This window comes from Myiozetetes cayanensis, unplaced genomic scaffold, assembly GCF_022539395.1.
Source record: "Myiozetetes cayanensis isolate MyiCay16 unplaced genomic scaffold, myiCay2020 scf118, whole genome shotgun sequence".
NCBI lineage: Eukaryota > Metazoa > Chordata > Aves > Passeriformes > Tyrannidae > Myiozetetes > Myiozetetes cayanensis.
In genome coordinates this window covers 1-114231 of record NW_026086804.1, presented here as the reverse complement: position 1 = coordinate 114231, position 114231 = coordinate 1, and the positions used below count along the sequence as shown (strand labels likewise).

The 114231-nt window shown below is 44.6% G+C and overlaps 1 protein-coding gene across 2 annotated transcripts; it reads right to left on the bottom strand.

Annotated features, from left to right (window-relative positions):
- Window positions 1–19397: 19397 nt before the first annotated feature.
- On the bottom strand, window positions 19398–75710 carry LOC126635262 (ubiquitin-conjugating enzyme E2 R2-like). 2 transcript variants are annotated; one of them, XR_007627586.1, is made up of 3 exons: window positions 75506–75710; window positions 33122–34807; window positions 19398–19889 (listed from the first exon to the last, which is right to left on the bottom strand). XR_007627586.1 is itself a non-coding variant. In XM_050306277.1 (2 exons), the coding sequence occupies exons 1-2, from the start codon at window positions 75680–75682 to the stop codon at window positions 74857–74859; spliced, it is 228 nt and encodes a 75-aa protein (XP_050162234.1). In that variant the 5' UTR covers window positions 75683–75710; the 3' UTR covers window positions 73128–74856. The 2 variants fall into 2 exon arrangements, 1 of the variants encoding a protein (XP_050162234.1); XM_050306277.1 differs by lacking the exons at window positions 19398–19889; window positions 33122–34807 and adding an exon at window positions 73128–74907.
- Between the last annotated feature and the right edge of the window lie 38521 nt (window positions 75711–114231).

Genomic DNA, 114231 nt, shown 5'->3' with positions numbered 1-114231 from the left:
AACCATAGCTCTTTGACACCACTGAACATAATAGCCAGGGAGGTAGAGATGACAGTCATCAACCCATTCCCCCCTTCCCCAGTTTATAACTAGTCATCTTTATAGTCCCTAGAAAAAGAATAAATTCTCCTGATATTATACTCAATAGACCATCCAGGCAGAAGATTCAGCCCTTTATAGGCATTTACAGCTATTGCACAAGAACTTCAACTTTTAAGTTACACCATGACGCATATTTCAAGAATATTGCTACTAGCACAGTCACTGTGTTTCCTATTTTACTGCCTTACTCCCTGGCACCCTCATTAGTGCCCGCACTTCAGGTTTGTTATTTTTCTTCTATTTGGATAGGGAAAAGCCATAGTGAAATCTATATATGTCAGAAAAATAAAAGTCTTACTAGATACCATGCTATTTGACTGAAAATACAAACCTAAATGTTTCTACCAACCACCTAATTAAGTCCTGATTCAGTCACTATGAATAACTACTACAGTGACTTGACACTTACATATTAATATCATCTCCCTCTCAGCAGGGAGCAATAATGCAGGCAGGACTCCCTCCTAGCTTCAGTTGTTTAGAAATTCAGCACTTATTCCAGCCTAGCTGTATATAACACTTCTATAGTTCAACACTGATTTCTTCTACTCTTCTCAAGCTAACAAAACCTACATCCACAAGCAGCAAGAGTAGGAATAGTAAATCCATCCTATCTGCCCACTGCAGAGAGGCCACAGGGAGAAGAGCACACATATCCTGGAAAGCCACCAACATCACAACTGACCTGATTTGGGGAAATCAGGAACACCAGCAGCTTTTGCAGCTGCCAACAAAAACTGCAGCTGCTCAGCATTTTTGGAAGCACCAGTTAAATATAATTATCATTTTAAAACATCACAAGCTTAATGCAAGCCCTATGAAAACATAGCATCAGTGAAACTGAGCATCCTTTGAACAGGTAAGAAGGAAGCATTTGAGGTTTTAAAGTATTTTGTGCTTTTTTTTATAATGACCTGCTACAGCTAGTCCACAGACAAGATCCTACTGACTCTATGTGCAGGTACCACCAAGGTCTCCTACAGATCACCCACTCTACTCCAGTAAGAGTTACAGCGCTTGCAGACAGCACAAGGCCTCCTCATCTTTCTTTGTAACAGGCATAACCAGGCTTTTTGCTATGCACATCATCACTTCCTGTAGCTGCACGCCTAATGATGGCTTCTGACAATATGCTGCTAAACTACACCACACATTTAATATGCAAGAAAGCCAACAAGAACAGGAACTACAGGCCACTACTAGGTTAAGTGTTAATATCTAATCCCATAAAATTCCCTTTACTGCTTCGAGTGCATCAAGCATTTATGCAATTCATCTAATGGATTCTCCTCTTCCACATTAAGCCTGGATTAGTGCATTCAGTATTAAATACTATGTGCCAGAAAACACATTCAGTAAGTACTAGCCTGTTTCTCACATCAATGAGGTAGGTTCAAAGTGCCCTGATATCGTGCAGCTTCAGAACCTGCAAAGCAGCATTATAGCTAGCCACACTGTGTTGTTGACTATTTGACAAAGTAAAAATGAATGGAGGACCAACATTGCTATTTCAGCTCCAGTAATTATGACTTAGGTCCAAAGTAATTTCTTGTGTCAGAGCTGAGCACTAACCTGGTGATTAGTCAAGAAGCAAAGTTAACTTACACAATCAGAGACTGGTTTGACAGGCAGGAGCCCATTCTTGTTTCACACTAAATCATATCTTGTACACACTTTCTAATTTAGTTATCTGGGGCAGTACTAAAAGCTGTCACTTCCAATGGAAGACTCCTCTGGTATAAATTGGGTTTTTATTTTAACCAAAACTTCTTTGAGCAGCAAGTTGTTATTAAATATTTCTCTGTTATGTTGGTTTTAGCAGGGATAGAGTTAATTTTCTTCACAGTGGATAGTATGGGCTAGTATGTTTTGGATTTGTGCTGAACACAGCATTGATAGTATAGAGATGTCTTTGTTATTGCTGAGCAGGGCTTGCACAGTGTCAAGGCCTTTTCTGCTTCTCACAATACCTTGCCAGTGAGTAGTCTGAACAAGAAGTTGGGAGGGGACACAGCTGGGTCAGCTGACCCCAAGTGACCAAAGGGATATTCCAGACCATATGACATCATGCTCAGTATATAAGCTGGGGGAAGAAGGAGGAAGGGGAGGACATTTGGAATGATACCATTTGTCTTCAAAAGTTACCATTACACGTGATTGGGCCCTGCTCTCCTGGAGATGGCTGAGCACCTGCCTGCCCATGGGAAGTAGTGAATTAAATCCTTGTTTTGCTTTCCTTATTAAACTGCCTTTATCTCAACCCATGAGTTTTCTTGCTTTTACCCTTCTGATTGAAGCCACTCACTTAAAACTTTGAAACATAAAAGGTTAACACAAAATTGTAAGAGAAATTTCAAAACCTTAACATTAGGAAACTAGGCAGTCCTTGGCATAGCAACTCAGCGAATCCTAGAGCAGTCCTAGAGAGATAGCTGCATTCCTCACAGAGATAGCAACTCAGCAAATCGTAGGATGAGCCAAAAGTCAGCCTGACCTTATTATATTTGCCAAAACTGCCTTAAAAGGAGAAGATCGAAAGAAAGTTCAGAAGTTTACAGTGAGGAAGACTCACACACGACCCCCGCCCAGAGGAAGGCAACAGGAACTCCCACCGTGAAATCTCCCCAAATTGAAGACTCCGCCCAGACTCCGCCTTCATATGAATATTACAATTAGATGTTGCAATTTAATGAATATGCATGATTGTGTTGTAATCCTATACTCAAAAACTGTATAAAAGAGCTATGCTGATTATACACGTCGAAGCTCTTTGCCCAGGGCGACCTGGAGAGCTTCCCAACGCGTTGCAATAAAATACCTCCTGCTTTAAAGAAACAAACTTTGTCTCTAAAGCAGTTCCTCCGTGCCTTTTGGGGCAAAATTTCGGCATCATTTTTGGCGAAGCCAGGCAGGAGGTTTTAGTCCTCCTGAGCCGGGGCCTGGGGGTCTAGGGACTCTCTGGGCCCTGCCGGCGGATTTTTGTCGGTAGAGACTCCCCAGACCCCTCGGACCTGCGTGCGACGGCGGACAAGAACTCCTGCTTTAAATTAAGAGGTATTTTGCTTTATATGTTATTGTGTTTTGCTTTATATGTTATTGTGTTTTGCTTTATATGTTATTGTGTTTTGCTTTATATGTTTTCGGAATAGAAAGCGCTTTATTGAGGTGGGGGTAAGACGTTACCCCCAGGGGAACGCTGAGGGGACGCCCCAGCATATAATCCCCTACGGGTTAGAGTCCCGGCCTGGATTTGGCCACCCCCAGGTATTTTGGGTTAGAGTCCCAAAAAAAATCGGGTTAGAGTCCCGGCCTCGGGGTGGGCTTCCAGGTAATCGTGGGTTAGAGTCCCACCGGAGCGGATAGGTTTGCCGGCAAAACTTGTCTGTTGTATCGCTTGTCTGTCGTATCGCTTGTCTGTTGTAGTGTTTTAACTAATCTGGGATTATTTCCAAACGTCTGGGAAGGTTTTGATAAATTCTGGGAGTGGTGCCAATCTCTGGGAGCGGTTCCAATAGCTGCTCTCGAGAAAGGGCTTTGGAATGTGAAAAAAGAAAAAAAAAAAAGAAAAAAAAAAGAAAAGAAAAGCAAAAAAAAAAAAAGAAAAAAAGCAGAAAAGAGAAAAAGCTAAAAGGTGTAAGAACGCTTCATCTAAAAGTGTACAGGTGTGAATGCGTGTGAGTGAGGCGTGCAAACAAGCACGCGGCGAGTGCGGAGTCTAATCTCGCGGTTCCTGTTCTTCGCGAAAGCCAGGCCAGAGACGGACGTAAGCGGTTGGAAACTGTGTGTATGAAGTATTGACAAAAAAAAATAAGAATGAAAAAGAAAAAAAAAAAAAATCTGGTTAAAGCAAAGAGATAGATTTAGAAAAACAGCAATGGGAGGCCAGCAGAGTAAAGATATAAACATGAAGACCCCCTTAGGGTGTGTCTTGAAGCATTGGAAAGATTTAGGGGGGATTCCAGGGGGAAACATAAGTAAAAAGACACTTTTAAAATACTGTACATAGGGGTGGCCTCTATATAAGTTGGATGATGATGAAAAATGGCCTCCGGAGGGAACAATTAATTACAACACAATTTTACAACTCATGTTGTTCCTCCGTCGGCTAGGCAAATGGGACGAAGTAATGTACTGCGATATGTTCTTCACCTTGAGAAATAAACCAGAGTGGCAGAAGGAGTGTGGGGTGAATGTAGCACCCCAAGATCCCCTGGTACTGGCCTTAGAGAAAGATAAGAAAAACTTAAAACCTAAGGAGCGTTGCTGTGATGCCTGTAGTATCGGACAGCAATGCCTTAAATTAACAAGGGAGGATAGCGAAAAAGAGAGCGAGATAAGCTTGTGGGAGTATCAGCCGTTCGCACCAGGATATGGGGTTCCTCCGCCCAAGCGAAGGGGAGGCGAAAGAGACACTAGTCTGTTGGGAAGATATGTCACTAGAACAAGACAGGTCCAAGAACGGTTACAGCCCCCAAAGATTAGAAAACAGCTGGGAAGATAGTAGCCCAGCAAGATCGGAGAGTTACGGGAGAGAAAGCGGATCACAGAAGCTGAATAGTCCACAAGGCTCAAAAACTTACCGGGAAGAGAGTAGTCCTCTCAGTTTGGAGACTAGGTGGGCTTGGGGCTAGAAAATCGGGAAAGAAAGAATAGCCCACCTAAACTGAGAGGAGATTGCAGTACGCCAAGAGATGAAAACACCTCACGAAGATCAGGCAGCCCGCCAAGTCCAGGCAGCCCGCCAAGTCCAGGCGGCCCGCCAGGACCAGGCAGCCTGCCAGGATCAGGGAGCACCAGAAAGGGGGGTGGCTTCCCTGAACTAAGATGCAGTGATGATGATGATATAGTTAGCCAGAACAAAAAGGCAGACAACTCACAGAAATTGAGTATAGTCATTCAGATAGAGGATAAAAGAGAGACCTGCAAACGCTATCATTGTACATCAGAACAGTGAATGAGGGGGACCGGTGAGTCGTTCCCTAGCAGACCCACTGGTTAAAATGAAGCTAGGGGAAGGTGAAAAGGAATTAAACTTTTTAATAGATACAGGAGCAACATTTTCGGTTTTGAATCAAGAATTGGTACCCAGAAGTGATGAATTTGTACAGGTCGTGGGAGCGACAGGCCAACCAGAAAAAGCCTACTTTCTAAAACCTATTAAATACAAAATTGGGAAACAGATGGGAATTCATCAATTTTTGTATTTACCAAATTCTCCAAAGCCTCTACTAGGTAGAGACCTATTGGAGAATTTAGGGGCTGTAATAAAATTCAATAAAGATAAACTTGAATTTCAAGTGAATGATGAACAACTAATAACAGCTTTAAGTTTGACAATCAGCTATATAGAACCAAAACCTGAAAGTCATAGCATTGAACGCATTATGAGTGAAGAAAACAATACCCGCTGAGGTTGGAAGATAGAAGGGGAATTGAACCAATAATAGAGAAATTTCTAGAACTAGGATTATTGGTAGAGTGTGAATCAGATTTTAATACACCAATCCTACCTGTTAAGAAACCGAATGGGACATATAGATTAGTCCAAGATTTAAGGGCAGTGAATGAAATTACAAAAACTTTACACCCGGTCGTAGCAAATCCCTATACTCTTCTAACCAAATTGAGGGAAAATTTAAAATGGTTCACAGTATTAGATTTAAAAGATGCTTTCTTTTGCCTAGCCTTAGCTCTGACAAGCCAGAAAATTTTTGCTTTTGAGTGGGAATCTGCTAAAACAGGGAGAAAGACTCAATTAACTTGGACTGTGTTACCCCAAGGATACAAAAATAGTCCCACAATTTTTGGAAACCAATTGGCCAAAGAATTAGAACAATGGGAAAGGCCACAGGGAAATGGTACCCTTCTACAATATGTAGATGATTTATTAGTAGCAACTGAAACAGAAGAGGAGTGCATTGAATGGACTATTTCCCTGCTAAACTTTTTGGGTTTAAGTGGATATCGAGTTTCTCTACAGAAGGCACAACTGGTGCAGGAAAAGGTGATATACCTGGGATATGAAATTTCCAGAGGACAACGATCTCTAGGAACGGCAAGAAAAGAAGCCATCTGTCAAATGCCCAGACCAGAGACGGTGAGAGACCTACGAGCCTTTCTGGGGATGACAGGTTGGTGCCGATTATGGATTTATCAATATGGGGTACTAGCCAAACCACTGTATGACTTACTAAAGGAGGCTACAAGTACCCTGGCCTGGACTCCTGAAGCAGAAGGAGCTTTTAAAAGACTGAAACAAGAACTCTTGAAAGCCCCAGCTTTGGGTCTCCCAGATGTAACTAAACCGTTTTGGCTATTCTCCCACGAGCGACAAGGGATGGCTCTAGGAGTTCTAGCACAGCAGTTGGGACCACACAAGAGAGCTGTAGCTTATTTCTCCAAACAATTGGACGAAGTAAGCAAAGGCTGGCCTGGCTGTCTAAAAGCAGTGGCCGCAGTGATCATAAATATAGAAGAGGCCAGAAAGCTTACATTAGGCCAGAAAATGACTGTGTTGGTCTCTCATACTGTCTCAGCAGTGCTGGAACAAAAGGGTAACCATTGGTTATCGCCTTCAAGATTCCTAAAATATCAAGCCATCCTAGCTGAATCAGATGATGTAACCATTCAAGTGACTAACATTGTCAACCCAGCCTCGTTTCTAGAAGGAAGAATTCCGGCAGAACCTATCGAACATGATTGCCTGGAAACGATCGAAGCAGTCTATTCCAGTCGCCCAGATCTCAAGGAGGAACCATTTGAAGATGCGGACAACTGGTTCTCGGACGGCAGCAGCTTCGTGAAGCAAGGAGTAAGAATGGCAGGCTATGCAGTGACCACAACAGAAGAGGTAATTGAATCAAATCCCCTACCTGCAGGGACTTCGGCCCAGAAGGCAGAACTAATTGCTCTTACCCGAGCCCTGGAATTAGCAGAAGGTATGCGAATTAACATTTGGACTGATTCTAAATATGCTTTCTCTGTCGTACATGCTCACGGAGCGATTTGGAAAGAAAGGGGACTATTAACTGCCCAGGGGAAAACAATCAAACATGCAGAAGAAATTCTAAGGTTGTTAGAAGCGGTCCAACTCCCAGAGCAGGTGGCCATAATGCATTGTAAGGGACACCTGAAAGGTAACACAGTTCCAGAAATAGGGAATAGGAAGGCAGATGCAGAAGCCAAATTAGCTGCTGCAAAAACTGAAGAAATAACCATAACAGCTTTAATACCGGGAGAATTAGATACAGATTTTCAACCAAATTATCAAGAATCAGATCAAAGATGGATTAAAAAGAACAAGGGTAAATTGTTAGACAACGGGTGGGGACAGTTAGAAACAGGTCAACTAATAATACCTGAAAAATTAATGTGGCAGTTTGTAAAGACAGAACATGAAAAAGCCCATTGGGCCTTGGACCCACTCTATCAATATTTACAAACCCGAATAGCAGGACCAAAACTCTTTACTACAGTAAAATACGTCACATCTCAATGTGAGCGATGCCTAAAGAATAATCCAAATACTGGGACGAAGGTACATCAGGGAGCCATAAATCGAGGTAAATTCCCAGGTGAAGTGTGGCAAATTGATTTTTCAGAACTCCCAAGAAAAGGGGGGTTTCGATATTTATTAGTATTAACTGACACATTTTCTGGGTGGCCTGAAGCATTCCCTTGTAGGACAAATAAAGAAAGAGAAGTAACCAAGGTTTTATTAAACGAAATAATACCCCGATTTGGGGTACCGAGAAGTATATCTTCAGACAGAGGTACGCATTTTTGTGCAAAAGTAGTAAGAGCAATAAGCAAGGCATTACAAATTAAGTGGCAGTTACATACGCCCTACCGGCCTCAGGCTAGTGGGCAAGTCGAAAAGATGAATCACCTGATTAAACAACAAATTGCTAAGATATGCCAGGAAACCAATTTACAGTGGTATCAAGCTTTGCCTATTGCTCTACTTAGACTGAGAGTCAAACCAAGATCAAAAGAAAAATTGAGTCCATTTGAAATTCTGTATGGAAGACCTTACGCTATGCAGATTGTAAATGGAGATGCTGTAGACCAAATAGGTAATCAGTACATTTATGATTATGTAATCACTATAGGGAAACATTTTGATAAAAGTACAGCTGTGGTGATAGAACATCAACCCAAACAGCCTGATTGTAAATTACATCCTGTTCAACCCCGGTGACTGGGTATATGTTAAGAATCTCTTAGGAAAACCCCTACAAGAAAAGTGGGAAGGACCTTTCCAAATTCTGCTGACCACCTTCACCGCGGTCCGGATCAAAGAGCGACCTACATGGATTCATTACTCACGAGTCAAGAAAGCTCCGGAGAATAAGCAAGAGGAAGAAACAAGCGAAACACCAGCATCTGCAGATAATTGTTTGGGTACCAAGCCCCTGAGTAAAAGTCCTGTGTGAATATGGACACGGCACTACCATTAGTGGGATATTTTTACAGGGCATTCCCCAACAGCAACTCAAGTATTCCACTACCTTGTGCACCCAATACTAATCATAACCATAGCTATGCTTTACTAACACTCACAAACATATACCTATGGAGCAGACTGAAATCCTTAATGACAAAAACCCAAACACTTTAGGCAATGATCCAATCTTACCAACGTCCCTTAGAGATTAAAACTTGACGAAAGAATTCGTAAGTTATAAGAAAAGGGGGGAATGAAGCCACTCACTTAAAACTTTGAAACATAAAAGGTTAACACAAAATTGTAAGAGAAATTTCAAAACCTTAACATTAGGAAACTAGGCAGTCCTTGGCATAGCAACTCAGCGAATCCTAGAGCAGTCCTAGAGAGATAGCTGCATTCCTCACAGAGATAGCAACTCAGCAAATCGTAGGATGAGCCAAAAGTCAGCCTGACCTTATTATATTTGCCAAAACTGCCTTAAAAGGAGAAGATCGAAAGAAAGTTCAGAAGTTTACAGTGAGGAAGACTCACACACGACCCCCGCCCAGAGGAAGGCAACAGGAACTCCCACCGTGAAATCTCCCCAAATTGAAGACTCCGCCCAGACTCCGCCTTCATATGAATATTACAATTAGATGTTGCAATTTAATGAATATGCATGATTGTGTTGTAATCCTATACTCAAAAACTGTATAAAAGAGCTATGCTGATTATACACGTCGAAGCTCTTTGCCCAGGGCGACCTGGAGAGCTTCCCAACGCGTTGCAATAAAATACCTCCTGCTTTAAAGAAACAAACTTTGTCTCTAAAGCAGTTTCTCCGTGCCTTTTGGGGCAAAATTTCGGCATCAGATTCTCTCCCCCATGCCACTGGTATGTGAGTGAGTGAGTGGCTGCGTGGGGCTTGGCTGCTGGCCAAGACTGTCTATGTAGCTATGTTCATAAAGTTGAGACTGTTGTTAAGTCACCCAACCCCAACCAAAGCAATAAGCCTGCAATATGAAAGTCAAAGTTACAATTACACCTTTAAAGATAGGGTGTTCACCCACATATTACTATTTCTGTTCCTTAGATCTGAAATCAGGACTAACAATAGACATGAAGCCAGAGTTGAGCTGAATGATAAGGGAGGGATTCACTACAACCCTGTTAAGCTGGTTTGCATTCAAGCTCCTATGATCTCATAAATTCACATTCCTCTTGACTGGGCCATCTCTCAAGGGAACCAGATGCCACTCGCTTGCTCACACCACCACTTCCTACTCCAGGGATGGACTTGAGAATTGGAGGCATAAAAGGTGAAAATCACGGAATCAATTAGGTTGGAAAAGACCTCTGAGATCATCGAGTCCAACCTATGACCCAAAACCACCTTGTCAACTAGACCATGGCACAAAACAAGACAAAACCCTAAATTGCACAAAATTATTGAACTGTTAAGAGTCTCAATTAGAACTCTGGTCAGTACAAATGTGACTGAGGCCCACGGAGCATTAGAATCATAGAATCATAGAATCAAACGGGTTGGAAAAGACCTCCGAGGTCATCAAGTCCAACCCTTGATCCAACCCCGCTGTTCCCAGACCAGGGCACTGATGCCACATCCGGTCTCACCTTAAACACCTCCAGGGACAGAGAATCCACCCCCTCCCTGGGCAGCCCATTCCAATGTCTGATTACCCTCTCTGTAAAGAATTTCTTCCTAATATCCAACCAAAACTTCCCCTGACAGAGCTTAAGCCTGTGCTGTCTTGTCCTACTTCTGGTTCCTGGGAGAAGAGACCAATCCCCACCTGGCTACAACCTCCTGTCAGGGAGTTGTAGAGAGTGATGAGGTCTCCCCTGAGCCTCCTCTTCTCCAGACTAAACAATCCCAGCTCCCTCAGCTTCTCCTCACAGTACTTGTGCTCAAGTCCCTTTACCAGCCTCGTTGCTCTTCTCTGCACCTGCTCCAGCCCCTCCATGTCCTTCCTGAACTGAGGGGCCCAGAGCTGGACACAGTACTTGGGGGGTGGCCTCACCAGTGCTGAGTACAGGGGCAGAATCACTTCCCTGGTCCCGCTGGCCACATTGTTCCTGATACAGGCCCAGATGCCATTGGCCTTCTTGGCCATCTGGACACACTCTGGTTCATGTTCAGCTTCCTGTCAGTCCAGACTCCCAGGTCCCTTTCTGCCTGGCTGTTCTCCAGCCACTCTGTCCCCAGCCTGTGGGGCTGCAGGGGGTTGTTGTGGCCAAAGTACAGTAGCCAGCACTTGGCCTTGTTGAACCTCATCCCGCTGGAATCAGCCCAACTCTCCAGTCTGTCCAGGTCCCTCTGCAGAGCCCTTCTGCCTTCCAGCAGATGGACACTCCCCCCCAACTTAGTGTCATCTGCAAATTTGCTAATGGTACACTCTATCCCCTCATCCAGATAATCCATAAAGATATTAAACAGAACTGGGCCCAACACTGATCCCTGGGAGACACCACTAGTGACCGGCCGCCAACTGGATGCAGTGCCGTTCACCAGCACTCTCTGGGTCCGGCTCTCCAACCAGTTCCTAAGCCAGCACAGAGTGCCCCTGTCCAAGCCATGGGCTGCAGCTTTTTCAGGAGTATGCTGTGGGAGACGGTGTCGAAGGTTTTGCTGAAGTCCAGATAGACCACATCCACAGCCTTCCCCTCATCCACCAGGTGAGTCACCTAATCATAAAAGGAGATCTGGTTGGTCAGACAGGACCTGCCCTTCCTAAACCCGTGCTGGCTGGGTCTGCTCCCTTGTCCATCCTGTAGGTGTTGTGTGATTGCACTTAGGATGATCTGCTCCATAACCTTGTCAGGCACTGAGGTCAGGCTGACAGGCCTGGAGTTTCCTGGGTGCTCCTTGCATTAAGCTGCTACTTCTCGTGCTGCAAAGTACTTGTCTTGGTTGGGGGACAAAAGCAGCAGCTACCAGCCCAAATCTGCTATGGTACTAGCTCCTGCAAATATATATTTAACAGCTGCATTACACCAGGCAGATAACTATCTCTTACACTAAACATCTGCTTAATCCAACATTATTTTTCAATGTGTTACAAAGTTCAAGTTGTTCTAAATATGGGTTCTACCCCACGTGCAAGAAGACAATCCACACAAAGTTACTTATTTAATGTCTGCACAGATATGGGTGCTGGGTGGTGAATCCACAAAGCCAGCACACACTCTGTATGCCAGCTACCCACTTTTATACACTTGAAACAATGAAAGATCAATACTTCCCCTATACATATTTCAAATCAGTAAATATATTAATCCTCTGGTCTTTTCCAATCTCAAGGGCTCTAGTGAGTGCAATAATTTTGGCATTTTGAGCAAAGGTATTCAGAGGCAATAGTTTCACTTCTATTTCCTTCCCTAATGTCACTAATGCATATCTTGCCCTTCTTACTCCATTTTGCACAAAGCTACTGCCATCAATGTACAATTCTTTATCCAGATTCTGTAAAGGTTCATCCCTTAAATCTGGTCAACTTGCATATACCTGCTCTATGGAATGTAGACAGCTGTATTGTAGCCATGTGTGTGACATCAACTTTAAATCCAGTCACTTTGCTACCTACTGAAGAGCAAGAGCCTTTACATCTCCCAGTTCCATCAGCATAGCATGGTATTTTGCCAGTTGGCTTGGAGAGATCCAGTGATGGTTCCAAATCTTTTTGTGGTTCTATTCTTATAGGATATCAGTTCACACTTACTGGTTTAGCTCCTGGTTTCAATTTTATCTTAATTGGAGTCACTATTGTTTTTTTTCTGAAGCCTATACCAGTAGAATCACCACATTTGAAACATCATCTGGAATGTTTTCTGATTTCTTCTAATGGCTTGCTTGCTAGCAGGCAAATTTGCGCTTTCCATACTGTCTCAGGTGGAATGTGGAACTGCAGGGAATTCTTAGAAAAGGTTACTTGTGCATTTAACTTACATAACATATCTTGTCTCAGCAAGGGAAGGGGGCATTCTGGCATATATAGAAATGCATTCCTTTTGTGTCACCAATTTGTACATTCCATAGGTTGTAGGAGCAGTTGCAAAGTTATCTTTCCTGTGGCTCCAACAATAGGTACTTTGCTTAAGGGTCCTTTAGGACTTGCTATCACCAAATGCATGGTTCTGTTGTCCATTAAATAGTTTATTATTTCATTCTCCAGCTTTACTGAAACCAGGGGATCAGCAGGGGATGCCCTGGTCCCCTTCACTCATTGTCAAAATCCTCCAGCATCATAAAATTTACGTCTGCTAGTTGACCCTTCCTGCCCACAAATAAAACATTGACTCAGGCCAAAGGAAGGGCCCGTTCAGACCCCAGCACCCCCTCCCCCCACTCCTCCTCTTTCACCTTCTCCAATACCACTCTCTTTTCTTCTACCGTAAAAAGGTGTTCAATATAACCTGCATATCCCCTCCAGTTAGGGTTATGAGTCAGCATGACAGTTTCCAAAAGCTGATACATTCCTTCAGGATTCTCTCAGTACAAACCAACAGATGTTTTCCAATTCAACAAACCCAAAGTAGTAAAAGGGAGACCTACAAAAACTGGCAGACCCTCTGCCCCCACTGCTTCTCTTAAAGGTGCCTGTATCACTGGCCAGGTATGTCTCTGAGTCCTGCCCGCAACAGGACTAAAATCCTCACTTCCCCTATACTCTTAATACGTTTATCTGTATCCTCTTTATCCATCCCCACCTCAATGTTATATGGGAGTAAAAAAGTGGGAACTAACACTTGCACATCTTGCAGTTCATCCTCTCTGCAACATACAATCCCTTGCTTTTTCTCCTTTTCCTCAATACATGGCATCAGCATATCCCTTGCCAATTTACACTTTTTCTGAGTATATATATCTCTATGGAGCCCCTGGTGGTCTAGTGGTAAGGGCGCAGCGCTGTCACCGCCGAGACCCGGGTTCGATTCCGGGTCAGGGCCACTCCCGGGCAGATGGGGCTCGTTAACCCTTAAAAGGCAACCCATATACGTCCTAAGGACCTCGCTGCCACCGTCCAAGCTCGCTTGGCCCCGGCAGATGAACCTTAGGATTAAAGGGTGGGCTCAGTTCCGCGCACACTGTGTCTCACCTAAAAAATCCAATGCGCAGGTTGGAAGGTGTAAAGACCTTCCCGGATCTTCGCTCGCGAAGACTGGCCATTATTTATATATATCTCTATATACTGCCATTAAAGCATCAACATGAAAAAACCCCAACTCATCTCATTTACCAAGTCAGCAACAAAATAGTGATACTTAAACTGTTATAATGTAAAAAAAAAAAAAAAGGTTGTGGGGAGTGAAGGATGATGGATAGGGTTAAAATTTAGAGGAGGCTAAGAATTCTAGGGTAAAAGGCAGTAGCTACTCCCTGGACAGAATGCGGTCAACACATTCCCCATACAATGATAATTGTCTACTCAGAGGAACAGAATGGAGAGTGGAACAAAGTGGAGACTATGTGGCCCCCCTCCATTCAAATCCCAGCAGAAAGGGGGAACATTGTGGTACTTTGAAGATCATGAGACCATACAGTATCTGTCAGCCAAGGAAGATGGATCAAGGTGTTCTGCTGCTGAGACAACAACCATGTCAAACCCACTCCTCAGGTGCCAAGCCACAAACACCCCCCTCCCATGAGGTATGGTGAGAGAACTTTACACCAATCAAAAATAAAAGGTATATATGACTGAAGCCACTCAAGCTCCACCTAAACATAAAGAAGTAGTATAAAAGTAAGTTAGGGATAGGGAAAAAAAAAAGAATCAGGGAAGACTCCACTGAAACTGCTGAGCTTATCTCTCCCCCCCCCTTCCCCCAGAGATGCCTTGGGTAAGAATTATACTCTACAGGCGTTAAATGCTGCTTTTGGGACTAGAGCTTGTGTTTGTGCTTGCTCTATAGTATATTAGTAGATTGCTTCATATTAGAGCTTGTGCTAGCTTAATATATCAATAGATTGCTTTAAAACACATTTTTGCAGTTAGAAACTATTACCGACAACCTTTGAACCTTATTAATGTCAAAATTTGTATTAATAAAAAGTGTTATTCTGTGAACTGTTAAAGTGAGTCCTTTCAGTTGCTGGCAGTGGATAACACCTTAGCTGGGCCCACTGAGGGGTCTTCACTCTGTTGAGTCCTCCCTGACAATGGCAGTCGAATCACCCTTCAATCTTAGGAATCTGTTGGTGAAGGACCTCATTACAAGATGCTGACAGACTGTCAGACACAAGGGTCTTGACTTTCCCGGGGGCACTGACATGCAAAAAATCTTAAGTCTCCCCTTTCACGTGACAAGGGAAATTAAATTTACAAGGTTAACTGAGAAATTCAGTCAATTATCTTCCTGCTAACATGAAACATCAGGAGTACTACATTACACTATGCCATTCTCAATTAAAACACTCTGCAGATACCCCAGTTGAGCCTCCAGCATCCATCTATGGGGGACAGGCTGCCATAGGAACAGCACATGTAGATAAGATACTGAAAAGTCATTGTACACACAAATGCATAAAATAATTTACAAGGGGTAACTAAACCATATTTAAAGCCTTTATTTTGTTCCTCTGTTCCTCCCCCCAAAAATAAGGCAGCTGAACTGGCACTGTGTAAGTTTTTTATTAAAATATAGCAGGCAGTATCAGAAACAAAAACAGCGGACTGGAGCAGATATAAACAATTGTGATTTAGTGCATAAATCAGTATTGGGAAGGACAACAAATTAGAAAATGAGTTTGATTCAAATATCAACTGTTTGGAAGTAACCATTAGTATCAAAACCAGACTTAGAGATTCTTTCAAGCTGATTTTTCATGCAGTCAGCTTCATTGTGCTGTAGCATGAAGAGCCTATCAACATCAAGAAGGCATTTTAAAGTAACAGAAATGGTGAATATATTAAAGCATTAAGGAAGCTCAAGGGGTACTGGATGGTGAGCACAGACTGAAACTAGTTTCTAATGGAGATAAAACTGTGACTTGGACTTCTCAAATGAAGAGAGTTTTCAATTCCAAGAAGGTATTGTAAAGAGGAAGCAGCCTTCTTGTAAACTCTTTGGTCAGTTCTTGTAAATATGAACTGGTGGTCCCTTCAAGAGGATCAGAAGTAAAATCAGCCCTCCTATTCTGTCTGAGGACTTGCTCACTGGAAGCTTGGAGCAGCATTTATCCTTGAAGAATTTCCTGTGGTGGTTGTTCTTCCTCTCAGCTCATGTACCTGTGCTGCTAGGGCAGACGTAAGTTTTCCATCCCATTTCCTCACGTCCCCTCCATGGTCACTCAGGTAAAACCACAGGTTGTCTTGTGGTATGTCCCCTCTCTCTCAAGCAGGGGGGCACTTGCTCCAAATAGCAGAGACCGTGGTCTGTACTGGAAGGGCATGGGACATTTCCTCTTTAAACTGGTAGAGGCACTTGGACAGTCTTTCCATGGATGAGACACAGGCCCATATTGGGGAGGAGATACTTTCTTCATATAGCTGGAGTTTGGTAACCCAGTTATCACCCTTTTGTTCTTCTTTCCATGAAATCACTGTCAATGAGTTAGCATATAGTGATGGTGCACTCCATAGGAACTTCCACCACATGGTTTGTGTACACTGGACTTCATCTGGATTTATAGGGGATTGCTCATTATTTGGAACCCTATAGATTACCTCCAGCACAGCTAATTTTCTCAGGTACTAGATACTCTGCTCCATGGTTTTCCACTTGTCTCAGTGCACTAAAAGACTGTCCTTGAAAAGATACCTTTCCCTCACACTTGACAGGAGGAGTCTCCAGAGGCTGAGTTTCTGTCCTCTTCCCAATCCCCTTGTCAATGCCCACATCCCGGGACAGGGATGCCAGCTGCTTGGCTTCACTCCCATCTAGTTTCATATCGTGGCCTGTGATATCCTGGCATCAGAGCAGCAAAGGTCACCAGGGGCTCAACTGACTAGCAGCTGAAATCTTACCTCACAGCTTACCCAGGGATAAGGAGCGGGTGATTATCTCTGGCCTTGCCTCTTCCTCCTGATGTGAGGGCCCTGCTTCTTCTTCATCCCTCACTAAGCAAACTGATTTGGTGTTGCATTTCTTCATCTGTATAGGTATGACTGCTACTGTCATGGGCTGATCCTCTGGTTCAGCTGCAGTTTGAGTGGCCACGGTGCCTGCTAGCCTGCTTTCCTCCTCCTGCCCCTGAGGGTGCTGTCTAGTGATGAGCAGCATCCGATAAATAGTAGCCAGAGCCCAGCATGTTGCATAACTTTTCACCTCTCTGGAACTGCTACAGCAGTTTTCCTTCACATATTTTATCACTTTAACAGGGTCCTATAGTTGTTCAGGGGTGAACTTCCAAACCACTGGAGCAGAGAATTTCCCCAAAAACTGGCCCACATCCTCCCATATTCTATGCCACTCAAGACTATGCACCCTGAGAGCAGATCTCTGAATAACCTCCCATGAAATCTTTCTTGACTCTAAACATAATGTGGATCACGTTTAGGAGACCTGGTGGATTTAGCAACAAGAACATGCTTTCCTTAACATCCAAGAGGAATTCAGAATTCTCAAAAGCTGTTGTAACTGGCCTGAAGGAGGAAAAGGGGGTGAAAGGCTAGAGAAAATCATTCTCCCCTTCCCCTCACAGGCTGGGTATGATTATTAATGGACTCCCAAAGGTAGTGCCTGAGTTAAGGGCAGGAGAGCAACACTGAATACACATCCCAAATGACCCTCATGGCCCTTGATCTTATCATGTCATAAACTGAACAACAAAACAATCCTGATCCCTATCCCTGCTCTGAACAAGATTCCCATGAGGAGCACATATGGGAATATATACAGTGTTAGGTACCACACCCACATGAACAGACCAAGCAACCTTGTGACCAGTGGCTCCATACCTAATACAACAAATTTGTTTCCAACCTGCTCTGGGCAGATGTGCTGGTTTAAAAGTAAACCAACGGGAGAAATGAAACCAATTTGAGGGAGATTATAAGTCAGAGCTACAATTTACTAATAATAAATTACAATAGATGCAACAATACAGAGAAAAACTGGGTTTAACCCACAAAAACAGATGTATAACCCAGCTCCCTGGGATAACAACTGATACCTCGGAGTTTTGATTTTTTAATTTGTGTAGATTTTAGAGTAGCAGCATATTATCCCTTTACCCTTTAACACACCAGCTACACATAGCAACCCCCTGTTACCCATTCCCATATCATTCCCCTAAATTCCACTAGCCTGTTTAGTCTCTTTTTCAAGGTAGAATTGTAAAGAACATCCTACCCCTGTGCAAGAAGATATAGCCATAGACGCAACAACCTTCAGGCCTAGGACTCTGGAAGGCCTCCAAGGACATTACATACTCTGAGGAAGATGAAGATGAAGAAGAGGGGGTCCCAAAGCGCCCCCAGACCCAATTTCCAAGAGGCGTGGCAGGGGCAGAACCTGGGTGGTGGCTGGATGGGGTTTGGGTGAAAATCATTATAAAAACTGTGAACACCTGTATTCAAGAGCACACTTTGGGGGTATTCCAGAAAGCCTGGGGGCTCATTAAAGCCTTTGTATCCTTATCTTATCTCCTACCTAATTTGGCTTGGAGTCTTTTTTTTCCCCAGAGCCATTTAGGCAACACAACAGAACAGTTCATTGGCCCCAGTGTTGAGCACCACGTGGGCCCCTGGGGGCAAAGTAAAAGGAAAGGAAAACCTGTTGGTCCGGATGATGGTCACAGTTCTGTTAAAGTAATGATTGCAGTCTTTTCGAGAGTGGCAATGGCAGTCCTGTTGAAGTTCTAGTCCTCCTCTGGATCCGACAAGTGGTACCAGAAGTCCCAAACCCCAAGATTATATATTCTCAGGTTCAGGTGGGAATGCCCAGTACCTCTCCCAGGGCAGGGAGCTTCACAATGGGTGATTTGAGTCATGGGATATTTTTGGAATCTTTGATGGTCTAGGTCTTTGCAGCTGCCTGTTGTGCCAGTCCAGTATGGCCCATTAGCAGAGATGCCTCCTCAGGCTGGATGTGAAGGTGCTAATGCCTTCCCAGAGGGGAGTTATCACAGCTGAGTCATTAGGTGTGCCTCAGGCAGCTGCTGTAAATGATCCATTATTAACAGTCCATCAGAAATGACATAGAGGGTGTAGAATACACAGTTTTGTTTATACCCACATAGTGATAAACTGGTCCTGGCCCCTGTAACAGCAGATCTGTTGTTATCTCAACCCTTCTTGCCTCACATTGGGCACCAATTAAGTAATAGTATTCTCCAATTTAGTAGTCCCAATGAAACCAACCTGCTGCTGCCTGCTCCCCCTCTACTCCCCCCCCCCCTTGAAAGCACAAAAGCTAAAGATCGGGGGTTGAGATAAGAACAATTTACTGGAAAAACAATAAGAAAATGAACAGTAACAGCAACAATATTAATAACAAAAGGTATAAGACAAGGAAACAATTTACAGGTAAAATAAAACAATACCAGACCATTTCGCCTGCCACGCTTTCTTCCACCAGAAGGGATGCCCTTCCCTTCTCAGAAGCAAGGAAGGTAGTCCTTTTCCCCCACCCCTGGCAATGATGTGAGGTGGTATCAAAAAACATTAGGGTCTTGGTTACACCCCCTCCCACTGATCAGGGCCAAAAACAGGACAGTAACCTACTTGCTTTTTTAGTGATAAAGATAGCCAAGCCAACAATTTTTGACCAGACTTTTGACCTGACTTACAATGTAGATTTTAAAATTACAGCTTCAGCAGCACATGTATGTCTACAGAGCATGTCATTAACATCCCACGTTTAACTTTATGAGAGTGGAAGAAGCAAGCACTTACCAGAAGCCAGTTCCTATACAGTATAGTTACAGAAAAAAAAAAAAAAAATCACCCATCACCACCCTTCAGAGTATGCTGGGCTTTCAAGAGAGCTCAAATTTACTTATATTTGCATGCTGCAAGCTGTACAGTAACCATCATTTTTGCATCTCAGTAGTAGCCACAAAACCCTTATTGCATTTGTGGGCTAGGTTAATTTTGCATGTTTGAGAGCACCTAGCAAATCATAGCTTCATTGTACTGGATATTACACAAGGAGTAACACACATCTTGCCCTTAAAATATGCCAGTAGCACTGCCTGCTGCCTGCAAAAGGAGACAAGTTTCAAAATATGCTCCTTTACTCTTGTTGTGCAGAGATTAGCCTCATTTGAGTAGATTGTTTACTGCTCTGTTTTCAGTTGGCCTCTTTCCAACAGAACATTCAAAGTATCAATGTGTGATCACAGAAAAAGGAAGAATCAGATGCTCCAATTAACATAAGTTAGAGTCAGTTCCAGGTGCTGTAAAAAAAATTAAATAAAAAAAAGTTTAAACAACAAACCACTCCCCACCAAAAACAGCCAACCTCTGAGTCAATTTGGGTTTTGCAGGAAGTAGTACTTTCTTCCTCCTGGCAAGATGGCTCTTGTGTTAAAAGCAAATATACTGTCAGCTTTGCTGCAGATCCAGTACATTTTATGGCTTTAAAGTGTTTATCTCAAATATCTGGAGGACATTACATAATTATCTAATGTTTAGTGTTGCTCAGCAAAGTCACATAATCTTTTCAAGATAGAAAGCCTGCAGAGATACAAAGTTTTAACACAGTATCTGTTTACAGCCCATATTAACAGCAAGTGGGACAGCATTTCAGGCTCAACAGTCCTGATCTTAGAGAGAAAAATCGACGAGTCAGATGCTGGGGAAGTGACCTTAGGAGTATCCAAGCAATGATATACACAATACAAGCTCCTTTGTGTTTGCTGCAATGCTGTCCAATCCTTGAGGATAGTATGCCTGTGGACACCAGATTTCATATTTCACATAGGGCTATCTTACAGGCTGCAGCCATCAGGATTAAAATGCTGTCATTCTCACATCAGTAGGGGGAAAAAAATTTCCTCAGCAAATACAAAGCAGGGTAACCCATACTGTGCACTAAGCTGTATGTGCTGCAGAGCTCACATTAATTGTACAATCACTTCTGCACTAGGCATTGTAGCCTGTATTGTATAGGGTTTTTTTAATGCTTCTGCTCTAATCTCCAAAATAAACATACAAGGCAGCATATCTATTTATATATAAGTGTGGAGAGCTTTGCAAAGCAGTGGCTGCTTGACCGTGGACATGACTGCTCGGATGCCTTGCAGCTGCTACAGGTTGATAACGAAGGAATGCAAGAAAACAAAGCCCAGCTGTCCTGGTAAATTAAAGGAAGAACTGTCTCCAGCAGGAAGATGTTATGATTTGGACACTGATACTTTTAATTAGAATGAAACATAACAAATCTTGTTTTGAGTTCTGTTCTCTGGGAAAGTGTTCTGTTCTCTGGGAAAGTGTAGCCTTCTGATTTTTGTTTTCTAAAGATGTGTAGAAAAATAGGTTTCTGTATCTATAGCAAATCCTTGTAGAGAAAACAACCTACCACCCTCATTCTGACCAATGCGAGCATTGCATGCTGTTCGCAAAAATACCATATAAACCTTTGTAAAATCTTTAATAAACGAGACTTAAAGCAATTTTCTGCTCGTGTCTCCCAGCGTTTTGTGACATTTTGGCGCCCGACCACGGACCAAACAAGGACCGATCCAGTCCCGAACTTGTACAGAACAAGACGCTGAGGTGGACAGACCTCTCGCAGCGGAGGTGATCGCAAGGACAGTGCCGATCGCATGTCCCGGATCCCTGGCGTGTATAGACAAGCCTGGCTGTTACGTGCTGCCGAGTCCTTGAAAAGCTGCAAAGGCGCGCCTCGACAAGGTATGGAAAAGGAAGCAGCATATCAATTATTTGAAGATTTTCTAAAAAAGAAGGGGTTAGTAGATATTGATTATAAAAAGGAACTACCCTGTCTGTTAGACTATGCTCACTCGTTAGGATTTTTTCTTAACCCTCATGCTGTTCACTCTTTAGCAGAGTGGAGAAAATTTGGGGATGATTTGTGGATGAGGGTTATTGATGAGGATAAAACAGCTAAAAAATTTGCAAAGCTGTGGCGTAGTGTCTATAATACTTTACTGCAGCATGAAGCAGAAAAGCGGGCTGTTGAAAAGTCTGTAAAAATTAAAGAGGAAAATAAGTCTTTTGGGGAAACATGGTTCTCTGAATCTACGACTCCTTTACCCCCTTCGGTTTCTGTAATACACGTACCGAATAACCCCATGCATCGCGGTGAGTCCTCGGGAGTAAAAGTTTCTATGGAGAGCAATGCCGCTGTACCAGTGGCGCAGCCGCCGTCTCCACCAGCGCGGCTGAGCCAAACCCGCGGCAGCGGCTGCGCGCCGCCGCTACCACCATCGGCACCGCCGCCGCTCCCCCCCCCTTCTCCAAACGCTGTACCTACGTCCAGCTATACGCCTGTCCCTGGGGCCGATAGTGGCCTTGCGGAGGCTATGGTGCGAGAACGTAGGGAAGCGTGGGCTGCATTTGCTCGGCACTGCATGCAGGATGGGGATATGGATGGTTTGGCTGCTGTAAATCTGGCTTTCCCTGTAACCTATAACCCGGGACCCCCTGATGCACGGGGCAATCCTCAAACTGCCATCACAATGACACCCTTGGATTGGAAATTGCTTGCTCAGCTTCGTAGCACTGTTAGTCAATATGGTGCAACCGGGGAGCCCACACGCCAAATCCTTGATTACTTATGGAGCACTCAGCTCCTTCTGCCTGCTGATTGTTGCACTATCGCCAAATTGCTGTTTTCTCCTCATCAATTGCTTTTGTTTAATGCACATTGGCAAGCTATAGTTGAGCAGTCTGTAGCTACACAGAGAGGACCAGGCGATCCTTTACATGGAGTGACGATAGAAGAATTATTAGGCATAGGAGCTTGGATAAGAGTTGAAGCACAAATGCTCCTTGGAGCTGATAAAGTTAGAGAAGCAATGCGCTGTGCTCGTGATGCGATTAATCACATTAAAGATCCCGGGGGAACTCCTCTATACATGAGCATAAAACAAGGGAAAGACGAGCACTTTGGAACCTTCATTGATAAAGTAGCCGAGGCAATTATAAAAGCCGGCGTTCCTGATTACCTTAAAGGAGCCATTCTAAAACAATGCGCATTGCAAAATGCTAATCCGGCCACTAAAACAGTCATTAGCACCCTAGGCTCTAATTGGACTATTGAAGAGGCATTAGAGAGATTAGCTCAAACCCCCACAGGCACTCAAGCCTTCCTAGTTAACGCTCTAAATAACTTAGGAGAGGGGTTGAAAAAACAAGCAGAAAGCAGTCAGACGCAAATTTTAGCTGCCCTTGCACCTCTTCAGGCAATAGCAACAAAGCCAGAGAGAACATTTAACTCTCGATTAAAATGTTACCGCTGTGGAGGATCGGGACATATGAGAAAACATTGCTCCGCTACAGGAGTGTGGTACCAATACTGCAAGTCTCCTTCTCATAATACCAATGCCTGCCGTACGGGAAACGGGAAACAAAGCGCGAACAACAAGAGCTGCGCTACGAAACAAATAGCTCCTTCCCCGGCAGCGGCGTTCTGCGCTCAGCCTCCACCCTCCAGCCTGCAACAAGCGGCAGCCTTGGACTTGACTTGGCAGCAGCAGTAGATACGATACTTTTTACTACAGAGCCACAGACGATCTCCACGGGTGTTCAAGGACCACTGATAATTAATAATAAGACTATGGGAGCTTTATTAGTAGGTCGTTCTTCTCTCTCATTAGCTGGCTTATTTGTGTTACCGGGAGTAATTGATGCTGACTATGCAGGGGAAATTAAAATCATGGCTTATACACCTTTCCCTCCTATCAAGATAGACCAAGGACAACGTATAGCACAATTAATTCCTTTACCTCAATTTACTTCCAAATTGTGCCCTCTCACACAAAAGGACCGTGGAGAAAGAGGTTTTGGCTTTACTGGCCATAATATATTACTAACTTTAGACCTTTCTAATCGACCTAAACAACCAATTGTTTTGCAGTGGGAAAATGAGCAATATCGCCTTGATGCATTATTAGATACTGGAGCTGACTCGAGCATTATCTCCCCTGATTCCTGGCCAAAGCATTGGCCGCTTTTTCCGACAAATGCTACTGTTACGGGTGTAGGTGGTGTTTCGGTGGGGAAGCAAACACCACGAATAAGAGTGACTCTAAAAGATCAATCCACTGTTGCTGTGTTTTCTGTTGTACCACTCCCACCTACTGTTCAGTGTTTAATTGGCAGAGACATTCTTTCACAATTGAAATGGGTTCTTACAAATGATCCCCCTTTGTCTTAAGGGCCGCTTCTTGGGCTTTTCCGATCCCGATAACTTGGTTAACAGATGAACCAGTTTGGGTTAAGCAGTGGCCTCTGAAAAGGGAAAGCCTTGAACAAGCTCATAAGCTTGTTCAGGAACAACTTCAGCAAGGACACTTACAACTCTCACACAGTCCTTGGAATACCCCCAATTTTTGTTATACCTAAAAAGACAGGAAAATTCCGACTTCTCCATGATCTACGGGCAGTTAACAATCAAATGCAAGCCATGGGTGCATTACAACCTGGCATACCAAATCCAGCCTTAATCCCACAAGATTGGCACATTTTAGTTATTGATCTAAAGGACTGTTTTTTCACTATTCCATTACACCCTCAGGATACTCAACGTTTTGCTTTTACCTTGCCTGCCCTGAATAGGGAATCTCCGGACTCTAGATATGAATGGGTCGTTCTCCCACAAGGAATGAAAAATAGCCCTACGTTATGTCAGCTTTATGTTGCAGCTGCTTTGCAGCCTATTCGTGAAATGTTTCCTACCTGGGTTATTTACCACTACATGGACGATTTGTTATTTGCCACCAAAGACCCTTTCTTACCGCAAGATGTTGAAACAATTCTAAAAGTGTTGCAACAGCGCCACCTTGTGGTCTCCATTGAAAAAACACAACACACTAGTCCATGGAAATACTTGGGATGGATGTTAACTGAGAAAATCATTCGACCACAAAAATTGACATTGCAATCAGAACTTAAAACTTTAAACGACATGCAAAAATTTATGGGGGATCTGCAATGGCTACGACCCATCGTGGGCATTCCTACTGAACTGTTGTATAAACTACGTCATCTTTTACAGGGCACAGATCCCGCAACTCCTGTTCATTTAGATTCTACTGACTACTCTGTTATTAATACTATTTGTGATCTTGTTTTGCAGGGTTTGATCTCTCGAAGGATCCCTGATGTACCCCTATGTTTGTGTTGTTGGATGGGTGATCTTTTTGCTATGGGAGCCATTGTCCAGCAAGTGCCACCAGATACCTCTCTTAAAAAAGAAGGGGGAGTACTACGTGAAGTAATAGTCTTAGAATGGGTCACAGTAGGTACTCACCTAGCCAAAACAATTGTTCAAAAAATTGAAATGCTTGCAACAATCATCATGAAAGGGAGAGAGCGAATATGAACTGTGGACGGCACTGAACCAAATATCATCTGGCTGCCAATGAAAAAAGATACCTTGGAATGGTACCTTCTTAATAATGTTGCTCTGCAAAATGCTCTTTTAAATTGTCCTAGTGATGTTAGTACCACAACTTTTAAACAAATTCCTTTTACTTGGCAACAGAAATTACATTGGCTTGAAGTTCCCAAATTTAGTTCTATTCCGCTGTCTTCCGCTCTCACCGTTTATACAGATGCAGGAAAAAGGTCACACACTGCTGTTGTTACCTGGCTCACTAATGGGCAATGGCACCATAACCTTATTAAAGGTGAAAAGTCAGATAATCTACAAACTCTAGAATTAGCAGCTGTAGTCTGGGCTATAACCTTTTTTGACGAACCTCTTAATGTTGTCTCTGATTCCCTATACGTAGTAGGGATAGTGCAAAGAATAGAGGCCTCTATAATACGAGATACAAAAAACCAAAGGTTAGGCACGCTGCTAATCCAACTGCAAAAAGCTATTCAAATGAGAAAACATTCTTACTCCATAATTTACATCAGAAGCCATAAATGGGAGATTGGTTTAGGAGAGGGCAATGCGAGAGCTGACAAGCTTGTTATGACAGCAACTTCTACACAATTTACTCTAGCTCGAGTGAGTCATGACATCTTCCATCAAAATGCAGAAGGCCTCAGTAGAGAATTTTCTATTCCATTAGCACAAGCAAAAAATATTGTGCGAGCCTGTCCTATTTGCAGTCATCACAATGGGGGTTTAGGAATAGGATTAGGAGTAAATCCCAGAGGACTATCTATGAATGCCCTCTGGCAAATGGATGTCACTCACATTAATGAATTTGGGAATCTTAAATATGTCCATGTTACCATTGATACCTATAGTCATTTCATCTGGGCATCTGCACAAACAGGAGAAAAGGCTCTACAAGTAGAACGTCATTTACTAGAAGCCTTTGCTGTCATGGGTATACCTTGCGAAATTAAAACTGATAATGCCCCCTCATACACATCACTACGCTTAAAAACATTTTTTCAAATTTGGAATGTTAAGCATACTACAGGTATACCACATTCTCCTACGGGACAGGCAATAGTAGAAAGATCACATGCTGTGCTAAAACAATACTTAAAGAAACATTCGAATATAAAAGATGTTAAAAGTCGCTTAGCTAAAGTCCTTTATGTGTTAAATCACTTGTGTGTTTTTGGAGACAAACAACATCCACCAGCCTTCTATCACACTTTGTCAACTGGAAGACTAATCCTTCTCCTGATGTCTGGGTACGATATCGTGATCCCAAAACAGGAATCTGGCAAAACCCTAGTAAAGTACTTTATTGGGGTCGTGGGTATGTTTGTGTTATGTCTCTTACAGGTCCTGCTTGGATCCCTGCCCGGTGGGTCAAACCAGCTGTTAATGTGGACACTGCGCATAACTCCGGAACAGGAGAAAGCTCTGGAGGAGAAGATCCAACGGACGATACAGCGCAAATTACCTTCACTTGAAGCTTTGTGGCCTGGTATAGGACAATACATTCACAAGGATCCGCAAGAATCACTTCAAGATTGGGAACGTAAAGTTGATTATATTTTGCTTGATGAAGATTTTACCCTTCGTGTTGGTAGACATTGTCATATGAATTGTAGAGGTTTATCTATAGTTTATTGTTGTATTTGTAACGTTTATAGTGTTTGATCACATTCTAGAAACGAATCTATTCATTGTCTTCCCTGCTGGTTATCATTTGTAGCAACTTCCTTTCCTACACAAATAGCTATCACCTTTCACTTACAATCTCTAGAAGATCAAGAACGTTTTTACACTCTTCATGAGTGTCCTGACCAACAGGCTTTAGGAGCAGTACGTTTCACATTAGATCGTCTTAAAAAAGAACTGCAATTACGTTTGGCACAAAAACTTATTGATTCACGATGTGGCCTCTTCCAACCACCTGTACACTCTTCTGGGCAATACTTTTTGTAATTTCTAATAACTCTGCTGATGCTACTTGGTCTATTGACTCCAGAGAGAATATCTGGGTAACCTGGGCACAACAAACCAATCAGACCGATCTTTGCCTCTCACTTAATCAGGCTAACAACCCATTTCGTACCTGCCTAATCGGTTATCCCTATTTTCAATGGCAGGATTGGAAAAACTTTACAACAGTCAATAGAACTACTGTATAAATCACCTTAAAGAATTGGAAAACAAACAACCATGTAAAATGCATTACAAATCTCACTAGTACCCAAAATGCTTTTGAACTATTCTTAGTACTTAGCAATCTTACTCAGAATGCTACCCTCCCGCTCCAAGAACTAGATCTTATGGGATCCTTCTCTCCCTATGGTCCTCTTGTAAACTTTATGGAAAAATATAACTGTTCTCCGTCATACAGTCTCGATGCAGACAATGGTACAGGAGCTGTCTTGTTTAATGTTAGATATGCATTTGATAATCCTGCATTCTACAAACTTAAACAAGCTGTTAGTGCTTCCAGATCAGGGCAGTGGCCAAATGCATCTCTCACTTATGGCACTGAAGAAGTCACCACCTTAGGTAACTTTCGATTTCCTCTGGGATACTTCCTCATTTGTGGTGATAGAGCCTGGCCAGGTATCCCAGAAAATCCATGGGGAGGACCATGCTATGTTGGTAAGCTAACAATGTTTACTCCTACATACCGAAATTTAGTTACTAATGCTTACAATCTTACTCGATCAAAACGCGCAAAACGCACAATTCATGGTATTGGTCCCGATTGCAATCCGCGTGTTCAAATCTCGTCAATAGGTGCTGCAGTCGCTATGTCCTTTTTTGTTCCAGGTGTCATGGCTGCCCATAATTGGCGTAACATTAAAAATCTTGCCTGTTTTGCCGTCCAAGAGTTCAATGTTACATCTAATATCTTGGATGAATTGTTACATGATGTGGACAGCATTAGACATGCAGTCTTACAAAATCGTGCTGCTGTTGATTTCCTTCTGTTGGCACAAGGTCATGGTTGTAAAGAGTTTGAAGGAATGTGTTGTCTGAATCTCTCTGATCATAGCGATAGTATTCATGCTCAAATACAAAAATTACGTAATCACTTTAAAGATATTACTGTTAGCAATAGTTGGTTAGACAAATGGCTTACTGGCTGGGGCATCTCTGGCTGGCTTTTAGACTTAGTTAAGCATGGTATTGTGATTTTCCTTGTTATAGTATTACTTTTACTGTTTCTTCCTTGTTTTTTACAATTTCTACAATCCAGGATCTCCAAGGCCTTAAATGCAACTAACTCCTCTCTTGTTGTGGTTAAAAAAGAAGGGGGAAGTGTGGAGAGCTTTGCAAAGCAGTGGCTGCTTGACCGTGGACATGACTGCTCGGATGCCTTGCAGCTGCTACAGGTTGATAACGAAGGAATGCAAGAAAACAAAGCCCAGCTGTCCTGGTAAATTAAAGGAAGAACTGTCTCCAGCAGGAAGATGTTATGATTTGGACACTGATACCTTTAATTAGAATGAAACATAACAAATCTTGTTTTGAGTTCTGTTCTCTGGGAAAGTGTTCTGTTCTCTGGGAAAGTGTAGCCTTCTGATTTTTGTTTTCTAAAGATGTGTAGAAAAATAGGTTTCTGTATCTATAGCAAATCCTTGTAGAGAAAACAACCTACCACCCTCATTCTGACCAATGCGAGCATTGCATGCTGTTCGCAAAAATACCATATAAACCTTTGTAAAATCTTTAATAAACGAGACTTAAAGCAATTTTCTGCTCGTGTCTCCCAGCGTTTTGCGACATATAAGGTAAAACATTGTCCATTTTCTTTTTACTGTGAAGGGTTAGCTATAAACACAGCTAGTGTAATATCAGATTAATGATCACGGAAGTCTGCCTCATTAGTTCATTACCCTTACAGTTCAGTAGTTTAATACAAAAAGACACAACAGTAAGATTTTCAATTTGCAAATTAAACACTGACTGATCTGACATATCATAGGACAATTAAGTTGCTTCCAATGGGAAATGGTGTCTTTAAAAAACAGCTTCATCCAAGAGACAATTGACTACAGCAAACTGATGTAAAAATTTCACCATAAAAATGTAAAAATATGCAAAAAAACCCCAAAATCAAGAACCCAAAAAACACTTCAGCCAATGACAAAGTGTTTATAAGGATAGATTTTAAAGTCATCATCCTTTTACACAAAAAGATTTTCTCATGTATTTCCCCCATAAATACATAGCACAGAGGCTACCTCCTTATCCTATATGTAATACAAGTGTCCTCCAAAAAGATAAGCACAGAAGTTTACCCAAGTAAAAAAGATACTGTGGTCTCCAGAAGAAACTTAATTAATAGCTCATGCTTTGATTCTCTGGACACTGGTAGAACAGGAATGACATGATAAGCATTGCATGGGTGAGCATTACAAGTCTGGTCCTTGGGAAGTGCATCTCAGGAGTCAGGTCTGACGTAGGGACCCACCTTGGGAAACTCCAGGTCTAAACCCAGAATTCTCCATATATCCCTTCTCAATAATGCCTTGTGAGCTGCCTAAGAGAAGTGACAAGGAAGGAAATGCTGACATGTCCTGAACACTGAACTCTTAATTTAATGCTGAACTCAAGGTTACAAGCAGGTATCTGTATGAGGCTGACTCAGAACCTGAAATCCCGTACAAAACCACCTTTGCCATGCATTAATTCAGATAATTGTCTTATTTTCCTCAAAAAAGGCTAAATTGGGACACCTTCTTCAGTCTTGCCATGGTTTTGACTCTGTCTGGATTTCAAACACACACTGAAAGCTGCTTTTCCCCCCTCCTCCCCCCTCTGCTCTTCTCCAGCAGGACTCTGTTTCATCTTAGGCCTCCCATGGGGTCTCAGCCTCCTCATGCATCCACCTGCTCCAGTGTAGGCTCCTCCATGAGCTGCCAGGGTGGAGGTCTCCTCACCTCAGTAATCTTCCACAGGTGGCAGGGGGTCTCAGCTTTAAGTCTTTCCCATGCTGGAGGGGGAGAGGGGGGGTCCTTGGGCCTCTCCTCCCCCCTCCTGCTACACTGACCTTGGAGTCTACATTGCTATCTCATGTTCTCCTCTGCTCTCCTCTGAGCTGGAATTTCTTCTGTGACACAGACTTCTCTTCCTCTGTTCTTAAATATGTTATCACAGAAGCGAATACCATTGGCTAGTGGTAGGAAGTCCATCCCGGAGCTGGTTATCATTGGCTTTTTCATAGAACAGCAAAAACTTCAGAAGCCAAATCAACTGTTAACTGTAACACTAGCTTACATTAATAGTAGAAAAAGTTAGAAGAGATTTAGCCACAGTTTTTAACACAGGTACAGTAGAAATAGCTGATATGCAATTGGCTCAAACTCTGCTTGTTTTATTCACTCAGGCTTTCTGTGGGGTTTGTTTTTGTGCAAAGGTAAAAGAATTAAATGCTCCATAAGGAAAGAAAAAGATTCAAACCTACCAGCTTTACCTACAGAACCACAAAACAGCATGTGCAATCATGATTACCAAAACACACATGGTCTCTCCAGTTTAGGTCTGACATGGAATACAATTCTCACACATTTGCTTGCATGCAAGATTTATTTTGAACTGGGTTTTGCTGCAACATTTATATGACTACATTGAACAGTAGGGCTGCAAAATTAATCACTCCAGTAGTACTAGTACATCCCACTACTACACGCCACTTTTTTAGGAATGAATATACTCTGGGAGGTAAGCATTTCTCCCCAAAAGATCTTACTTCATGCAACAAGAGGGCAGTCAGACATACTATCATTACAAGAGAAGAACTACTGCTGGCAGCAGCAACGACAGCAACGTGGAAGCGGTGGCTCTGGGCAGAGGCACTGGCAGCAGTGGCAGTGACACAGAAGCGGTGGCTCTAGGCAGAGACAGTGGAACAACTCCAAGGTGGCACGGGCAGCAGCATGACTCCGAGGCAGTAAGGGCAGAAGCAGGGAGCATGGGAAGTGGCGGGGGGGGCGGCAGCCATGGAAGCTGCTGCCATGGGCAGCGAGGAGGGGGGCGGGAGGTGAACAGTCAGAACAAAAAAAAGAAAAAAACATGGCAGGAGAGAGAGAAAGAAACCCGATGGCACTCCTGCCTTTGTACCTCTACTGGAACCAGAGAGAGTGAATTCTGGTGGTGCCAGAAGTTTTATCCTTCCTAAGTTCTCGTGGGACTTCTCACAGGGATCTCCACCCCTACCCTGCCCTGCATGTGGGGGGAGGAGGTTGTACCCCTCACGCCTTCCAACACCACATGATGATACGAAAAAACTCAGCAAATAAAATCTTGGTTTTGCTAAACCATAACATGATACACTCCAAATTTATCCATACCATCATGCTATATCAGATTTGAACTTTCCAACTATATAAATATATACATTAGTCCAAGAAAATACACATTTACAAATATATACATACAACCACAGTGTTGTGGACAGTTTACTCAAAAATTAGTTCCCACTGAGGAGGTAAACATCGAATTTCCCTGTCCTTCTTCATTACCCACTGTCATGGTTTTACCGGTTCTTAAAAACTAAGCAGGAATTTTTCCCTTCCCCCTGCCCACTATGTGAAGGGGATGTTGAATGGGCAGTTAAGTAACACAAAAGAAGTGGCTGGTAAGACCACATTCCTAGTTGATGGCCCTCATAATCTTGTGTTGGGGAAGGGTGAGGAGTTCCTTTTTACTTTTTTTTTTACTTTTTTTTTCCTCTCGTCTCCTGGGAAACTGGTTCAGGTTGCTGTTGGAGCTGAACCAGGTCGGAGTAGGAGCTCGGAGTGGGTTTGTTCTCAACCTGGCTGTCAGCTGTGGATTCTGCTTGGATTTTCATCGGAGAGGAACTGTTTCAAGAGGTTTTTTCCCCTCCTCCGTTCCCATTTTTTTCTTTCTTGGCAACAGTTCTTGTGCACATCAAAGGGAGAGGGAAAAACTATACCACACGATTCAGCCAGCAGGACAGAGTGAGTTCTCGTTGGGAAGGACCCTTTTTTTTCTCTCTCTCCTCTCTCTCCCCTTTCCCAGTGGGGAAGGGGGGGGGGGGGGGGAAAGAAATGCATTTTTGGTTTCTCCAATACACCCAGGAGGGTGTCGCCCTCACGCAGTAATGACCAGTGATTCAACAGCGACCCCTGATGACCAGCACAAAGTACTGCAGGATCTGCATCTCCAGTGATCCAACAACACCTCCTGTTGACTGGCACAGGACACTACAAACTCTGCATCTCTGGTGATCCAACAGTGCCCCCTGTTGACTGTGGTTAAAATTGCACCAAAGGGCACAAACTGGACTGTTTACCTTTTTCTTTGTTTATTGGTTTGTTTTGAAGGGGATTATTTGTGGGTATAGGAGTATTGTTTACTTGTTTTCTTTCATTGTTTCTGCCAATACACATATATCTTTTAATAAAGGGCTGTTATTTTTTTCTCCTTTTTCCACACCTTTTTTCCCCTCAATTTGAGCCTCTTAATTTTGGATTTACAATTACTTAGAGGGAGGAGTTTGGGTCTTCGTCATAACTCATCCTCAGAAAAACACCTGTGTCTCATTTAAACTGAGACACCCACCAAGTGCAACCCAGTCCTTGGGCAAAAACAATCCCCCAAATGGGTTTGCCTTTGCTTGAGACAGTACTCCAAACCATTTCCTACTGTACCTCTCAGGTGCAATATGGGGACTTTATCTACGGTGTGAAGGGGCTCTGATTGGGCAGGGTTGGCCCAGTTGACAGACCCTCTAGTGTTGACTAACCACGTAGCCTTTGTTAAATGCTGATGCCAGTGCTTGAAAGGCCCCCCACCAAATGCCTTCAAAGTAGTTTTCAACAGTAAATTACACCGTTCAACCTTCCCATCGGCTGGTGCATGACAGAAATACAATATATCCACTCAATACCCTGCTCTTTAGCCCAGGTGGTAATTAGGCTATTCTTGAAATGAGTCCATTGTCTGACTCAATTCATTCTGGGGTGCCATGTCACCACAGAACTTGCTTTTCAAAGCCCAGGATGGTATTCCAGGCAGTGGCATGAGGCACAGAGTACATTTCCAACCATCCAGTTTTTGCTTCCACCATGGAGAGCACATAGAGCTTACCTTGGCGAGTTTGCAAAGGTGTGATGTAATCAATCTACCAGGCCTCCCCATATCTATACTTGTTCCATCACCCACCGTACCACGGGGCTTTACTTTCTTAGCCCGCTTGATTGCAGTACATGTTTCACAGTCATGGATAACCTGGGAAATGGCATCCATGGTTAAATACACCCCTTGGTCTCTTCTCTGATGACCTGAGGCATCATGGGCCCATGGAGCTAGGAACAACTTTCCCTTGTCCTGCCAATCAAGGTCTAACTGCGACATGTTGACTTGGGCAGCTCGGTCTGCCTGTTCATTGTTGCAATGTTCTTCATTTACTTGGCTTTTGGGCACGTGCTTCTACAGGGCAGACTCTCATGATTCAGTGTCTCACCACATTTTGGAAGCCCAGATTGGTTTACGTTGCCAATTGGCCTTCTTCCATCTGTCCAACCACCCCCACAGAGTGTTGGCCACCATCCATGAGTCAGTGTAGAGGTAAAGTCTTGGCCACTTCTCTTGTTCAGCAATATCCAAAGCCAGATGGATGGCTCTGAGCTCTGCAACTTGACCTGATCCACTTTGTCCTTCTGTGGCTTCTGCAACTTGTGTGGGGCTCCATACGGCTGCTTTCCATTTCCGGTTCATCCCTACAATGCGACAGGAACCCTCAGTGAAAAGAGTGTAGAGCTTTTTGTCCTCTGGTGGTTGGTTGTATGGTGGAGCTTCCTCAGCATGTGCCACCTGTTCTTCGTCTTCATCTGCCACACCAAAATTCTCACCCTCAGACCAATTTGTAATTATCTCCAAGATCCCAGGGCAATTAGGGTTCCTGATTCTGATGTGCTGCCTGATCAAGGCAACCCACTTACTCCATGTAGTGTCAGTGGCATGATGCATGGAAGGAACCTTTCCTTTTGTCAGACTGAAACAGTTAATGACTAACATCTTGGGGTTGGATCTATTAAAGGGATGCACCTGGACAGATGACAGAAGGCAAGAATGGGTGTTTGGTGTCCCATCTCCCTCTGTCTGTCTGTTACAAACTGCTCCAAGTCTGTCTCCACAAAACAACAAATGTAAACCCCCACCCACTCCCTTTAGGAACCCGTGAAGGAATTGCTCCAGAAATTGCAGAGTTGCAGGAGCAAGGGGTGGTTGTCCCTATACACTCACCATATAGTTCTCCTGTATGAACTGTCCATAAACCTGATGGGCAGTGGCAACTGACAGTTAGTTACCTCAATGCTGACACTGACTCAAAAATGGCTGCTGTACATAACAAAACTGAATTGATTGCCCATATTGCTGAGGTCACCACAGTGGACCAGACTCAGACAAACACTATCACCCACTTGGAAAGTCTGAGACTTCAAATTCTCACAAAAAAAGTACAATTTTTCTCCTCTGATATTAAGTTCCTAGGTATATCATGGAAAGGAGGAGCAGTGTGTATTTCCTCTGAAACCTTGACCACCCTAGAGCAAGTAAAGTTGCTGAGGAGTAAAAAGGAGCTCCATCATGCTTTGGGTTTATTGTTATTTTGGAAAAAACATGTTCCAGACTTCTCCATTATTACTACTCGTGGCATCATGCCAGATAAGGAGTTGGATGAATAAATAGTTCCTTTTTACAAAAACTGGTCCAAGGAGGACTGAGTTTTCTTTTCTCTTCTCTTCTCTTCTCTTCTCTTACAGGTATTCCCTGAGAAAATGAAGAGGCAAAAGGACTGAAGAATTACACTGTTCTTTGCTGCATTGATTACTTGCATATGTTTTGCCTTGGTAGTTTTGTAATATGTAAAAAGTTTACCACAAGCATTGTTTTAAGGTGTTTGTGTCTCCTCTCTGATTGCCACAGAGGGTAGAAAAGATAACTGCTTCCATAATTCCTTATATTATCAGTTTATTAATAATTGTTGACTTGTTTGTGTTTTTATCATGAACAACTCATTGGTAAGATTGTATAAGACAAGTCATTTTATGTATTGCTAGTTTAATTTTTACCAAGTTTATTTTGTCTTTTTATCAAAAATAATGGCTTGGGGAAAGTTTTTACTTTTTATCTTATGTATGTATAATTCTACCTCAATCAATTGAGAATCAAGGAACTCAACCAAATTTAGCCTTTCAGTTAGTACAAGAATTTATGCATATTTGGAATCATACAAATATGTATTATATGCATTAACCTCATAAGGCATCAAATTTATGATAATTTGGCTAAATATCTCAAAAATATCAACAGGTGAAACTAAATCTGGACAAAAGAAAAGAAAATGTCACATGAAGGTGATGCCTTTGAATTTTTAGGATTTTTAGCTTTTTGTAGATTTTAATGTAGCTGTATAGTCTGTCACACTTTAGAATATTAGTTAACACTTACCAAACCCTATTCCCCCATTTCATATCAAATTTTCTAAATTCTTTAGGCTTGTTTAGGCTCCTTTCAAGGCAGGACTACAGTGAACACATTCTGTGTAAGAACATATGCACCCCAGGCCTGAACAACAAAATACCATCATAGTCAAAGCAATCTTCAATCCTGGAACCTTGGAGAAGCTCCAAAGACAGTATATGCAGTGAAGAAGAGGAAGATGAGGAAGAAAGGGATCTTAGGACTTCTGACTCAATTTCCAGTGATACCAGGGAGGTGTGCCAGGAGGCAGATTTGGGGAGGATCTGGGGGGCAGGTATTTCTCAGATCAGACCATAAACTGTGGAACCCCTGGACACATGGAGTGCATGCCTTTTCGTACTCCTTGGACCAGAAGGCATTCATTAAAGAGCTGTTCTCTATCTTATCTACTAAATTTGCCTGGAGTTTTTTCTGCTCTCGATTTTAAGGCAACAAAGAGAATACAAGAAAGCCTTTCACCAGCTCCCAGGTAACTCAATGCATTTGCATAAGAACTGATGTGTAATTTTATGTCTAATTTCAAGGCATATTGAGCCCACATTCAACAGACACATTATTGTAGAATCCCTCACACCCACTACCCATTAAAGAACACTCCAATTACTCACAGGGTGGGGGCAGTGACTAATGAGAATTAGGTTTGTGTCAGTATTAAATCCTGATGTTTGTAACTTTGTTTATATTAGGAAATGTGATTTTAGTTATTCAGATCCTGTTATGACCCATCAATCAATTATTCATCTGATGTTTACTGTTTTACTGTAGGGTTTTTGAAAACTGCATTGCATTGGAAAAAGATTCATGCTATTTCTTCCTTTTCTTCTGCCTTTTGGCCTTCTGTCCACTATATGAAAAGCAATGCCCACAAAGATTTAAAGTGAACAACAAAAGAAATTATTGAATGTGTAAATCATGTCAGAGATTGGAACAGTTAATGAGTTACACATTCTAAAATCACCAAAAAAATTTTGCAAACTGAAAAGAAGCAACTGCCCACCCAGAAAAGCCCACCCTTCCCTGAATACTGCCAAAGGACCTTCAAATCAGATAAGGGGGTGCAATTGTCCAACTATCCTGGGTGCAGATGCATACCGGAAGCTACAAACTGGATTTCCAGATAAGGAAAGAGGTTAAGAAGAGGCAAATGCTGCAAGGTGGGATAATCCCTCTTATCATGCCAATGTCCTCCCTTTACATGATAACTCTGATGCAAAATTCCTTCCGAGGAAGATACTTCACATCTAGCCTGGGCTATGCATCTCAAATGTTGGACCATGACTGATGCTGACACATAAGGCATCTGCAACTGTCTTAGGAGATATTAGAGAATCAGTGACATGTCCTGTGAAACTATCCATTGTAAAATACCCACCTGAGCTAGAAGTGTATACTAACTCATAACATAGAGTTTTGGGGGGGGGGGGGGATCAAGACCACCACTTGAACCAACAGATATGGAAGCTGTGACTACCTAATTTCATCGCTGGATCCAGTGGGCAGTGACTATATACATCTTTCCACTGTGATGGTTTTAGTCTAGACCTTCCTGGTGACCAGTTTGTAACCAAGGAAGTGGCCATGTACCCAGTATTCCATACGATTTTTACATAAACCAGAGTATAAATAAGTTGGAGATTAGAGACCTCTCTCTCTTCTCTTCCGGCAAGGTTCGGGAACAGTGAGTCCTTGCGATGGTCTCGCTTATCTAAGGCTGAGGCCTGCAGCGTCCACTGTCCTGCCATGTGGAGGTTTCGGGAAGTGCTGACCGTGTCTACCAATACTACTTTTCTAAGAAACGTAGTGAAATCTGTTTTACTAGTTATTATTATAATTCTTGAGTTTGATAGCGTATACCTGTTTGGTGTCACTTTTTGTCCCCTTTTGTCCCTTTTTTCCCCTTTCCCTATCCCTTTGGGGGGTGAATCCCCTTTTACTGTGTATATAGCATCTTAACTGTATATAACTGTAATTTACGTAAATATATATATTTTTATATAAGCAACTTGACTTTGGGTTCTTTAATTTTTATAGGTTTTTTTTTCCTTTGCCCGAAGGGAAGAAGGGAGGGGGAAGGGGGCTGCTGTCGTGACTTTCAGGCATTTGGCAAAAAACCAAGTCCAAACTGTCACAGATTTTTTGGTGACCGGTACGGGGAGATTGTTTTAGTTATCCCGGTTTGTTTTGGAACAGTTACTGGGAAAACTACCAAGAGAGACTTGTTTATATAAACAAACCTATTGTTTAAGAACAGAGAGAAAGAATAATATAACAATGGCTATTCTAACTACTTGTTTCATTGTATTAGCTATATTTGTGCCTGTTTTGGGCTATCCTGTAGGGAAACGCCCAACTGGAGATGAATGGGAGGAGTATGTCCCTTTCTTTGATTGGGATGAATGAAAGGAGTATTTCACTTTCCTTGACTGGAATGAATGGGAGGAGTATTTCACTTTCCTTGATTTTGACATCAAAGGCCTGCTAAAGGAGATCCCCATCATTACAATTGGCTACAATTTTTACTTAAATTGTTTAGTAACAATCCTAGTCCTGGTGAAGGCGATGAAAGAGTTATTTAAAACTGGAAGAATGGTGTTGTGTTGTTTTCCGTGTTGTAGAAAAGGCCAGACCTCTAGAGGATTCGCTGGAACTTTGGGAAGGGTCTTGGAAAGGCCAGTTTCTGGATTGCAAGGAGCATGGGTAAATTTTGGTAAACTGGTAGGGTGTGTGACAACTCCCATTATTTGGGACTTCATGCCAGAACAAGTGTCTAATCCTGACGAGATGGCACATTGTTTAGCCGAAGGGTGTCTTTCATACGATGACCCAAACACGCAGTTCCTTGCTTTATACTGGGGTCTAGCGACAGCTTATAGAGCTGCCATAGATCACTATCAAAAGCCCAGGGCAGAGGTAGAAAGTCAAACTATGTCACCTGAAACAAATGATGCCCCTATTGAGTCCACAGATATCAGGATCCAGACTCAACCTGAAGTCAGCACCATCTCTATTAAGTCAACAGAGGTTCTGAGGCCAATTACACCCCTATGGAAAAAGAAATCTTAGTGGCATATGAAGGTATACGAGCAGCCTCAGAAGTGATTGGTACTGAAACACAACTCTTCCTAACACCCTGATTACCAGTGTTGAGTTGGATGTTCAAGGGTAAGGTGCCCTCTACGCATCATGCCACCGATGCCACGTGGAACAAGGGGATGGCTTTGATTACGCAATGTTTCCGAATGGGAAACTCGAATCGCCCTGGAATTTTGGAAATTATAATCAATTGGCCTGAAGGTGGGAACTTCAGTCTGGCAAATGAAGAAGAAGAAGAGCCAGTGAGCCGAACTGAAGAAACTCCACCGTATAATCAACTGCCAAATGAAAAGACACACTATGCCCTTTTCGCTGACGGTTCTTGCCGCATTGTAGGAAGGAACCAGAAGTAGGAAGCAACTGTGTGGAGTCCCACCCGACGTGTGGCGGAAAACACTGAAAGTGAAGGCAAATCAAGTCAGTTTGTGGAACTCAAAGCTGTCCAATTGGCCTTAGACATCGTAGAAAGAGAAGGATGACCAAGGCTTTACCTCTACACTTATTTGTAGATAATAACCAATGCCCTGTGGGGATAGCTAGACAGGTGGAAGAAAATGAATTGGAGACGTAGAGGAAAACCCATCTGGGCTGCTGATTTGTGGCAAGACATCGTTGCCAGAGTGAAAAAACTGAATGTGAGAGTCTACCATGTAGATGCCCATGTGCCCAAGGGTCGAGCTAATGAGGAATACACTCATAACAGACAAGTAGACCACGTTGCACAAGTCGAGGTGTCACAAGTAGACCTAAACTGGCAGCAAAAGGGAGAATTATTCCTAGTTCGATGGGCTCATGATGCTTCAGGACATCAGGGCCGAGATGCCACCTATAAATGGGCACGAGACTGAGAGGTGAATTTAAACATGGACACTATTTCCCAGGTTATCCATGACTGTGAAACCTGTGCTGCAATTAAACAGGCCAAAAGGTTGAAGCCCCTATGGTATGGTGGACACTGGGACAAGTATAGATACGGAGAAACAAGGCAAGTTGATTACATTACATTGCCACAGACACCCCAAGGTAAACACTATGTACTTACCATGGTGGAAGCGACTACTGGATAGTACCACATGCAACAGCCCAGAATACCATTCTAAATCTCAAGAAACAAGTCCTGTGGAGACATGGCACTCCAGAACGAATTGAGTCAGACAACGGGACTCATTTCAAGAATAATCTGGTGGTCATTTGGACATGGAAGCATAGTATTGAATGGATTTATCACATTCCATATCATGCACCTGCTACTGGGAATGTACCCTTATCCTTTCTTTTCCTTTCTCTCCTTTATGCATTTCTTTAAGTGTTATCTTTATGCTTTAATATAACTATGCTTTATTAGTGCTGTATTGCTGTTTTAATAATGCTTTATTGCTACTGATGCCTTGGAGTTTTGATTTTTTTTAATTTTGTAGATTTTAAAAGTAGTTATATAGTGAATGTAGATTTTAAAGTAGTAGCACATTATCCCTTACCCTTTAACATAGCAATGACACATAGTAAACCCTGTTACCCATTCTCATATCAATTCCTCTAAATTCCACTGACTTGTTTAGTCTCATTTTCAAGGTAGAATTGTAGAGAACACCCTAACCCTGTGCAAGAAGATATAGCCATGGACGCAACAACCTTCTGGTCTAGAGCCCTGGAAGGCCTCCAAGAACAGCATGTGCTCCGAGGAAGATGAAGATGAAGAATAAGGAGTCCCAAAACTCCCCCAGACTCAAGCAATGGGGTAACTTAATTCAAGCCATGATAGTCCACTGTCAGTCTCCATTCTCCATTGGGCTTATGCATGGACCAAAGGAGGCTGTTGAAGAGTGAGTCCTACTGACCACTCCTTGGCTCTTCAGCTCACGGATCATCTTACAGATGGGGATCATGGCGACTTGGTTTGCACGATATTACCGACAATGCACTGTTGCAGTGGCGATTGGCACCTGCTGTTATTCAACCTTTAGCAGTTCCACAACAGAAGGATTCTCTGAGAGGCCAGGCAATGCATTCAACTTTTTAATCCCTTCTGTCTCTACAACAACTATCCCAAAAACCCACCAATTTCCTTTTGGATCTTTGCAATACCCATTCTTTAGGCAATCGATATCCAGGATCCATGGGGTATCTGGACCAGTCACAATGGGCTGTCTCTGCTACTCCTTCCCCATCAACTTCACTTCAGCTTCCACCACTGTCAGCTCTTGAGAACTCCCTGTCACTCCAGCAATTGAAATAGACTCCACCCCCACATGCCCTGATGGCATTAGAGTGCATTGTGCACCAGTGTCAACTAAAACTTTGCATTCTCGTGGGTCTCATGTGCCAGGCCATCAGATCCACACAGTCCAATAGACACAGTTATCCTGTACCTCTACCTGGTTAGAGGCAGGGCCCCTCTTATGCTGGTCTTGGTAATTGCGGTTTTTTCCCTTTAAACTACATATGGGAGGCCACTTCAACAGGACCAGAGATCATCCCTCCAGTTCTTTCTATGGGCTTGCCCACGGGAGACTGGGGTTACATCCATCCTCGTGGAATTGCCTCCTGTCATTTTTCCTTTTAACTCCTGTGCCCATGCTGATAAAGCAAAGGTGGGTTTTCCACCCCATTTACTCATGTCTTCCCCATATTCGCCTAGGAAAAACCACAGGTTGCCCGTGTGGTGTACCCCCTCTCCCTTGCCGGGGGACACCTGTTTCAGATAGCAGGGGCCCCAGTTTGCACTGGTGAGACACATGGACAATGCTCTCTCTAAACTCCTCTCTGAGATTTTTGTGGTCATTTTTTACTTCCTCAGTCAGTGCCCAGAGGTCCACAACTAATTTCTCTAGAGAAGAGATAGGGGACCACAACGGGGCATGGACAATCTCATTATATGTCCTGATTTTACTCAAGATAGAGCCCACTGTTTCTTGGTTTTCCTTCCAGTGCATTGTCACCAGGAAATTAGCATATATGGGTGGCCCTGAGTGTCCAAGGTTCTACCACATCTGTGATGTACACTTGACCTCATCAGGGTCGCTATTGGATTGCCTGTCCCTTGCAAAAAGTATCTTCTAACAGTGCCATTTCTCTCAGGTGTCGGATCCCATCTTCCATGGTCTCCCAGGTGCGATGATGATGCCCCTGCAGGTCGTCTCTGTAAGAAAACCTCTCTCTTATGCTTCTTGAAAGCTGTGCCCAGAGATGAAGGACTTCTGACTCCCTTACAAACCCCTGGTTAATACCATCATCCTGAGACAGGGATCCTAAATACCTTGCTTTGGTACCATCAAGCAGCGCAACTTCACCCATAAGATCCCAGACTCAAATCAAACAGGTCAGAAGGGGTTCATCCAGTCATTGAGTGATGTCTTTCCTCAGGTTATGGAGATTATCAAATGAAAGGGATTTGGTGATTATTTCTGACTCTGGGTCTGTTATTTGTGAGGGTCTTACCTCCCCATCATTGTCTACCGGGCGAACTGATTTGGTCTTATATTTTCTCTTTTGGATAGGGACAACTTCTATTGGCTGGGGTTGTCCCTCTGGTTTTGTTAGACTCTGAGTTGCCATGGTGTCAAGTGTTTTGTTCCCTTTCTTTTCCTCCTGGAGGTGCTGCACCATGTTGAGCAGCTTTCGGTAGGCAGTGGCGAGGACTCCACATGCAACCACAAGCTGTCTCTCCATAGATCTACCGTGGCACTTTTCCCTCACCGATCTCATCACCTTGACAGGGTCCTGCAGTTGTTCAAGGGTGAACTTCCAGGTCATTGGAACAGAAACATTCTCCAAGAACTTACCCATGTCCTCCCACAACCCATGCCACTCAAAACTGTCCACTCCTGGGGTGGGCTTCTGGGCACATTCCTGATAGATCTTGGTCCTACCTTCTTAAAGAAGAAAAAGCATCATAATGCAAACTGCCAAACATACAAAGAGTAAGGTATCTCTAACATCTAGAGAGAATTTAAACTCTTCACAAACTGTTGAGGCAGACCTGAAGGAGAAATAGGTGAAGGATTGGGAAAAAACACTCTCCTGCGGTTCTCCCCCAGATTGGGTGCCATTATCACTAAGCCTCCAGGGATAACAGCTTAGGTTAGGGTAGGAAATCAACCCTGAAAATACATTCCAAAGGAGACTTATAGGCATTGAATTTACCACCCCACGAATCCAAGTTACAAACTTAAAAATAGCCACAGTGACCTTGGTTTTAGAATGCATTTTGAGATAAACACCTATGAATGGGAAATACATACGCAGGAATGCATGCCAAATAAACAGGAATAAATCAAACAACATGATGCCTGAGCGGTTCTATATCCAATACACAAATGGATTATTCAAAACTGTTCTTCTTTTTCCACTTTTACTCTCAATGCCTCACATTGGGTGCCAAATTATTGTCTTGCTTTACTGACAATATGTCCCAGGAGGTGGGACCTCCAATAGAACAGAAACCCCTTCCCCCCAAATTATGAAAATATTTGAAATTATGAGGCCTTTGAGTGAAGTATGAAAAATTAATAACACTAAAAACAGAGAAAAAAACAAAAAACAAACAATAACAGGACATGTCACCTAAAACCACTCTTTCAGTTCTGTGTCACCGAGATGGCGGTCCAGTCACGGTCACATGATCATGATGTAGTTGCAGTAGAGTCATGACTGTGTGAGCGGGCGACTTGTGAAAGGTTCACAAAGAGGAGCTCTCGAGTCCCCCCAGCAGGCTGCAGCAACAGTGCTGCCAGTAGCAAGGACAGTGATGCAGAAGTGGCTACTCTGGTCAAAGGTGCCACTGGCAGTGGCAGCAGCAACATCAGCTACATGGAAGCAGTGGCTCCAGGTAGTGGTGGCAGCATGACTCTGAGGGGCAAGGGCTGTGGCACAACTCTAAGGCAGCAGCAGCAGGGAGCATGGGAAGTGGTTGCTACTGCCACAGGCAGTGAGGACAGGGGTACGGGGCGAACGGTCAGAACCAAAAGAAAAACCAGCATGAGAGAGAGCAGCCTGACCATGCTCCTGCTTTCGTACCCCTGTCGAAACCAGAGAGAGAGTTCTGGTGGCACCAGAAGTTTTATCCTTCCTAAGTTCTCACAATACTTCTCACAGGGACCCCCCCACCCCTTCCTACCCCCACCCTGCATGGAGGGGGGAATGTGCGCCTCAAGCCCTCCAAAACAATATGATGATATGAAAAAATTCAACAAATAAAATCTTCTTCATTTAGCTATATTATAACAAATTCCTTGTACAAACCTCAAACTGCTCATTGCTCTGGGTTCTTCTGCCAACCCATCACCATTTCTCAACCTTAACTTTTGCTTTTTATTTTCCTAGAACATTTAAGTGACTGCAGTTTCCAGGAAAACCATTTAATCAACACCAGCACCTTAGCTCATCTATCCTGGGCTTCCCTTCCATTCACCGTGACTTTTAGGAAGTCAGATGCCAGAAACAGTCATTTTGAACTCTGGTTTGTTTGGGTTTTTTAAGCTTTTAGTAGTCTTTGAGACCTTTTTTAATCTCAAGTTCCTGTCATCAAAACAGATTTGTGTTAATTATATCCTCAGAAATGAGGTTTCTTGCAAATCTGGAAGAAGTCCAATAGCTTAAGTTCCAGAGCACTGAGGCAATGAAGGGAAAGATGCAATCACAGAGATATGCATCCCAAACAGGTTTATGCACACCTATACTGTCACTTTCAGTAACTCACTGAAGCCTCCAACTTTGTTGTCCATTACCAAGAGAGGTAGAATGACTCAATATTTGTTATAAAACTCAACTAGGCCTTGAAATGAATGCTCATAGAGGTGTCTTTGAAAAAAAAATATAAAAAAATCACACATCTTCCCACAAAGAAATTAGTAAGTGGACAATGCCCATAGTTATATGCATGTTTTAATTAAGTGAGGCTTAAACTGTCACTCTCCTGCTGTGGTAGTCATGAAACTTGGTGGCCAATTCAGCTGAGCTCTGAAAGCAGCTAAGTCCTCAGAAGACACAATGCAGTTTCTACAAGTTTCACAGTAGTAAAAGTAGATAAATAAGACCCTGTATAGCACTCCCCTTCTTCCAATCCATCTATGTTAGACCCAAAAAAAAAAGAAAGCATCACAATAAAAGATTTGATCAAAAATTACATCTTATAAAATATATGATAAACCAACAGAAACAGTTAAGCAAGATTAGGTTAAATTCTACCAACAAAGCTACCAGTAGCATTTGAAGTAATTTGAGCTTCCCAATGTTATATCTCTATGGCTCACACTGCTGTGACCTGCACACAGATTTACAACTGCAACTGTACTAGTTTTGCATCTGTTAGCACAGATACTAGTATTGGTGTAACTATGACAACATGGGATTAAGCATGGAATACAAAACCAACTCAAACTGGGTCAATTCATAATTTCTCTTAAATATCATGCTGTCACTGCCAGACTCATCATTGCTAGGCTTCGTGAATGAAGATTTGAGAAGAATTCTACCCACGCTTGCTACAAGTGCGCTGATGGCTAAAAAGGCCAATGCGAGATAGACAAGTCCGATTGCAGAAGGCACAGTGGAAAGACTTCCTAGGTACTCCATGATTCTTTCTGCGTTGTCTTTTCTCTAGAGTGATCCTGCATGTGTTCTGAAAAGAAGCAGCAGTGTGTCTCCAGGCCTCCCGACTGGAGGCCAGGGTAGACCAATGGTGATGATCAATATGGTCAAGGTTGAGGGATTGATTCAGGGAGTCCTTGTATCTCCTCTTTGGGGCTCCTCTCTTGCGGCAGCCAGTGGCAAGTTCACCACAGAGCACAATCTTAGGGAGGCGGTAGCCCTGCATCCTGGAGATGTGCCCTGCCCAATGCAGTTGAGTTCTCAGCAGCATGACCTCAATGTTTGTGACTGCTGCCTGTTCAAGGACAGACGTGTTGGTCACATAATCCATCCAGTGGATGTTTAGGATTGTATGGAGGCAGCACTGATGGAAGCATTCTAAGAGACGCAAGTGGTGACGGTAAATGACCCATGATTAAGACCCATATGAAAGAGTAGACAGTACAATGGCTCTGATCTTTGTACTTTTCTTCAGGTGTTTGTTTCGCCAAACTCTTTTATGGAGTTTACCAAAAGCTCTGTATGCTTTTGCTAACCTGTTGTCTATTTCTGCATCAATCTTACTGTCTCAGGAGATGATGCTTCCCAGGTAATTAAACTGCTGGACTGATTTGAGCTCTGTTCCACCAATGGTGATATGGGGATGATGGAAGACTTCCTGAGATGCAGGCTGATATAAAACTTCTGTCTTCTTCAAGCTGACTTCCAGCCCAAAAATCTCAGCAACCTCTGCAAAGCAGGATGTTAAATGCTCTAGAGCTACTTCTGTGTGGGCGATGAGGGCGGTGTCATCAGCGTAAAGCAGCTCACGGACAAGATGATTTAAGGTCTTAGTATGGGTCTTCAGTCGCCTTAGGTTGAAAAGGCTTCCATCGGTATGATACCGAATGTAGATACCGTTTTCTTCATCAAGGTCTGCCATGACCCTTTGGAGCATCATGCTGAAAAAGATTGTGAATAGAGTTGGTGCAAGAACGCAGCCTTGCTTCACACCACTGACTATTGGAAACGGTTCAGAAAGTGCATCGCCATATCTGACTTGACTGTGCTGGTCCTCATGAAGTGACATGATCATTTTAAGGAATTTGGGGAGACATCCTAATCATTCCAAAATCTGCCACAGACCTTTTCTGCTCACAGTATCGAGAGCCTTGGTGAGATCAACAAAGGTAACATAGAGTCCTTTGTTCTGTTCCCTACACTTCTCTTGCAGTTGTCTGAGAACAAATACCATGTCTGTGGTACCTCTGTTGGCTCTGAAACCACATTGTCTTTCAGGTAGAAGTTCTTCTGCTATAGTGGGTATTAATCTATTCAAAAGAATTCTTGCAAGGGTTTTACCAGCAATGGAGAGTAGAGTAATACCTCAGTAATTTGAACAGTCTGATTTATCTTCTTTCTTCTTGTACAAGGTGATGATGACTGTGTCATGAAGGTCTGAAGGTAGTTTTCCTCGTTCCCAATGGCACACCACAAATTCGTGAAACTTAGCATGGAGTGCTTGGCCACCATGCTTCCAGACTTCAGGTGGGATTCTGTCAACCCCAGTTGCCTTGCCAATTTTCACCTGCTGTATGGCCTTAAGAGTTTCCCCAAAGTGGGGGCAGTATCCAGTTCAGTTTTCACTGGTTGTTGTGAAATGTTCTCCATTGATGAGTCTTCAACTACACGGGTGGTACTGAAGAGAGACTAAAAGTGTTCAGACCATCGATTCAAAATGGAAACTTTATCTGTGAGAAGCATTTGACCATCTGCACTGAGTAAAGGGTGTAGGACCATAAGCTGTTTTCAGAGCCTCATAGAATCCCCTGTAGTCACTCGTTTCTGCTCATAATTGGATTTTTTCTGCTGGATTGGTCCACCACTTGTTCTGGATGTCACAAAGTTTCTGTTGGAGAAGACTACCAGACTACTACTATACTTAAACACTGTAAAATATCTAAATGTTTTAATACTGTGAACCTTGGTGGTTTACCATGATTGACAGTGTCATTGGAGAAAGCCCCGAGTATTCCTTTCACTGTACCTATTAATACAAGGTTAACAAAACTAGAGCAGGAATATATTCTGCCTGAAATTCCAACTCTACATGGCAATCACATTAAACTGTGACCAAACATGATTTTAGTGAATAAGTATACAACAGCATTTATCACTGCATTCACAATTAAAGCAAAGAAGCATCCAGCAGTTAGAAACATCAACTTTCCTTATAAAGGTACCTGCAGGTCAGTTGTGCTGCAGTTTTCTATTTAAAGTGCTTGTTAAGTGTAGAATTTGGCTTTCTGCCCACATGTTTTAAGCTCAGTGTTACAGCAAAATCAGGCAACAAAGAGTACCATTTATACGTTTGACTTTGCCATTCACCTGAGGTCTATAGGGAGTATGGATGTCCCAGACAGTTCCCAAGATGGGACAAACCTCCTTCACTACTGTTGCAATAAAATGTGTCCCTCTATCTGATGACATTCCTAGAGGACCCCCAAATCTTGGAATTATATGGTTGAGTAAAGCTTTTACCACTTCCCTTGCTGTGTTAGTGCGACAGGGGTAAGTTTCAGGCCATCCACTTGTTGCCTAAATGGCTGTGGGGAAAAAAGACTCCAAGTCAAATTATGTAATAATATAATAATGGCCAGTCTTCGCGAGCGAAGATCCGGGGAAGGTCTTTCCACCTTCCAGCCTGCGCATTGGATTTTTTAGGTGAGACACAGTGTGCGCGGAACTGAGCCCACCCTTTAATCCTAAGGTTCATCTGCCGGGGCCAAGCGAGCTTGGACGGTGGCAGCGAGGTCCTTAGGACGTAGATGGGTTGCCTTTAAGGGCTAACGAGCCCCACCTGCCCGGGAGTGGCCCTGACCGGGAATCGAACCCGGGTCTCGGCGGTGATAGCGCCGCGCCTTTACCACTAGACCACCAGGAGCTCCACAAATTATGTAGGAGATAAGATAAGGATACAAAGGCTTTAATGAGCCCCCAGGCTTTCTGGAATACCCTAACACGCACTCCTGAAATACAGATGTTCACAGTTCTTATAATGATTTTCACCCAAAACCCGTCCAGCCACCACCCAGGTTCTACCCCCACCATGCCTCTTGGGAATTGGGTCTGGGGGTGTTTTGGGACCCCCTCTTCCTCATCTTCATCTTCCTCAGAGCACGTAATTGTGGGATACCTGTCTAAAGAGCAGGCTGTGGACAAGCTGTTAGTGGGCCTTAAGCCTGAATCAACCAAGGACTTTACCTCAGGAAAAGTACTGGCACTGATGTCAGCCTGCAAGAATGCTAACTGTGAGATAGCAGCAAAGAGAAACAGGCGGAGAAAAAGGGCAGAGAGAAAGTGCAGGGAGAAAAGGCAAGAAGATGTGCCTGGACAACTACGTATGAGCCAATCACAGGATAGCAAGTACTAAGTGCTGAAAAGTGTGTTTAACTATTTCCAACCAATCGTGTAAGAACATGTATGTGTAAGAAAAGTATATAATGGAAACTGTAACGCATAATAAACGGGATTCTGCCTCTTGATCATATTGGTCTGAGTGTAGTTTCTCCGTACCCTCTCGCAGTGACATTTGGCGTCCGGAACCGGGACTCGGGACCCTTCGGCTGTGCTGACTTCGAGCAGTAAACGGCGGGACGAAGGGAAGAAGAGAGGAAGCTGGCTGTAAAAGAGTGCTGTCCCCGGCACTGATTTTCAGCGCGCTGGTCGCGGTAAGCCTGTCTCTCGCTAGCAGAAGAAAGCCTGGGTGGGGGCTTCCCAGGCAGCCAGGGAGGAATGGGGTCTGCTCTGTCTAAGACAGAAGAAGCAGTGGTAAAACTCCTCCACCATATCCTCTCTACGAGAGGGATCAAATATGATGAGGCTGCATTGAAGCAGCTACTGTCCTGGGCGAAAGGAAGAGGACATTTTGCATCATTTAACGATGTCTTTGAAGTGACTTTATGGGAAAAAATTAGACAAGATCTTTGGGACGAGGTCTCAAAAAGTACCAAGGACATGACCAGACTATCTGTAACGTGGCGTCTAGTGAACGATGCCCTGAAAAACGTAAAAGCCGAAAGAGAAACTCAATCAGCTTTTGTTGCCGTGGGACCGCAGCTGCCTGCAAAACCCTCTCTGTTTTCGGGACTGATTATACCTGGTCCTGCAGCAATAGTTCCCTTACCACCCTGGACACCGGCTCCCCTACCGACAGCAGCGGGTCCTCCTGTAACTGCTCCTGTTGTTCCCTCTGCACCCCCCGACCCAGCAGTGCGACCGAAACCGAGAGACCGTTACGGGCTGACAAAATCCGAGGAGGGGGAAAGGGATCAGTTTGACCCGCCACAAAACCCTCCCTATCCCGATTCCGCTGAGGACTGTACAAAGGAAAACCCGGTGAAACCCGTTCCGTCGCAGTATCCACCGCTACCTGACTCAGCGATGGAGGCAGTGGGGGGGGGAAGAAAGTGTTAAAAGGAAAGAAAATCTGCGGGGGGAGGAGCGGCGGCAGCAGAAAGGACTCCGAAATCGCCCGCCTTCGGGAAACATCCAGCAGGAGAGGGAATTACAAAACGAAAAAGAAAGCATCGATCTACGAGATCTGGAGCGGCAACTGGAACAGCTGCGAGCAAAGATGCAAGCTACTCGACGACACGAAAATCCTGGACACGTGAATATGCCACAACTTCCAACCCCCACCCTGAGTTTGGGAAATGCCGGGACCCCCACCCTGGGTTTGGGAACTGCGGGGGCCCCGCCCTGGGTTTGGGAACTGCGGGGGCCCCGCCCCCCCCTCCATTACAGCTTCCAACCCCACCCCTGGGTTTGGGACTGCCAGGAAATCGGCCTAACGGGGCTGCCGTACCGGGTGGCGGGGAAGAGGGAGGGGTACACTGGAAAGGTATCATACGGGATGCTTTGCTAGATAGAGTAATAATTCAACAAGCATATCCAGCAACTACACAAACGAGAAAAACTACTCATCATGTCAAACGTCATCTACTAGCTTATTTTGCTAGTTTAGGACTGCCTCAACAAATCAAGACGGACAATGCCCCGGCATATTGTTCTCAAACTTTTCTCCGGTTTTGTCAACTGTGGAGTATTTCACACGTTACAAATATTCCACACTCCCCGACGGGACAAGCCATAGTAGAACGTGCACATGGCACGCTTAAACACCTTTTGCAAAAACAGAAAGGGGGAGAGGTGATAGAGCCCCATGACAGACTTGCAAAAGCTGTTTATGTCTTGAATCACTTATCTTTAACAGGAGAAGCGGAACAACCCCCGATAGTGACACATTGGGATGTGATACATCCAAGATTAGCAACACAAGGAAAGAGTAAAGGAAAAGTGTGGTACAGGGATCCAGGAACCAGCGAGTGGCTAGGCCCTGGGGAACTCTTAATGATGGGCAGAGGTTATGCTTCTGTTTCTACAGCTGGCTGGCCCTTCGGGGATGAGGCCTCTGCTATGGGAGTTACATATGGATCGTGTTGTGGTCAACAGCGGGAACTTTACTTATCACAATACTGATGTTTTCCTGTATTCACCAGCTGTTTCTCTTGTTTCATATGGAGTTTTCTATAAGACTGCAGTGTTTTTTATTCATAGGTTATGTGGTTTGTTTGTTTTTAGGAAGGTTAACTGTAGGTAATTAACTTGTGTTACTATTCTCTTTCTATAGTCAAATATTTAATTTTTTAGTTAAGGAGTTTTAATCTTGTGTGAAAGTGTGAATGTCTGTGGTGGCCACCTGTTGAATGAGTGGATGAAAGTGGTGTGCAAGAGAAAAGTGCTGTGTAGATATGCACATATATAAGTATTCATAGTTTTAATAATACATTACATAGGTATTAGAAAAATCTTTTAATCAAAGGATGTTGTGTGAATTTATTAATCTCCTATTAGCGTATATAGCTTGTCCACAAAAACAAAAAGGGGGATTTGTGAGATACCTGTCTAAAGAGCAGGCTGTGGACAAGCTGTTAGTGGGCCTTAAGCCTGAATCAACCAAGGACTTTACCTCAGGAAAAGTACTGGCACTGATGTCAGCCTGCAAGAATGCTAACTGTGAGATAGCAGCAAAGAGAAACAGGCGGAGAAAAAGGGCAGAGAGAAAGTGCAGGGAGAAAAGGCAAGAAGATGTGCCTGGACAACTACGTATGAGCCAATCACAGGATAGCAAGTACTAAGTGCTGAAAAGTGTGTTTAACTATTTCCAACCAATCGTGTAAGAACATGTATGTGTAAGAAAAGTATATAATGGAAACTGTAACGCATAATAAACGGGATTCTGCCTCTTGATCATATTGGTCTGCGTGTAGTTTCTCCGTACCCTCTCGCAGTGACACGTAATGTCCTTGGAGGCCTTCCAGAATTCTAGGTCTGAATGTTGTTGCATCTATGGCTATATCTTCTTCCATAGGGTTAAGATGTTCCCTGTAATTCTACCTTGAAAAAGAGACAAAACAGACCAGTGGAATTTAGGGGAATTGATATGGGAATGGGTAACAGGGGTTTGAGTTGGTGTGTTAAAGGGTAAAGGGATAATATGCTGCTACTCTAAAATCTACATTTACTACATAACTACTTCTAAGATCTACAAAAATTTAAAAAATCAAAACATCAAAACTCCAAGGTATCACTTAAAATACAAATTGGTAACATTTGTCAGGAAATATCCATGTCATGGGTTCAGGCTTTGCCTCTAGCTCTGTTGAGGATTCACATCCAACCAAGGCGGAGGGATAACATAAGTCCTTATGAAATATTGTATGGAAGACCATACCAGGCTCTGCACATTCCAGGGGACATTCACATGAGGGGCAAAGTTGATCCACAAAAGTATTTAATGGCTCTAGGCTCTACTTTACAGAAACTCCAGAGATTCATCGAGTTATCCAGACCCATAGAATTGGACATCCCTGCTCATCAATTCCAGCCTGGAGACTGGGTCTACATTCATAGAATCATAGAATCATAGAATAGATTGGGTTGGAAAAGACCTCCAAGATCATCAAGTCCAACCCCTGATCCAACTCCAATTACTATATCATGGCACTAAGGGCCATGTCCAATCTCTTTTTAAAAACCTCCAGGGATGGTGAATCCACCGCCTCTCTGGGCAGGCCGTTCCAATGTCTGATTATCCTCTCTGTAAAGAATTTCTTCCTAACATCTAACCTAAACCTCCCCTGGCAGAGCTTGAGCCCATGTCCCCTTGTGCTATTGTTGGTTGCCTGGGAGAAGAGACCAACCCCCACCTGGCTATAACTTCCCTTCAGGTAGTTGAAGAGAGTGATGAGGTCACCTCTAAGCCTCCTCTTCTCCAGACTAAACAACCCCAGCTCCCTCAGCCTCTCCTCATAGGACTTGTGCTCAAGTCCCTTCACCAGCCTGGTTGCTCTTCTCTGGACCCGCTCCAGCACCTCAATATCCTTCCTGAACTGAGGGGCCCAGAGCTGAACACAATACTCAAGGTGTGGCCTCACCAACGCAGAGTACAGGGGAAGGATCACTTCCCTGCTCCTGCTGGCCACACTGTTCTTGATGCAGGCCAGGATGCCATTGGCTTTCTTGGCCACCTGGGCACACTGCTGGCTCATGTTCAGCTTCCTGTCTATCAGCACCCCCAGGTCCCTTTCCACCTGGCTGCTCTCCAGCCACTCTGTGCCCAGCCTTTAGCGCTGCAGGGAGTTGTTGTGGCCAAAGTGCAGGACCTGGCAGTTGGCCTTGTTGAACTTCATTCCATTGGAGTCAGCCCATCTCTCCAGTCTATCCAGATCCCTCTGCAGAGCCCTCCTGCCTTCCGGTAGGTCGACACTCCCTCCCAACTTGGTGTCATCTGCAAATTTGCTGATGATGGACTCAATCCCCTCATCTAGATCATCGATAAAGATGTTAAAAAGGACTGGGCCCAGCACTGATCCCTGGGGGACACCACTGGTCACTGGCTGCCAGCTGGATGCAACCCCGTTCACCAACACTCTCTGGGCCCGGCCCTCCAGCCAGTTCCTGACCCAGAACAGAGCGCCCCTGTCCAAGTCGTGGGCTGCCAGCTTTTCCGGGAGTATATTATGGGAGACAGTATCAAAGGCTTTGCTGAAGTCCAGATAGACCACATCCACAACCTTTCCCTCATCCACCAGGCGGGTCACCTGATCATAAAAGGAGATCAGGTTGGTCAAACAGGATCTGCCCCTCCTAAACCCGTGCTGGCTGGGTCTGATCCCTTGTCCATCCTGTAGCTGCTGTGTGATTGCACACAGGATGATCTGCTCCATAACTCTGCCAGGCACCGAGGTCAGGTTGACAGGTCTGTAGTTACCAGGGTCAGCCTTGCAGCCTTTTTTATGGATTGGGGTGATATTTGCCAACTTCCAATCATGTGGGACCTCCCCAGTGAGCCAGGACTGTTGGAAGATGATGGAGAGTAGCTTGGCAAGCTCTTTTACCAGCTCCCTCATTACCCTAGGATGGATCCTGTCTGGTCCCATAGACTTGTGAGGATCCAGATGACTCAGTAAGTCACTATTTCCTCCTGGAATACATTAAATGGTGGGACAGCGACCCACTGAGAGCCAAGTGGAGAGGACCATTCCAGGTCCTGCTGACTTCCCTTCACTCAAAGTTGCTGGCAAAGGACCCTGGTTTCATTACTCCAGAGTTAAGAAAGCTTCAGTTCCTGGAACAACTAGCAAATCAGAACCTGACACCAATGAAGAGAATGTGGTCTAGACTGTTTGATCTGTATATGTTATCTGTACAGTTGGTAACTATGGATTAGGTTTAGAACCAAAATTTACATTTGACTTTAATAAAAGTGCACCCAATATTTTTCATGAAAGTGAGTGCTAGATTTGCACTATGGATTTGGCTGAAATTTGGCAGCAAGTTTAAATCCTACATTGAGCAATTCCTGAGGATGTCTCATTCGGTTTACAGAGATATCTTCTATAAACTTACTTCATGGTTACCAAACTGGACCTGGATAAAACAACTGTTTATATTAGTGATGTACATAGCTAGTGTTTGTATAATAGCTCACTGCATGACCCAATGCTGCAGATGTTGGTCATCCCTTTGGTATAATGTTAGTTGTAAGTGGTAGAGAATGGACAAGATTGAGTTTTGTACATCTCTAAAGGAGAGACTGATGCCTCAGAGCTTTATTTTTTTGATTTTTTAATGTTTATAGGTTTTAGAAGTAGTTGTGTAATAAATTTAGATTTTAATGTAGCTGTATGCAGTGGGTCAATCCCGGCCGGATGCCAGGTATCCACTAAAGCCACTCTCACTCTCCCTCTGCAATTGGACAGAGGAGAAGAAAAAACAGCTAAGGACTCATGAGTTGAGATAAGAGCTGGGAGAGGTCACTTACTGATTTCCTTCACAGGCAAAACAGACTCAGAATGGGGATAGTACTTATAAATTTATTAGTAACAGGATAAGAGCCAAAGAGTGAGAAATAAAACAGTCTTAAAAATACCTTCCCCCCACCCCTCCTTCCATGTTCTCCCTCCTCCCCTCCAGTGGTGCAGGGGGACGGGGAATGGGGGTTACAGTCAGTTGTTGTTTCTGCTGCTGCTCAGAGAGAGGAGTCCTTCCCTTGCTCCTGTGGGGTCCCTCCCACAGGAGACAGTCCTTGATGGACCTCTCCAGCATAAGTCCATCCCTTGGGCAGTAGCTCTTTTCAAACTGCTGTCCCATGGGTCACTGTCATGAGTTCACTTGTTGCAAAGGAAAAAAAAGAGACTAAGCATGGAAATTTTTTTCTCCCCCCTGCCCCACTCTGTGAAAGGGATGTTGAATGGGCAGGTTGGCTGTGTCTTGGGCAATTGACTAACACAAAAGAAGTGACTAGCAGAGTCACATTCCAAGTTGATGGCACTCAAGAGTCTGTGGGGAGGGGAGTTTTTCTTTACTTTTTGTTTTTTCTTCTCCTGGCAAACAGGACTCACTTCATTGTTGCCTGAGCTGCAACAAGGTCTAGGGTGCAGGAGTTCTGAGGTTGTTTTGTTCTCAGTCTGGCTGCCTGGTAGTTTTTTTTCTCCTGGTCCCGGTTGGCCTGCACCCTGTTTTCTGCCCCAGCCTGGGACCTGCCTGGACTTGCACCGGAGAGGAACTATTCCGGAAGGAGGTCATCTTTCCCTCCTCCATTCCCATGTTTTGTTTCGGGTTTTCTTTTTTTTTGGCAGCAGTTCTTGTGCACACCAAAGGAGAGGGGAAGCCACACGGTCAGCCGCAGACAGTGTGAGTTCCTGTTGGGAAAAACTTTTTTTTTTTTTTTTTTCCAGTGACGGGGAGAGACCTCCATTTTCAGCTTCTCCAGTACACGCGGGGGCCCCCCCACATGGCCACCACTGGTGATCCAACAGCACCCCCTGCTGGCCAGTGCAGAGGACTGCAGGTTCTGCATCTCCAGTGATACAACATTGCCCCCTGTTGACTGTGGTTAGAATTGCGTCAAAGGGCACAACTAAACTGTTTACTTTTTTTTTTTAAGGGGATTATTTTTGGGTATAAGATTATTGTTTGGTTGTTTTATTTATGTTCTTTAGTTGTTCTGCCAATACACATATATCTTTTAATAAAGGGCTGTTATTTTTCCTTTTTCCACACTTTCTCAATTGGAGACTCTTAATTTTGGATTTACAATTGCTTGAAGGGAGGAGTTTGGGTCTTCCTCATAACTCATCCTCAGTAAAACACTTGTGTCTCATTAAACTGAGACAGTCACTCCTCCATGGGGTGGTCCTTCACCAATGAGCTGTACTGGAGTGGGTCCCCTACATGGGCCACGAGTCCTACCCAGGGAAAACCTGCTCCAGCGTGGGATTCCCTCTCCATGGGCTGCAGGTCTCCAGCAGGACCCTGCTCCATCTTGGGCCTCCCACAGGGTCACAGCCTCCTTCATGCATCCACCTGCTCCAGCATGGGCTCCTCCACAGGCTGCAGGTGGGCTACAGCTCCAGCACCTGGAGCACCTCCTGCCTCTGCTTCTGCACTGACCTTGGTGTCTACTTTGTTGTTCCCATGTTCTCACTCTGCTCTTCCCTGGTTGGAATTCTTTCTGCACCACAACCTTCTGTTCCTAAATATGTTATCCCAGAGGTGTTACTATAACTCCTGGTTGGTTCAACCTTGGCCAGCGGCAGGAAGTCCGTCCTGGAGCCAGCTGGCATTGGCTCCACTGGACAGGGGAAGCTCCTAGCAGCTTAGCAGCTTCTAACAGAAGTCACCCCTGTAGCCCCCCCTGCTACCAAAACCCAGCCACAGAAACCCACTACACTGTATTATACCCCTTACCCTGAAGCATACTGTTTACACATACCTAACCCTATTAGCCCATTTCATATCAATCCCTCTAAAATCCCATTAGCATGTTTAGTCTTCTTTTCAAGGTAGAATTGTAGAAAAACACCCTAAGGTCTGGACCAGAAGATATCACACAGACACAGCGACCTTCAAGCCCAGAACTTTGGAAGACCTCCAAGGACTGTTCGTGCTGCAAAGAAGATGAAGATGAGGAAGAAGGGGTCCCAAACGCCCCCAGACCCAATTCCTGAAGGGGCGTGTCGAGGCGCAGAACGGGGCAGAACCAGGGCTGGACAGATCTGGAACTGGATGGACCTTATTATAAAATCATAGGACCCTCTCTGGGGGCACACATGGTATGTATTCCCTGGCCCTTTGGCCTGAGATTAAAGCACCTGCTCTCTTTATCTTATACACTAAATTGGCCTGGAGTCTTTTTCCTCCACAGTCTTTTAGGTAACAACAAATAGAAGAAGACTTTTGATCCCTATCCTGTTCACTAATTATACTGCCTCTTACTGTTGTCAAAGAACATTTTGGCCCTACCTTACATTCAAAGTTGTACAAAACCGCCCCTATGCCTACATGACTCCTGTCATTCTAGCCTTGTGCCCTTCAGATGAGCACCGCTTAGTCACCAACAGATCTAAAATAATGCATTGCACTGGTTCTCTCATCCTGTTTGTGTAGCATCTGCAGACTATTCTCAACAAATGCCGTGCTTCACCCACATAAAGGGCCTAATAGATGATGAATTCCAAATTGTATATCACTTTCACCCAGTCTAACATCAGATTGTAGCATTTCACATTCAGAATAAACATGACATAGCAATATTCAACAGCTTAACCAAAGCTCAACTAAACATGTACCAAAGAAAGTTTGTTGACTGTTACCTAGCAGGAGACAATATTTTGTTGACCATATGAGCATCTAGCAACAGACACAAACCTTTTTTGAAAAGAAGAAACTAAATTTCCCATCATACTCTTATTTCAAGTTGATATTATCTAGCTATTAATCTGTAAATTAAGGTCCAAATTTAACATGTCAATCAAGTATTATTAGTAGGTTTTAGGTTCAGCCTAAATTTTGTCATCCTCAGTTTTTCTGCATTACTACAGTTGCACAAGTTATGTATTGCATAAAAGTAGTCTAACAAAAGTCTCTTACAAACATAGGGACTCTTCTTCCCAGTGTCATCACGTTCTTCTCTAACACACCTCCCTCATATATATATATATTAATAAAGAGATTTAAAATAGAGTTTAAATTACAACAATGCAAAAACAAGTGAACAAAAAATGGTATTTGTACCAAGTTTTTTCCAGGAAATATACTGCATCTGTTCTTCTTTCTAGAGTACAGAAGTCACTGCTCTATACTTAACAAGAAAAGGGAAGAAAATTCTCTAAATTTGGCCAAAATGCTGAACAAAACAGTTAGGATATCACAAATAAATCGGTGTATACAAAAGCTAAGGGTATAGAACTGATGCAGCCTTACAACACTTTGAGCATTTCTTTCTATCCACTAGACTCTATCCAGAACTTTGCTAGATTTGTTGAAGTATAACTCACAGGCTCTCCCTAGCATCACCAGTAAACTTACTTTTGTTTTAATAGCAGAAATTAGCCATTTTAGAAGTAGTGGTTAAAGGTAAGCAGGTCAAAAATACTTCACTGTTCTCTTGAAAATAGGTGCAAGTCACCCACATGCTCAGCAAAGTTGATAACTGCAGAGGGAAAGATAAAACAGAACAAGGTTGAGACACCAGGAGCTCTAATCAGATCACATGGTGACCTTACATCAGCCCTCAGTCACACCCCTGTCTTAGTTTAAAAGTTTTGCTCAAGCACAGCTTGGACTGCATGGGGTACATACACGACAATGCACTGTCCCAGGGTGAGTTTTCGGGCTTCTTGGATCAAGGTAACAGTCGCTGCCACGGAAGGCAGGAACCTTCCTGGAATAGAAAGAAGACCTCTCCCTCCGAGTTATTATAACTGAAATAGAAAGAGGACCTCTCCCTCCAAGTTATTTCAAGGCAAAAATGTAGAAAAAGGAATAACAGTTCTTTACTAAATATGTAGAGAGAACAAAAACAGAACAATAACACCATAACTGAATCTTTCAAACAATTAAGTCCTACTTTCCCTTTTGGCACAGTTATAACCACACCCAGCAGGGGGTACTGGCATGCCTCAGGAGGCAGGGGTTATAGTGACTCACTCATGGATGGCAGGGAGTGCTAGTGGGCTCTGGCAAGGCAGAAACTGCAATGACTCACTTGCAACCAGCAGGGGGCATCTGTGGGCTTTTCCTGGCAGTTCCACGGCTGCTGGCAAACAGGGCTCACCACATAGCACAAAGGGAATTCCTCCTGGCTCTGATGGTTGTGGGCATGGTTTTCAGCAAAGGCTCTGGGTTCCCTCAGTCTGGGGGTGGTCAGCAGCAGCAGCAGAGCGGAGCGGTGGGCAATAGGTAGCAGTAGCAATGGGCAGGCAGAAGGCAAGGCACTAGCGAGGTGTGTGAGTAGAAGCTCCCTCACCAAGATGTTGGCTCTGACAGATGCGGGGCAGGTTCTGATGTCCTGGCAGATGATGGGAGATGCAAGGCAGACCATCTCTGGGGGTGCCGGGGGGGTGCCACTAGCACAGGTAGTCAGCAGCAGAAATGCAGGGGGCAGGAGGCAACAGTAGTCACTAGCCCTCCTCACCATCAGTGTTCTCCAAGCCACACAGAGAGAGACAAAATCCTGGCCTACAATTCTTAAGCACTACTCACATACCTCGAGATTTCACTCCAAAGGGGACTTCCCCCCCCTCCCCACCTGCCTGGTGTCTGCTCCGGCTGCAGCCTAGCACAAGCCCTTCCACCCCAAGTCCAAACTCCTTGACCATGTTCCCCCCCACTCCCCAAGCAATTGGATTGGTATGCAGAGGCCCATCAGCCACTCTTTAGTGTTGGCTAACTGCCCCAAGTTCAGCTCCAGCAGGAAGCAAAAGTCCCAGCAAACCACTTTGTTCTGGCCCCCCAACACCCCCAAAATAGCTGTGTTGGCAAGGGACAAATATTCCACAAAAGATTTTAAAACTATAACAACCCCAAAGGTACAGTTGGTTCAGTACAGGAGGAGAGATGAAGGAAGAGAGAGACACCCAAGATGGGTTTGGATTCCCAGAGACCCCAAGGCCTAGCAGCATCACAATGACAGGTCTTTTGTGGTCAAACATATTAGAGCCTTCCTCCATGTCTCTGCCATTGCACAGACATGATGCCACAGTATGTGGTATTAGCTACTTGGACACCAGGCAAGATCAAGTATGGTGCACTTGCCAAAGATCACTGAAGATATGCCCATGAGGCATGGGAACAGGCAATGCCATGCTTTGGGATGGTTACTCACTACCCTTACCCCAACCTGAACTGATCCACTACTTTGCAACACACCTATAACTTCAAGCAGAAAGCTCCCTGGCTGAGGTAAGCAGCATGTACCTACAGCAACCAGCCCGGTTGTGGTCTCATGGACATTACCATTAAGCAGTATGGCTTTTCACAGCTTTTGTTGACTGCCAGCATGTTACTTAATTGCCTCTTGCAGGCAAAATATGGTCCCTGGTTGAAGAGCCCAAGCAAAAGCATATCATTCACACCAGAGACATGATCCAAACCAAACAATTAAATACATAGCAAGTATGGGATAAGCCTATAACTTGGATGAAAATCAACTATGATTTGTTCAAGTTGAACATTAAGGGGCCACTTCAAATCAGTGAAACACAAATATTTCCTCTAATAGCACTAGAAGCTAGACTTATACCATAACATCCTGAAGAAAGTGTCCAAGACCAGTAGCCTTCTTACGCCATCCCTCCTTAGCAACAGCCAATACAACTATGATCTCCTTCCAACTGATGTCTTTGAACTTTTTGATTTTTAGTTTTTTGTAGATTTTAGAAGTAACTGTGTAGTAAATATAGATTTTAATGTAGCTGTATAGTATGTCTCACTTTAGAACAGTAGTTTACATTCACTAAACCCTTTATCCCCATTTCATATCAAATTTTCTAAATTCTTCAGGTGTGTTTAGACTCCTTTTAAAGGTAGAATTGTACATAACACCTCTGTTTAAGAACATTTGCACCCTAGGCCTGAACAAGGTACCATTGTGGTCAAAGCAACCTTCATATCCAGAAGATATGAACTGTACATGCTGTGAAGAAAAGGAAGATGAGGTCAAAAGGAGGTCTTAGGACCCCGGACTCAAATTCTGAAGAGGTGTGCCAGGGGAGGAACTGGGGGGCAGATAGTTCTGGGATTGGATGGACAATACTATAAAATTGTAGAACCACTGCCTGGCATGCATGCATCTTGTCTGTACTCCCATGGGCCAGGAGGCAGTCATTAAAGACCTGCTCTATCTTATCTCTATACTAAATTTGCCTGGTTTATTTTTGCAGCAACCAGGAGGGGCACGGCGAGGACCCTGGGGTTATTAAATACCACCTCACACCATGCACAGGGAGATAACAAATTCAATCTAAGCACTTGTATTAGGTACGGAGCCACTGGTCACAATGTTTCTTGGTCTGTTCACATGGTTGGGGTACCTAACCCTCTATATACTCCCATTTATGCACTCTGTGCTCCTGGTAATGCTCTTTTTCAGAGCAGAGAGACAGATCAGGATTGTTCTGCTGTTGTACTGTGGGATATCAGCTTATGACATGATAACATTAAGAGCAATGAGGGTCATTTGGGATGTGTGTTCTGTGTTGCTCAATACTAGACAGCACCCTCAGGGGGAAGAGAAGGAGAGGAGAGCAGAGCAACAGGCACAGTGGCCACTCAAACTGCAGCTGAACCAGAGGAACAACCTGTGCCAGTAGCAGTTGCCTGCATATAGAAGAAGAAATCCAAGACAAAAATCAGTTTACTCAGGGATGAAGAGGAAGCAGGGCCCTTACAACAGGAGGAAGAGGCAGGGTCAGAGATAATCACCCAATCCTCATCCCTGGGTAAGCTGCGAGATATGCGAAAGATTTCAGTAGCCAGTCCAGTGAGCCCCTGGTGACCTGACTGCTCTGATACTGGAATAGTGCGACTCACAGTTGGAAATTAGAGGGTAGTGAAGCCAAGCAGCTGGCATTCCTGTCTAGGGATGCAGGCATTGACAAGGGGATTGGGAAGGACAGAAACTCAGACTCTGGAGACTACTCCTGTCAAGTGTGAGGGAAAGGTATCTTTTCAAGGACAGTCTTTTAGTGCACTGAGACAAGTGGAACACCATGGAGCAAGGTATCCAGTACCTGAGAAAATTAGCTGTGCTGGAGGTAATCTATAGGGTTCCAAATAATGAGCAATCCCCTATAAATCCAGATGAAGTCCGGTGTGCACAAACCATGTGGTGGAAGTTCCTATGGAGTGTGCCATCATCATACACCAACTCATTGCTGGGGATGTCTATGAAAGAAGAACAAAGGGTAGATAATTTGATTGCCTGTCTCAGTTTAACGAGACAGAAATGTTTGCTAAGAAGGGCAGGACAGGAGAAAATCCAAACTCCTCCCGCTGAGTAATTATAACTTTGAAATTAAGAGGTTTCAGTTGGAAAGGTGTGGTAAAGAAAAGAACAGTTCTTTACTAAAATATGCATATATCTGTGGGGGGGCCAAGACGGCGGGCGCGCAGCCATGCGCTCGGTGTGCTCCTGCAGCTGGGTGGTGGGTGGTGAGGGACCCACTCCTGCTCCCGTGGTTCGTTGCCAAGTTGCATGCATGGGAGATGCTGCCATGCCAATCTGTGTAGTCGATGTCGTGGAGAAGCCGTCGGGAGCTGTGTTTCAATGTTGGAGCAGCGGAGCAGTTGGCAGATGGTCAGTGGCCATGCAGAGGGGTGGACGGGCTGCGGGGCTGAGCCGGGCCAGGTCAGGCAAGGTTGGGCCAGGCAGGAGCCGAAAGGTGGTCGGACAGACGTGGGGGTTCCACGGACTGTCGGGGGTGGATGGATGGTCCCATTTAGAAAGGGGGGGCAGATCCCTGGGCTGGGCCGGGTCAGGTCGGGCAAGAGCAGGGGGGAAGCCGGACAGACCTGGGGTTTCCCTGGACTGATGGGGGCGGGCAGGGTGGCCTCGTTTGAGGGGTCACGGGTAGGCAGTGCTAGGGGGGGCTTGCGGTGGCACAATGGGGGGGAGGGGTGAGGTTGGGATGGGTAGTCAGTTTCTCTGGGGGTTAGGGTGTTTGGGCTGTGGAGGGTGCCCAAGCCCCGGGTGGATGCAGGGACCCCTTACATGTGTTCCCACCCTGCCCAGTGGTATGCCAGGATCACTCCTGCTCAGGCATTGTCACAGTGAGGGTGGGATGTGATGGGCTTGGCTTGCCTGCGGTTTCTGCCCAGGAAGGAGGTGGGGCTTTTTTTTGTGATTTTTTTTTGGTTGGTTGGTTGGTTGGTTTTTTGGTGTTTGTGGGTTTGGTTTTTTTTGTTTGTTTGTTTTGGAATTATAGCATCTTGGAGGGGTGTTTAGGGCAAGGAAGTGTCCCTGGGTTAGAGTGTAGGAAGTTGTGAAGGAAAAGTAGGGAGAGAGAAGGTCTTGTCCAAACAATTTCAGTGGGGAGAGGCCTGTATGCCCTTATGAGGTTGCGAGCTGTGCTGGCAGTGGCATATGCCTCCGGCAGGGTCTCCCATGCCAGACAGGTCAAAACTGAAGGGTCAGATATAACGTGTCCATGGGCAGGATGGGTTCACTAGCCATCCGGCGGTCATCCTAGGAGAAGAACAACTCTAATTTCAAACCCGGGTAGATGGAGCTCACTTAGCCCTGGAAGGCCATCCATCCAAGAGAAGGATACTCTAATAAAACCTGTGTCCTGGGGACATCACTGTCACCGTCCAAGCTTGCTAGGCCCTGGCAGACGAACCTCAGGAGTTCATCTCCTCGGATGGTAAGATTGATGCAGAAATAGACAACAGGTTAGCAAAAGCATACAGAGCTTTTGGTAAACTCCATAAAAGAGTTCGGTGAAACAAACACCTGAAGAAAAGTACAAAGATCAGTGTTTACAGAGTCATTGTACTGTCTACTCTTTTATATGGGTCTGAATCATGGGTCATTTACCACCACCACTTGCATCTCTTTGGCTTCGCAAACGAAGATTTGAGAAGGGTTCCACCCACGCTTGCTACAAGTAATAATAATGGTCAGTCTTCGCGAGCGAAGATCCGGGGAAGGTCTTTCCACCTTCCAGCCTGCGCATTGGATTTTTTAGGTGAGACACAGTGTGCGCGGAACTGAGCCCACCCTTTAATCCTAAGGTTCATCTGCCGGGGCCAAGCGAGCTTGGACGGTGGCAGCGAGGTCCTTAGGACGTAGGTGGGTTGCCTTTAAGGGCTAACGAGCCCCACCTGCCCGGGAGTGGCCCTGACCGGGAATCGAACCCGGGTCTCCGCGGTGATAGCGCGGCGCCTTTACCACTGGACCACCAGGGGCTCCTGCTACAAGTGCACTGATGGTTAAAAAGGTCAATGCGAGATAGACAAGTCTGGTTGCAGAAGGCACAGCAGAAAGACTCCCTAGGTGATATTGACAAGACACGATTTTTTCTGCATTGTCTTTTCTCCTCGAGAGTGATCCTGCGTGTGTTCTCAAAAGCAGCAGCAGCGTTATAGATGGTGTGTCTCCAGGCCTCCCGACTGGAGGCCAGGGTAGACCAATGGTGATGATCAATATGGTCAAGGTTGAGGGATTGATTCAGGGAGTCCTTGTATCTCCTCTTTGGGGCTCCTCTCTTGCAGCAGCCAGTGGCAAGTTCCCCATATAGCACGATCTTAGGGAGGCAGCAGTCCTGCATCCTGGAGACGTGCCCTGCCCAGCACAGTTATGTTCTCAGCAGCATGGCCTCAAGGCTCGTAACTACTGCCTGTTCAAGGACAGACGTGTTGGTCACATAATCCGTCCAGTGGCTGTTTAGGATTGTACGGAGGTAGTGCTGATGGAAGTATTTTAAGAGACGCAAGTGGTGACGGTAAATGACCCATGATTCAGACCCATATAAAAGAGTAGACAGTACAATGGTTCTGTAAACGCTGATCTTTGTACTTTTCTTCAGGTGTTTATTTTGCCAAACTTTTATGGAGTTTACCGAAAGCTCTGTATGCCTTTGCTAACCTGTTGTCTATTTCTTCAATCTTACCGTCCGAGGAGATGATGCTTCCCAGGTAATTAAATTGCTGGACACAGCACAAGGTAACCTGTTGTTTTACCTGCATGATCACAGAGAGGACACGAGGAAGTGGGATGGAAAACCGACCTCTGCCCTGCAGCACCGGTATGTGAGTTGAGAGGAAGAACAACCACCGTATGAAATTCTTCAAGGATAAATGCTGCTCCAGCTTCCAGTGGGCAAGTCCTCAGACAGAACAGAAGGGTTGATGGAATAGAAGTCCAATAGAGAACGGAGACTGACAGTAGACTATCGTGGCCTGAATGAAGTCACACCACCACTGAGCTTGGCTGTGCCAGACATGCTGGAACTTCAGTGCTAACTGGAGTCCAAGGCAGCAAAGTGGTGCCACCATGAATATTGTTAATGCGTTCTTCTCCATTCTTTGAGTAGCAGAGTGCAAGCCACAGTTAGCTTTCACCTGAAGGGGCTTCCAGTACACCTGGAAACGACTGCCACAGGGGTGGAAACGCAGCCCCACTATTTGCCATGGACTGATCCAGACTGCACTGGAAAAGGGTGAGGCTCCAGAGTACTTGCAGTATATTGATGACATCATTGTATGGGGCAACACAGAGGAAGAAGTTTTTGAGAAAGGGGAGAAGATAATCCAGATCCTCCTGAAGGCCAGTTTTGCCATAAAACAAAGTAAGGTCGAGGGACCTGACCAGGAAATTCAGTTTTTAGGAATAAAATGGCAAGATGGACATCATCAGATCCAATGGACATGGTCAACAAAATAGTAGTCACGGTCCCACCAACAAGCAAGAAGGAAACAGGTTTTCCTAGGCACTGGGGGTTTTTGAAGGATGCATATTCCAGATTACAGTCAGAGTGTAAGTAAGTCCTCTCTATCATTTCACATGGAAGAAAAGCAATTCCAAGTGGGGTTCTGAACAACAACAAACTTTTGAACAAATTAAACAAGAGATTGCTCATGCAGTAACCCTTGGGCCAGTCAGGACAGGACAAGATGTGAAAAATGTGCTCTACACTGCAGTCAGGGAGAATGGTCCTTCCTGGAGCCTCTGGTACAAAGCACCAGGGGAGACTTGAGGACGACCCCTGGGGTTCTGGAGTCGGGGATACAAACGATCAAGGCCTGTTACAGCCCAACTGAAAAAGAGATACTAGCAGCTTATGAAGGGGTTTGAGCTGCTTCACAGGTGGTTGGCACTGAAGCACAGCTTCTCCTGGAACCCCAACTGACAGTGCTGGGTTGGATGTTCAAAAGGAAAGTCCCTTCCACACATCATGGCACTGATGCTACGTGGAGTAAGTGGATCACTGATCACACAGTGAGCTTGAACAGGAAACCCCAATCATCCAGGGATCTTGGAAGTCATCACAAACTGGCCCGAAGGTGAAAATTTTGGAATATCATCAGAGAAGGAGACACGCTGAGGAAGCCCCACCATATAATCAGCTACCAGAAAATGAAAAGGGATACACTCTCTTCACTGATCGTTCCTGCCCTATTGTAGGGATACATCAAAAAACACAGTCCTATGTGGTAAGTCATAGAAGCTATTGAGGGACAAGGTGGATCAAGTCAGGTTGCAGAGCTGAAAGTTGTCCAGTTGGTTTTAGATATTGCTGAACAAGAGAAATGGTCAGCATTCTACCTCTACACTGACTCGTGGATGGTAGCAAATGCTCCCTGGGGGTGGTTGGAGTGATGGAGGAAGACCAATTGGCTGCACAGAGGGAAACCCATCTGGGCTGCTGATTTGTGGTAAGATATTGCTGCCTGGGTAGAGAAGTTGGCTGTAAAAGTACATCATGTACATGTACATCTACCCAAGAGTCAGGCTACTGAGGAGCATCACAACAGTGGACAGGTGGATTGGGTTGCCAGGATTAAAGTGTCTCAGGTGGATCTGAACTGGCAACATAAAGGTGTATTATTTCTGGCTTGGTGGGCCCATGATGCCTTAGGTCATCAGGGAAGAGATGCAACATACAGATGGGCTGGTGACCAAGGAGTGGACTTCACTATGGACACTATCTCCCAGGTTATCCAAGAATGTGAAACGTGCACTGCAATCAAGCAGGCCAAGTGGGTGAAGCCCCTGTGGTATGGGGGGAGATGGCTGAAATATAAATGTGGGGAGGCCTGGCAGATCAATTCTATCACACTCTTGCAAAGCCTCCTCTACAGTGGTAGAAGCAACCACTAGATGGCTGGAGACATACCCTGTGCCTCACACCCCTGCCCAGAACACCATCTTGGGCCTTGAAAAGCAAGTCCTGTGGCAACACGGCACCCCAGAAAGAATTGAGTCTGACAATGGGACCCATTTCAAGAACAGTCTCATAGACACATGGGCCAGAGAGCACAGCATTGAGTGGGTGTATCATATTCCCTATCATGCACCAGCCTATGGGAAAATGGAACGGTACAGTGGACTGTTAAAAAACACATTGAAAGCAATGAGTGAGGGACCTTCAAACATTGGGATCTATGTTTAGTGAAGGCCACCAGGTTAGTTAACACTAGAGGCTCTACCAATCGAGCTGGCCCTGCCCAATCAAAACCTCCACATATCATAGAAGGGGATAAAGTCCCTGTGGTGCATATGAGGAATGTGTTAGGGAACGCAGTTTGGATTAGTCCTGCCTCAAGTAAAGGTAAACCCATCCGTGGGATTGTTTTTGCTCAAGGACCTAGGTGCACTTGGTCTGTAATGCAGAGGGACAGGGAAATATGACATGTACCTCAAGGGGGTTTGATTTTTGGGTGAGAACAGTCAGTGATATTGAATTGTATAACATTGGTTGCTGAATGACACTGCCACTATGTGCCATAACTACCATGGACAACAAGGATGGACTGCTCCAGAAATACCAGTTGTGTGCTCCTGATGCAGCTTGCAAACAGCTGACAGCACACCAGCCCTCCTGCCCTGAAAGACAACTAGGACAGATAGAACCCACAGCCATCAACTAAATTAACAGATGTAGTGGGTTTGTTTAGCCAAATAACACTTCTTTTTTTCTGGGAGGGAACATAGGCTAGGTCACCTGATTCATATTGACCAAGGAGATATTCCATACCATATTACGTCACCTCAGATATAAAAGAGGGCAAGGAGGAGGGAGCTCTTTCTTCTTCTTCTGGGATAGCTAGCCAGGCAGACAGCTGTTTCTTGGAGGAGGGAACACTCCATTTCACGTGGGGAAGTAACATTTACTGTTGGTTCTCTTTACTTTATCTATAGTGCTTTTAGTTTTAGGGGTTTTTTTCACTTTCATTCTCTGTGTAAATATAAACTGCCTTTTTTCTTAGTGACTTTCGGTTTTACGTTTTTTTTCTCCTCTTCCTTTTCCCTCTGCAGGGGGAGAGGGTTGTGTGGTTTGTGTGGACACCTGGTGTTCAGCCAAGGTCAAACCACGACAACAGACATTTTGAAGGGATGGCCATTGACCTGTGCTTGTGTGTGTGTGTATATATACATATACACATACATATATATATATATTTGGAAGGTGCAAAGGATCTGGATATGACATAAATGGTATAGAATAAGGGGTGGATAACGTACTGGTTCCATCAAGGACAAGATTAATTTTTGCAGCTGTCAGGAGGGTCACAGCCAGGACCCTGAAGTTATTCAATATCACCTCATGCCATGTGCAGGGAAATAGAGGCAGGTGGAGTTTTTTTGGTTTTGCAGGGGTATGTGGTCTGATGGTGCTGGGTTCCGCATGGTGAGCAATCACATCTCAATCCATCGCCTGTCTTGTACACTCTGCTATTATTATTGTTTTTGTTACTATTCGTTTTCTTATTTCATTGTTGTTTCTAGTACATTGTTTGTATCTCAACCCATGATCTTTACCTTTTTTGTGCCTCCACTTCTCCTCTCCATCCCGTCGCAGGGGAAGGTAGCAAGCAGCACATGGTCTGGGGTGTTTCAGGGGGAACACTAAATTGGGGATTATCACTCCTAAACCACAACAACTGGTCTTTCAAAAAAAGACATGACAGCAGGTCCTCTATAGAGAATTAACATGACTGGTTGCCTCAAGAAACAGTCATTTAACACCTAGAATTATATAGGAGAAGAAACATTACAATCATCTATTCAATTTGAACACTGTTTTCAAGAAGAGTTGAGCTTCAATGCCTTTTCTGATTAGCATTTTGAGTAACTTACAGTCACCCAAAAAAACCTCCAAAAAGATTAGGCAGAGATCTCACTGAAGTAGCAATATCATTAAGAACTGACAAGGCCTTCATCAAACATTGGGCTATGGACATTTTGGTTACCACATTAATGACAAAATAGAGGGGATTTAGATAATAGCTACAAGACACTCAAAAGGTACAAAAGAAGCTTTAACCTCTCAAGCTTAATGCATCACTGAAAGGCGTTCAGCTATGGTGGCACAAGTGTGGGCAGAGTTAGTATTCTGCAAGAGAAGTAATTGGGAGCACAGAGATGAAATTCAGTTTTCTTCAATACATTAGAAGATGCCCATTCTTTTAATAAAGGTGAATGCTTTCATAGATAATTATTCTAGCCAAGATCAGCAAACATTTGCACACCAGTGTAGTTTATATCCATGAATTAGAGGGTTATACAAGCAGACTTTATGCAAGACCAAATGCGTATTCGCAGAATGCATTGTAAGTCAAAGCTACTCCACGGTGTGGCTTTTGTTTTGACAAGGCCAAAGAGGGTGCTGCAAAAGACAGTATTATTTCAGCCTTTCCCTAGGTCTGACAGTAAAAGGTTTAATCTTAGGCATCTCTACAGCTAGAATTTAAACCCAAGAATTTTTGCACAATGGACAAGTGTCTATTGCACAAGAATTGACCCAAGTGGCACAACTGGCTAAACATTGATCTTTACACTTGTTCTAATACTCTGGCAAAGGGTTTTGCATCTTAACTCCTCCAAGTACTTTGTTACAATGAACATTAAAACATATGCTTTAAATACTTTAACTAGGATACATAACTTGGGGAAGAGTCACGTAGCTATTGCTAATGTGTCCCTACTGCTATCAACTTAAGTTTCTTTTCCCAAGCAAAAGCCCTTTACCCAAATTTCTCAATTACTTATATCATTTTAAGAGAACAAAACAGACCAATGGAAACACATCATGTCATGCTCTTAGTACTAAAACCTTAAGGAATAAGACACAGCCTGCTTGCACAGGCAGCCTTCTCTAGGATTAACAAATACTACAATATCTGAAAGTGTCACCCACTTAAGACAGTCCCTTGACATTTCCCTTGTTCTCTATGTGATAGCCTCAATTAAAAAACCCCAAATATCCAGAAAGTCTTAAAGTGACATTTCTTCAAGTCAAGTAAGATTCCAAAATATCATATATGCATCCCAATTCAGTAGCTTTATCATTTTTCTCCTATTTGTAGGCCACTTAGGGCAGATATTTATGCATTTTAAATATTTCAGAAAATGTGGATATAGACAATCAACTTGGCTCATCTTGGCTACTAGTGCTTCAGGGGAGGGTACACAGTGCCAAGGTTATTACTTGAATTCATCTGGTGAGATGAGACATTATCATTAAGTCACTACTGCAAAAGCTTAGTAAATGCAATTCTTCTAACTCAAAATGCTGAATAAAACTTTACATTTTTAAAAAATGAAGTAGCACTCCGGAAAACAGGAAGGTAATTTTGTGCACGTGCATGTGTATGCACATATCTGATGACATGCAGCCCAAATTATATGAGGACATGCTATATTATGAGTCGCATAACCTTTAGTCCAGCCACACTGCAGTTCATCTGTAACTGTTACATTTCCAACTAACTCAGTTACACTTCAAGATAAAATCTCCACCATTTAGCCTATACTACTCATTACTATGAATACCCGATGATAGCCGTAAACTACACTGCCAAACTGCATGTCAAAGAACAGAGTTCTGCAACCATTTTTTTCTGGCATTTCCTACCCTCTAGATGTAAAATGAGCATCATGGATTAGAACTAAAGTGTTATTAAAAAGAAAACATTCAGTGTGAATATATCACTATGTAAAATAGCAAGCAGTGTAAACATGACTTCAGAAACAGTGCTGTAAAAACATGTTTGAGCTTTTGAGAAGTTAGATATGGTCCCACACTCAGTCACTGGCATAATATCACTGCAATAGCAGAGATCTTAAGGATTTACCAGGCAAACAAAATATTAAGAACACCCTTTAACACTCAAGAGTCAAAAGCTTCCATTAATTTTCATAATATGAACCAGATCTAAAGCTATCTACATGCTTTTAGTTACTATCTCTTGAACAGACTCACAAGAAATTTCAAGATGCACAATTCTTCACATTGCTATTCAAGTAATTTTTTATTTTACCATATCCAAGGATCACTGTGCAGACTCATGGAAATACAGCCCAACAATAGAAGAATTATGCAAACTGACAGTGCTCAATCTTTCCAAATGGAAAGCTTTCTATTTTTATCCTAATGACAGAGCTAGGGTCTCCTCTTGCCATACAACAGGACCTAATTGCACCTGGTTTTATAGTCTCAGGAAGTATTAGAACTGCAAACCACTATCTGTGCTTCTTAGCATACACAATATCCCTACTTGTATCAGGAGTCCTAGGGAAAGGGCTGGAAGTTGGCTCCTATCCTTACCTTGCCTGTTGCCTTTTGAAACTAGGCAGATGTCCAAAACAGTCTAGGGGATTCTGTGGGTCCCACAGACACAACCATCTAAAAACCTATATGCAGCAGCAGAGTGAGGGTCAATCAGGTATTCCCCAGGTCTGAGAGTTAGAGATCATAAAGTGTGTTTATGATCTGTGAACCAACATCAGATGTTTCTTGCCTACAGACAGCTTCACGTCTCTTTTATTTTGGAGAAAGGCAACATTAGATGAACCTATCTTACAGATAGGTGGGTTGCATATTAGCATCAATGATACCTAAAGACAACAAAAATAAAAGCTTAAGTACACTGAGAGAGAAGTTTTGTAGCACCTTGCAATGCAGAGGCCTGCAGAAGGCAGTTTTTATGCTGAGAGTAATGCACATTTTTTCCTTGGTACCAAGAAATATTTTTGTGGAGTTACATGTTCTTCCAGTTACAACTTCTATTTGCTTAATTTTAAGTTTTCTAGGAAGCATCCTACAATACAAAACTTTTAAACATGGTGCTCATACTTGCCATAAGTTATCTGTAACAATTCACTGCTCTGAAAAAAAAAAAAATTATTCTCACATATTGCAAGTTGCTTTGAAAGCAAAACAAATCCCTTGGAAGAAGCTGAGATCCAGCAACACAGAACTCTAACCAGTACACAGTTAAGTTACAAAAAGAAGGGAAAACAATCCCTTAACAAGTATTTAGCCCCCACATTACTTGAAAAAACTAAGCATAATGTTTTTGTTCCTCCTCCCCAGTTGTGTCAAGACTTGCTCCTTCATGTAGCAAAAATATCTTATGAAATAAATTAAGAACTATCAAACTCTAACAGTGCAGTTCATTTTTCTTGTTTCCTTTCATGTTAGGTGTATTCATTAAGGGTTGGACTTGATGACCTCAGAGGTCTTTTCCAACCTGGTTGATTCTATGATTCATTTTCATCTACCCAGCCTAAATCCAAGGAACTTTCAATATTGACTCTTGCTCTACATTAAACATGCTTCTTGACACAGCATACTTGATCAAACTGTTCTTCTGGGCAGCACTACACATCTAATGAAGTTTTTATTTATATAATTTCTCACTTGCACCTTCTCTGAAATATTGATTCCCAGCACAAGAATGGGAGATAACCAGTGCATGAAATAACTCCTTCCTTGAGGGTGGTGATCTGGAACCTGAGCAAAGGGTTGCCCAAAATATTATTCCCAGTCATAATGAATAGCTACATAAAGTCACTAGATAAGGCAAAGATTGACAGGGATAAGGAGAGCCATGCAGAAACACCTGGATTTGTGACAACCTTCACTGCAGATGTACACTTAGCTGATTGCATGAAGAGGGGCTTGTGGTTCAGAACTGGTCCTATCCCTCATTGATACAAGCTGCTCTCCACAAAGTAGTTGCTGCCCTTTCCATCTAGCTAGGAGTTCCTAAACTATGACGTACTGCAGTAGACCCGAGTATGCTATATTAGTTTATAAAATATGCTTAGATGCTGTGCTTGAATTTTTAACAAGTCCCCAACTTTATCAATATCTTAGTGCTGGCTACAATAACCTACCATTTAAACAAACATTCAGGGGGACAAGTTTTCTTCTTCAATTTATCAAATACTGGTTACAGGATTAGCAACTGAAACCAGAATCTGTTGAAATGTTGAACCAGCCTTTAACAGTAGTAGTTCCTATTAAGAAGATACAAAGAGAACACTTCTTGTATTTCAGTTTATTCAGCTAGTTCAACAACCCAGAGAGAAAGGTCATATTTATCCAAGAATAAAGAAGGTGCCAAAAGCTGATGTTACCAGCTCCAAGTGTTCCATGAGCACAAATCAAGCATTTGTACTCCAAATCAACTATCACTAATACTTTAAGGTCCCATTAAACACAAGTCTTTCTCAAAATATTTATATTTTAACTTAACTAGAAGGCTTTGTACTTCCCCTCCAGTTCCTACCCTCAAAAGGAAGAAAATTCCCAAACTCTCATTGCCACAAAATTGAAAAGAAGTTACAGAGTGCATATTTCTAATCCTGCTTACCTGCCTTAGGAAGCTAAAAAGACAAAACAAGATGAAGCTAGATTTTCATCAAGTCAAGAAGTCTTAAAAACTTATAAGATGTTGATCTGAACTAGTGCTCACCTTGCATATACTATGAATATATCATAGAAGTCAACCCACAAAGAAAGTTAGATATTAACCTTATCTCTAAATAATTCAGTAAGCCAAGTATAACACATCTAAAAATTTGCCTGAAGGCCCAATATAGACAAAGTCAACAACATCACTTCTCAGGACCAAAGGATTCCTTCTCCCTAGTGACAGAAGAGTGGTCTAAAAATCACTTTTTCATAGGCTCAGAAGTTAAGATGCATAACCAAAGATCAAACAATACCAAAACAAAATCCACCGTGTGCAGCTCCTCATGGAGGAAAGATGAGACAGAAACAACATATGAGATACTTCAGCAATGCTGCTTGAAGGGAATTCCTCTGCTGTGGAGGGACAAAGGCATCAGGAAACCTTCATCTCCCAGTCAAAATAAGCATCACAGGATTGGTCAGAAGGATTTAGAAGAAAGGTACAACAGTTCAAGGACATATAATACCAAAAAAGATATCACATTCATAATACTGAGGTAAGGCAACTGGCAACACTTGTTAATACACATGCCTGGATCATTTAAGAGGTTGCTTCAGTTTCTTTCCAGGAACAATTATAAACATACAGTCCAGAGAGCTCCCCAACCAAAGATATTTTGATCCAGTGTGATTTCTTTGAAAAAAATAGATAAGTAATGTAAGGGCAGGAAGAGGTTGCCAAACCATTTGGATGTAAAAATGACCCAATTACCAACCCAAGACTAGTGCAACTTCCTGAATAAGTAATAATGAAGGCGAGTCTAAGAATACACCTATCACACCTACATGAGCATGTCAACTAACTCATTACAAAAAGCAAGCCTTGTGCTAAAGCCTTCCCTTCCTTCTAAATGATGAAGCCAAACTGAATGCGACTCAAATCTATTATTCCCCATGCTACAGGTTATTTTGTTTTTGTGTTAAAAAAGCTCTTAAACCTTGACCCAGAGGCCAAGATGCATGTCAGCCAAGCAAAGAAATCATCCAAAAATTAAATTTGGTTTGACAGAAATCAAAGGGCACGAAATGAGAGACACAGAAGCCACTACTAAAACAGTAACTCCTGGGAGAAGCAAGTTGAAGAGGATATTATTTTGCTAGAGACCAAGCAGACATCAAGTGCAAACGAGCATGCCTGATCCAACATATCCTCTGCAGGCACTATGTTTTTTCAATTGCTTCCTTTAAGAAAAAACACGCAATTCCTCCTCCAATTGTTTTGAGAATTTAAGTCTTCTCCCTTTCTGGGGCAGCAGTGCCAGATTTCTTGCTTACTATATTTACAAGAGAACCACAAGATTTTTTTTTGTTAACAGGAAGACAGAGATAAATTAAAAGCATTTATCTACCTTCATCAATTATGTGTTGCTGTAGCCATTTGAAGGCTGCCCTCTAGAAGTTTGGAGAGGAAGAAAACGGAAAAAAATAATGAAAAACAGTCCTGAAATCCATGAATTTTTGAAAAAAAACCACAGCCTTTATCTTGACTTAGTCATCCTACACGACAAACAAAGCTATCGGGGGAAGCTCCCTTGAAATAAATATACACAGACTAGAGCCAAGAGGGTAACTTGGGGGTAAAAGGGAAGAATTTGCACCGTGCCATGAGGTACCTGCCTTTCTTTGGGGTTAAAATAGAAAAAGAATAGAGACAGTTGTAACACGGCCTCCTCTCCCCAGAGGGCATCCTGGGAGGAGAAGAGGCCCTCCAGGCCCCAGCCAGCCTGCCCTGTAGACCGTCCCCACGCCACCGGCAGCGGGCGGAGAAGGGCAGCTCAGAGAGCACCATCTACGGGCGCCGAGCCGCCCTGCCCTCCCTAACCCCGGCCCCCTCCCGCAAGGGGCGGAGGGGCTGACAGCGGCCGCGGGCCCGCTGCCCCGCCACGGCCCCTCCGAGCCCGACAAAGAGACCCGGCAGGCGGCGAGGGGAATGGTGCAGGCCCCGGCGGCGGGAGGCCCGGTCCACCAGTGGGGCGGGGAAAGGTCGTACCTTGAAGTACCCGCCCTCGTAGAGGGTGTTGGGGGGTCCGAAGATCGCCACCTCCCAGTTGTAGAGGTCGGACTCGTCGACCAGGGTGATGCGGAAGCCCTCCACCGGCTCCTCCTGCAGCGACTTCAGCTCCAGCATCAGCGCCTTCTGCGAGCTGCTCATCTGCTGCTGGGCCATGGCGCGGCGCGGCCCCCGCCGCCCACGCTGCTGCTGCCGCTGCCCCGCCGCCGTCGCGCTGCCCCCACAGGCCCCCCGCCCCTCCTCGCGCTGACAGCCGTCGCCGCCGCCGCCACTTCCTTTTGTGACGGCGCCCACTCGCAGCTGACCTCAGCGCGCCGCGCCGCACTACGCAGCAAGCCACACCCTACCCCGCGTCCCGCCCCTACCGGCGCGCTTAAAGGGGCAGCGCTCTCCACCACAGCGTTTGCGGAGTGTGTGAGTGGTTCCTGGTGTTACATCAGCCCTTACGGACCAGGCCCGCATCTCGCCTGGAGCGGAATAGAAGTTGCGTGCTGAGTTATGAGTGGGATAGAGAAGGCGGTGCTCTGTGGGTGTCACGGATGGGTACGGCGACCCATGGCCAGTCGGTGCTGCTGCGCTGACAGAAACTCACGGTCAAAAAAGAGCGGTTTTTGTACAAAGGATGGTTTTTGAGAAGCGGCCTTGCATGACCCAGCGTCATCTAAAAGCCCTGCAGCAACCCCCAAGCAGCAGGAGAGGAACTGGCAGTTACCTCTCTCCTATGGGTGTTGTTTTCATGTGCCTCCACAGATATGTGAGGTGCTACAGGCAGAAAATGCAGTTTCAATCCTTCCTCCCATTTTTAGATACAGTTAAGGGAGAAAAATGTTTGCAGAGGTGGAAAGGTACATCGACCTGTGAATATGAGCAAGAACCTCAGATCATGCTTGCGATCTCCTATACCTTATCCAGCCTTTAATAAGTAATACTATTGTTAACTATATTATTCATTGTAAAAATAAATAAATGAAAAACCCAACGTGATTATGCAGGAGGAGGAAAACTAGCATAGCACAACCCCTGATGTGGTGAATCTGGAATTCACTATTGGAAATGTTAATGTATGCACCTGGCTTGGCAGCACAAAGGACTGCCCAGCTGCATAAGAAATATCTGGTGTGGAGACAGAGTTGCAAGCTAGACATCTTATCTCAGTCAAGATAGGAGAAGTAATAAGGATGTAACAACCCTGACAGAGAAAAGTTGATGACTATTTCTTGGTAAAGAATTAATGTGATTCTAGCGGGATGTGATAGTTTGGACCTGGCTCCTTGCCAAATGCCTGAAAGTCACGACAGCAGCCCCCTTCCCCCCTCCCTTCTTCCCTTAGGGCAAAGGAAAAAAAACTATAAAAAAAAAAATTAAAGAAACCAAAGTCAAGCTGCTTATATAAAAATATATATATTTACGTAAATTACAGTTATATACAGTTAAGATGCTATATACACAGTAAAAGGGGATCCACCCCCCCACCCCCCCCGAATGGATAGGGAAAGGGGAAAAAGGGGACAAAAGGGACACCGAACAGGTATACCCGATCAAACTCAAGAACTATACTAATAACTAACAAAACAGATCTCACCACTTCCCTTAGAAAAGCAGGATTGGCAGACACAGCCAGCACTCTTCGAACTCCCACGTGGCAGGCCAGCGGTCGCTGCAGGCCTCAGCTTTAGATAAGCGAGACCAACGCAGGGACCCACTGTTCCTGAACCTCACCGGAAGAGAAGAGAGAGAGGTCTCTAATCTCTAACTTATTTATACCCTGGTTTACATAACAATCGTATGGAATACTGGGTACTTGGCCACTTCCTTGGTTACAAACTGGTCACCAGGAAGGCCTAGATCAAAACCATCACACAGGAATAATTTAAACAACTAATAGGTTGTGTTAAGTTCTAAAGTAATTTTAATGTCCCCCAAAATGACAGAGTTATTTGAAGGAAATCTCTGTTGTCTGTGGACTTGTTTTCAAATAAAATTGGAGATGAATAAAAGTGAAAATCACGTAACACCTTAATATAGATCTGTGGCATTAGATTACATGGAGTCCAGGGATGAAATGGTAGAAGACCCTGAGATGCTGCTGTATAGAGAGGGATTGAGGAGTGTTTACCTTTAGAGATTACTACCCTGGAGTGAGCTGAGATTTACAGAAAGTTGCTTAATTCTGCTCTCACATCCTCAACCTAGGGGCTGGAGGGCTGGATCCCAAACTCTTGTGTGGCTGAAACACTGTTTTGTTGGAGGAGCTCCTCAGCAGCAAGGTCATACTGTGCTGGGTGTGTTTTCTGGTAGGAGCTCAGACCCATGTTTTTTTTATTTATGTCTTAGAATAGAACAGAATATACTAGAATAGTTCAGTTGGAAAGGACCTACAATGATCATCTAATCCAACTGCCTGTCTACTTCAGGGCTGACCCAAAGTTAAAGCATTTTATTAAGGGCGTTACCGTCACAGGAGAGAGTTGAAGGCTTTGACAAAGTTAGTAAAGAAGCCCTACTGTTGAAGTCACAAGGTGCAGGAAGGACTCCCTTGCTTTCTAAACTCCTTCTCAGAGGAGAGTTTAGGTGCAACTAAATCCTATCTTAGCCTCAAACTGTGTGAACAGTTTAAGGAATTATAGAAGTGTGATTAAATCACTTTGTCCCACAGGTTTCAATAATGGCAAAACAGATATATTTATATAAAATGAATTATTTATTATGACAAATGAACAGACAAGTGAACAGATTCTAGGCCTTATAGGGGTAGGTCATCCTGCCACAGTTACCCAAATGCCTCTTAAACACTAATAGACATGGAGTATTGACCACCTCTCTAGGAAGCCTGTTCCAGTGTCTGTCTACCTTCTCTAAAAATAAATGGTTTTGAATGTCAAGTCTAAACCTCACCTGATGCAGTTTTGAACTAATTCCCACAGATCCAGGGAGAAGAGATCAGCAGGTCCCTCTCCACTTCCCCTCCTCAGGAAGCTGCAGAGAGCAATGTGGTAGGCCCCTCAGCCTCCTTCTCTTCAAAATAGACAAACCCAGAGCCCTCAGCTGCTCCTTAGAGGATATGCCTTCCAGCCCTTTCACCAGCTTTGTTGCCCTCTCCTGGACACATTCACATACCTTAACATCCTTCTTAAATTGTCTTGGGTTGATGGACATAATGTTTTGTCAATACAGGATCAGGTTGATTGTCAGGATACGTGGGCTGGGAGCTATGTTTTCACTTTGGTGCCAGGCTTCCTGGGTAACAAGTACTTCCATCACCATTAGGTTTGTCCAACCATCTCATCTTGGTTACATCTGAAAGTGTTGCAGACATGATGCTCTCAGCAGTGCTCTCTCCAAGAGAGAAAAAGCTCTTCACATCTGCCCACCATGTCCAATCCAGCCCCATGACAGGGGTCAGTAATGAATCTTTGTATTTATCCCTATTCTTCCCAATCCCAGTATCTTGGTCCCAGCTACCCATGCTTCATGACTGCTCCCTGCTCCCAAAACCTTATCAGCCCCATTCACACCTCCACCCCCACCTCCCAAATGCCCAAGTTTAACACAACATCATTTCCAAATGCCCCAACCCTAGCACCCACTTACAGCTGCCCCTCCACATGACCTGTTTCCATTGCTAATAAGTCTAATAATGCATCCAACCTGGAGGACCACACTGGTACCTTCCCCAGTTGATGCCAGGCAGCAAGGACCTGATCCATTAACACAGCATCCCAGCTCACATTATGGTCAAATATGGCTTTGCTCAGGCTTGGAGGAAAATGTTAGGTTGATTCAATGTCCAGAAGCTGAGCCCTTTGGGGATTGTACTGTCCCTATTTCTATGGTAATCAAAACATCTTTCCTTGCAGCCAGCCTCCAGCACAGGCTTTGTCTGAACCAGCCTAACACTGGGAAAGATGGGAGAAGCAAACTTTAGAGCTTTTCAGGATTTCTCCCTGTCTACTGCCTGTCTCAAATGTTAATGAAAGAGGTAATCATGCGAGGCAGAAAGCAAGCCCTGATGTATTCAATAGGGTAGGCTGAAAATTTTCCATCAGGTCTGCTTTTGGAGAGAATATTGGTCTTTTTCCCCCCAGCTTTTTATTCCCCCCACTCTTATGAAAACATTTGATGATCACAGGAAATAGAAACTGTCAAAGCAATGGAGCACTTTGAAGCCTGGGCAGCCCCCTCCAAGGCTCTTGTCTGCATTTCTGCTTGTGCCCCTGGGGAGCTGCTCTACCTGGTGTCCCCTCCCCCATGACCAGGCTGCCCTGTGGTTGACATGACTTTTTGACTTATATGACATTTTCCTCTCCTAATCAGAACCAATATATCTCAGTGAAAGGATTAAGTCTTGTCCTCACAGATGGTCACTGCCCACCTGCAAGCAGGGCTCTTCATGAGGTGTGCTCTGCCACAAAATGTAGTTGTTCTCTCTTCATCTCCTTTTTCACCTGAAGGAATCAGTTTGTTCTTTGGGCTCAGAGAACAAGAAATAGGGTCTGGTATATTAACAGGTGGCTCCAGGAAGGAGAAGTCTTACCAGGAGACGAGGAGGCTACATGTACCATTAATCCTGCCCCCAGCAGCAGAACTTGTCACTATAAACTGGGCCTCAAGATGTCACTAGTGCCTGATGTAAATCTGAGATGAAAACTTCCATTCAATTTCTTTCTGCTTTGTTCTTATAATCTATTTTTAATATTTTTTTTTCTTCTCCTTCCTCCTTCCTGTGAGCCATGTTCATGAAGGATGACAAACTGAGAGTCTTCTGCTTAGCTGACACCATCTCCTCTCCTGCTGCCTCCTCCCAGATTCTCTGCTCCACTGAGGCATCAGCAGAGATCCCAGTGACTCTGGGCTGGACTTTAACGCCATCTCACCCCTGGCATGACAGATGGATGCTCCTGTGATGGAAAAGATCAGGCGGGGGTTAGGCGCTCTTCTCATCTCCCCTGCGAACTGCTTACAGCCCCCTCTAGAGACCCTTGTAACTCAAGCAACCGACAGCTATTCCTTGGGCTGTACTGAAGCAGAGCAGGACACCTGGAGGTCCACCTCATCACCCTCCTGCCTCAAGGCAGTATCAGTTTGTCCTAAACAGCCCAAGACATATTTACTCAACCAGTTCTTTAATATTTCTCCTTCAAACTGCCCAAAGTGGAAATTTACTTGCTCCTAGCTCAACGTGTCTCTGGGCTCAGCTCATCTCCCTGCTAGAGAGCTGTTATATGTGTGTCCCCAGTGAATCTCATCCTGTTTCTTCTTGTCCAGGCCACTATGGGGATATGGAGGATAGAGAGAGGGGTCAGGATTATTTCCTCCATCTCTTTCCTGGAGTGCCATTGTCCAGACTGGATGCAAATCTCCAGGAAAGGCCATACCAGTGTTGGCAGTGCATCATTCCCACTACAGCAGCACGCATTGCCTGTGGGCCAAGGGGAAACACCACTTCGGGCTTTGCAGGCTGGTTTCTCAGCCCCAGAGGAACTGGTGATAGAAGAATCTGGGGGTGCTTCTTTTATTTACACTAGATACCTCGGTCTCAGACCAAAGGGTAGACAAACACCACAGTAATGGATCTCAGTCTAGGCACTAATGCTTTGTTGCCAAGGAAACATCCCCAAAAAAATCCATGAGCATTTAACAAGAGACATCAAAGTGCAATTCTCTGCTCTGCTGCCCAAGTGAGCAATGCGGAATTACTGCATGTGGTGATTCACACCTCTCAAAAAAGAGAACATCTGCACAAAAGTCCTCACCTTCACATTGGCACCTATATAGGTTCCTATATTTGGGGAACAGAGCATCCAAGCACTCAAGGGAAGCAACTGTGAATCTTTGAGGATAAAGATCTGTCCGAAAATCACCTTTTAGCTCTCTTTCACCTAAAAATAGGGCAAGCTGATCCTCAGGCAGAACTCATCACAGGGATGACAAGATGCTTTTGAGCATCAATCGGCAGCATCTGGATTAATGGGAGCCTCCTGCATCAGCTATTAAGAAAGAAAGAAGGGTAGGAAGGCTCTGCAGAGGGATCTGGACAGGTTGTATTGATGGGCTGAGGCCAACAGTATGAGGTTCAATAAGATCAAGTGCTGGTTCCTGCACTTCAGTCATAATAACCCCATGCAATGCTATAGACTGGGAGCAGAGTAGCTGGAAAGGTTCCCAGCAGGAAAGGACCTGGGGGTGCTGGTCGACAACCAGCTGAACATGAGCCAGCATGTGCCCAGGTGGCCAAGAGGGCCAATGGCATCCTGGCTTGCATCAGAAACAGTGTGGTCAGCAGGACTAAGGAAGTGATCGTCCCCCTGTACTCAGCACTGGTGAGGCTGCACCTCGAGTGCTCTGTCCAGTTCTGGGCCCCTCACTGCAAGAAAGACATTGAGGTGCTGGAGCACATCCAGAGAAAAGCAACAAAGCTGGTGAAGGGTCTGGAAAGTAAGTCCTATGAGGAGCAGCTGAGGGAGTTGGGGTTGTTTAGCCTGGAGAAAAGGAGGCTCGGGTGATCTTATCACTCTCTACAACTACCTTAAAGGAGGTTGTAGCCAGATGGGGGTCAGCCTCTTCTCCCAGGCAACTAGCGACAGGATGAGGACATAGCCTAAAGCTGCACCAGGGGAGATACAGACTCTAATATACAGTCAGGTAAGCAAGCCCACAACAAGTACAGGAACCTGCTCATGACTAGCTAAACTGCAATAACAGCTATAAATTCCATTTAGTACATCCCAATGAAATCTTTCATTATCTTGAACCCTTCGAGCCCTACACTGGGCACCAAAAAGGACTGTCATGGTTTAACCCAACCAGCAGCCAAGCCCCATGCAGCCACTTGCTTACTCCCCCACCAGCTGGATCCAGGAGACAATCAGAAGGGTAAAAGCTGGAAAAATCATGGGTTGAGATAAAGACAGTTTATTAAGGAAAGCAAAAGCTATGCACACAAGCAAAGCAAAACAAGGAATTCAGTCATCCCTTCCCATGGGCAAGCAGGTCTTCAACCACCTCCAGGAGAGCAGGGCCCCATCACATGTAATGGTGACTTGGGAAGACAAACACCATCACTTCAAACATCCTCCCTTTCCTCCTTCTTCCCCCTACTTTATACACTGAGCATGATGCCATATGGTCTGGAATATCCCTTTGGTTAGTTGGGGTCACCTGTCCCAGCTGTGTCTTCTCTCAACCTCCTATGCACCCCCACAGCCCCCTTCCAAGCATGGCAGTACAAAAAGCAGAAAAGGCCTTGGCTCTAAGCAAGCCCTGCTCAGCAACAACAAAAACATCCCTATATTATCAACCTTGTTGTCTTAGTTTAGCAAGACACAAATGTCCATTAAGGAGAGGAGGGGGGGCAGAAAAGAAAGGCCAACCTCCTCCCCCCACGTTATTACAACTCCAAAATTAAGAGGCTTCAGGTGAAAGGTGTGGAAAAGCAAAAATAACAGCTCTTTATTAACAAACCTGAATAAACAAAGTCCTAATTCCCCAGGTGGGGGGTGGGGGGGCGTGGGGGCAGCCAAGTTGTCCCCCGAGGCTCAAAAACTGCTCACAGCCATGTGATCGATGGTAGCTTCCATGGCCAACAGTGAAAGAGGTTTTTTCCTGCTGGTCCCAGGGCTATGGCATGGTGCTCGGGTCAGCCAGTCACCCCGGGAAGACGCTCTGATAATGCTGCCCCACAGCCTGGGGCAGAATACCTTGCTCCAAGAAGGACGGGGCTGATAAAGGGTGATCAACATATAAAGCAGTGATACAAAATTGTAGCCTTAGTTGCTTACTAGCTAATTTTTCGATAGAATTAGGATAGGGCCTTGCTTGCTTATGCTAACTCACAGACAGGATATAGTTAATTTTATAACGAAGACTTTAGCAGGAACAGAAAAGCTTAGAGTTTAGATAAGGGGCTTTGAAGCTCATGAGAGAGAGACCTTGAAAGTTGATAAAGAGAAGCTCCTGAAGAAGATACCAGTTTTGAGTTAATTGGACATTGCCAACTCAGCAATTCTTTGCAAAGGTAAGAAGTTCAAGCTGAGGAAGACTTCCTACTTCATTCAAAAGACCCCCAAAGACCCCTGAAAGAAAACCCCAAGAGGGCATTCCAAGGTAGAGTTATAGGAGTGGTGTATGTTAATGATTTCCCCTCTCACTTTTCTGGAATTTGCTGACACAGCTAACGCATATGTAACACAACTAATGTATATCTAATACAACTAATGCATATGTAACATTATACTGCATAAAAAGAGCTGAACAAAGGTAATGGGTGTGTGTGATTGGCGGAATTATCCCCCATGCACCCGGCGCCATGAATAAACATACCTGCTTCAATACTCTTAGCAAGTTTTGTAGTTTGTTTCCTCAAGTCAGGGCTCTCCCAGACATCTTCCCATGGCAGTGTCCAGCAGGGAAAGGAAAAGAAAACCCTTCTCCTCTGGTAAAAGAGGGGGGGACAGCCACATCCAAGGCATGGCGCTGGCTGGTTTTAAAGAGAAGCCCCCAACTCCCATGCTGCCCTGCGCATGGCCCCACTCCTTCCCCCTTCCCACCTCCCCACACCCCGGAAAAAAAACGTGTGTGGGGGGAGGTGATTGATATTGGGGAAAAATTCCAACGTCTCTTTTTCAATCCTATAACATTATCCACCCCAAATTTTTTCCCATATTAACATGCTATATTGGATTCAAATTTTCCAAATATACATATATACATTACCCCAACTGTATACATATTACAAATATTTACATACAAATACAGGTACAATGTTATGGGTAGTTCACCCAAAGATAAGGTCCCCTTGAGGCATACATTGTGTTTCTCCATCTTAGGGCATTACCCACCAGGTGAAGCCTAGTCCTTGAGCAAAAACAATGCCACAAATGGGTTTACCTTTGCTCCAGGCAGGATTAATCCAAACTGTTTTACTTAAAATACCTCTCAAGTGAATCACTGGGACTTTGTCCCCATCTACCCTGTGAAGGGACTCTGATTGAGCAGGACCAGCTTGATTGACAGAGCTTCTAGTGTTGACTAACCATGTAGCCTTTGCTAGGTGCTGATCCCAGTGTTTGAAAGTCCCTCCACCCAATGCCTTCAGGGTGATCTTCGACAGTCCATTACACCGTTCAACCTTCCCCGTGGCTGCTGCATGGTATGGGATGTCATAACACCCACTCAATGCCATGCTCTTTCGCCCAGGTGGTAACTAAACTGTTCTTGAAGTGGGTCCCATTATCTGACTCAATCCGCTCTGGGGTGCCGTGTCACCAAAGGACTTGTTTTTCAAGGCCCAGGATGGTATTTGTGGCAGTGGCGTGGGGCACCGGATGTATCTCCAGCCATCCAGTGGTGGCTTCCACCATGATGAGCACATAGCGCTTACCTTGGCGGGTCTGTGGCAGTGTGATATCATCAACTTGCCAGGCCTCTCCATACCTATACTTATTCCGACATCCACCATACCATAGGGGTTTCAGTCTCTTAGCCTGTTTAATGGCAGCACATATCTCACAATCATGGATTACCTGGGAAATGGTATCCATGGTTAGATCCACCCCTCAGTCTTGTGCCCATCTATAGATGGCATCTCTGCCCTGATGGCCTGAGGCATCATGGGCCCATCGAGCTAGGAACAACTCTCCCTTGTGCTGCCAGTGCAGATCTACCTGTGACACTGCATAAGCAGCTCGGTCTGCCCGTTCATTGTAGTGATGTTCCTCGTTGGTTCGATTTTTGGGCACATGTGCATCTACATGGTGGACTTTCACAATCAACTTCTTGACCTGGGTGTATTTGTGATTAATTAGACACTGCTACTTTTGGTCTGTGTTTGGCCCAGCCACCTGTGAGAGTCTGTTCTTTCCCTGCCAAATTATGAGAAAACAAGCACTGAGAAATGAGAACTTCGTCCTTGAAGGAAGCATCTTGTATAAACTGAAGTTAATTGGGACCTTACTATTGGGTTGACGGCCCTCCAAGGACATTTGAAGGAGAAAGTGAAGAGGAGGGTGATGAAGTAAGCCCCCAGACTCATTTAGCAAAGACCCCCTGAGGTGTACCATGCAGACGGGGGAAAATTCCAATGTACACACGTGTGTGCAAAAGGGGTACCACTTACATAATGGAGGGAGGGACTGAAGGCCTCTAGCTGGGTGAGGCTGGCCACACCTGTCTAGGTAGATGGGGGTGCGCTGTATTAAAACTTTCCTTACTCGTTTTATTTCCTCGTTTCACAGATTTTTTTTTTTGCCATTTTTTTTCCTAAAATTAATAAACAAGATTTTTCTCACAATGGCTCAACCAAAACTTTCAAAAAAACAAAGTCCTAATTCCGCGGGGGGCGGAGGGGGAGGGAGGCAGAGACCGAGCTGTCTCTGGACGCTCAACATCTGCTCACAGCCACATGATTGATGGTGGCTTCCGCGGCCAACAATGAAAGAGGTTTTTTCCTGCTGGTCCCAGGGCTGTGGCACGGTGCTTGGGTCAGGCAGTCACCGCGGGAAGATGCTCTGATAATGCTGCCCTAAGGCCAGGGGCAGAATACCTCGCTCTGAGAAGGTCGGGGCTCTCCCAGGTGTCTTCTCATGGCGGTGTCCGGCAGGGAAAGGAAAAAAAAACTTCTCAGGGAAAAGAGAAGGGGGCTGCCAAAATCGAGAGTGGCTGCCGCTGTGTCCGTCAGTGGACAGCAAGTCCCATAAACAAAAGGGCGTCCAAGGTGTGGCGCTGGCTGGTTTTAAAGAGAAACCCCTCCCCCCACACATACTCCCATGCTACCCTGCGCGTGACCCCGCTCTTTCCCCCTTCCCGCCTCCCCGCACCCCAGAAAAAAATGGATGGGGGGGGGGGTGATTGATATTGGGAAAAAATTCCAACATCTCAGACACTGGGAAGAAAATTAACTCCTCTCTAACCAACACCAGCATGGGGTGTTGTAATGGGTTTGTTACCCTCTCTGAGAAGAAACGGAACTAGGATAGATCATCTGATGTATATTCTACCAATAAGATATTTCGCCCCATGTTACGTCACTCTAGATGTAAAAGAGACGGGAAGGAATAGCTGACCAGATGGGCAGCTGTTTCTTGAAGGACGGGATGCTTTGCTTCATGTGGGGAAGTACAATTTCTTGTTGGTTCTTTTTTACTGTATTTGTAGTGCTATTAGTTTTAGTTGTTTTTTTTCCTTTTCCCTTCTCTGTGTAAATATAAACTGCCTTTTTCTTAACGAGTTTTGGTTTTACTTTTTTTTTTCCTCTTCTCAGGTGTGGTCAGCTGGTGTTTAGCCAAGATCAAACCACTATAGGTGTTTTTTTGGTTTTTTATTTGGAAATTCATCCCATTTCCCAAAGAACTTTGAGATGTTGTCTTCTTGCAAGGGGATACATATCTGCTTGTTGTACAGGGCTTTGCCTCAATGTCTTCCTGGTGGGCTTGGGGGTTACTGTCTTGGTGATGACAGAGGCCAGAAGCAGTTGTGTGGGGTGGGGTCTGGGGATTGTGGTGACTTGTTGAGCTCTTGTTGACTCAGCCTTCTGTTTTCACCAGGCTTCAGCAGCTTTTTGGCCTTCATGTTGGTTGCCTACCTGCTGATGAAATGCAAGATTGTCAAGATGATTACTGGGTACCAGGTACTGAGGAGCACCCTGCAGTTCCTAGGCAAGTTTCCAGGGGCCTCTCTGGGCAAGGAAAGGTTGGTGTCAGCAGTCTCTGCATGAATCCTGAACACAGTGGGGGAAGGGGTAATTGTAGCTCTTCTCTCTGTGATGCTGAGACCCTGTGGGTGGGATGGACAGAAGGGAAGGCAGCAGAGCAGGGCTGGATGGAGCAGCTTGCAGGGGGGTGGGTAGGTCCCATCACAGGGTAGTGACCAGTATTGCATTGTAGCACTGCTAATGTTGCGAGACCATGGTGATGAGGTGGTGGTGTCTTGGTGTCTGTGCTGCACCATGGCACTAAGGACTGTTTGCTTTTCTAGGCTGTCCTAGATGATTTCCACCAGGCATTTGAAGTGTTCTTTGTGGATCCCTCTGGACTTTCCTGTTGCAACAGTCAGAATGTTTGAGACAAAACATGCTTATGCCTGGTCCTCCACACCACCCCATGGCTCAAACATTCCTTCCTGTTGGTTGGGCATATGGCTCATCTTTGGTTGTGGTGATCTTCACATAGCGGACAAAGGGAGAGAATATGGAGGAAGCAGAAGACTAATCACACTTAACAGAGCAGCTAATCATATAGCAAATAAGCGCCATGCTCATCATTAAAAACAGAAATCCAACCAACGTCACAATCCCAATTTGTGCCAACCACTTTCCTGACTCTGTCAGTCTCAAATATTTCAAAAGGGAAGAAATCTGTGATCTGATTGTTGCCTAAAATCAAAGAAATATTGTCTGGACAATTTTAGTATAGTTAAGGTAGAGAGCAGGTCTTTAATTAAAGCACTGTAAGGTATACAATATACATTAGTACACACCCCACAGTATATCTTTTACAATTTTATAATACTAGCTAATTATCATCTCCAATGAGATACACCTATACCAAAATTTGTCCATCCCCAGAACTTCCCTTGGGAATGCCCTTAGGCCCACCTCCCTAAATTGGGTGGGTGGGTCCTACAAACCTCTTTTCCTCATCTTCATTTTCCTCAAGTCTTCTGTCCTGCTTGGAGGAAATCCAAGGATTCTGGACCTTTTGAATAGCTTTGACTACAATTATATCAAGGAATGTTGGATATATCTTGTTCTAGTACACTCTCTTCAGACTAGATGTCTCAGCTTGCTAAAAAATCTCTATCTACCTAAATCCTTGATGAGGAAACATAAGCAACATTTTGGAATTTGGTACAAAAGCATTTAGTTAAAAGCTCTGTCCCAAAATTACTAAAGAAAAGTGCTAAAGGCTGCACTAAAATCTATATACTTATCAATGTTAAGGCATCACGATGCTCAATCCATTGAACCAGTCCTTTGGTTGCAGTGATCGGAATAGTTCAGCCGTCTGGTCAGCCGCTTCCTTCATCTTTGCTCGGGCCTCTTCAATTGAAATTGTAGTATTGTGGATGGTGACGTGGCACTCCCCATCGGTGAGGCTGAGCATCCCATGTACCCCTTGTTCAACAATCAGGTATGCTGTGGCATATATATATATATATATATCCATCTCTGAGGGGTAGTAAAATTGAACTCTCTGGTAGGACATTGAGAAGGAATTCTAACACCACACTTCACTCCAGCATGATATTCTAGTGTCAGATAGGAATAAAAAGAAGGCACTATCCATTTGATGTGGATACAATGTTCTTTATTGTGGGCATCACTAGCTCCTCATGAATAACTGCCCAAAGGCATCTTAAGTCACTGTTCCAATAGTGGGTAAATCCACTAAAACTTGTTGTCCTTGGTGGTGCTTAATTGGATCTTTACCTTCCCTTCTGTGAAAGACCCAATTAATCCCTTCTCCCCTGGCCCAGTCCCGTACCACCCTGTCAGTAAAGTGGCTACCATTTGGCAGCCATTGGATTCCAACCATTGGATGGAACTGGGCTTGGGTGAATAACTGAACCACTGTTTTAAAACTCTTTGTGTGCTTTCACCTGTGTCTCAACTAACAGCTTCCACTTGGGTCAGTCCAGACACCACCTCCATATTTAAGGTGGGAATACTTATGGGGTTTCCCCTCTCCTCATTTAACTGATCCTGCAATAACTTTGATATCTCAGTCTCTGTATACGGCAGTGTTTTGGTAGCAGTTTGCTGACCCTGACCATCATCTCTGGTTTCAGTTTTAATTAGGGGTTTTAATTAGCCCTCTGGGTGGAGGACCAGGGTTCACAAGGATCATTTACCCTTAGGAAAATCCCTGGTTCCTAATATCCCTGGGCCTCCTCTTCTACAACTTCTTTCTACTCCACAGTAGCTGCTGCCTGCACTTCTGCTGTCTCTTCTACAGTCTCTCCCTTTTCTTCCACAGCTGCTTCTCCGGCTCCAGCCTCTTCCCCAGCTGCCTTTGCCATCTTCCTGTTGGACACTTGTTGTTTTCTCCTTCTCCTCATCCTCCTTCCCCCTCCCCACTTCCAATTCCTTTAATGGGTTAGTCACTCTCTTTGTTTTGATAAGTTAAGAAGCCTGATCTGTCCTCTTCCTTTCACATGCTAATTCCTTATCTGAGCATCTATCTCAGTCCTTGTACTTCCCTTCACCCAGAGAGATCCAATATCTCTCACAATATTTTCTCCTGTTTTGCAACCTTACAAAGTTCAAGGTGCATTTTTCTGGTATAGTCCCTTTCCATACACAGCAGAGATTCCAATTTTGCTCTCTCATCTTGCTCTTTATCTGAATGTTTTTGTAAGGAGACAACCAAATTTTGTAGAAATTTGTCTCATTGTGCTCCCTATTTAAATGTTCTTGTAAGGAGTTGTACTGGTTTCAACTGGGGTTACTTTTCTTCCCAGTGGCTGGTATGGGTCTGTGTTTTGGATTTATGCTTAACATGGGGTTGATAATACAGAGATGTTTTTGTTGTTGTTGAGCAGGACTTGCACAGAGACAAGGCCTTTTCTGCTTTTTGTACTGCCATGCTGGGAAGGGGGCTGGGGTGCATGGAAGGCTGGGAGGAGACAGCTGGGACAGGCAATTCCAACTGACCAAAGGGATATTCCAAACCATTTGACATCATGCTCAGTGTATAAAGTAGGGGGAAGAAGGAGGAAGGGGAGGACGCTTGGAGTGATGGTGTTTGTCTTCCCAAGTTACCATTATATGTGATGGGGCCTTGCTCTCCTGAAGATGGCTAAACACCTTCCTGCCTGTGGGAAGTTGTGCTTTGCTTGTGTGCATGACTTTTGCTTTTCCTATTAAACTGTCTACCTCAACCCATGAGTTTTGTACGCTTCCAATTCTCTCCCGGATCCTGCTGGTGGAGGAGTGAGTGGCTGCATGTGATGCCTAAAATGGAAAAAAATTCTCCAAACAATATTACTATAGATAAGGTAGAGAGCAGTTCTTAAATGAAAGCTTTCAGGTGCATGGATTACATAGGTGCACACACACACAGAGAATTCTCACAATTTTATAACTCAAACTAATTATCATATCTAGTGGGTACATGCAACCTGGAAACCACTTTTGCTCCTGGCACCACACTCAGAACTGGCCCATTGGAGCCCCTCCAAGGGTTCTGGGCCCTCTATCTTGTTTTGGCTACCATATATTAGCAGCGACCAAAAAGACGCACGCTCAGACTGTTGGCAGGCAACAACAACTTCATTAAGAGCAGACTTAGTTTTATAGTCTTTTTCTTTGTCCACGCATACATATGTTATCTTTCATTGGTTATGGGGTCCTGTCCACGTGTCCAGGCTTATCCTTTGATAGGTGGACATCATCCTTTCACGCGTTGGCATATCTCCCAACAACACCTATTATTTACAGTTTTTCTTCCTCCTTTTCTGCTTACTCATTGTGGATGTTTACATTCCTTCACAACTTCACAACTCCATTTCTAAGCTTAAACTGCCTGCAGTTAGGCCATCTCCCATATATATTTTATTATTCTGGTCCAGGTGCTCATCCCAAATAGTATGTCCTTGCTAAAATCTATCTCCTTGAAAATATGGTTAAACTGAAGCTCAGGAATGTGTGAGGAGTATGGAAAAAAGTGGAGACTACATGGCCCCCCTCCATTCTAATCCCAGCAGAATGGGAGAACATTGCGGTACTAAGACTGTACAGTACCTGTCGGATAAGGGAGAATCAAAATGTTCTGATGCTGAAACCAACAACCCCCTCTTCAGGTGCCAAACCACCCCCCCACCCCCACCCCCACCCTTTAGGTACACCAATCAGAAATAAAAAGTATTTATGTTTAGAACCACTCAAACTCCACTGAAACAAAAAGAAAATAGTATAAAAGTAAGTTGGGGAAAGGGGGAGAAGACCTCCACCAAAACTGCTGGATCAGTCAATTTGCTGAGTCCATCTTCTCCCCTCCAGAGGTATGCCTTGGGGGAGAAATATGCTTTACACACGTTAAATGCTGCTTTTAGGACTAGACCTTTTGCTTGTGCTTACCCCATAGCATATTAATTAGATTACTTCATATCAGAGCTTGTGTTTGCTTAATATATGTATCAGTAGATTGCTTTAAAACATATTTTTGCGGTAGGCAATATCACTGACAACCTTCGAACTGTATTAATTTATCACAATTTGTATTAATAAAAAGTGTTATTCCATAAACTGAGTCATTGCAGTTGCTGGCAGCAGATAACACCTTGGCAGGACCTGCTGAGGGGTCCTGGCTCAATTGAGTTCCCCCTAACAAGGGAGATCGAGGTACCCTCCGATCTTGTGAATCTGTTGGTGAAGGATCTCCTGTCAGACACAAGGGACTCAACTTTCCTGAGGGAACAACAAGCAAAAATCTGAACTCCCACCTTTCCCGTGACAAAAGCAACTGTCTAAAGTGAAAGAAGATTATACAACCATACTAAAAATCCATATTTGCTACAAATTTCAAGAAACTTAAGGCATCACATGGTGATTGGCTGCCAACTGGGGTTAAACCCTGACAGTGTCACCAAACAGGATGAAAGAAACTTATCCGTCACCAATTTGATGTGAATAAGTAGACACTTCTTTATTCAGCATGCTGGGAACACGAGGGATCACTCCTCCAAAATGTGTTCACCACACAACAAAATCCATACAGTTTATATATCATTACATAAATTCCATTCTTCTATTCACTTTTATACTTGTGAAACTCCATTTACCCCACTCTTACATCTAACCTTTACACTGATTGGTTCGTTTATTTATATAGCCTTATCCTACAACAATCATCGATCTAAACTATTTAACTATACTAATTGGAATCCTTAGTATCTGGACCAAGATGGGGAGGGTGCAGGGGACTTCAAAGCAGCTTTGTATGGTACAGAAACTCCTTGGTTAGGTTCCTATGGTGGCATACTTTCAAACACAATGCACCTAACAATTTTGTACATTGTGCTTTATAACTTCTCTACCTTTAATCACAACTACTTCTTTTATATTATCAGACAGTAGTGGGTTTGTTTAGCTAAATAACATTTCCTCTTCCTGGGAGGGAAACTAGACTACATCACCTGATTTATATTGACCAAGGACATATTCCATACCATGTTACGTCAGCTCAGATATAAAGAGGGGAGGAGGGAAGCATCTCTTCTCTTCTTCCGTGATAGCTACCCGACTAGACATGTTGGAGCTCCAGTATGAGCTGTAGTCCAAGGCAGTGAGGTGGTACGCCACTATTGACATTGCAAATGCATTCTTCTCCATCCCCTTGGCAACAGAGTGCAGGTCACAGTTCACTTTTACATGGAGGGGCGTGCAGTACACCTGGAACCGACTGCCCCAGGGTGGAAACACAGCCCCACCATCTGCCATGGACTGATCCAGGCTACACTAGAGAAGGGTGAGGCTCCAGAACACCTGCAGTACATTGATGACATCATCGTATGGGGGGACACAGCAGAAGAGGTTTCCGAGAAAGGAGAGAAAATCATCCAGATTCTTCTGGGAGTTAGGTTTGCCATCAAAAAGAGTAAGGTCAAGGGACCTGCCAAAGAGATCCAATTCCTGGAGTTGGTGAAGTGGCAAGATGGATGTCATCAGATTCCAACAGAAGTCATCAACAAGATCATAGCGATGACTCCACCGACTAACAAGAAGGAAACAAGCTTTTCTGGGAGTCATAGGTTTTTGGAGGATGCATATCCCTGAGTACAACCAAATAGCAAACCCTCTTTACTTAGTGACCTGTAAGAAGAATGATTTCCAATGGGGTCCTGAGCAACAGCAAGCCTTTAAACAGATTAAACAGGAGATTGGACCAGCCAGGACAGAACCAAATGTGAAAAATGTACTCTATTCTGCAGCCGGGGATAATGGTCCTTCCTGGAGCCTCTGGCAAAAGGTGCCTGGCAAGACCCGAGGCCACCCACTCAGTTTCTGGAGCCGAAGGTATAGAAGATCTGAAACCAACTACACCCCAACAGAGGAGATCCTGGCAGCTTATGAAGGAGTACAAACTGCCTCAGAGGTAATTGGTACAGAAGCACAACTTCTTCTGGCACCCCGACTACCAGTGCTGAACCAGATGTTCAAGGGAAAGGTGCCCTCTATGCATCATGCCACTGATGCTACATGGAGTAAGTGGATTGCTTTGATTACACAGTGTGCCCAAATTGGAAACTCAAATCTCCCTGGAATCCTAGACATCATAACAAATTGGACTTTATGTGGAAACTTCAGTCTGGCAGATGAGGAGGAAGAAGAACAAGTGGATTGGGCTGAGGAAGCTCCACCATACAATCAGTTACCTGAAGGAGAAACACATTATGCCCTCTTCACTTATGGTTCTTGCTGTATTTTAGGGAAGAACCGGAAGTGGAAAGCAACTGTCTGGAGTCCCACCCCACAAGTGGCAGAAGCTACTGAAGGAGAAGGTGAATCGTGTCAATTTGCAGAACTCAAAGCCATTCAATTGGCCCTGGACATTGCTGAACAGGAGAAATGACCAAGGCTTTACCTCTACACGAACTCACGGATGATTGCCAGTGCTCTGTGGGGGTGCCTGGATTGATGGAAGAAGACTAATTGGAAGCATAGAGGAAAACCCATCTGGGCTGCTGATTTGTGGCAAGACACTGCCACCCGGGTAGAGAAACTGACTGTGAGAGTCTGCCATGTAGATGCCCGTGTACCTAAAAATCGAGCTAATGAGGAACATCACAACAACAAACAAGCAGACCAAGCTGCACAAGTCAAGGTGTCACAGGTAGATCTGGATTGGCAGTATAAGGGAGAGTTGTTCCTAGCTTGATGGGTCCATGATGCTTCAGGCCATCAGGGCAGAGATGCCACCTATAGATGGGCACAAGACCGAGGGGTGGATCTAACCATAGATACTATTTCCCAGGTTATCCATGATTGTGAGACATGTACTGCCATTAAACAAGCAAAGAGAGTGAAACCCCTATGGTATGGTGGATGCTGGAATAAGTATAGATATGGAGAGGCTTGGCAGATTGATTATATCACACTACCATATACCCGCCAAGGTAAGCGCTATGTGCTCACCATAGTGGAAGCCACCACTGGATGGTTGAAGACTTATACGGTGCCTCATGCACCCGAAATACCATCCTGGGTCTTGAAAAGCAAGTCCTGTGGTGACATGGCATCCCAGAGCGAATTGAGTCAGACAATGGGACTCATTTCAAGAACAGTTTAGTTACTACTTGGGCAAGGGAGCATGGCATTGAGTGGGTATATCACATCTCATATCATGCACCAGCCTCTGGGAAGGCTGAGCGGTGTAATGGACTGCTGAAAACCACTCTGAAGGCATTGGGTGGGGGGACTTTCAAGGACTGGGATCAGCACCTAGCAAAGGCTACATGGTTAGTCAACACTAGAGGCTCCGTCAATCAAGTCGGCCCTGCCCAATCAGAATCCCTTCACATTGTGGATGGAGACAAAGTCCCAGTAATTCACTTGAGAGGTATGCTAGGTAAAGCAGTTTGGATTAACCCTGCCCCGAGCCAAGGCAAATCCATTCATGGGATTGTCTTTGCTCTGGGACCAGGATATACCTGGTGGATAATGAGAGAAGATGGAGAGACCCAGTGTGTGCCTCAAGGAGATTTAACCTTGGGGAGAAATTAATTTGTATTCTGAGTTGTATGTTGCAGGAAATAAGTCACCAGACGAGGAAGACCCGATCTAAGCTGATGCTACTGCTCAAACATGAGACAACCTTAAAAGACAAGACCTGTATAAGTGTGGGATATAGGCAAATGTGGGATATGGGTGTGACGTAAAATGGTATGGAATAAGGGGTGGAGATTATAAGGGGTTTGTTTAGCTAAATAACATTCTCTCTTCCTGGGACGGAACCTAGACTAGGTCACCTGATTTATATTGACCAAGGACATATTCCATACCATGTTACATCAACTCAGATATAGAGGGGAGGAGGGAAGCATCTCGCTCTCTTCCGTGATAGCTGCCTGGCTAGATAGCTGCTCCTTGGAGGAGAGAACACTTTGTTTCTTGTGGGGAAGTAGAATTTATTGTTAGTTTTTTTCTCTGTATGTGTGTAGTGCTTTTAGGGTTTTTTTCTTCTCTGTGTAAATATAAACTGCCTTTTCTCATAAATCTTGGGTTTACATTTTTTTTCCTTCCCTTTCCCTCTGGGAAAAAAAGGGGGGGGGGTGGTTAACGCAGTTTAGGTGGACACCTGGCGTTGAGCCAAGGCTGAATCATCACAGAAATCTCGATTATTTTATCAAACCATTTGCAACAACAGGAGTCAACAAAATCTTGTGAATGTTTCTGTAAGGAGTCATGAGTCCTTTTATTCTTTCATACTACCATCAACACGACACACAGTACTCCACATACAAAGATGAGGATGGGGAAAGCATTGTCCATAAGGGGAAAGGAGTCAAGGCTTGGCATTTCCCAGACTGCCATGTCCCCCCGTTCTGGATCCATCCTGCCCCCTAGTCATGGATGGAGAGATCCTAGATCATCCTGGATATGAATAGTTGAAGAACTATTCAGTCCCTTTCAACCTCACAAAAATCCTGTCCATGATGCCAATTTATTGTTACAACCCACTGGTAGGGGCCACGATGTTTGTTGTAAATTCTCATCAGACTGAACAAAGACACCAGACACGTGTCAGGTTACTCTTATGCTTTTATTGTACAGTTGCCTTAACTCTGCCAACCAGCCCACTGTTTAGACTCAAAAGGCATTGGTTAACAAACCCTTAAATTCTTACAGTACACTTCAATGAGCTCCTAACTCCCACAACAAACTTCTCAAAGGCGCTAGCTCAGAAGCCACAACACACTTCCACAAACCCCTCATTTCCACAACACACTTCAGTAGAGTACAGGGTAGACTACGATATCTGTGCTTTGTCCGGACAAAGCAAGGGAGGAGTGAAATAAAGACAGAAAAGAGAGAAAAAGAAGAATATCACCAGTCCTTAGATCCCATGTTGATCCTGCCATGTGGATAGTCCGGAACTGGGGTAAACAATGAGAATGAAAGAGAAAGACAGGAAAAAGAGTATGAAGGGGACCAATCTGCCCCCTTTTATAGTTAACCTGGTACAACCTCTTATGTAAACTAGATTTTTCAGACCATTTCGTTCATGCATGTGCATCCAGACATTTGAGCCCTCCTCATGGGACCAGTTTTTGAACTTGTCCAGATCCCTCTGGATAGCATCCTGTCCTTCAGGAGTGTCAACTGCACCACTCAGCTTGGTGTCCTCTGCAAACTTGCTGATGGTGCACTCGATCCCTTTGTCATTGATGAAGACATTCAATAATACTGGTACCAGTATGGACCCCTGAGGGACACCACTTGTCACTAATGTCCATCAGGACTCTGAGTTGTTGACCACTACCCTCTGGATGCACCCATCCAACCAGTTCCTCATTGACTGAACAGTTCACCCATCAAATCCATCTCTCTCCAATTTAGAGACAAGGATGTTGGGGGGGGGACTAAGTAAAAGGCCTTACAAAAGTCCAGATAAATGACACCTGTAACCCTTCCCTTGTCCACTGATGGAGTCACTCCATCATAAAAGGACACTGGGTTGGTGAGGCAGGACTTGCCCTTGGTGAAGCCATGCTGGCTGTCTTGAATCACCTCCCTGTCCTCCACATGCCTTAGCATAGTTTCTAGGAGGATCTGTTCCATGATCTTCCCAAGTACAGAGGTGAGGCTGACAGGTGGGTAGTTACCAGGGTCCTCTTTTTCACCCTTTTAAAATATGGGTACAAGGTTTCCCTTTTTTCACTCACCTGAGATTTCACCTGACTACCAGGACTTTTCAAATATCATGGAGAATGACTTGGATACTACATCAGCCAATTCCCTCAGGACTCTGGGATGCATGTCATTGGGTCCAATAGACTTATGTATGTTCATGTTCCTCAGGTGGTCATGGACCTCAATTTTACCTACAGTGGGAATCACTCTGCTCCCCCAGTCCTCATGTGGTGGGTTGACCTTGGCTACCCACCCAACTGCTCTATCACTCATCTTCCCAACCAGACAGGGGACAGAGTAAGGTGGAAAAAACAACTCGTGCATTGGGATAAGGCAGTTTATTTAAAACAAAAAGTAAAACAAAAAAAAGTAAAGTTTGGGTCAACTGACCTACTTGGGTCCCCTCCCAGGATCTTGCCCTCAACTAAGGAAGTGTTGGTGCTGTGCTCAGCAGTAGCCAAAACACCGGTGTGTTATCAACACCCTTCTAACTACCAATGCAAAGGCCAGCACTGTGAGGGCTGCTACTGCGGGGAAACGAATTCCAACTCAGCCAGACTCAATACAGTGTCCACCCCTTATTCCATACCATTTACATCAGATCTCAAATCTGACTATCTCCCGTGCTTGCACAGATCTTGTTTAATGGCTTTCTTCTACTGCTTCAGATCTTGGGCTCCATTCCGTTGGGATGGGTACTCAGGGCAGGAGAAGTAATTGATCATTGAGCACCAACACCAGCCCAACTCAGGTCACTGTCACACTGTCCTTGCTCCTCACATAATTCACTCTTCATTGTCCTGTGACTTTACTTCCTGCAACATTGTAACAGAGTGAGTTCGAAAGGATACTGAGAATGAAAACCAAGACACTGCTGAGAGCTCAACAATAAACCAAATATTTATTACAAAAAGTGACCAAGTAAATGGGAACCCAAGAGGCAGGAAAGGAGAGGAGTAAACTAAGCCTTCAGTGAAACCCCCACTCACGCAGGTGTGTTTTATGAGGTTGTCTTACCGACCCCAGGATAACCAGAATTCCCCATAGCAGAGGCTGCATCCTCGAAGGGTCAGCAGGCTCACAAAGATAGTAGGTGTCCCCAAAGAAGGCAATGTTGTCCTTCATGTGAAGCTTGAAAGCCCCGAGCATGAGTCACCTGTATTTTTTATCCAATTAACCTGTGACGTCTACCTGGGCTGGTGTGACCAACACCGTCCAGCCAGAGATCTTCAGTCCCTCCCCCCATTATGTAAGTGTACCCCTTCAGCGCATGCGTGAGAACTTTGGGATTCCCCTATCTCATGCGCTGTTTCACTCAAGGAGTCTTATCTATTTGGGTCTGGGGGCTTTACTTCATCCTCTCCTCTTCAGTTTCTCCTTCAAATGTCCTCTACAGTCAAACAGCCAATCACAGAATACCAATTAAAACAGTTTATACAAGAAACTGTCTCTCCAAGGACCAAGCTCCAGTTTATCAGTGAACTTGGTAGACAAAGAACAAAACTTTTGCAGGTGGCTGGGCCAAACACAGACCAAAAAATATCAACAATTCCTGATACAAACATGCAACTTAAAACACAGATAATTTTCCCCCTCCTTGAGGCACACACCAGGTCTCCCTATCTTTCCTCATTACCCACCAGGTACATCCTGGTCCCTGAGCAAAGAAAATCCCATGGATGGGTTTGCCTTTTCTCATGGGAGGAGAAACCCACACTGACCTCCCCAGTCACTTCCCCATGAGTAGTACCAGGACTTTATCTCCTCCCACAGTGTGTAGGGGTTTTGTTTGGGCAGGACCAGGGCGGTTGGCAGATCCCCTAGTGTTGACCAGCCAAGTGGCCTCAGTTAAATTTCCCTTCCAATGCATCCCATGTCCCATTACCTAAATGTCATGGTTTTGTTGGTTCTTAGAAACTAAGTAGGAATTTTTTCCCTTCCCCCTTCCCACTGTGTGAAGGGGATGTTAAATGGGCAGATAGACTGTGGCTTAGGCAGTTAAGCAACACAAAAGAAGTACCTGATAGGACCACATTCCTAGTTGGTGGCCCTCAGGATCTTGTCTTTGGGGAGCGATAAGGAGTTCTTTTTTTACTTTTTTTTTCCTCTCGTCTCCTGGGAAACCAGGGGGAGGAGTTCAGGTTGCTACCGGAACTGGAACAAGGTTGGAGTAGGAGTTCGGAGGTGACTTTTTTTTCAACCTGGTTGTCAACTGTGAATTCTGTTTGGATTTTCATTGGAGAGGAACTGTTTAGGGGAGGTTTTCCCCTCCTCCGTTCCCACTTTTCTTTCTTGGCAGCAGTTCTTGTGCAGATCAAAGGGAGAGGGAAAACTATACTGCATGATTCGACCAGCAGGACAGAGTGAGTTCCCCTTGGGAAGGACCTTTTTTTCTCTCCCTCTCTCTCCCCTTTCCCAGTGGGTAGGGGGGGGAGGGAAATCTGTTTTCGGTTCCTCCAACACACCAGTGATCCAACAGCGTCCCCTGCTGACCGGTACAAATCACTGCAGTCTCTGTATTTCCAGTGATCGAACAGTGCCCCCTGTTGACTGTGGTTAGAATTGCACCAAAGGACACAAACTGAGCTGGTTACCTTTTTTTTCTTTGTTTATTTGTTTGTTTTGAAGGGGATTATTTGTGGGTATAGGAGTATTGTTTGGTTGTTTTACTTGTTTTCTTTCGTTGTTTCTGTCAATACACATATATCTGTTAATAAAGGGCTGTTATTCTTCCTTTTTCCACATTTTTTCCCTCAATTGAGGCCTCTTAATTTTGGATTTACAATTGCTTAGAGGGAGGAGTTTGGGTCTTCCTCATAACTCATCCTCAGTAAAATACTTGTTTCTCATTTAAACTGAGACACTAATGCTCTTAACATGGTTTTCAACACACCATTAAACCTCTCAATCTTCCCAGAGGCTTGTGGGTGATAAGGGATGTGATAGATCCACTCAATGCCATGTTTCTTTGCCCAAGAACTTATGAGATCATTCTGAAAGTGAGTCCCATAATCTGATTCAATTCTCTCTGGGGTCCCATGTGGCTATAGAATGTGCCTCTCAAGGCCTAACACGGTGTTTCAAGCAGTGGCCTGGTTCACAGGATATGTTTCCATCCAGCCAGTTGTTGCCTCCACCATGGTGAGTCTGTAGCTCTTGCCCTGGTGTGTTTGTGGTTGTGGTCTGTGATAGTTCGGACCTGGCTCCCTGCCAAATCCCCGAAACTCACAGTAGTAGCCCACTTCCCCCTCCCTTCTTCCCTTGGGGCAAAGAAAAAAAAAAAACTATAAAAATTAAAGAACCCAAAGGCAAGCTACTTATATAAAAATATATATATTTACATATATTACAGTTATATACAGTTAAGATGCTATGTACACAGTAAAAGGGAATTCAAACACCCCCTGAAGGGAAAAGGAAAGGGGAAAAAGGGACAAAAGGGGACAAAAAGGGACACCGAACAGATATACGCAATCAAACTCAAGAACTATACTAATAACTAGCAAACAGATCTCACCACGTCCCTTAGAAAAGTAGGATTGGCAGACACGGTCAGCACTCTCCAAACCTCCACGTGGTAGGCCAGTGGTCGCTGCAGGCCTCAACCTTAGATAAGCAAGACCAATGCAAGGACCCACTGTTCCCAAACCTCACCGAAAGAGAAGAGAACGGGGTCTCTAATCTCCAACTTATTTATACTCTGGTTTATGTAAAAATCTTATGGAATAGTGGGTACATGGTCACTTCCTTGGTTACAAGCTGGTCACCAGGAAGGCCTAGAGCAAAACCATCACAGGTCCAATGTAGTGAATTTGCCAGGTCTCACCATATTGGAAATCCAGCCACCACACTCTTTTCCAGGGAGATTTTACTCACATGGTTCACTTAATTATGGAACACATTTCACATTCATGAATGACCTGTGTGATGGTCTCCATGGTCAGGTCCACCCCTTGATCATGACCCCATCTGTATGTAGCATCTCTTTCTAGATGTCCGGATGTTTCATGGGGTCATCAGACTATAAATAGCTCACCCTTCCCCTCCCAGTCCAAGTCTTCCTGGGCTATTCCAATCTTGGTAGCCTTATCCACCTGCTTATTGTTCTGATGTTCTTCAGTGGTGCGACTTTTGGGCATGTGAGCATCTACATGACGTACCTTCAGTCATGTTTTTCACCTGTGCAGCAATGTCCTACCACAATGCAACAACCCGGATGGGTTTACCCTGCATTGCCAATTTGTCTTCTTCCATTGCTGTAACCACATCCACAAGGCCTTAGCCACCATCCAGGAGTCAGTATAGAGATATAGCACAGACTGTTTTTCTTATTTGGTAATCTTTAGGGCTAGTTGGATGGTTTTCACTTCTGCAAATTGTCTTGCTCGCTCTCTCCTCCAGCAGCTTTGAAGACCCATCGTGTGGGACTCCACACAGCAGCTTTCTACCTCCGATTATTTCCTACCCCACAGCAAGATCCACCAGTAAATAGAGTGTAGCCTCTTACATTTTCTGGTAACTCATTATATGGTGGCGCTTCTTGGGCACGAGTCACCTCTTCAGGCAGTGCTCCAAAATCCCTGCCTTCTGGCCTGTCCATAATCTCTTCCAGGATTCCCGGGAAATTGGGTTTTCCCATTCAGGTTCACTGCGTGATCAAAGCTACCCACTTACTCCAATGTAGCACTGGTTGCGTGATGTGTTGAGGGGATGTTCCCTTTGAACATCCAGTGCAGCACAGGCAAACATGGTGCTGAGAAGAGACATGCTTCTGTTCCAACAACTTCTGAGGCTGCTTGAAACCCCTCATAGGCTGCTAATATCTCCTTTTCAGTTGGTGTGTAGTGAGTAGTCTTCTGATCCTTGATAACCCCAGCTCCAAAACCCTAATGGTAGACCTTGGGTTTCTACTGGTGATTTCTGCCAGACACTCCAGGCGAGACCATGCTCCCCAGAGGAGGATGGAGAGGATATTTCGCACATCTGTTCCAACAGGTCCCAGAGCTACTGTACGGGCTATCTCCTGTTTGATCTGCTCAAAGACCTGTTGTTGCTCAAGGCCCCACTCAAAATGATTCTTCTTCCAGGTCACTCGATAGAGGGGGCTCACAAGCTGACTGTAACCTGGAATGTGCATCCTCCAGAACCCCACAAGGCCTAGGAAAGCTTGTGTTTCCTTCTCATTAGCTGATGGAGACATTGATGCTATTTTGTTTACCACATCCATGGGTACATGATGGCATCCATCCTGCCATTTTATTCCCAAGAACTGAATCTCCTGTGCAGGTCCCTTTACCTTTTTTTTTTTTTATGGCAAGACCACCTTCGAGAAGAATTTGGACTATTTTCCCTCCTTTCTCAAAAACTTCTTCTGTTTTGCCCCATACAATGATATCATCAATATATTGCAGGTGTTCTGGAACTCCCCTCTGTTCCAGTGCAGTCTGGATCAGTCCATGGCAGATGGTTGGACTGTGCTTCCACCCGTGGAGCAGTCGATTTCAGATATACTGGACACCCCTCCAGGTGAAGGTAAACTGTTGTCTGCACTCTGTTGCCAGAAGAATGGAGAAAAACGAATATCAATTGTGGCCCCACTGGGCTGCCTTTGACTCCAGCTCATACTGAAGTTCCTGCATGTCTGGCACAGTGACCCTCAGAGGCAGCGTGACTTCATTCAGGTCACGATAGTCCCCTGTCAACCTCCATTCTCCATTAGACTTTCACACTGGCCATATGTGGTTGTCAAAGGGTGAGTGGGTCCTGATGATCACTCCCTGTTTCTCCCGTCGATGAATTAGTTCCTGAATGGGAATTATGGAGTATCGGTTGGTGCGATACTGCCGTCGGTGCACTGTTCTGGTGGCAATGGGCACTTGTTGGTCTTTGACTTGCATCAATCCCACAATGGTAGGATTTTCTGAGAGACCAGGCAGGGTAGATAATTGTTTGATCTTCTCTGTAGCCACAGTAACTACACCAAAAGCCCATTGATACCCCTTTGGATCTCTGAAGTATCTCCTCCTGAGGTAATCAATGCCAAGGATACAAGGGGTCTCTGGGCCAGTCACAATGGGGTGCTTTTCCCACTCGTCCCCTGTTAAACTCACTTCAACCTCCAACACTGATAATTCCTGGCATCCCCCTGTCATTCCAGAGATCCAGATGGGTTCTGCACTTCTGTGCCTCGATGGCATCAGTGTGCACTGTGCACCCATATCTACCAAAGCTCTGTACCTCTGTGGATCCGATGTGTCAGGCCATCAAATCCACTCAGTCCAGTAGACCCGATCATGCCTTTCCTCCTCCTGGTCAAAGGCAGGGACCCTCTATTCCTGTTCCTGGTCAGAGTATTCACTGTCTGACCTTTGCAATGCCAGACCAGTGGTCCCCTCACCAGGATCAGAGAAGTTGATTTCAGTCCCCTTACGTCTAAGAGGTTACTGATTTCTTTCTTGGGTTTCTGCAGCAACTACATGGACAGTTTTCCTGGGTGACTCCTTCTTAACAGTTCTGTTCCCTCTTAATTCACATACATGAGCTTCCAGCTTAGAACTGGGCTCACTATCCCACTTCTTCATGTCTTCCCCCTGGTCATGCAGAAAGAACCAGAGTTCACCATGTGGCCTGCACTCAGGGCTTCCTTTCCCTCTGCCTGGGGCAGGAGGGTGTGATAGTTTGGATCTGGCTCCCCATCAAATGCCCGAACTCACAGTAACAACCCCCTCCCCCTCCCTTCTTCCCTTAGGGCAAAGGAAAAAAACTATAGAAACTGAAGAACCTGAAACCAAGCGAATTATATAAAAATATATATATTTTTACGTATATCACAGTTATATACAGTTAAAATACTATGTACATAGTAAAAGGAACCCCAAATACCCCCCAAAGGGAAGGGTAAAGGAAAGGGAATGGGAAAAGGGAAAAACCAAAACAGATATGCACAATTGAAACCCAGCACAACCAATAAAGAAATAGTAAAAGAAAATCTTACTACTCTCATTGAGATAGTAGAATTGTTCTAAATGACCGCTGGCACTCTCCATCTCCCAAAGCCTACAAGGCCTCACTAAGGTTCACTCCTCCACACAAGTAGGACCGACAGCAGAGAGCCTGATCCTTCAGATCCACTGGAAGAGAAGAGGGAAAAGGTTTCTCTCCCTTCTTATTTATACCCTGGTCTGCGTAAAATTTGTATGGAATACTGGGAACGTGGTCACTTCCTTGGTTATGAGCTGGTTACCAGGAAGGCCTAGACTAAAACTATCACATTCTCCATGTAACACATATGTAATATAGAAATACCAAAAATTATGTTTCGCCATTGTTCTGCTTGTCAAAAACTTCCTACCAAAAATTCTCTGTCAGCTCTCTGCCAGAAGTTCTCATCAGGACTTCCCACAGGACTTTTCCTGACAAAAGATCCTGCCATTGTTTAAGGTTATCATATCTCCTCAGACATTTTAACTGGCTACATGCCAAAAAACCATGTACAACCTCCTTTGAACACTATAAAACTCAAGGACAAATTTTGGAAAATCAGGGAAGAGGAAAGGGAGAGAGAACTGGTTGCCTCAGGAGTCTCTCCTCACCTCCCCTCACCTTTTCTCCACCATGGTATACTGCCTACCTGCCACAGGAGACTGAGACTCTGCTGGCCTGAAGAGAACTGAGACCCACCATGCTGCATGCGTGAGTTACCCTTACCATATTTTCTGAAGGGCCAGGGAGTTGCAGCTGAAGGGGACCCTTCTATGGCCTGGGACACCGCTCATCCATGAGCAGTGTAGCCACACTTCCTGCATTCCAGAGAACTACAGTTGTTAGACCCCCTGCAGTTAAAGAAATAACATCGAAAAGTGGCAGAGACAGAGAAAAAAAAAAGGTAGAAAACTGTTTCTCTCTCCCCCCCTCACCAGCAGGGTAGAAAGGTAGCTTTTTGGTGGTATCTTTGCTTCTAAAAAATAATCTTAGCATTTTCCAATCTTTTTCTTATTTTTTTCCTCTTTCTCTTTGCATCTCTTAGCAATTAATAAAAATAAGTTTTTGGTATCAACAGATAACTTGTGTGAGTTTTAATTTTGCTCAAGGGTATATTCAAATCTGAAGTTCTTTCTGCAACATTTACAGCAGATTGTAACACCACCTCTTATTCCATACTATTTTTACATAACACTTATATCTCGCATTCACCTATATCCTGCGCGCATATATATATATATATATATATAGTCCTTGTTTGTCTTTTGGAACAGTCATCTTGTCATTGAAGATCAGCATCAACTCAGTTCGAATCCCTGGCCCTTTCTCGGTCACGACCACAGTTCGGCTTTAGGGCTGGTTCACTGTTCTGGGCTGTCTCATCATTGGACACGGGCATCAGCTTAGTTCAGGTCTTTCTCAACTGGTGACTGGACTCCTGCAAAACACAACTCAGAACACACAATTAATTTTTACCCAAGGTTAAGTTTCCTTGAGGCACACACTGAATATCTCCATCCTTCTTCATTACCCACCATGTATTTCCTGTTCCTTGAGTGAAGACAATCCCACTAATGGGTTTGTCTGTGCCTGAAGTAGGGGTACCCCAAACAGCATTACCTAGCATACCTCTCAAGTGAATCACTGGAACTTTGTCTCCATCTACAGTGTGGAGGGATTCTGCTTGGGCAGGGCCAGCTCGATTGACAGAGCCTCTAGTATTAACTAGCAAGGTGGCCTTGGCTAAGTGCTTATCCCAATTTTTGAAAATTCCCCCACCTAGTGCCTTCAGGGTGGTTTTCAACAGTCTGTTACATCATTCAACCTTCCCAGCAGCTGCTGCATGATATGGAATGTGATATACCCATTCAATACCATGCTCCTGTGCCCAAGTGGAAACTAAATTGTTTTTGAAATGAGTCCATTGTCCTACTCAATTTATTCTGGAGTGCCATGTCTCCACAGGACTTGCTTTTCAAGACCCAGGATGGTATTCCGGGCAATTGTGTGGGGTACTGAATAAGTCTCTAACCATCCAGTGGTTGCTTCCACCATGGTAAGCACATAGCATTTACCTTGACAGGTCTGTGGCAATGTGATGTAACCAATCTACCAGGCCTCTCTGTATTTATATTTGTCCCAATGTCCACCATATCACAGGGGTTTCAATCTTTTTACCTGCTTAATAGCTGCACAGGTTTCACAATTGTGGATAACCTGGGAAATAATGTCCATGGTTAAATCCACCCCTCAGTCTTGTGACCATCTATAGGTGGCATCTCAGCCTTGATGGTCTGAAGCATCATGGGCCCATCAAGCTAGGAACAATTCTCCTTTTTGCTGCCAGTCTAGATCTATTTGTGATGCCTCAACTTGTGCAGCTCGGTCTGCTTGTCTATTATTAGCATGTTTCTCATTAGCTCAACCCTCGGGTTCATGGGCATCTACATGCCAGACTCTCACATTCAGATTCTTAACTCTAGCAGCTATGTCTTGCCACAAATCAGTAGCCCAAATGGGTCTTCCTCTATGCTTCCAATTCATCTTCTTCCATTGGTCCAACCATCCCCATAGGGTATTGGTTATCATCCATGAGTTGGTGTAAAGGTAAAGTTTAGGTCATCCTTCTCATTCTGCAAAATCCAAAGCCAATTGGACCGCTTTGAGTTCTGCGAACTGACTCGAATCACCTTTTCTTTCAGTAGCTTCCGCCACTTGTCGGGTGGGACTCCAGACAACCTCTTTCTACTTCTGGTTTCCCCCTACAATACAGCAAGAACCATCAGTGAAAAGGGCATAACACTTCTCTTCTTCTGGTAGTTGATTGTATGGTGGAGCTTCTTCAGCTAGATCCACTTGTTCTTCTTCCTCTTCACCTGCCAGACTGAAGTTCCTGGAATTTCTAAAATTCCAGGGCGATTCGAGTTTTTGATTCCGACACACTGTGTAATCAAAGCAATCCACTTACTCCATGTAGCATCAGTGGCATGATGCGTAGAGGGCACCTTTCACTTAAACATCCAGCTCAGCACTGGCAGTCGGGGTGCCAGGAAGAGCTGTGCTTCTGTGCCAATCACCTCTGAGGCTCCAGGAGGGACCTTTATCTCCATCTGCAGAATAGAGTACATTCTTCATGTCCAGTCCTGTCCGGACTGGTTCAAGAGCCACGGCATGTGCAATCTCTTGCTTAATCTGCTTGAAAGCTTGCTGTTGTTCAGGACCCCATTGAAAATTATTCTTCTTATGCTTTAGGAAATAAAAAGGGCTCACAATTTGGTTGTATTCTGGGATATGCATCCTTGAAAAACCAGTGACCCCCAGAAAAGCTTGCGTCTCTTTCTTGTTGGTCGGTGGAGTCATTGCTACAATCTTGTTGATTACATCTGTTGGAATCTGACAATGTCCATCTTGCCATTTCACCCCTAGGAACTGAATCTCTTTGGCAGGTCCTTTGACCTTACTCTTCTTAATGATGAAACCAGCTTTGAGGAGAATCTCGATGATTTTTTTCCCTTTCTCAAAAACTTCTTCTACTGTGTCCCCCCATATGTCATCTATGTATTGTATGTGTTCTGGGGCTTCACCCATCTCTAGTGCAACCTGGATCAGTCCATGACAGATGGTGGGACTGTATTTCCACCCCTGAGGCAGTCGGTTCTAGGTGTACTGCACGCCCCTCCATGTGAAACCAAACTGCCACCTGCACTCTACTGCCAAGGGGATGGAGAGAAACACATTTGCAATATCAGTGGTAGCACACCATTTCTCTGTCTTGGGTTCCAGCTCATACTGTAGCTCCAACGTCTGGCACTCAATGGCGGGGTGACTTCATTCAAGCCACAATAATCTACAGTTAATCTCCATTCCCCATCAGATTTACATATAGGTCAAATGGGGTTGTTGAAGGGTGAGTGTGTTTTACTGACCACCCCTTGACTCTCCAACTTCCAAATCATCATATGGATAGGGATCACAGCATCTCGATTTGTCTGGTACCGTCACCTGTGCACTGTTGTAGTGGCTGTTGGCACTTGTTGATCTTCGACTCGCAGTAATCCCACAACGGAAGGATCTTCTGAGAGGCCAGGTAGGGCAGATAATTGCTTGGATTTCTCTTCAGTCACCGTGGCTACACCAAAAGCCCATCGGTACCCCTTCTGGTCTTTGAAGTATCCTCTTCTGAGATAACCAATACCAAGAATGCAAGGGGCCTATGGGCCCATCACAATGGGATGCTTTTTTCATTGGTCTCCAGTCAAACTCATTTCGACCTCTACCACTGACAACTCTTGGGACCCTCCTGTCACTTCAGAAATGGAAATAGTCTCTGTGCTCTTATGCTTAATAATGTCATGATTTTGACCCTGGTCAGATTTTAAACACTTACTGAAAACCATTTTTTCCCTCTCCTCCCCCCTCTGCTCTTCTCGGAGGAGACGAAAAACCAAATAGTTAGAGAATTCCTGGGTAGAGATAAGAACTGGGAGACTCATTAATTAATTTTTTCAGGCAAACAGACTCAAAGGGAATAGAACTTAAATTTATTGCTAACAAACTTAAAATAAAAGCTAAATTTATTGTTAACAAAATAAGAACTAAAGAGTAAAAGAATAAAACAGTCCTAAAACACAACACCTTCTCTCCCTCCCCTCCTCCCCCCCGGCAAAGGGGGGAAAAGTCACAACCAGCGACTGTTTCTGCCACTGGTAAAATCCATCTCTTAGATAGCAATTCTTCTCAATTCACTGTCCTAGGGGGTCACTTTTCCATCAGGTGCAGATGTCTCTATCCCTCTACACTCTGATGGTCTCCATGGGTTGCAAGGGGACAACTTGCTTCACCATGGTCCTTACCACAATTACAGGGAGTAATGGCTTTGAGTCCTTCCCCTGTTTCTTGTGGAGTCCCTCCCCATGGGACACAGTCCTTGATAGACCTCTCAGGTGTGGGTCCATCCCTTGGGCCACAGTTCTTCCATAATCTGCTGTCCCTTGGGTCACGAATGAGTTGCATCAGCGTGGATCCCCCACAGGGCCACAAGTCCTACCTGAGACAACTTACTCCAGCATAGGTTTCTCTCTCCATGGACCACAGGTCTCCAACAAGACTGTTTCATCTTAGGTCTCCCACGGGGTCACATCTTCTTCATGCACTCCTCTGCTCCAGTGTAAGCTCCTCCATGAGTTGCAGGGAGGGGTCTCCTCACCCCAATAATCTTCTGCAGGTGGCAGGGGTCTCAACTTTCAGTCTTTTCCCTGTTGGAGGGGGGGAGGGAGGTCTTCTTGAACCTCTCCTCCCCCCTCCTGCTACACTGACCTTGGAGTCTACATTGCTATCTCATGTTCTCCTCTACTCTCCAGCTGGAATTTCTTCTGCAACACAGGCTTCTCTTCCTGTGTTCTTAAATGTTATCACAGAAGTGAATATCATTGGTTAGTAGTAGGAAGTCCATCCTGGAGTTGGCTATCATTGACTTTTTCATAGAACAGCAAAAGCTTCTAGTAGCTTCTAATCGAAATAATCTCTGTGACCTCCTATTACCAAAAATTCAGCCACTTGAACCCACGACAGAGGGGACCGATCTCTTGGGTTGCCCCTGAGAACTGAGGTGTTGGTCCATGGGAACATGGAAGTGCCCAGAGTTTATTCTATATTTCAAAACCAGGAGGACATCACCTCTACAGTTGGTGGATCCATCTTTGGGTAATATAATGTTACTGGATTGTTGGAATATGAGGCAGGGGCACTTTGAACCACCTTCCTCCACGTGGCCATCATGCAAGGAACATCCTCTGGGTCTTTGGGGGTGTCATTCCTTCTTAGGGTACTATAGATGATTTCCAGCACTGCTAATTCTCTCAAGTACTGGATACCTTCATCTGCAGTGGCTCACTTTCTTGGAGAGCTTATTAGATCTTCCTTCAATGGATACCTTTCCCTCACACCTGAGAGGAGTCATCTCCAAAGACGTTCTTTCCTTTCCAATTACTCTTTCAATTTTGAGATCTCTGTCAAGGGATCCCAGTTGTCGGGCTTCATGACCTTCCAACTGTTGACTATCAACCCTATTGTCCCAGCATTGAAGCAGACAGGCAGGAATCCACTCACCAGGCTGACGGTTGTAATCTTTCTGCAAGTCCCGGAGTTCTGATGAGCTCAGGGACCGGGTAACCTTGGTTTCCCATTTGATTTGTCTGACTTCCTTTGTTGAAGGGCCAGTTTTTTTATCTCTCCCCTCCCCTCCTTCTACTCCTTCTCCTTCTTCCTCTTCTTCCTCTTCCTCCCTTACTAATCAGTGATATGGACCTATATCTTGTCTTATCCATTTCTTCTTTTTCACTACTGGGGCAATGACTGTAGGTGTTGTGGTTTGAGTCCCTGTCTCAGCCAGAGTGTCCTCCATTATGGTTTGGGTCCCTGCCTCCACTACAGTCTTCTCAGAGTATTGAACTGTGGTTCGATAAGAACAGGCCAGGACCCAGTACAGGGCAAGAAGCTGCTGGTTTTGATTGGGGTAGGCAAGGCACCATTCCATCAGGTGACGTGTAAGTTTGCTAGGGTTGAATAGCTGTTCAGGTGTGAAGTCCCAGGTAATGGAGGTGTCAAACGCCCTAGGAACCTGCCCAGATCCTTCCACACACCCTGCCACCCAGGAACTGGGCACCTCAGGATGCATCCCAATATATCATCACCTGAAGATTTGTTTTCTCCTACACAATGATAACACCAGATTCCGAGAACTCTGTAATATGCTGACAGTATTAGTTAGTAACAGTGTCTCAGTTTAATGAGACTGAAGTGTTTTGCTAAGGAGGATGAGTTATGAGGAAGACAAAACTCCTCCCTCTAAGCAATTGTAAATCCAAAATTAAGAGGTTCCAATTGAGGAAGTATGGAGAAAGGGAAAACAGCCCTTTATTAAAGGATATATATGTATTGACTTGGATCCAAGATGGTGGGTGGGAGGGTGGCCACATACTCGGCGTGCTCCTGCATCTGGGTGGTGAGTGGTGAGGGACCCGCTCCTGCTTCCTCGCCCGTCACTGGGCTGCATGCATGGGAGATGCTACCACACCTATGTGTGCAGTCGATGTTGTGGAGAAGCCATTAGGAGCTCTGTTTTCAACAGCGGAGTGGCAGAGTGGTTGGTGGATGGCCAGTGACCGTGCAGAGGGGTGGCTGGGTGGGGCTGGGTCAGGCAGGGTAAGTCTGCTGATCCTAGGTAGAATTGTGCCAAAAGGCAGAAAGTACTGAACTGTTTCCTTTTTGAAGGGCATTTTTGGATACAGGATTATTGTTTGGTTGTTTTTGTGTTCTTTTGTTGTTCTGCCAATACACATATCATCATCATGGCTAGGCTTCACGAATGAAGATTTGGGAAGGACTCTACCCACGCTTGCTACAAGCACGCTGATGTCTAAAAAGGTCAATGAGAGATAGACAAGTCCGGTTGCAAAAGGCACAGCAGAAAGACTCCCCAGGTGATATCGACAAGATGCGATTCTTTCTGCGTTGTCTTCTTTGACCTTCCTTTCCCGATTGACACACCTGTAGAAGCCCTTCTTGTTAGTCTTTGCATCCCTTGCCAGGTTCAGTTCCAGCTTTGCCTTGGCCTTCCTCACCCCATACCTACACAACCGAGTAGAGTCCCTATACACTTCCCAGGATACCTGTCCTTGCTTCCATTGCCTGTCTATTTCCTTCTTGCCTTTTAGTTCGACCAACAGGTCCCAGTTCAGCCTATCTCTTGCCTTCCTTGCCCGATTTCTTGCGCCTGGGGATCAGAAGCTCTTGTGCTCTAAGGAAGAGGTCCTTAGAGATCTGCCAGCTCTGTTCTGTTCCAGGGGATCCTATCGACTAACTCTGTCTTAAAATCATAGAACAGAATCATCAGATCATAGAATCAGATGGGTTGGAAAGGACCTCTGAGATCATCAAGTCCAACCCTTGCTCCACTACCACAACAGTTACTAGACTATGGCACTAAGTGCCACATCCAGTCTCTTCTCAAATACCTCCAGGGACAGAGAATCCACCGCCTCCCTGGGTAGCCCATTCCAATGTCTGATTACCCTCTCTGTAAAGAATTTCTTTCTAATATCTAACCTAAACCTACCCTGGCAGAACTTGAGACCGTGCCCTCTTGTCTTACTGGTAGTTGCCTGGGAGAAGAGACCAATCTCCACCTGGTTACAACCTCTTTTCAGGGAGTTGTAGAGTGATGAGGTCTCCCCTGAGCCTTCTCTTCTCCAGGCTAAACAACCCCAGTTCCGTCAGCCTCTCCTCATAGGACTTGTGTTCAAGTCCCTTCACCAGCCTTGTTGCTCTTTTCTGGACATGCTCCAGCACCTCAATATCCTTCCTGAACTGAGGGGCCCAGAACTGGGCACAGTACTCCAGGTGTGGCCTCACCAGTGCTGAGTACAGGGGAAGAATCACTGCCCTGGTCCTACTGGCCACACCATTCCTGATACAGGCCCGGATGCCATTGGCCTTCTTGACCACCTGGGCACACTGCTGGCTCATCTTCAGCTTCCTGTCTATCCAAACTCCAAGGTCCCTTTCTGCCTGGCTGCTCTCCAGCCACTCTGTCCCCAGCCTGTAGCGCTGCAGGGGGTTGTTGTGGCCAAAGTGCAGGACCCGGCACTTGGCCCTGTTGAACCTCATCCCGTTGGAATCAGCCCAACTCTCCAGTCTGTCCAGGTCCCTCTGCAGAGCCCTCCTGCCTTCCAGCAGATGGACACTCCCCCCCAACTTAGTGTCATCTGCAAATTTACTAATGGTGGACTCAATCCCCTCCTCTAAATCGTTGATAAAGATATTAAACAGAACTGGACCTAACACTGATCCCTGGGGGACCCCACTAGTGACTGGAGCCCAACTGGATGCAACACCATTCCCCACCACTCTCTGGGCCTGGCCCTCCAGCCAGTTCTTAACCCAGCACAGAATGCACCTGTGCAAGCCATGGCCTGCAGCTTTTTCAGGACTGTGCTGTGGGAGACAGTGTCAAAGGCTTTGCTGAAGTCCAGATAGACCACATCCGCAACCTTCCCCTCATCCACTAGGTGGATCACCTGGTCATAAAAGGAGATCAGGTTGGTCAGACAGGACCTGCCCTTCCTAAACCCGTACTGGCTGGCTCTGATCCCTTGTCCATCCTGTAGGTGCTGTGTGATTGCACTCAGGATGATCTGCTCCATAATCTTGCCAGGCACTGAGGTCAGGTTGACAGACCTGTAGTTTCCCCCGTCTTCCTTCTGGCCCTTTTTGTGTATTGGTGTGACATTTGCCAACTTCCAATCATCTGGGACCTCCCCAGAGAACCAGGACTGTTGGTAAATGATGGAGAGCAGTTTGGCGAGCTCTTCCGCCAGCTCCCTCATCACCCTTGGGTGGATCCCATCTGGTCCCATAGACTTGTGAGGATCCAAGTGGCTCAGCAGGTCGCTGACTGTTTCCTCCTTGATTATAGGGGGACTATTCAGCTTCTTGTCCCTGACTACAAGCTCCAGAAGCCAGTTGTCCTCAGGACATTTGCTGCCCAGGCTTGACTCTTCCTCGGAACCGATTAAGGTGAGTGAGGGGTGGGTCAGGCTCGTTAGCAAGTGCTAGGGGAGGCTATATAAGAGCCTCCAGGAGCGTGAGCGAAGTTCACTCACGCACCCCCACAGGAGTAGACTAACAGGGGTGTGGCACAAGAATTTCAAGGCATTTCAAGCCAGCAGGGCACAACCAGCTCCCCCTTCTTGTAGGTGAGTGTGCTTTTTAAAGCTAGCAATGGTTTCCAGAAAAACAAAAGCCGTTACTGCTGTTAATACTAGGAGTGTGTTTGCTCAGACACTCCCCTCGAAGAAGGATGCAGGCACCCAGGTCT

Bases quoted from the DNA above. Each gene is read 5' to 3' on its own strand.
- LOC126635262 (XM_050306277.1), bottom strand. From the start codon at position 75,682: ATGGCCCAGCAGCAGATGAGCAGCTCGCAGAAGGCGCTGATGCTGGAG. The intron at 74,908-75,505 runs GTACGACCTTTC...CCAAACTTCTAG, and splicing joins ACGAGGGCGGGTACTTCAAG to AGGGCAGCCTTCAAATGGCT.